The sequence below is a fragment of the Dromaius novaehollandiae genome, chromosome 16 (assembly GCF_036370855.1).
Source record: "Dromaius novaehollandiae isolate bDroNov1 chromosome 16, bDroNov1.hap1, whole genome shotgun sequence".
Taxonomy (NCBI): Eukaryota; Metazoa; Chordata; class Aves; order Casuariiformes; family Dromaiidae; genus Dromaius; species Dromaius novaehollandiae.
Genome location: NC_088113.1, coordinates 10721486 through 10863168, shown reverse-complemented (window position 1 = coordinate 10863168; position 141683 = coordinate 10721486). Strand labels below are relative to the sequence as shown.

General features: G+C 47.3%; 4 protein-coding genes across 5 annotated transcripts; 3 read left to right on the top strand and 1 right to left on the bottom strand.

Annotated features, from left to right (window-relative positions):
- Nucleotides 1-78966: 78966 nt before the first annotated feature.
- SLC2A10 (solute carrier family 2 member 10) lies at nucleotides 78967-87648 on the bottom strand. Of its 2 annotated transcripts, none has more exons than XM_026093058.2 (5): nucleotides 87480-87648; nucleotides 82002-83357; nucleotides 80890-81012; nucleotides 80128-80263; nucleotides 78967-79371 (listed from the first exon to the last, which is right to left on the bottom strand). In XM_026093058.2, the coding sequence occupies exons 1-5, from the start codon at nucleotides 87511-87513 to the stop codon at nucleotides 79275-79277; spliced, it is 1746 nt and encodes a 581-aa protein (XP_025948843.1). In that variant the 5' UTR covers nucleotides 87514-87648; the 3' UTR covers nucleotides 78967-79274. The 2 variants fall into 2 exon arrangements, with proteins under 2 accessions (XP_025948843.1, XP_064377519.1); XM_064521449.1 differs by lacking the exon at nucleotides 87480-87648 and adding an exon at nucleotides 87083-87467.
- A 3008-nt stretch (nucleotides 87649-90656) lies between these two features.
- Nucleotides 90657-92045, top strand: TP53RK (TP53 regulating kinase). Its single transcript, XM_064521448.1, has 2 exons — nucleotides 90657-90983; nucleotides 91424-92045. Exons 1-2 carry the CDS (start codon nucleotides 90704-90706, stop codon nucleotides 91900-91902), a joined length of 759 nt encoding a protein of 252 aa, XP_064377518.1. The 5' UTR covers nucleotides 90657-90703; the 3' UTR covers nucleotides 91903-92045.
- Nucleotides 92046-99884: 7839 nt separating this feature from the next.
- Nucleotides 99885-129970, top strand: SLC13A3 (solute carrier family 13 member 3). The gene is made up of 13 exons (XM_026092998.2): nucleotides 99885-100040; nucleotides 110309-110574; nucleotides 110962-111125; nucleotides 116480-116546; nucleotides 117283-117468; nucleotides 118400-118525; nucleotides 122286-122381; nucleotides 124200-124304; nucleotides 125361-125458; nucleotides 126650-126762; nucleotides 127118-127279; nucleotides 127633-127770; nucleotides 128345-129970. Exons 1-13 carry the CDS (start codon nucleotides 99930-99932, stop codon nucleotides 128528-128530), a joined length of 1818 nt encoding a protein of 605 aa, XP_025948783.2. The 5' UTR covers nucleotides 99885-99929; the 3' UTR covers nucleotides 128531-129970.
- A 4384-nt stretch (nucleotides 129971-134354) lies between these two features.
- Nucleotides 134355-141466, top strand: OCSTAMP (osteoclast stimulatory transmembrane protein). Its single transcript, XM_026093036.2, has 3 exons — nucleotides 134355-134684; nucleotides 135700-136744; nucleotides 137932-141466. Exons 1-3 carry the CDS (start codon nucleotides 134641-134643, stop codon nucleotides 138271-138273), a joined length of 1431 nt encoding a protein of 476 aa, XP_025948821.2. The 5' UTR covers nucleotides 134355-134640; the 3' UTR covers nucleotides 138274-141466.
- Nucleotides 141467-141683: the final 217 nt, after the last annotated feature.

The following is a 141683-nucleotide window of genomic DNA, read 5'->3' as shown; positions in this document are numbered from 1 at the left end:
ACAGACTTTGATCTTAGTTGTTTGGCTCTTATTAACTATATTTACTTGTGACACGCATATATTTGATATGGAAATAAAAATGAGAGGGAATGAATGCTCCATGATGGTTTTTTCTTTTACGAAGATGCTCTTCAGAGCCAAACTGTACTTTTGCTTCCACCAATACTCTCATTTGCACATCCCACAGTAAGTGAAAAGTAGGTTAAAAAAAAAAAAATCCCACCCCTCCCCGTAAAAGTGCTTCGGTCCTGGCGCCTCTCCACGACCAGGCCTGAATGCGCTGAGCAGTGTACACAGTAGTTACGTGGATACAGCTACAAAGTAAAGCATTTGAATTGTTTCATTTGGAAGTGGAATAAGAACAGTAAGAGAAAGTTGTTCTGGTTTTGCCAAAAGTTAAGCTATTACCAACACAAACAGCATCTCCGATTGCTGTTTGGATTTGGAAACATTAATGAATTGGACTGGACTGAACTCCTCAACTTTGAACTTGAGCCGCCTTCTCTGCCCCCTTCCCCACTCGACATCACCGGATCACCACCGTTCTCTGCTCTGTCTCTGTGGGGATGTTCTCGAGCTGTGTTGCTGCGTGTCAAGTGGAGACTCTGAGCTCCGTTGGTGTGATATTGCTGAAAAGCTGTTTTGTTAGGAAACATTCAAAAGTTGCCCTGGAGACAAATATAAAGCCAAGTTCTCAAGGCACATGGCAAGATTTGCAGAGAAAGTAAGCTAAGAAGCAACCCTGTTATGTTTCAGATGGGTTTTTTTGCATGTTATTTGTTCAGTTAAACGAGAAGAAAAATCCAGGAATGACATAGGAGCACTGTGCATCATTTAGTCATGTTTAATTACATTTAAGAGTTTGTTACTGGTCTACTAGAATCTCAAAATTTGGTTAAACAGAGGTCCTCCAAGGGAGGATTTGCTTTCTGTCCTGCCCACAGCCTACAACACCCCAGTTCAAACTTCAAATAACGGCCAGGTGAATGGCAAGCGGCAAGTCAGAAGTGACACTGCTAACTCTTGGCCATCCCAGCAGACCTGAGGTCCAAAGGTGTCAGCAAGAGAGCGGGAAGAAAAGTGAGAATGAAATTTCTGCAGTCTTCATGGCTTCATTTTCACATGACCACAGCAAAAAGTAGTGCCATATTGACAGATTATGGAGATCTGGTTGGAGGGTCACCTCCCAAAGCACGGTCTGACAGTTTTTGTGCAGATGCAGTTTTTGGCTGTTGGTGTATTGGGGAAGATTGAACTCCATGCTGGGGAAGATCTGACTCTGTTTAAAACTCTGATATTTCATTTCCAAGGAATTTGCAATAATATTTCCCAGTTTTTATGTGTACTTGTGTATCAGATTATCACTCAGCTGCAGGCTACAAAAAGGCCCAAATCCTAAAATTAAGCTTGGCTTAAATTATCATAACCAGCTCATCTCTGTGTCTAAACCATCTATTCCTGATTTTGCCCAGTTTTCAGCGCAACACTTGCATGGGTCAAAGGTACACAAATCTTCCAGTAGAGTGTTTTGGAGGCTCTAACAGAACGTGAAACCAGATTAGTTTCATGTAATAGCCTATTTTCCTGCAGGCATTTTCTATGAGTGCAGCTACCAGGGAAGCTGCAAGAAGTTGGAAAGCTGTTCAACATGAAAGCTGAAGCAGAGATGAAGTCCAAAGGTATTCCTTAATGCCATAGCTGATACAAGAAATACAAGCCTGTTTGAATCCATATTTCATGTATCTCTCTACTGTCTTTTATGCGCCAGATCCACTTCTAATGCAAGCAAGAGAAGAATGCAGGGGATAGCAGATACTATCCAGTAATACCTACGTGCATTCTGACTGAGATCATTAAAGTGTGCACAAAATTTGCTTATATTACATTTGACAAACCGTGTTAGACTTGTCAATGCAAGCACTCAAAAATTAGGATATTCAAGAGATAAGATTGGAACTTTAATGCAGACCTTTTTTTTCTAGGCTTGATTCACTTAAATCATGATCACATTATACTGCACTGCTTCATCCACTGCATGCACTGGCTCTTCAGGATTTTTATATCCCCTTTTAATATGTCGTCCCAGATGTTTTGTACTGCACTGGAATAGAAAAGTTAATTTACTTGTGTACATTTCCGCGGTGGTATCATGATCATATCTGAATACTTCTCAAAATCAATTACTACATCTTTGCATCAATGCTGCAATAGTAGATCATATCTTTAGCTCCCTTCTACATCTAAATAGAGAAGATAACCACTCACCTTTCAGAAGACTCCAGTAAGCATTTTCAGACTAGCATTGCTGGACTGCATGATTTAGTTAGGCAAAAAAATAGTCCCAATAGGGGCTGCAAAAGACCCAGACACCATGCTGATTCTCACATCATTAATTTCAAGCCCTGGCTCAAAAGAAGGGAGGGAGCAAGAATTTCCCAGTGAAATGTTTGTGAGATTGTTGTTTTTGCAGTATTCTTAAGCTTCAGAGACATCACCCAGGTGAGTCAGGACATCAGAATCAAAATAGCCACAATTTTAAATTTGCTTAATGTGATAAAAAACTCGCATACATCCCACACTTTTTCTCCTCCTGTTTTGTCTCCTCATATAGCAGTTGTGTGCCCAAAGAGCCTTAATTAGCTCTTGAACAAGTCCTTAAACAGCAGGTGGAATTCATTCCCATCATCCCTTTGTGTATTTCTTTGTCCCTAAACATTAAAGTCAACATAGCATTGCCTCTGAGGCACCTCCAGCTGGTGTTGCTTGTGGACGATGCCCCATCTATCCTTGTTGCTGATGAAAATGCTCAGGCCCATGCTGACGAACACAGCTAGCACTCTGCTTTTCTGCACTTCTGGGGAGGAGCTGGTCTGGCTCTCCAGGCACAGTCTATTTGCACCCTTCCGACTGGAACATATCACCAGCGTGGGCTGCAGCCCATTGCACTGCAGGTCTGTGGTGACCTGGGTGCTGCCTAGCTCAAAGCAGGGGTGCTGCTATATCATGTCTAACCTACTTGTGAATGGGAGGAGATGGTGGTACTTTCAACAAAGCAATTCCTCCTTTGCAGTTATGTGTAATATCTAGACTTGTAAATGTCTGCAGGGCATTTAAGATCTTCAGTACATATGTGACTTTATGCGTGTACACAAATGTCTCAATATCAGAGAGATCTCTGGCTTTTTGATGCTTTGTGAATCAAATGATGTTAACACTATACTATAGCATGCACGTTGCATATAAATTAGTTACAAAAAAAGATAAAAATTAAAATGTTAGTTGCCTGTTACATCATCTTCTCCTGCTGGTGTCTAATTGTTTCATACAATGCTTTCTCCTACATGATGCCTTATTATCATTCACAGGAGCATTGATATACTAGTCAAGCATTAGCATTAATCAAGAGATATTCAATCCTATGCTGAGCATGTCTAGCTGACAGCGGAGCTAAGATGCTAGTAGATATATGTGCCTTACTTGTACAAGCATCATTTCCAGCAGATCTTGCAACAATCACAGCAACGGGAGAGGAATTTTAGGAAAATAAGTTTTAAAAAATCAAAGTTTAATACGCCTAAGCAATCACATTGATATCTATCAAACCGAGCTAAATATCTTCCCTACATAATGGAGCCTCTACCTTCTGGTGACTCAGATCACTGGTTCATTTTAAGATCATTTTATATATATATATCTATTTTCCCTTCTTTCACCTTTGGAACCCTTCATGGATGATACAGATTTTGAGGGAGATAATTTTTTTTCTCTTATGTACTAGGAAGGCACACAAAAGCACTTTGGGGGGTTTTAGTGTGCTAAACATGAGTCAAACATGCAATCTGTAATTGAAAATTCTGCTAGCTTCTTTTTGGACTGTTTTGTCTCTTAGAGGTTATTGGATTTCTCTGTCTTGGACTGCACTGAACATAATCTGGCATAATAATAATTTCATAAAAACATACTTCTTGATGGACTGGATGGTTATTTTACTCAGTTTCCCCTTGCTGCTCGAGGTGCATTGCTCTTTGGGTATCCCAGGGAACTCCTCTCCTAGCAGATACAGTTGCTCAGCTGAGATAGAAATTTTCTTTTAAACCAGTGTGCCCGTATGTCCTGCTTTCCTACACAATGTCTGCCCTGTCTTACTGGCATTGCAATGCCTGGAAACGGAGGCAGCCAGTGCCAGATCCCCCGGGAAGCCCCTGCGTTGACTTCCCAGGGCTCTCTGCTCCGAGGGCAAGGCGTGCTTCTTCCCGATGCTTGCCAAAATGACCTTCCTGACTTTTTTCTCAAGCATCTAAGACTTGGCTGCTATAAAAGGGGAACGTGTTATTTTTAACTGAGCTGCCACGGCTATAATAATCTCTGCCATAAATTAAATGAGGAGGCAGGACAGCTGTTTTATGCCCGTGCTCCTCCAGGGCAGCGCTGAAGGTGAGCCCAGGCAGGGGAGAGCAAAGGCACGTTTGACCCCTGACATCAGCTAAAGCTCCTTCATGCCAAGGACTTCCTCACTTTATGTGGATATTGAAGCAAATAAGTCATGGAAATGATGACTGACCCCAGCCATGTGGGAATGGAGAGCTTAACTGCTAATATGGAGAGTTACCTGGCCAGCAGTCAGACCAGTCACAGGGGAAGTGAGGAGATCGCAGGGAGAAGGGCCGAGTGCGAGGCAATGTGGCCCCTGTTGAAGAGGAGCTGGAGCACTGGAGGTCTCAAAGCGAAGAGGCAAAAGTTTCTCTACTGAAGCCAAAAGGATGTGTAATGCGATGGCTGAATGACAGAGCTGCATTTTCTAGGATGTGCTTGATACTCTGGGAGTAACAAGGACAGAGACATTCCTGAATTCAGGGTGTGAAGCACACAGGAGGAAAAGCAATAAAGTCTAAGACCAACACAAGGCTAGGAAGCAGTGTTTGCCCAATCCTTAGCAAAATATAAACCAATCTTTCAAAGAGCAAGGAGTTGGGGAACAGGAAAAAGTGAGCAGGAGTGAGCTCCCAAGAGAGTTGGAGGAAAGATGAACTGCTGAGCAGCGTGCTGCAGGAGAGTATTCCCGTTGGTAAGTCTCAGATACATCCAGGAGAGACCAAATTAAAGAACAACATCAGTCTGATTAAAACTGGAAAGCACCTAAATACAGATCAAATATACTTCACAGAGATTTGTGGGGAGGACTGACTGCATGGGCTAATTAGCTGGTACTACTCTTTTTTCCTTCATCCCACTGAAATCCAGGAGGAAAACTGAACAGCGTTCTCTCCTGCACTCATCGAGACAATATTGTCTCACTAAAGATTATTTTGGTCTGAAATTTCCACTTTCCATGAGCATAATGCCCAGAAGAGAGATTCAAACCTTCACTAAACCCCCTTAAATCGGCTACATAGCTGAAGCATGAAGAACTGATTAAACCACAAAAAGAGGACAGATTTTAAACCAAATTCTGGATGTTTTTATTGTAAAGAGAGTCAACCAGATCCTATCTGAAATACGTAAACTCTACATTTAGCAACTGACCATTGATATGATTGCCCTGGAAAAGAATAAAATGTAGTTGCTAGGAGGATGAAAGTTTTAGAAGTCTATAGTACTGGAAAGGCAATACAGATTGAGAGAAAGGGAAAATAAGAAATAAGGCTGAAGTCAAATTTTTACCTTTCACACTTGGAATAATCATTATGTAATTCTACTGAACTCAACCTCACAAGAATATTCAAAATGGGAAGATGTTTCTGCTGAAAGGGAATGAATTGAACTTGTACGTACCAGTGAAGGCTTGTGGCACGCAGACTAAAGCCAAGGAAATGAGGAATTAGCATGGAGCCATTCACGTGGCCATTCACATTTTCTAAAAGTTCAGAAAACATATTGTATGGAATAATATACAGCAAGAGGTTATTCTTACACTTGTTACGAATTATTTTAAGACAAAAAAAGACCATGTCTACATTTCTGTCTGTCTGTCTACCCATAGTGGAACTTCTGGTGAAATTGGATATCATTTTTTTTACAGGAAGATTAAGTAGAAGTTGAATTTACTCTCCAAAATATTAATTGTAATTTTTGTTAGAATGAATCTTTGCCATATGACTGCTTTAAAGCCACTGTGAGGATCATTATGTGGCACATAGATCTTGTAAGCTGGAGCCATAGAGCAAAATGATAAAGAGCAGCCGGGGAACTAAGCCATTTAAAGCTTTGTCTCTCCTTATTTTCTTGTTTGTTTGCTTTTCAATCCAGATAAGTCATGCTTTCTTGGATTATTTTCTTCCTGAACACTGATTTACACAATTTGTACATACAGTGTGCATTATGTTAGCTTATGTTTTCGGTAATTACAGGAAACTGTCACCCTTAGAGCTGCCTTCTGCTTCCACTTTTGTCTCTGACCTTGGTGGCTGAAGTTTCTTTCAGTGTCATAAAATTTAGGGTTGTAAAATTCATATTGTAACTTTAACAGCCACATCTGGTTTAAACATTTTTGTTTTAAGAACTCAATGTGAATTTAATGACAAGGCAATAAAAGTAAAAGTTGAAGGAAATTATCACAGATTTGTAAAGCCATAAGATATGTTTCTGCACTTCTGTGAGCCATCAAATTACAAAGAAACAACCTAATTGCTTTTATTGTAGCAATTCTGCTCTTAAAGCATTTCATAGTTTAATCTATTAGCAAGAATTAACATTTCATTTACATTGGTATTAATAATGACAATTGTACCCAGATGTCGGATATTGTTATTAGCAGAGAGACACCCACACCACAGTCACAGAAAGCATTTTCTCTCGAGTGCTTCTGTTGTGTGTTTGAGAGTTAGTAATAACCGATAAATTATCCACATAGTTTGTGGGCCATCAAATCGATCTATAGACTCAAGAATTTAGCAGCAAACACTTTTGCCTTCGGACTTTGGTATCTTGCTACAGATCCACAATTTCAGACAGCGCAAGTCCGGGTAGGGGGACGGGAGCAGGCGAGGTGAGCTCTGTTTCTCCCCGCTGGGCCCCAGTCCGCATCCCAGCGTCACAGAGCAGCTGGGGCTGGCAGGCATCTCTGGAGACCCCCTGGGCCACCCCCCTGCCCAAAACAGGGTCACTTAGAGCAGGTTGCTCTGGGCTGTGTCCAGTCACGTTTTGAGTATCTCCGAGGACAGAGACGCCACAGCCTCTCCGGGCAACCTGTCCCAGTGCCTGATCACCCTCACAACAAAAAAAGACTTAAGTTTAAATGGCACTTTCTGTGTTTTGGTGCCTGCCCATTGCCTCTCGTCCTGTCCCTGGATACCACCAAGAGGCTGCAGTCTGCCTCCATCTTCTTTACCCCCCATCAGATATTCATACACATCGGTAAGATGCCCCCGCGTCTTCCTGTGTCCAGGCTGAGCAGTCCCAGCTCCCTCAGCCTCTCCTCGTACGAGGGATGCTCCAGTCCCTTCATCACCTTTGTGGCCCTTTGCCGGACTTGCTCCAGCGTGTCCATGTCTTGTACTGAGCAGCCCAGAAACCTTTGATAACCCCGTCAGAAGTGACAGATTTAACCCGGCGATCGATGCTTCCAGCTCCAGAGCTCCTGGGCCCTTCCCCGCTGTTCACCCTGAGCTGTCTCTGTCTGAGCTTTGTCTCTGCTGATGAATGGAGACCAAATGCGAAGCTGTAAAACCTTTCCTAAGAATCCTTAGCATTGCATGTAATGTATATCAAATCAGAGTCACATAAACATTTATGTAAATCAATTGGGAGAGAGCAGCCAGCATTCAGGTTTGCTTTCAGTATCCCTTCCAGGCAGACCAGTTAACCCTGTCAATATGGTGCAAGCTGTTTGTATGCTATCTTTTATATATGTTTGCAAAACTTACTATGGCAGAGGAAAGGAAGGGGCTTTAAAGAAGACAATCCAATGCCTAGAAGCATCTCAGCAAATTATACTGCCATATGCAGTTGCTCCAGTGCCCTGAATCCTGGCATCTGCTTGTGGCTCAGCTGTCAGGGCTCTCAGCTTGGAGGACTGTCAGTTTTCTGCGGTATTTAATAAAACCATTGCAAAGGCCCCTTTCTTAGATGAGATTTTGCACACAAGCAGAAACACTGTTTCAGTCAGCTACTTCAGGTAAAATGATTTGCTAAGTATTTAGAAGCATGTTGCTGCTCCTGATGTTCAGACCTCACCAGCTCAGTAGTTAAAAGGTTTATTAAAAATAGGCCCACTCAAAGCAGGTTTTATATTGCATTAGACAGGAGATCAAAGATAAGAAAGATAGTAGTAGCATGGCAGGTTTAAAATGTAATTGGATCCTTAGAGGGCCAGCATCGAGCTCAAGGAAGTCTCTGTTACACTGGCAAGTGATGCAGTAGGTTACCAGGATACAGGTTTATCATGTTTAGCGCTCGAATGTTTTCTTGCTCTATCATTTTGAGATTATCATCTTCAATTCATATGTATGCCACAGAGCAAATGCATAATGAATACATATTTCACCATTTGCTTTTAATTGCTCAACATAACTTACATATACAGCCTATACGGCTTTCCATTGGCAAATTGACATATGTTTGTGCAATTTGTCTCTTCTGTCTGCAAATTTCCATAGATTAAGCTAAAAGCATTTGGTGAAAATTCGATTCTAATAGCCCTACATAGGTACAGAAAGGTGCCAATAACTTGTCAAAACTTATGGAGAGCCTAATGCCAAACTCTCTGATAGACTTTCTGAAGTCTTGAGCTGATAAACAAACTTTCAAAACTGATTTTTAAATTATAGACTTGACTTCTGCGTGGTAGTTTGTTTCATCTGTGTAAGTCCACTGATTGCACACAAACAGGTAATTGCTTTTAATGCAAGAGTGCACCCAATTTCTCAGTTGTGTGCACAGATTCCTATTTCGCTTGTGCGATAATAATTAAGCACATCTCACACAGGAACTTGGTGTACTTATCATTTACTTTCTGTTATTTTTGGAAGATACGGACAGGTATGCACTATGAAAAACACCACTCGTTATAGGAAATACTTTCCTCATCCAAAAACGACCTCAGCTTTACTTTATGTCTTTGAAATCACAGGTAAAAACTTGCATAGTAGCAAGTCAGCTGGAATACAAGAGAAAAATTCAGAGCAATCAGGCAAATTTGCCCAAGACACTGGATTTACTCCATTTCTCAAGAAAAGTGTTCTGAAATCATAGTGGACAGGAATTTAGTTGTATGACTTATAGGTATATAATTTTGTCATTCATAATGCAGCAGAGTCATATTTAATAAAACTGATAGTACATCGAGTAGTTTTGCCTGACTAATACATTATCCTTCAGTAGTTACACGATAAAAAAAAGTATAGAAAACTTTCATTATTTTTTGAAATATTTTTTAAAGCTATGTCCCAGCCTTGGAAAGCCTGGAATGATACCTGCTGCATTTTATGGCTGAGAAAATGTGAATTGTTCTCTTTGATTTTAATGAAGTCCAGGGCATTCAAAATCATTATTTTTGATTTATTTGGCTCTAAAAGAAATACCTCGAAAGCCACTCTTTCCTTCAGTGACACTCATATTTACCTCCTGACTTCAGTAGATTTTATTACAGCTTGAAAAATTAAACATTTTTAATTAAAAAAATGACTCAGAAAGAAAAGAACAACTCTGACATTTGTTCCATTTTTACCATCAGCAGTAGGTTCATGCAATATTAATGAGAGAAGAATTTAGATCTAAAAATGTAATTTCGTTTCTCATTTCTCTTTTCTGTCACTTCTACTGAAGCAACAGACTTACAATATGTCTTTGCTTGCTTAATGCTATTGCTAATTGCTCAGATGGGACTCTGAGAGACCATTAAGTGTCTATTGATTGTAATCAGCTTGCCTATGACAGATGAAGTTGGCTCTAGTGGTTTTTTTTTTTCTTTTTAATGCTGTTTGGTGCTATAAACTGAGATCTTTATTCTCTTGCTGACCGTGACTTTCCTACATTTACTGTTGTATCCTTTCAAAATTTCCAGGTACTTTTTGTTAGTCAGAGCACTGAGTCTGCTGGATGGGACGTGATGTCCTGCATGAAGTCCATACCTAATCCTGTGCCTGTTTAACCCTTTTGCCATAGTGTATTGCTGCCTGAGTTCAAATGTGGAGAAATTTCAGGGGGTGAAAATGTTGTTTTGTAGAAGTGATGACTGCCTGTGACTCTGCACCTGTGCCTACCCGCACCACTGGAAAGGGATCTGGGATCTGCTCTGACAGTCCCATCATCTACCAGCTAAAGAAATTGTCATGTTAAGACAAAAAACAGAAACTGTCTACAAATAAAGGGGGAGAAGGAACTAGGGAAATGTATGATTTCAAGTGCATAGGAGATGATAAGAGTGAGGGGAGAAGAAAGAGGAGCAATATGTAGGAAGAAAAGATACAGAGGAAAAATGATGAGAAAATTATCCTCTGGAAATGAAAATAAAGGCAGCATCAAAGCCATCTGAAAGGGAGAAGGATGTCTAGAGTGAGAAAATGAGTGAAAACAGGTGTGATGATATAGAAAAAAAAAGGTACTGGTTGACAGTAGGTCTTGTACCTAGCTGGGAGAGGTTGTAGAGGGTTCCTACAACTGTCACTAGTGGGAGTAAGGACCCCCGGGCGGTACTTTATCCAAGTGCAGCCAAACACTGGAGCTCAGTAGCACACATGAAAACAGAGCTCCCTGGTCTGCAATAGGAACAGTTGTGGCATCTGCAGGAAACACTGCTTTATAATGACAGGTCAATGAAATCTTTGCAAGTGGCAAATGTGCCCTACTAATCATTCATGATCATTCATGCTGTGCATGCTGCTAGTCACCTGACTGGCATCACACTGTGCTGCTGGCCCCTCTTCACAACTGTTACTTTTCAGTCTTCTCCGAAAGGCCTGTTCAAATCCTAATTTACTGATGCTGAACATGCCTTGTGTAAACCTCATCTTTCTCTGGCGATTTCCTCAAGAGAGACAACTGCTTGCCCCGTATCCCCCTTGTTTTCAATGCAGTTGAAAAATTGTTGTAACACATTGAGCTGCGCGATCAGATTTCATTCCAATCCTGGGGCCTGCACAGGCTCTCGTGAGATGCCTTATTGATTCAAAGCACTTACAGTGACCTGCTGGACTCTGTGTAATGTAAGGTCTGTCCGTGTCAAGGAAATGTTCCATCTGTGTGAGCCTTCCTGCCAACGGCTCGTCCATGCCAAGGTCAATGGTAGGAGTGAAGCCTGCGGAGCTGGTGTTCCTGGGCCTCCAGAACCACACTTGGCATGGGCACAGCTAGACACGTGGGGGTCTACACAGAGCATGCGAGACATGTTAATCTGTAACAGTCCACAGGCAGGGAGAACTGGGGGCAAACCTGCGTTTTTACAGTCAAGTGATCCAAATTTTGCCCTCAACTTCATGTTGGAATCGAGTTTGGCCCAAAGGACCATCCTTCAGTAGAGGAGAGTCCAGGATCTTCCTTGATGTTTTAGGTGGGAAACATTACATAAAAATAACGGCTGATGCTAAGCAAGAATCCAGGGTTGCTGGGTGAAGACCTGCTGACTCCTGACGGAGGACACGCTTCACAGTGATGAGCAGAAATACGTTCCCTCAGTCCGTTCGGGGATGCGGTTCCAGGTGTGGACCTGCCTTCCGAGGCTCCTCGGCACCTCCTAAAGGGCAGCCGCCGAGACGGCAGAGCTTAGATGCAAGCGGGACCACCGCGAGCTCCGTCTCCTCCGCAGTCGCCCCTGGGGAAGGGGCGCGTTTGCCATCTGTGGAGCACAGGTGTGGGCCCCGCGCAGGCACGCCGCACAACCTGGCAGACGGACACACTGCGCCCATTGTTCGGACGCCTGCCCCAGCGCGCCGGGCAGCTGCTGGGAGACAGCCATCTGCACAGGCAAAGCTGCCGCCGGGAGGGGCCACTCCGGCGCGACGCGGGCAGACCTGAGGCTTAAGCAGCAGCCATTCAAGAGCTGACGTGAACTAATTTATGAGAAATTGCTTTTAGCAGGTGCTAACCTGTCTCGACCACAGATAATAGGATAGTTGCTATTGGGAATCAAACCAAAGAGCCATAAAACCTGAATAACATTACACAGTTTGCCAGGGAGCACAGCTGTTGCACTGTCATCATTTCTCTCCGTGAAGACGCACCGATTCTTGCTGAATTCCAGCCAACTAACTGCCAGGAGTTAGAGCCATGCAATTGTGGAGCAGCAATTGCCACTTCAGTATTATTCAATTATATTTCTGCGTGTGTGTTTTTGCTCGGCTACTGCATTGCCACACGCTCCTCACAACGCCTGCAAACCTCTGTTCTTTGTTTACCCACTGAATACTGTTTCCCTTCCAGCGTTAAAATAAGAAGTGAGTGTTTTTTCCCCTTCAATCCCACCATATACATCACTAATAGGACTTTTCAAAACTTTGTCAGTCACCTTCCGTAACAGCCTGAGGAATACTGTAGGGATATCTCTAGTAGCTGGATACAGGATATTGTATTTCTCAGTTTGTCCAGTTGAGTAATTGCCTAGTGTAGCTTTGTGGACTTCTGCAACAGTTACTTGGAAGGAAGAGGAAAGCCGGTTGGGGAATTTAAATATTTCTAGAGTGACTTGCAGAAGAATCAGGTTAAAATCAACAGGTTAGGGTTTGACTCAAGATCATAAACTAGGTGCCTGGGGAGAATATGCTGGGAGGAACAATGTTCAGCACATTGAATTCATTTGAAAAAACCACTGCTTATTGATGCACCATTTTTCACCATTGAAATAAGATGTTGCTCCTGCTTTTTGCATTTAATGCATTTTGGCTGCCAGATACTGTTGAAAGAAAGGGCGAGAATCAAAACTATTGAACTCTCCTCTTGTGTCTTTTCCTATGGCGAATGCTTTCCTTCCTTTCCCCTGGAGGGGGTCCTCTTCAACGCTACTTCAGCGAACTCAGTTCTCGCCTGGGAAATAATCTGTCCGCATCAGGCAGGGGCAGAGGGCTGAGGCGGGATAGCAGCCCGCACGGGCAGCAGCCTGCTCGGGGAGCAGCGAAGGCTGCTCGTCAGGCTGACGTCTTGCTAGCACCAAATGTGCTCTGAGGAGCAAAAAATGAAGCTAGAATACGGTTGGAAGCGAGCACATGCTGGAAGTTCAGCTTGGGTAATACAATAAGCTCTTCAAAAGTGGATTCTTTTTCTTCTCAGTGTAAACAAATACTCACGATAGCCCCAGACATACTCATTGTCGTGTGATTCTCCCCTTCCTTATCTGAGGTGGTGTCCTGTGCGTTATTGATGTGGGCTCATTTGCGAGACTCTGCTCTTGTCCGTATGTGCAAGTCACTTAATAAGATGAGAAGCAATGTGTAAAATAACAAGGGTGTTGATGTAAAGTTCTCAAATGGCCAGCACTGGGATTAATAGTTAATGGCCTATTGACACAGAATATTTATTGATGAGCAACACAGGGTTCCAGTAGCACCAATACAGCGTTGTTTGGGGAGACTGCATCCTTTTTCAAAAAAAAGTATCATCGTTTGATTAGCAAAAAGCATATCATTACTTGGTGTCTGTTAAACATTGTCTTCCTGGGGATGTGGGGAAATGCTCACTTTGAAGGAAACAGTTTGAAGGAAGGAAAGACCCCTGCCCCTCTAAAAATCACAGCAGCTTTTTTCAACGGACTGGTGAGATTATTATGACTAATAACTCTTTTAGAAATGCATGACGAGATAATTATGAGGAAAATCAGATTTTGTGCTTCAGGGTATAAGCTGATCAAAAAATCTTTCCCTTGCACAGCTGTCTAGTTAAGTATTCAAAATGCAAATGCATGTGCATGTGTGTGAGTACGTGCAGTTTCCCCCTCCTCAGAAACAGCGGGTGAGAGCCGTCAGGCGAGGCGGGGGGCACCAGCCCACGCACACCCGGCCTGGGGGTGCCCGTGCCCAGGGCCAGGAGCAGCTGGATCTGACGGCGGTGCCGTCAGGCTGCCGGGGCGCGGGTGAAGCCATGCTGGGCTCTGCTACGGCTGTGCTGTCACGGAGAGGAGGTGAAGGGATTACCTCTGCCCTTAACTTCCCCCAGCCAATCTGAATCTGGTCCCAGGAAGTGTGCAGTGAGCCGGTGCGTGTCCTGGGGACCTCCATTTCTCTCTCGGAATAGCCGGGAAGTGGCGCGAAGTCAGAGTTTGAACTTTGTGGAAAGAAGCCAGTGCCATGGGCTTAAGCTCTGTTCTCTTTTTCAAAGCGGCTACTGTAAAAAGAGTATTTCTGTTGAGAAAGAGGACCTTCTGTGGCTGGAGAACACCCGCCCCGGGCTGCAGGGGGCCTTAACAAGTGTGATAAAGCAGGCTTGCTTCTGCCCACCCGAAAGGCTGTGGGCTAAGAGTGGCTTTGCTCTGGAAAAGAAAACAAAGAGCTCTCTACAGCACAGCGTCCGTCCAACGTCTGCTCTGCTCTGCTACGGCTGGTGTAACGTACGGATTTGTGCTCCTGCCAGTCCTACGGATGCCACCCATCGCGGGCGTGTGTCCTGGTCCCCCGGCGCTCGCAGAGCTGCCGGGCAAGTTCCCGGGCATCCCCTTTCCCTCCCAGCATGGGCAGCCAGGGCTCAGCTGCTCCCTAACCCCAGCTCTCCCCAGCTTCAGCTGCCTCAGGATGACCACGGACACCGTGCGAGTTAGAAACGACCGAGCTTGACTCTCCCATCCCAGCCTGGGCTGGGAAGCCTCAGCAAAAAGTCAGCTCTCCCTTCTCCATTTCCCCTTCTTTTCATGCATGTGTGTGATGGTCAAGGCTGTAGCAATGTGTAACCTCTTGATCACTTAATGGATACAAATGATTATCCTTATAGCTCGTGAACACTGTTTCCCCTCTCTGATTCCCACAGGTTGTGTGCACTACTGTTTTAAGCAAATCGAATAAGAAAAAGTGTAGCAGAAGAAGGCAAATTCATTTACTGCAGTTGTGAGAGTGTGCTGGCACCCCAAATTGAGCAGGAATGCCAACACTGATACACACCTGCACAGATCTATAAGCACGTATAAACGTATAGGTGTATATGTGTATTTGTAAATATGTAAATACGTAAATGTGCTGATAGAAACACACATACATGTACACAGTTCTTTCAAAGCTACAGATACATACAGATACCTACATGCCCGCCTGTATGAAACAGATGTGATAAATGCACACTCCTGCCCTCCGAGAGAAAGCCAGGAACGCATGCTTTTGTACATGGGTGCATAAACGTGTACACAGATGCCATGTGCAATTCGAGACTGCCTAACACATGCATATGCACATCTGTTGGTGCACTTTGGGCAAAATAGATATCAATGAACTGACCTCTAAGTCTGGGCAAATGAACTGAAACCTAGAAGTAGCAAGGCTTGGGCTTTTAATGAAGTGAATGAGAAATGAAAAAAGAGAGATTGAAAGTGCCTGATGCTGTGATACATAATTGATGAGACTCCAAGCAGGGCTTCAGTGTCTGGTAAATTATTAAACACTGACTCATTAGGGAAAGATTTCATTATAGGATAATTTAATTAAATGACAGGCAAAAAGAGGAAAGAGCTTTAAGGGACTGAGGCCTTCTGTTTCTTCCACTGTGACACTGAAGATTTAAAGAGAGAGCAGGCAAGAAATGATCCTGGAGCTGGGGAAGTTATTTACTGTGATTCTGAGCACAGGCGGTCTGGGCCTCAGCTTCCTTACCTCTTGCATTTTCATTTACCTGTTGCAAAGTGGATGTGAGCTTTTATTGCTCTCATTTAAAGGCATTCTGCATGCACATTACCCCGGTGTAAAAGACTGCCTAAATTGCGTTCCTGCCTTCCATCTGCGGGCAGGAGCGTGTATTTATCACATCTGTTTTGTACAGACGGACATGTCAGTATCTGTAGATGTGTAAGATCTGCGTACGTGTAGCTTGGAGACGGACTGTGTCACCAGCCCAGAGAAAGGAAAAGCCAGGTCCAAACTCCTCGGCAGCTCAGGGTGTGTTTGGATCCAGGGGCTTTCTCCTCCCCATTTAAAGAGCTTGATGATGTCTTCTGGATCCCTGAGGGCTGATTTAAGGGACACCCAGGTCCTTAGCCGAATATGCTACAGAAGCGATGCGGCTCTGCAGGGCAGGGCAGGGCAGGCGTCCTCCAGCCTCCCAGTGCTACCGCGTGTGCATGGAGGGCAGAGCAGTGCAGCTGCATCCCCAAGCCCCGCAGGCACCGAGGAAAGCAGAGGCAAGACAAAGGGACTGAACATTTGATGCCTTCCCATGCTTTGGAGGGACATTTGCAACCCTAGGACAGAAATTGTAAGAGTAACTTTTTTTCTTCTTTTTTTTCCCCCAAGAGGTGTTTTTCACCCAGGTGCATTGATTTATCCATCTTGGTTAGGCAAGGACAAGGGAAGAGCAGCTGAGGAGAGACAGTAGTGAGGCCAGATCAAGGAGATCCATGGGACACAAGTGACAGCAAGTGAACAACTCAGAGGGATTTCTTTCTGCATCAGCATTTCATCTCAGTTTGTTCTGCTGAAGACTGGCAAAGCTAAGTAAGTTCTCTCTCTCTTTTTCAGTTAAATAATATCTTAAACAAACACTTCTGCAGACCTGCTGGGTGGTTTGCTTGCTTGGCTTGGGACCATGAGCAGGACGGGTTGCCCAGCTGTTCTCCCTGCACAAGGAGTTTTTCAGGGTGGGACAGACAAGGTCAGGTGTGTCCGAACTGATAAATAAAATGACAAGAACTTCCAAAATGACAGGCATAGCAGAACCAGAAAATCCTCATTTCCAAGCAGCTACATTCAGTATCTGTTTTACTTCTGAATGCAAAGATGTGTGCAGCTGTCTAGCATTTGCTCAAGCCGTGAATTTTGGGCCCCATTTAAATTCCTTCAGGCTTTCCTAGAACCCAAGTGTCTCTCTTGCGTCTGCAAAGCTGGCTAAATTAGACCCAAGTTTTACAAAAACTGCGAGGTGAGTGAAGAACCAATGCCACCTAATTTTATATACATATTTTTTGCAGAATGTAATGGTAACAAGCACATGAAACTTTGATTGGAGGAAGCTGATCATCTATTTGCGGGGAAAGCAAGAACAGACAGATGAATGCAGAGGTGACGATGGCGCACAGGGCTGCATTAGTGAAAGTGCAGCGAACAGGTTCAGGAAAGGGATTATTGCTGGAGTAACACATCCAGTTCTGGGTTCCCCAGGTCAAGATATTGATAAACCAGAGAGAGCCCAGCGAAGGGCTATGACGATGGTGAGGGAGCTGGAGCAAGCAGCTGAGAGCTGGGTTTGTTCAGCCTGGGGAAGGCTAACAGGGACCGAACTGCTCCTGACTGCCCGACTGCTTGCTGAGGTGCATGCTGGAAGGACAAGAGGCAACGGGCCAAGCCTCAGCAGGGCATTTTCCAACTGGATCCACGGAACAAATTCTTCTCAGTGAGGGTGGCCAGATGCACGTGGTTGTCCAGAGCTGCCGTGGGATCTGCATCTTTGACATAGGCAGAACTTGACTGGGGAAGGCTCTGAGTGACCTAGCCAGCTTTGAAGTTAGCGCTGCTTTAACCTGGGGCAGGAAGGATTGGCTCCATGGGTCCCTTGCAACCTCAGTTATTCTGTGATTCTAGGTCACAGTGCAGCTAACGTGCAAAGCCACAGGTCAAAAGCTGTTGGTATAGTGCCTTCTTAACCTTGGCTTCATCTGGTGATTCTAACAGGTAATTTTATCCTTCCAAGGATATTTCTGGCAACTGGATCATAATAAAATGCTTGGCTAGACGTAGTTCTTAGACGGTGCGGTGTAGGAAAGTAGGAAAAATACCTCTGTCTTTCATCATCAGAAGAGAGTCCCTCATAAATACAAGACTGTACTTAACTGCTGTCGCTTGAGTGCAGACTATCCACAGCTCTTCTCCAGAAATGCTGATCTTTCGAGGTGCTTGTTTGCGGGTTGTGACAGCAAAACAGGAAACGGCTGGGACTTTATGCTGGAATGCAACCCTGTGGTGAATGTGGTCAGAAATTTGGGAAGTCACCCAGAGATGCCAATTTTCTTCTTAATTATTATTCAGAACAGAGAGAGCCAAGAAAAAAAATGCCTGTCAGACAATGAAGCAATCTGACAACATCTGTCTTTTTAAAATCACCTATAATTGCCTGAGAGAAAGGAAACCAGTCCAAGAAGCATTTATGTGAACTACAAAAAGAGATTATTCTGTCTGAGACTGACTGTGTCAGTTTTGGTTCAGAGCGTCATTAGATCCTGGCACAAAGCTGAGAGTATGCATGGAAGAAAAAGACTTAGAAATGTTTTTTTCTGCACAGAAAGTCAAAACCAGACTAAAAAAAATGCAAGAGATGATAGAAAGTACTAGTTCTTGGCGCTCTGGCAGAACCTTTCCAGGTTAGCCTGGAAGCTACTGCTTTGGTAAGACAAGGAGGCTCTAGAAAACTGGCAGCAGCTGGAGAGTGTGTCAGATGTGATTGCTGGCTGGACAGGAATGTTACGAGGCAGAAAAAGCTCTGCAATCCTACCTGAACCTGTCTTAATCACTGCTGAAAATTGAAGAACCTACTCATAACCCCAGTAAGCCTTTTTAATAGGTGACCTTGGAAATTAAGCTGGGATGCTTAATTTCAAGAGTTAGGCAAGTAAAAAAATAATTAAGCAAAAATTACAAAAATTAAGCAGAATTGCAAAAATAACAATGGAACGGGTAAGGCAGATCACAGAAATAATAGCAATTAACACGTTCTGAATCCTAATTTGATTGTCTTGAAACATTTGCAACATGTGCTCATTACTAACATTACTTGTGGCATTACTTCCTAAGCTGGGTACTCGATGGTTGAACACACAAGAACATAGTCTCCTTAGTCTCTGAAAGCTCAATCTTTGGCACTATATTTTTGTTTCAAGCACTCCCTGAATTAATTCAAAATTCCCCTTCTGCAAATGTTCTTCCAGGGATTTTAGAGACAGTATGTGATGGAGAAGTCTCTACCCCTGCCCTCATAAAAACTTTCACTTTGAAAGTTTCTTGCTACTAAGTGCCAAATGTCCCTGATGAGAATGCAGGTAGATGCTGTGAGTTGCATCTTGCTTCTTCTAGCTGACAATCAACTGTTTTGTTTCAAAAGAGATGGCACATGCTAACACTCTTATTCATGTCAGAAGGATTACTTTTCTGATTACTCATACTTGTTTTCAACAACATTTTTGGAAACAAGACAGGCAGTGAAGCTGAAGAAAACTGTCCTAGTAATGCAAATTAATATTTTTGCATGACTGCCCAAATGCAGTGTTTGCTCAGTTCTAAGAATTCAGTAACAGAGCTGGGAAGAACTGAAACCTCCCAGTTTTATGCTGTGAATTTTGAACTGCCAGAGAGTTAGAAGTTTGGCTGGTTTGCATAGATGCTTAGAGGATGATGCTCTCTTTGGTCTGCAGAGGGAGCAGCTAATTTTCTTAGGAACAGTGTTTCTGAGAAGCGTTTCAGGAAAATTTGAGATCATATGAGGATTGCTGGTCAATTGCTGTATGATACTTTTTCTTTAGGATGAGGAAGAGGTACAAAACAGTGAAGGGGAGTAGAGAGGGATGGGCAGAAATATTACCTGTGTTACTCAGCCTTTGCTTCATAACCAGCTGTACATTCACAAGACCAAGTTTTTCTCTTGTTTATCCCAGAATAAATCTGGACTGAGTCTACCAGTGTTCACAACTACCCTCTTTCCTCTAAACCAGGCCCTCCTAGCTTTTTTGGACCCTTCTACTGAGCTGAGGCCGTTCTCATGAGGCTTTTCACCACTGCCCAGTTAAGGCCTTTAGCTTCTCCAGCAGTTACAGAAGAATTAACATTCATTCTGGCACTCCTTCCTAGGGTTCATCATTGCAGTGGTGTTGGCGTGACAGCATGCAAACTACATTTTTCCTGGCCGTCCTGATACCGTGGATTAGTGTAGCAAAGCTGGACTTGGCATAAGCCTGCAGGGACTGGCTGGCAGGAGCGTGCAGCAGTTGCAGGAAGGCCTGGCAAGGGAGGTATCCCAGCTTCCAGGTCCACCTTCCTGTCTCTCCAGGAGTTCCCAGGTCCTCTTATCCTGTCGTTGAACTGGGAGCTGCCTGGAGAAGGTTTTTTGGGAACCCTCTTCTCTGATGAAATAAATGCCCTCCTCTACCTTTCTTAGTTGGAATGTTAGGATATTTCTTGATCCTTAATGGAAAAATGAAGGAATAGAGAATTATCTAATGGAAGAGGTCATTTGAAGATCTTTATTCATCTAAGCTTTGCTCCTGGCACTCCCACTGTTTGCTTGGGTGATTTTTAAGAACCATGTAATCATTTTCTGCCTCAGTTTCTCAAAATATAGAATATAAGAGTCCCACTGACGTGTTGCGAAACTTACTGAACGTCTCAAAGTTGCTTGGGAATGAAAAACTAGCCTTTGCACTCACAGCGTCTTTTGAATCAAAGATCCCAGATCGATAGTGCTGGCCCATCACGCGTGCGGACAGTCCTGCGCCTCCCGCTCCGGCTTGAGCAGTCTCACCACCCGGGTAGACGTGACGGCGTGGTGGAGGTTGTTGAGGACCTTCTTGCCCAGAGGTGGCTCCTACTCACTGAGGTTCAGTAAATAGGTTCTGCAAAGTCTTTGGAAACTTTTTGGGTGGAAATTGTGGTGTAAGAGTAGTCTTTAACATTGCTATGCTTCATTGTTATCATAATAGTTCTTTTGAAAGACTTGCTGTTTTTCAAAGAGATTTTCTATCTGATATGCAGAAAACCACCCTGAGGGGAAGGAAGACTCCTATCTAGTGAAAGGCTCCCAGGTATAACCCAGAGCAGAGACAATCCCCTCTTTTATTTTGTGAGTCTACCTGCTTTACGAGGCTGATGACTCAAAAGGACTTTGAGTCTCTCTGTCTCTCCATTTCAGAGGAGAAACATTGGATTTTTTCCTCTCGCTGTGACCTCTGGGAAGTTTGGCACATTCCTTAAGGAAGATTGACCCCAAATTCCTTTTCCTGATGTTTTTGGATTAAGCCAGACTTGGCGTTCACATGGGCTGTGATACAGTCAGCAATCCCCAACTGTGACAGTTGGTCACGGGTCAGCACAACTGGAAGTGTGTTGCAGCAGGGCTTGCTGCAGGTTAGTAGTGAAATATGTTAAAGCAAGAGGAGAGGAGTGTATCTGAGTTGGCTGAAGCACTGTGAGTGCCACAGATCAACACTGATGTGCTGTGACACTGAAACACGCTCAGAAATACATTAAAAGCTGGTTTATGCAACCTACTGTTAACTTTGAGAAACATCAACACAAAGAGATTCAGAAACTGAAACATATCTGTGGAAATGTGCAGCTAAAGTGCCTTGCAACAAATAGCACCTTGGCCGTATATGCCCGTATGGTACGCGCTGCTGGTGACTGCAGCAATAGTACGGACGCGAAAAGGGCTCATCCCTATATATCCGTAAGTTGGTGGATGCAGGGCAGGAACAGAATATCTCATGGGTATTTCAGGCTACCTCACTGACAGCAGAAGTCTCTTATGGTCCCATGCTGCGTTGTGCAAAATGTATTTCTGTACCATAGGCTGATGTTTCCAGAGGCGTAGAGGCTAGCTGGACACATCTTCCACTAATCACGTAATTTCTTCTCAAAAAGCCAAGTATAACTTTATTTGTAAATGAAATCATACAGACAAAGCTGGGAGTCTAGGAGTAAATGCAGCCTAGAGTAGGAGAGCAGGAGGCACGACTGTCTCGTTGCGGGATGATCAGAGGGCATTTCTCATCTGTGTATCAATGAACTAGGTACATGCTCTGAGACCTTAAGGAAGGCATTTATGGCACTGTACCAGAGAGTCAGACTGTGAGCTTAGATCTGTGGATCTTAATCTATCTTGGATAGTGCTTTACTCTGCTTAGGTATATGCATAACTAACGTCATAGCATTGATAACTTAATAGCATCTTGCACTTCAGCTGACATTAATGATGATTTCTACAAGTTATTGTTGAACGTGATTGTATCTATATTTTTTTCTTTTTACAGTCGATTAAGAAGAGTTTTCAGGTTTAATTTCTTTTCTATCTGTTGATATTTCTAAGTTAAGAAACACAAAACAATGGCATAAATGATCCTTTGTGTCTTTATGAGCAGACCTGGAAAGAGATTTTTTTTGATCTGGCATACTTGGAGTCCTTATGTCTTATCTGAGCAGAGGGGAGTGCTGGATCTTTAATAAAGAAATTCTTCCTTCAGTCATCATTGGGATTACTTCTGTTTTAAAAGTGCAAAAGTCAGAGTCTTGACTTTCTGAGTAAAATCTTGTTTCTAATACAGTTCCACTTTCCCCATCAGTGGTGCCTCTTCTTCCTGACCTTTCCAACACCCCCCAAAAGCACCTCCAATAAATATTTATATATATATAATAGTGTTGATGACCACTGAGTTATGTAGATCTACTCTGGTCAGCACTGGATTGCAGAAGGTGAGGCAGTCCAAGAGCTCATTTTTATAGTGTTTCAAGTGTAGTTACCATTAGTGGAAAATACTGAGTCTCTGGCACAGGCACAGCAGCCTAATCTTGTCTGTGAGCAAAGTCAAAGGCTCTGAACAGAGACTAAGGAGATGAAAACGGAGCTTCCTTTATTATGGACTTGCTGAGGGTGAGAGCAGGTCTGACAATAACTGAGGGAGACTAAAATAACTTGGAGCAGGACTTCACTGGCAGAAGTGGAACCAGCGAAGGAGTCTAGGTGCAAGAGAGGACCAGGAGCTGGGGCAGGAGCAGGTTTGGAGGAGGGAAACTTAGGGCTGGATGTTCAGGCACAATTGGGAAAATACAGAAAGAGGCAAAAGGCAGCCTTAGGAGGAACCTTAAGCACCCACCTGCTGTGACCAAAGTGATAGTTAAATACTTCTGGGAGACCCTGCCATTTCTTGAGCCCTTCCTTTGCAGGCATCAGCAGTGATGTCATCAGGAGCTTTCCTGCTCTGGCTCACACTGGCTTAACCATGGCAAAGCATTTTCAGCTTCTTGCCTCTTGTGAGGATAGAGTTTCTTCAGGATTATGATTTTTCAAATAATTTTCCAGGATAGGCCATAATTCATACTGAAAATCAGAGCAAAAGAAGGAGGTGGAATCAGTGGAGTGGAGTGAGGAGAAAGCTCTAAAACTCCAGAGACCATGCAGTTACTTCTGGCTGTCCTAAGAGGCATGGTAAACAACTATCAAGAGCCCAATTTTTCACTCTTTACTAGGTATTTTTCAAGGATTCCAGTCCAGCTGTATTTATTGACAATGATTCCCCAATTGAATAAAACTTTGCCATTTGTAGTACTTGAGTTAGTTAGTGAAAGACTAAATGCAGAGCTGAGGTTGGTAGAGAGAATTCAGATTATAGCCAAGAAAGCTGCATTTCTGGCTCCAAATATTATTTTCCATCCCCCTTCATAGTCAGAGACTTGCCAGATCCCCATTTAGCTTCTTGAATTATTGTATGTAACACCTAAAATAAAATGTAGACCTGACTTTGTCTTTAAGCAGGGAGTCAGGTTTAAAATTATGGCACTTAAGAGCCAAGAGAAATTTTCTAGGTGCTAAATTTGGCTCCAGAGTTGCCATTTCCCAGCACAGCAGAATAGTTCACCCCAGTCTGAGAGGTCGTGGCAAAACATGAATGAAGGTGTTAATGTAAAACCCCAAACCCACAGACTTCTTGATTTATGGAGCTGACTTTGCTTTCTAGGAACTAAGAGCTACACTCATTAGAGATCAGGAGAGAAAAATAGGTTTAATTTTTTAAAAGGCACAGGTTTTAGAAGTGCCATTCGTTCCTGCCACTGACAGGTCAGGCTAGTGCAGACGAGCCGTGTTTTGTGCTGGTTCGTGGCATCTCTACAGGTTGTGGCCCTGGCAGGACTGAAGAGGCTCTACTGGGCAATGAGAAAGTGGAAACAGGGTCTGTGGAGACTGTGAATATGTATATGTGCTAACAGAGGCACGTGGGCCCCTATGGGGCAAAAATCAAGAGTGAAATCCTGTCTCTGTTGCGATCCAGGTCTAAACTGTTCCTGTTCTCAGTGTCCTCCTTTGCTCTAGCAATCAAGGATATGTTTGAAGCACTGGCAGGGCAGGTGTGCCTGCAATTATCAGCATCTCCAGCTTATGAAAAAGCCATTAATTTGCTGAAAGGGCAGGTCGCTGAAGGGGAAGGAAGGACAGGCAATATCACAGCTCCTCTCCTCCTTCCCCGTCCCTCGTGGTGGTGGTGTATGTTGTGTGGCGTGAACAAGTTGTGTTTCTTCGACTTCTCTCCCCATCTTTCCTATTCGCACCATTGCTGTCCGTGCCCCAAAGCTCTTTACCTGCTGGACGGGTCCACTGAGCCTGAAACATTACAGAAAAGTGGGAAAAACATGTAGATCAGAGCCTGCATTTGAATCATGGCAAAGCAAGTAAGCGGGGGATACTTCCGCATGCCGGCTCTTCCGTGGGGATGAGTCCCTCTGCATCTCCCTAGACGCCGTAAAGCCATAGGGCTGCTCTAACTGTGCAAATTTCTGAGGCTCTGGCTTCAGTGTCACTGCGAAAAAATGTGAGAAAGAATTTTCCTCCAATAGATCCTGCTCTGCCCTTGGTACCCATAAGCTACGGCGGGTGACCGCAGTGTGAAGGTAAACCTTGCATTGACATGGAGAGTGATGAATAGTTTCTATCCTGAAATCCAACCTCCGAAATTGATTGCACCGTCACACTAAATCCATTACTGGAGCAACCCATTTTACCAATACCACATTTCAATAATTTATTTTAGAATAAAAGGCTTTTTAAAGTATCAGATGAAATTAAGACCAGTTCTATGATATCTGTAAATACTGGAAGCCCTGCTTCAGATGGAAGTATCATAGATACTTCCTGAAAGCAAAATCATATTTTAATACAGATAACAGAAACTAGAGAAGGGGGAGAGGGCTAAGGGAAGGGGGAGGAATCTCATTAAATGTATGCACCTATCCGTTTAGGGGTGGCCAGTTCTGTCCTCTTTATGTAGGCAGAATTGCTCATTGACTTACGTATTTGGAAAATCTGCAGGACCACAGTTAATAAAACTAGAGAAAACCAGTTCGGCAGTGAGTCATGCCTCTGTGTCGATGCTCAGAAAGGCCAGGGTGCTTTTATTCAGAACAGATCAGATGGCAGATACCAACAGCCAGAACGGGTCAGACCATAAGTGCTCCCGGCCCGGCACCCTGTGCCTCCCCACGGGCGGTGGCGGACACCACGCACAAGGGCAGGACGGCGGGAGCAGCACCCAGGGCCCCGTCGCAGCCCCTGGCGAGCTCGGCTGCAGGGACGTCCCCCGAGGGGTTTAGTAGTCCTTGATGGACTTCTTTATTTCTTTTACTATCTAGTACCGCACGGAAACCAGAGAACTGAATCAGCACCGGTGTCACGAAGAAGATGCACCAGTCTTTCTAGCAAGGGTAAAGAGAAATTATCAGTAAGAATCATGGCAAGAGCAAACATGGCAAAGAGGAAGAATACATTAATGGAGACCGCGATGAGAGCACACATGGGAAGCAGTAAACTGAGAAAATGGCGCTGGAGCACAACTGACATGGAAATTCGTATGTCCTGGTAGATCCCTATTGAAAACAGTCCTGTCACTGGTCCTGTAGATAGAAAAAAAATACTCTTACAAGTGTAAAAGCCTCTGAATTATCACTCTGTCATTGCACTTAAAAGTCTGACCTCCTTACAAACATTATTATTGTTTTCCCTAATAGTAACTACTTTTGATCTAGGACTGAAAGTTTTATTGTTGGTGAAAAAATAAAATTACACTACTACATCCCTGCAAAATCTGTATTAACATCCTAATTCTTCTAGCTAAAGTTTTAAGTGAATTTGTGATTATCTATAAACCTGGTTATTTAGCTCTGCTGTTATCTGTGAATACCTCTTCAGCTTCTATACACGTCTCAAGAAAGTCATCTACATTTGCACAGTCCAAAGCTGCTTTCTGGTGCTACACGCAGGTGTACGTGTTGGCCTGGATGGAAGAATCCAGCACAAAACAGTGCTGAGCAGAATCAAGTGAGCCTAGGCAGTAGACACAAAAAGATGTGATAGTGTCTCTATATAGGCTGTCTATATAGGCTGCACTCTTTAAGTATATCCTGTATCTAGTGCTGTTTTGGGGATTTTATGCATTGGTGATATTCCACTGAGTTACTGTGAATTGATAAAGGTAAGAATGAATTGTACTCTTTATTTATGGGTCATTTTTATCTCCCTTTGACCATTTCCAAAAGCAATACTTTCTCCTAGTTGATAAAATGATGATTTGTATACAGCTTTATGTCTTTTCCTCTAGGACTTACTCTGCTTGAGATAACAGAGCAATTTGAACAGAAGAGCAGCACGCATCCCCTTGCCTGTGCACACCTTCCTTCCGTGACGGCAAACACCATCGCGAGCAGATGCAGAAACTGCAGAAGACAGGCCCTCGCTTCGGAGGAGAATGTCCTTTTCAAACCCTGGGTCTCTGGGTATGGCACATTAACCAAAGATTGCGTTTATAACCATGGCTTTTCCTCCGCGCTATGGCAGGACTCTGCATTGCATCCGTGCTGCGGGCAGAGCAGTGCTGACCTGCTGTAAAGGAGGTCACTGCGTGGTGCTCTGCGGCTCTTGGGAGCGGTAGGTAATTTCGAGCTGAGTTTAGGAAGTTGAAAGAAGAGGAAAATGCAAAAAAAAAAAGCATATAACCCCATATTTAATAAATATGTAACATTTTATCCTCCATCTTCTGCCTGTTTACAATACAACTAAAATGAGCTGCCCTTGGTGTGACATTCCTGGCATTTTTACATCAGCTTAACCCCGGAGAAGCTTAATCCTGGTTTAATGGTCTTTTAATAGAAGTGGTCAGTAGTTTGGTAAATGTTTAAGTGACAGGTTGACAGACGTGGAGTTAACACTTTAATCCTGGCTGCAGGCCAAATGGCTACCAAGCCGGTTTTCCTTTAAACCTGAGAGTGGGGCATTTCTTTCCAGCTCAGCCTCAGGTTAGAAGCAGAGGCTTAGGCAGCAAAGTTTGCTTTGAGTGTTTACAGGTGGAAAATGGCTGTTGCGCCGGGTTAGCGAGAGGTGCCTTTGGGTGGTGGGAAGCATTTCTATCACAAGCGTTTGACAGACAATTTCCTTTTCCTCTGCAGAAAATGGTAACAAAACATTGTTAGAGGCAGGTTTAAGCATTGTGTGGAAAGCTTGTCTTTCTCTTAAATCCTATAGACTTTCCCTGTGAGTGATTGCTGTAATAGCTAGAATTTCAAAAGCAATGTTTTGCATGGAAATTCCTCAGCGTAAGTTTATACTTTTAAATATTGCAAAGAGCAGGACTTCTGTCTGCACGGCCGCTTGGATGCTCTTCCCACAAAATGAAAGGTGGGTTTACAAGCGCGCTGTTGCGGCAAAGCCCGGCATGTCGAGATGCCCCCCGTCATGCTCCAGCTGTGCTCACCCCTGGAGACCGTGGCGCCTCCCCGGGCCAGCCGCTTCCCCGCGGGGATGCGGGAAGGGGGGACGCCCACGGGCCTGGCACCGCGGGGATGGGCGGCCGCGCTCTGCCTGGCTGCAGCTGGGGAGACGCCCGCGCGGCCCCGGGGCCCCTCTCCCGGGCAGGCACTCCTCGTCCCCCTGCAACGCGCCGGGGAGCTGCGAGCCTCCCATACGCCGTCATCTGATTTAACGCATTTCTGATGCCAGTAGTTCTCTGACAGGACTGACATTTTTTGTCGTATGTTCCAGACCGTGTTTTGCTCAGGTCAATCTCTTAAACAGTAAGTTTTATTTTTATGGGAACAGCCTCCCTGTCTTTCGAGCGGAGGGTTTAACAGGTTCATTACTTGCTACCAGCTTACAGGAGAAGCAGCGAGTTAGTGTGAACAAACAGCTTAAATGTATTTTAACCACTGTAAGAAACTTCATATTTTTCTAAATTTACACACCATATTTTTAGTGAGGCTTTATTTTCCCCTTTGTTTTGGGATCTACCTTGCTCAGAGTTTTGTTGTAGGTTCAGCGTGTGTGTGAATGCGTCTCTATATATAAAGTGCATTCAGCCGGGAATGACCTATTCGCAGAGGGAGAGACTGAAAAAAGTCTCTCCCGGTGACTGACAGTCGCACTCAAACCGTGGGGATTATGGGGGATCAATGAGGATTAGCTCATTTACTTTCATTAACCCTTGAGTTTACTGCGCTGATTTTCTTCCACATTCTGCTCAGCTGAACGTTAACAGTTTCTTCTAACAGCCAACTTTGCTGCCAAAGTCAAAGGCTACTTTATAAAGATTCATTTTAGTGCTCTAAAGTGGTTAGAGATAAAAATAGATACTTAATGTTAGAAGTCAGTGAGCACTGGTGCTCTGCACTGCTAAAAAAAGCCTGTTTCAGAATTTACCTGTTTTATCTGATTAACTTGGCTTTCCAGAAACAGAAATTGAACTCCTGTAGGTGTTTTCTTTCTAACAACTCACAGTTTCTTTTCAAGAACTTTCAGGATAAAATTGAATAGAAGACTTAATTCTCTTCCACTCTGGTGAGCAGTTCAATGTCTATCTACTGAAATCTGGTACTTCCACTCATTTTTAAAAAATTCCTGCTGGTGTTTAAACTACGCGTCTAATTCTGCTGTTCTCTCCTGTCTGGGCAGAGACACAGACCAAGAGCTTCAGGGAGCTGAAGGCAAAGCCCAGGCAGGGAGATGCTCCTTCGAGGACCTGTGCTTCATCCTTTGTGTGGGCCTTGCGAACAGGTGCCAGTTTGTACCAGCAAGACGGTAGTTTTGTTTATGTTGATATACATCCAGCATCCACAGAAGAGAAATCCTGCATTGTATCATCATTGGCAAAGCAGACAGATCCTGGCAGTTTTAGAAGTACGGAATGAAATGTTTGGTGAAGGAGCTGTTTTTGCATTTAGAGCCCTGTTGGCAGAAAGCACTCGTTCACTCGGGCTTGGAGGAGGATTTATAAAAATGTTTCTGATTCCAAACATGCGGCGTATGAATAACCTCCTTCTTCTTTTCCATCCCTGCTCCCCCAGCAACAAAAGAAAGATGATATATGAAATGTGAAACTTTCTGGTATCTTGGAAGAAATGAGTTTCTTTGCTGATGATTGTGCAGCACAGTTGCATATGTGACTACATATTACATTTATAATACTGGTAACAAAACATCCAGAGAAAGCTGCTTAAACCCGCTTTTGGTCCTGTGTGACCCTTCTAGGGAACATCCAGTTTTGGAAAATGTGGAACTAAATACAGAATGGTTATATGTGTATATCCATGGAGGCTGAGCTCAGCCCTGAATCTCCTGGATTAAAGGCTAGATATAATTTTCATTGCTCATGCTTTGCACAACTGCCTACTGTATTTCAAATCCTGTGTTATCCACTTGCAGATTATGACTGAAAGATATGGCTGGATGTGACCAGACAGATGCTAAATTGTACAGTGCTCCACTAATAAAATGGCTCTGCCACTCGAGGCTCAGTTTATGAGCTGCTTTTTTTTAAACAAGCACTTACTTAACAAGCACTTATATTTAAGTAAACAGAAATTCAGCATTACACTTTGGTGTGTAAATTTACCTAGATCTAAAATGCTCTTATAAAGCATGAACAACATGATAGATATTCAGGGAAATGTGTATTAGAAGTCATGTCAATAATTTATCTGATAAAATTAGAGATATTACTGACAATAATCTAAAAGGATAAGGAATACAAAGAGGCTCTTTTTTGATTCCTTTCTAGGATGCCTTTGACAAAACCTCATTTTAGGAGCCCAGCATATGGCTACCAAAGAATGAATTATGAATAGCAGCTCTTAGTCTCATGGAGTTTACCAGAGCCAATGCAACATCTTTGCTTAAAGTTAAACATGAATGTAAATGTGTGCAGAAACATGGCATTGGGAAGTCTTCCGGTAAAAGAGACGAGATTCTTTCTGACACAGTTGCTTTGTAGTATTACATAGGATTGTTTTAAAAAAGTGAATATATAATAGGCTCTTGTCAAATATATCTCTTAAAAAAAAAAAAAGGTCACTGGAAAATCCCGGTTAGTCCCTTTGCCCTCTGCCAGTGCAGAACGGTGCAGACAGATGTGGAATTTCCAGGCTGCAGGAACTGAGGTGCACCAGACTGATCTTATTTTTAAAATCAACTTTCTATTTCCAAACTCATCTCCAGCCTTTTGATTTTTTTTTAATTATATTTGAAAGCAATTTCTTTCTTTGGTGTTTTCTTTGGTGTTTCAAACACTTCCAGCTGGAATTCGCAACTGCCTTTATCTAAGAACTTAACTGCAATCTGCTGGGGCATGTCCTTTGGTTAACCAAATAAACCCAGAAATGTTTAGGAATGAAGGAACATCAGATGTCAAAGGCAGCGTCCTGCTCTTGAGCAACTTTTTGCGAGGTGCCTAAAACTGGGCTGTGTCCTGGCACTGGGAGGATGTTAGCAGAGCTCCTAATGAGTGCAGGTGCTGCAATTCCTCTGTAGTTAGGAAATTAAGAAACAAAACAAAACAAAACCGTTTTCTGCCTTAGCAACTCACCCCAAGTGCAAGGAGTAGAGATTTCCTTCAGGTTACACAGTTACTTACTCTCCCGTCAACCAATTAGTGCCAGACAAGTCAGTGACATCTGGATTTGGTTAGCAGAGCATTAGCTGTTCATTGGGATGTTTTGACTGGACTCTTCAATGGGATTTATTGTACTTTATAGTTGTTTATTTTCCAATCAGAGTCAGCCTTTAAGTCAAGATTGCTGCTTCAGCCCCTTCTGAGCAGAAAGAAGCACAAAGAAAGTCTCCTCTAGCTCTTAGGTAGAGAGGGTTTCTCAGCAATTATACATAGGCTTAAAACACGGCAAGGCAGACGAAGTCAACAGAAAGTGCTTAGTGCGCACGGATCAGCAAAGTGGAGGTGGCAAGCGCCTGAGGCACGCTAGCGATCGGGCAGGTGTGTCTGCAAACACATGCGGCAGTTCTTCTGGGTTTAAAAATAAGTTACTCATTTGAAGCTGGAAAAAAACTACAGGAATGGGATTTCCTGTGTTTTATGCTGGTCTATAGAATAGTTACAGCACCCGCAGGAGCCCTGCAGGCTTGCTGCCGCACGCACCCCCTGACCCGCGGAGCCTGCACCTCCTGGGGCCGAAGAGGAGCGCCCGCAAGGGCCCGTGCCTCCCCTGCCGAGGGCTCCTCCGGGGGAGCCTGTTTTGTCGGCGAGATGATGTTTTCGCCGTGGGATTATCTTTTCAGAAATGGAATGAATGCTGAAAACGCATTTGCTTGCTCAGGCCAGGGAGCATCCAGCACCCGCGAACCGCCTGTGGCGATGCCTGGCACAAGCCCGACTCCCCTGGGCTGAAAGCAGACGGCTCCCCGCAGCTTGTCGCTGCCCAGGCTCCAGAGCTGCCCTGCCGCTCTGGGGCACTGGAGATAACACAAAGTCATCCTGAAAAACACACCCAACATGGACTTTGGAAGTACGTCTCAAAAGTATGTATGTAGAGGGCAGCCTGATCGTTCCTCCTGTGTTCAGCCTTGAGCTTAGCTGGCAGTTCAATGTCCCTAATTTTAGAGCATTTCTGAAAAAAAGGTTTTACCCAGGCTGCAAGCCAGCTGAGTGGGAAGAGATGAAGCTCCTCCGTGGCTCCCAGCCCTGGGAGACACCTTCCGGGTGGAGCGCCGCCCTCCTCCTCCTCTCTCCCCATGCTGGCGTACACGGACGTACTTGGCATCATGCATTTGGCTTTGATCCCTCCCGGCGGGCACGCGTGCTCTGCGGGGGTTGCCGGTTGCAGCGTGCACGCAGGGCCCACCCAGCCAGCCTGGAGGCCGTCGGGGCCTGAGCGCAGGAGACTTCCTCGAGTGGAAATTGCTTTCTCCGACACGCACCTGGTATTCCTCAAAACCCCAACCATACCTCATCGCCTTGCCATAAATTAGCTAGCTGCAAATGAGGCAGGGGCACTTGCATCGCGTCCTCCAGGCGACTCAAACACCCGCAATTCTGGGGCTCCCCAAGAAGAGCTCGTTAGGACACGGTGAGGTCCCCTTTGTTGCTAATCGCTCAAGCAGCGCGTCCTCTGGGAAAGTGGCCCCACTCGTCACGGGCTGTCTGAAGACCTCCACTGGTGCTTCCTCTCTCCAAGCAAGCCCCAGGAGCTGCAGGAGTCTCGTTCAGCAAAGTCTGGCAGATCGTCAGCCTCATTCATTAAACCTCCAGCCAAAAAATGTGCAATTGCAGCCGCACCACGGCTACCTACCATCCACCAGCACGACGACGTTCTCAAATCTTTTATTACCCGGCTCTACATTTTCTGTGATTTTAATTATATTATCTAGACTGAAGTGCAGCAAAAGTACATGTTTCTATGCTGGCCACATTTCAGTTCCTAATCCTCATTGTACAGAAAGCTAGAATTTCTTTTTTTCCCTCTTTCTTTTCTCTGTCGGTGTTTCCTTTGGGTCTGCACTGAGCTGCTCTAGTGATATTCGGTCAAGATTAAATATTTTGCACTTAACATCATTTCTGCTACATTTTTTCCTATTATCCTAAGCAGAAGTGTAATTCACAGAGGAATGCATCCTCAAATTATAATTCAGCTGCAACCTCGCTGGCCTTTTTCTATGCCTATTCTGAAATGAAAATGACTTGGAGCTCACAAACGGAAAAAAACCCAGCAACTCCACTTGAGAGCAGGTATTAAGACTTGACGCATTACCAAATATGTCAAAAAAATAACTGAAGATTGGGAGTCCTAGTGGCAGCACATTGGCATTCAAAATTGGGTAATAGATAGGACGTTTGTTTTGCACTTACTGCTGTGCTGGTAATTGTCGGGTTTATACCACAAATTTGATCGTACGGCGCACACAGAATTTGACCTCTGCCTTCACTTACCTCCAACCACTTGCACATGGTCTTCCAGCGCGCTGGCGTTTAGGGCTGATGCTAAGAGAGACCGCACGGCGTGGTTCGGATTATGGGGAGCCGAGGTGATCTTAATTCGTTCTGATGTGCTCGTGATTGCCGCGTGTGTCTGCAACGTCGTCAGGAGCTGCTGAGGGGAGCTGCTAACCTTGCAGCCTGTCACTTTTAATGTCGGGGATAACAAGCAAAATCACCTAATTTGCTCTGAATGTGAAGTGGCAAATTAAAAATGCCTGTGTCATCACATTTGTCTGGAGGTATTTCCTGACCATACAAAGCCCCAACTAATAAAGCGTATTCCAGATTTTCACTAAATAATGTGGGTTGTTACATAATGAAGTCTCAGTGCTTCTGGCCCTGGTGGAATCCATTGGGGAGCCTCTACGGCTCGGCTGTTAGGAGAGGCAGAAAGTATTTGGGCTTATTAGGCCTTCATGCAGTGGAGGGGATGTATGTACAGCGCAAATTTTATAGATTTGTTTTGGCCAGATTTTTGCAGTTGCTGTATCTTGCTAATGGCTGCCAAGGCTTGGAAATTAGCGTAGTGCAAGCTACAAGGAAAACTTTTGTCCCTTGGATCTTTCCCCCCTGTATAAGCTGAAAATCTTTATATTTGAAGTAAATATTTAAATGTTCTGTTAGTCAGACAAAGGAGAAGATGATCTTGGGCCTGAGCTCTGGAGTTAGTGTCAATGCACAGAAATATTTTAACTGACCTAATGTGTGTTCGTTGGGATTATGCCGATTGTCAGGTATGCTCGCACACATGAGCAAGCTCTCTGCTTGCACCAGAGTGGCTTGGAAATCTGCTAAGAAGACCATGAAAGTCTTTAACTCTCAGCCTGTGGTAGACTGGGGAGCTGACTTGAGGAGACCCAGTCTGTTCTCAGCTGCACTTTGAAAAAGACGTGTGGGATTTCCTTTATCCTGTCTTCTATGCTAATAATAATCAGACTAAACCTCACAAAGCTATGCTTGTTGTATCACTCATTTTAACATTTTTTTTTTCATAAAGGGCTAATATTTTAAAATTTACGTGCAATCACCCCCCAGTTTCCTCACTGCCATATACCTGTGCTCCTGCACCACCTAGGCTTTGCCAAGGGGAGAACCAATTTACTGTAAAACAAAGTAGGTCTTTGCTTGCAGCACAACCCCGGTCACAAACGCTGCTCGTGAAGTGCTGCTGCAGGTCCAGCAGCGGCCTTTCCGGTTGCTGGGGCTGTAGGCAGCAGTGCAGCCCACGAGACCTGGATCCTCAGTGCAAGAAGTACTTTTGAAAATGGGAGGTGGGATCTGAAAGCAGAGATGCCCTGCGAAAATGCTGCTCCCAGTTGGTTCCTTCTTGATGGTTATTTTTGCGTCTTATTTTAATTTCTGGAAAACACCATCGAGAATCATTTTCTATGATATAGTTCAGAAAAAGTATCAGAAAATATGAGTAGGTATGCATTTATTTTGAATGAAATGATGTGAACGTCTGTGCAGGCTTCAGGCTTCCGAACCATGAGGTTACGCAAGGAGCGAGGAGAGGAGCTGAAGTGCCCGCGAGGCGGGACGGGGACGACCGGCAGCGCCTGGCCCTTCTGGGAGGTGAGAGAAGGCTCAGCACCGTTTGGTAACTCTGCAAAAATCCAAGGGAGAAACGGATACTAAGGGATTAGCACCTCAGTTCCTGGTGAGGGAAACATTTGGCAAACATCCCAGCCCACAGCGCGTCGTGGACCGTTGGTCCAGGAGGAGGCATGCGGTATGAAGGGTGGAAGCCCCGAGGCAGAAGGCTCTCCCTGCCTTGACCAGGTACCACCATTAAGCAGGGAAGCAGTGACTGCAGCAACAGCCATGTGAAAACGGTGGTTTTTAGAAGGACAATCCAGAGGCTGCAAAAAGTAAAATAAATGAGATGGCAAAATGCACAAATGTTCTCGCTAGAGGACAAGTCGCAGCATCTCTGTGTGTCACTGGGGACCGTGGGATGGATGGGGAAGTTCTCCCGAGGGTGCTCTGCACGGCGTGAGCGCTACGGCGAATGGCAGCCTCACAGTGGCTGGAGTTCGTCCACTACCATCTGTCTTTATTTTGCACATGCTACTCAGAGAGATGCCACAAATCAAAATGACTTGGTGCATCATTGCTGTTCCTGCAGCCGGGCCGTGCGGCGTACGCGGCTTGCAGCGCTCCAGCAAATAGCTGGGAGGCAGGAGGAGGGCAGGAGCAGGGGCCTTCCCGAGGAGGCTGCACGCGTGCTGTTTGCTTGATATCAGCTCTGCTGCGCTAAAGGTCACAGTGAATTGAGAAGAGGAGCCCTAGCGAGGCAGGAGAGTTAGACATAATATCTGGCTGTTCTACTTTTTTCTGTTTTTTTTCCTGTGGTCTCGAGCCGGGCTCCAAGTGCTGAACCCCAGCAGCTTGCTGCAGGTGCGCTGCCAACGTGTCAGACTCGGAGCTGATAATGAGACCCTTTCCCATCAGTGGTGCCTGGCTGCCAAGACTCTCTTTCAAGGGCTTAATCTCCAAAGGCCAAGGAAGGGTGGTGTAAATTCTTCCCTTTGAAGAATAACTTTCATGCATAACGTTGCCAGCAAAAATCCTCTTAGTCAGCAAATCTCCCTCCATGCATTAATTTTACTGTTCTACAGCATCTCTCTTCTTAAGACAACAAAATAAAAACCTTTAGTACGGGAAAGAAAGCCAGCGTAAGGAAGGAAGTACCCTGTGACTAGGAAAGCAGACATAGTAGTAAAGAAAACAAATGCCATCCTCTGAATAGTTCAATGATGCTTGATGGGTGTTTGCAGATTTAAGGCAAATGATTTTTTTGGACTTCCTTCTCATCTCTCTTTCCTGCAGCCGCTTTTCAGTAGTTATGTATTAGATTGATTTTATTACAGCTGTAATTTCAACGTAACTTTCTAATTTGTTGTAAAATTTCTCTGGACAAGTGTCATGAAGATTCAGCTTTTAATAGCCAGCAGGACTGGCTGATGGGGTTGAAGCTCTCGTTGATGAAGGCTGCAGAGGGCTGAGAAAGAAGAGGTCACTGGTGGTAAAATCCTGGCTTTGGACCCAGCTTAGGCATACATGCCTATGCAACCAGCAGCTCTGCATGCTCTTCAGGGGTCTCAGTTCACTAGAAAGGTTTTGTCTTTTCTTTAAAATATCAATTTCCTGAAACGCAATTTGGGTAGCTAACAATTCCTGGATGCCAACCCTTTTTTGCCCCCTTGCAAAATCACAAAAAGACTCCCCCAAAACTTAGCAGAATTGTTCTGCTTCCTGCTTTCCTCTTTTATGGGCAGCGGGGTGGGAAAAAAGTGCTCTTTCTTGTGTTGAAAACAATACGGAAAGCCGAGTCTGCAGCCAGGTCCCACCAGGGAAGAGGGAACATGATGTCGAGCTTCTGGCTGCAGCGAAATGGCAAATTCCATAGCCGAAGCCGGGGATGCCAGGCCGGAGCGGGGGAACCGCCGAGCTGCGAGCCGTCAGCGACCACAGAGTCAGCAGGACCCCGGGCCCCGATCCCGCGGGAGTTTTCCCCGTCTGCACAAGTGCCACAGTGGCCAGCGAGCCAGCAGCTGCCGGGGAGGTAACGGGACGTGGCACCACCCTTCATACCAGCAAACCGTAGCTTCACGTGAAATCTGTGCCGCGCCGCTGTGAAGCCGTCATCCCTGACGTGACGGGGTGCTCACCAGGAGTGTTTCCAGGTCTGTGTTTCAAAAACCAGGTCTTAATATATGGGAAATTAAGAGATAAAGCAATTGCTTTAGCAAACCTGGAAATGTAAGCAGCTTAATAAATACCTATCTCGCTTCACTCCCAGATGGCTACTAAGCCTTGTAAAATGGTTTCCTGAGTAGCCTGGATAATAATTATGGAATTTAGCATTATCACAAATCTGACAATTGCTAGCTTGAGTTTCATAATTTTTTTTCTTGAGCCTTCTTGCCTTCATCCTCCCCAGGAGAGCGAAGTCTAGACTGTGACCTGGGAACACTGGGGGAAGGAGAGGCAGCAGCAGCAACCTCCTAGCACATTTGCTGCACCCTGTAGTCCAAGTCTGGCATATGTGCTTTGTTCGTAATTATTTCTAATTACTTGTCATAATCTGAGGTCTCCTGGATTGTGAATCTTGGAGAGTTTATCACCTTTATGGGAACATAAAAATTGCTTTCATCATTGCAATCAGCACGACTTTATTTGAATGGTGCTGTTGGCTGCTGCTCATATCATGGGATATATGGGATATATGGGATATCATGGGGTGAAGTGTCCCACGCAGGGCTGATGTAACCTGCTGGCCCTCACCTCTGCTCTCACATGCTGTCTCCTTTTTTCCCCTCAAGGTTACTCTTAAATTTAACAAAAGTAGCAACGAGGCACTTCTAGACAAAAGACTCCCAAATATTTGATTTAGAAGAAGTGAAAGACTCTGTAAACTGCCACTGGACCACCTCAGGAGGACCAGAGCTGAGCTGTTCTCTGGGGCACTCTCCCTAGATCAGTCTGCATGGGTGCATGTGCTTGTTTACACAAAGCGGAGAGAAAAATAAAGAAGTATATGAAGAACAGGTTATGTTTTCTACTTTTAGTAGAAACTGTCTTCAGCTGGAGAAGAGCATCCAGCACTAATGTAAGTGCGAGAGTGTTACAGAGTGTAGTAATTCTTTCCAAAAGAGAGTTTGCAAAGCTGGATAAGTCAGTACATGTATCTAGACAGGGAATGATACATCAACACCAGCCAAACGACCTCCGGTTGGAAGTGATGCCATTCATTATGAAAGCAGAGCTAGTTCAAATAATATTTTCAGCCCCAGATTACATTGCCGTGATCTTGGAGACAGACTGCCCCCTCCTCGGAGGTGATACGGTGCAAAGCAAGATCATGCTGACCCATTTTCCCCTTATTCTTGTGTATTCCCTCACACAAGCTCTGTTCTCGCTTAGCCTTCACGGACCTCTGAAAACAATTTCCTGCATTTCTTTTGGTTTTGCTGCTTCTGGGACGCGGGGCTGCTGCAGCAGATACGCCCCGGGAGCACCAGCTCTCTAGTGACCTGCTGTGGCCAAAGCCTAACGCGGCTCTGCTGGAGGGCTCGTCTGGCTGTCCAGCCCGGTGAAGCGCTACAGCAATGGTATTTTTGTAACAAGGACAAGCACAATGTTGGAAATCAGATGAGACAGAAAAAATGAAGCCAAGCAATAGGCCAGAGGAATCCTTTCCTTCCTAACGCCCTTCTCTGCCTGAACTGCAAGGACCTTTTCCACTTGGATCAGTGAGATGAAGGGACCTTGCAGAGGAGTTTGTAAGGGTTTCTCTCTCTCCATCTCTAGTTTCAGCATCTTGGGGATACCCTTGGCCTCCAGCTCTGGCCTCTCGCGGCAGAAACAAGTGAACTCCGGAAGCTCTGCTCCGGGTCTCAGATAGGGAAGCTGAGTGCTCAAGTCAACACTTCAAATTTATTGATGTCTTGCACAAATATTTATGGGGCCATTTCCTCCCCCAGTGGCAGGCAGAGAGCCAGCAAGCCTGGTAATTTATGGCATGGTATTTATTGACAGAAATATGTAATCGTTTTACATTTAAGAAGAAACTGTGGGTGCTGAGGCATGGGGAAGGGATGCGTGAGTCAGGATGCTGAGAGCTCAGGGAGAGAAAGGGGAAGTGTGAGGTGCTTTGGAAGCACTGCTGTTTCCTTACACAGTAAATTGAGGACACTGCATGATGTGCCAGCGTTGGGGAAAACAGTGGGTATTCAGGTGACCCCGTACTGGGCTCTGCTGTCCTTCCTCCAGCAAACTGCAGTGACTTTGAGTGAAGTTTGAAGAAGTGCTGAGGACAGATCCTGGGACATGTCCTGGTGACATGGTCTGTCTGTGAAACTCCGACCTGCACAGCACGGACACGTACGCCTTCTCCTGGAGGTGCTGTCAAGGTTATTTGACAGAAACACTGATGTGTCCTGACAGTTGGCCCATACTGAATTTCTCAGTCTTTGTATTCAAGCCAAGATCTCTCGACACTGAAAACTGGCTGCTCTCAACTTTGGAAGTATATATTCAAAAAACAGAGGTATGGCATTCTTGGCGACTCCCGGCTCTGAAGCGGTGCCAGTGGCTTATCTCCGGTTACAGCCTGTGTAGCTGCTGACCAGGCTCCTTCCCATGGCCTCGATCCAGCAGGGCGTTAAGCATAGGCTTAACATTAAGTGTTCGCTTAGTCACCTTGTCAGGTCGGCGTCTCCACAGGTGAGCTCAGAAGGGTCCACGTTCGGAAAAGTGTCGGAAGAACCCAGGAGTCCTCGTCCCTTCTGCACCTGCCAGGTCACCGGGGTGGACGGGCCGACCCTGGTGGGGTGGGAACCAGCCCTCTCCCGGGGGGTCTCACACACCCAGCCCTGCGCCCCCGCGGAGGCCACGCGTGGGTGAGCGAAAAGGTATTGCTAGACAATTTCAATTTGCCTCGCAATATGGATGTAAACTGGAGGAAGCAAGTCAGCTTTGCCAGACAAGCGATGCAGGTGCAGTGAGGTTTCCTCTTCTCTGTCCCCAGCGTGAGAGGCTGGGCCGTTCATGCACAGCGCGTTGGTGGTTCCTCTTCAGCAAAGCCTCCACGCAAGCCTTTCCATAGGCCCAGGCCGGGAGCTGGAGTGGGACGGGAGGAGAGCGAGGAGCCTGGCTGCTCTGCTCGACACCGCAGTGCAAATGCCGGCAGCGCTGGCTGCTTTGGCGTGCGCCGGGCAGCGTGCGGCATCAGAGCCAGGCAAGGCTGGAAGGATGCAGGAGCGACCAAACGCCATCCGTGTCCGTCCTCCCCTCACCCCTTCGGTGCTGCATCTCCCTGAACCACGGCGTGGAGCCTGACCAGAGTGCTGCCTTCTAATGCATGCCTAAACACAAACAAAAGAAAAGTCACCAAAACTATATGTCCCATAATTCTATTATAAAAAATGCAATAAAGTAAAAGCATCCTTACAACACCATGGTTTAAGTGTCTTTAACTAGCTTTGTCCCTGGCATGTAAAAAGTAAAATAAAAAAACACAAGCATTAATTTAAAACAGAAACGATATTACAGTAACTCTGTGTATAGTGAGAGTTTCAATTTTAATTTTAGTTCATTATCTTTTTCCTTATTAAGAAAGGTAAATCTGTTTTGTGTTTTCATTATTTCATTAGCTCAAGAAACCTCATCAGTAACCATGAAAGCTGCCAACATAAATAGCACAATTTTCATATGTGAGATGGACTAATTTGCTTAACCACCTATTCAGCAGAGGCTGGAGCTAACAATTAGAGAAAGCAACGTGATTCAAAAATAAGTTACAATTGATTGTGTTTCAGTGGAAACGAAGTTTGGAATGTGTTAATTAGATTTCACGTACACATCTGAGCCACAGTAAGTTGACATGAGACTTGGGACACCTCGTGAAAGCAGACCCTTCTTAGGAAATGTACAAAAAATTGTTTAATGTAATATTTAAAACACAATTAAAGCAACATGCTAATGACACCATCACTTCTCAGAACTGAATGACTGGTGACATCTTCTTTTAGGATTTACTTCAAGATGGAAAATTAAAAAAAAAGTGCCCTGGAAGTGCTTATGAACATTTATAATTTCAGTACCTATTTGGCCAAAATGTCCCACTACTTCAACGATGACCCATGTGCTGTGGGCAAGGGGGATGCCATGGCCGCTCCTCGGGCGCGTGATGGGGCGCACGTGTGCGGCGCAGAGGGTTAAACCCTTGTCCCTCCCTCCTCACTCGCCCCAGCAGATGTGAGCCTTCCTAGGGAAGCAATTGCGCTTTCTCCAGAAGCTTGTCATCTGCTTAATTTTTCAGGTTTTGCAGAGTATCTTTCATTACATTCTCTTTAATGTGCAATCATGGTTCGAAAAGTGATACAGCACAGCCAGCTCCTGGCTCTGCAGACGAGCTGCTCTTCATGAGCGGGCCAGAGGTGATCTACTCAAGTCACCACGCTGTCACGGATGAACTATAAAACAGCAGTGCTTGCTCTGGGGACTCCCAGGCCACCGGCACCAAACCCTCTGCTGCCTGTTGTACTGTCTAGTCATTTTTCTTGGTGGAAATGTGTCTGGGCTGCAGCAATAGCGGTGCCTGCAGCGTAACGTAGGCAGTTTGCTGCTCAGGCACTGGTAGCGGTCTAGCTAGGACAACACGGAGCTCAGCACAGACTAATTTATCCTGGGTTTCAGCGTATTCATTAGACCATGCTGAGCTCAGTGCTGGTGATGGCCAGCCTCTTGCTGAAACCTGAGCTAGCTCATTCGAAACGAGCTGGGTATCCCTACGCCATCCGGCCATCTGTTGCGTAAACATCCCCTCGGCGTGCGTTAGAATGTATTAGCTAATCTCTCCTGCGGGTGCACCTTTAAATCTTTATTGCTCCCAACTCCTTTCCTATCCCGGGGGTGTCTGCCAGAGTGATCAATGGTGAAATAATTTATGGTAACATTTTACTGCGTTCATGATCACAGCACCAGTTGTACATCTGCGCTCTCTGACCGTGCTGTGTGTATCCCCTCAGCTTTATTGCTTAAGCGCCTATTTTTTTCCCCATCTTGAAGGTGCAGTCTTGCTTCTTCCCACACACACGGTAGGCTCTGGCTTCAGGACCTGGTATTTCAACTTTCTTCTATGACGACTTTTTGGTGCTGATGGGTCTTCCCCATCTTGGAGCCTGTGACCAACAGTTACAGCGGCTTCCTTAAAACCAACAGTCCTGTATGTGCAAGTCTTTTGCTATCCTGATCTTGTCATTTAACAACGCCAAAATGTTTGCTGAAAAGTGGCTTATCCTGAGTCACACTTCTGCTTGCTTTTTCGTTTCTCCAGAAGTCTGTATTGAAGTAAACCCACGCACACATCACTTCCCAGCCCAATAGCCAATTAGCATACGGTGTTCTTAAATTACTGGGCTGCTAGTGGTACTTGTAACACTTGCGAGAAGGCTTTGAGGTAACAGCTAGATTAACAAGATGGGGAAGTTCACATTTCAGATTCCCTGCAGATTTGGGAAGACAACAGTACTTTGGTTACCCTCAGGGCTTCATTCCACGAGACAACTTCTGCACAAGCAAATCTGGTGTAAAAGGTTTCCATCTTTCCTGACACCCCATCCTTGTCCCCCTCCCTTCCACTCCTCTCCACCTCAGTGAGCTTATGCAACTGTTTATTGGGCCAGACTCCAAATCAGAACAGGACGTGGTTCAGATTAAAACAAAAAAGGAAAAAAAATTAGCTGTACCCTCATTTTTCCACCAGTAAGCTCATCTTTGCAGCCGAGAAAGCGGCACTTTCTATGGCCTTTCCGAAAGAACCCTTAGCTTTAAGAGGCTCTGCACTGTGACTGCGGGCAAGGCGGGTACGCAGGCAGGGTCCAACTGGCTGTGTGGGTATTTGACACGTATCAAAGGAAAAGACCTTTTAACTACCTTTTCCACCTTACCCTGCCCTGATTTGGCTTTACCTGGAAGACCTAACACCATGTGTGGGCAGAAAGTGAGTCACTTTTGTAGCTTCACACTGATTAACTTCTACAGAGAGTTCTATTTTGAGTGAAAATGCCATCAGACCTGCACAGGTAGGATTACACTGTGCAGCAAAGATGTATACACTGCTAGTCTATAGGCAGTGAATCCTATGCACTAACTCTTCCTTGTATGCAGAGGCTACTGGGACAAACAGGGAGGTGTTTGTTACTAACAGCTATATGTGCGCTGCAGAAACCCATCTGCTAACCAGAGGACCACCCACAGATCATTGTTTTGGACACTTAAACTGTAATTTTCTTTTATAGATGTCCTGCAGTACCGACTCCACCAGGATTCTGGTCTCTGGCACATGCATATGTATTGAACACACTGACAGAAACCTAATGACTTACATGGCTCAGCCATTAAAAAAATATTTCAGGGGTTTTTAAAGGAGAAGTCCTGAATTGTTTATGGAAACCTCCTTGGATCTCCTTTCCCAGGAATGCATTATTTATTGTGCTGGTACCACAGAGGGGTAGGCAAGGCACATGCCCGCGGGAGAGGAGGCTGAGCTCCCCGTTGTGCTTACTGTCGTAACAAAGCGCCAGGGCCTGCTTCTGATCTTATTCATGTCGGTATAAATCATGAGTAATGTGGGCTGCGGACACGTGTCCTCTTCTGGCTCAAGCGGTGCCAGCACAGAAGTTTGCTGCTCCCGTCTGCTCCTTCCTGCCTCCCGGCTACAGGTTGCCCCTTGCTAGCTGAAGAGGACCGGCCGGCCGGCTCGGCGGCTCAGGGCTAACCTGGCCGGGGGGGCGGAGGGTGCTGGGCACTGCTCTTTCCTCCTGTGCCCCTCATTGTGCTCCTTCGGCATTTGCAGCTCTCTGCAAGATGGGCTGGGTGAGTTGTCCTCCTAGGAGAGGCAGCCTGGCCTCAGGAAGAGCAAGTAGGAAAGGTAAAACCCACTTGAAGGAGACAAGTCTTCTCTAGTCCATCCCCAACTTGCTATATGACCTGAAAAAAGTCTCTTTGCCTTTTTCTCCCTGTTTTTTTTCAGATTGGAGTGCAAGATCTTTTTGTTAGAGGTGGTCTCTGATTATGGTTATTGGTGTCCAGCATGAAGTGGGCCATTTGCAGTCCACGCATGAGACCAGAATGCAAAGAACAGCAAGAATTTTCAATAATAAAGACATGGGAAAAGGACAGATCTCAGCCCTTATTCATTTCTGCCTGAAACAGGTGGGACTATTTCCTATGAATATTAGGATTAGGTCCAATAAGAGTAGGTAGGCATTTAATCCTTACTGACAAAGGATTCTTTAGGAGACATGTGGCCATTTTAGTCTTAAATTCATCATGACTACTGGTTTATTAAAATGTAATATTGCAGACCACTTAAACTGCACCGAGACATGGATGGAGGGAGGGGGGAAATGGTGTCAAATCCTGTGACAGAGGTGTCCCTAGGCACGCTGAGTCCGGTGATGGGAGAGAGGGCCGTGCACGAAGCCACGGATGGGGACTAAATTTAGCAGCTTGGCTGTCGCCCCCGGCCCCGTGGAGGAGGTGGGCAGTGGCAGCACGTCACAAATCTGCACAGGGAATTTGCTCAGGTGGATGAGCAAGAGGCCAAGGCCAAGAAAAGGAGTTTCCTGCAGCGCGTGAGACCTGGCCGGCCTCAACGCTGGGGTGGGGAACGATGCGTGCCAGGAATGTGAGCCAGGGTATCGCTCCTGGACAACCACCCTCTGGGGCCAGAAATTAAACTGCAGTCTCACAAGCATGGCTGAGGCTATATACTGGCCGCTTGCTTCATTTCACTGCTCTCTGGCTGCCTGGGTTATAAATTGCAGTGATTTCTGCATTAGATTTATATTAAGGGACTGCAAGGACCTTCTGTCAAGGGGTCCAGCTCATTTCTTCCGCGTCTCTGATCCAGGGACATGATTTTAGCAGGACAGACAGAAACATTAGTGATGTCTTGCAGTTTATGGGGTGAATTTGAGCTTGTAGCAAACCCAGTCATTCTTCCCACTGGGTGCATTCGCTATAACTGGGGGCAGTTATGCAGCTGGTGCGACGGGAGAGGGGACCATGTAATGGCTATTACAGGGCATCCTTTTTTCAGTCGGGGTAGCTTTAACTCTGCAGAAGGCTTTGCAAAGGCGTTTAATTAGTCTATGACGCTACAGAGCCATGGAGATTAAAGGATATATAACTTTATTTTCTAGCATGGTATTTTGTTTTTAAAATGTCACTGCTAAGTGCTTTAGGGGCCTGTTTCGTCACTACATTATTTCTATTCTGTGCCAGTGTCACCTCATTGGTTTCTGGATGTCAGACTGGAGGGTTCAGTGCACCATGGAAATTCTGAGGTTGGCTTTGAAATGAAATCTGGGATTCAGCTCATTTGTCGTCTTGGTGAGCTTCCAGGCTGTGGTCACACTGTGTGTGTTCGCGTATGTGGAGAACGAAAATTCTGCCAATTCGAGGTTTATTCCTGGACTAATGACAAATATTGCTGCTGAGCCAATGGTCCCGTGGCTCGTCTAATGTCAGGTGCCTTCAGAATTAGCCAGGCCAGATGTGGGTTGTTAGGAAAAATGACTTTTTTCATCAATATCACTTTAAAAATTCTTTTTTCCCCCACTTTTTTTGCAAAAAAGAATTGGTTTCTGGCATCCTAAATAGAAAACATATAAAAATTAAAAAGTGGATTTTGAAATTACATTTTCCTTTCTGATCTTGGCTGGTTTTGTCTTCTTTCTTGCCTGCTACCTTGCTCCCCTATTTTCTCTTATTTTTGCACTGAAGAAGTGAGAGGAGAAAGAGAAAAGGGCAGAACACTCATCACATACTCAGTATTGTATAGTAACGTATATGCAATACATACAGTATTGTATATGTAGTATATTACTGTGTATGCTCTACAGCGCAATGTATAGTAAAAATTTTAATTTTGAAAACTGAAATTGTAATTTTTCTTAAGAAAGGATTTAAGGCTACTGGAAAATATTAGGAATGTAGCCATTTTCTCTGAAAGAAAAGTTTAGAAAAAAGTCCAGTGAGCTAAGCTGGAAATAAATGCTTGGAAAGCATCACTTGGGCATGTTGGATCTGTACTCCCAAATGATAGCAAGTGTAGTGTAGAGAATTATAGATCCCGGAAAGCAACATTTCACACTATGGAGAAGCTTGGAAAGGCATGGGGCACCGAGGCCTTGCCGCGATGGCTCCGGGGTGCTCCCTTTGCTTGGACACCTCAGGCCAAGGGACAGGGCATGCTCTGCCTTGCTGTGCTTTCCAGGCTGCACACTTTTATGCTGCTCCAGTGTGTTGTTTCCTTTCCTCCGGCTGTACGGCAAGGGATTTTATTATTTCTATCCTTATGTGCTGCAAAGACTTCCCACAACTGGAATGAGAGGGAAGAAAACAAAGGCAAACTTCATGGTTATTTGTGCCATGCCTGCATTGCAGGGCACACGGAGCTGACGGGGAGCATCTCACGCCGTGAGCAGTGGGTGCTGTGCCGTGGTCCGAACGTCTCAGAGCAAGGGACGCTGCGGCTGCCGCTGGGGCATTAGAAGTTCCCAAGCCAGGTCCGGTAAAGACAGAAGGAAAATAAACCTGTTGGTTTCAAATAAGTACTTTGTGATTATAAACCACGTGTGCACCATATGTCTGCGGGCTGTATCTCTGTGCATAACCCCCGTGCTTGCATTAGGGTGTGAGCGTACAGGTGTTGTACGCGTGCTGCTGGCACGGCGCTGTGCCGTTGTTTGTGAACGGTTGTGCACAGTGTACGTTGGTAGTAGGGTGTGAGCGTTTGGTTGTCTTCGTGGCTGTGGGGAATAGGTGGGACTGTCTAGCACATACAGTTGTGAGGAGGGTAAAAAATATTTGCAAAGAATGGTGATAATTCCTTGCTTCAGCCTTCATTCTGGCTTCAACTGCCAAATTTGGGTTGGGAGATTATTCTTCACAGCATGTAAAGCGGGAAAGGATGTAGTAGCTAATCCATAATAGCCCTGCAGATTTTAAGCAAAGACGAGGCAGTCCTACTCTTTATTTTTCCCTTTTCTTGATTGGGCTGAAATGTTCTGCCACTCGGTGCAACCAGGACTGGTGGCGGCAGTAACGATAGCTTGACTGCATTGTAAAGAAAGGTTTTGAGTTATGATGCCCTAGAATATATAGAAGATATACATTCTGTAAGCTAGAAAAGTCACATCCACTCAGGAAGCATACTACTGCCAAAGCAGCAAAGCAGGACAGGCAGCTCTGGCTTCCAGCTAGGCAAGCCTCCAGTTTTGGACATCAGATGGGGTAACAGTTAGGGAAAGAGAGACTTATTTAACAAATTTAAGCCCTGATAAACTGAATGGACTCATATGAAGACACACGAACTGTTGCTATAGTGCCATCAAAACCTTTTAATCCAGCAACTCTAAAACTGGATTAATTACATGGAGATTATTTTAAATATTAAGTATCCTCTTATTTTCATATTGCTTGGGCATCATTTAAAAAAAAAAGATCTGATGATTTTGCAAGCAATATGCTAACCTATCCCTGTGTTTTCTCTGGAGATCTAGTGACGGAGGAACAGCACTGCAGGGACACTAGTAATATAATGTCTGATTTCTAGCTTCCAGGCAGTTAGACTGCTCTTCAGATCTTTAAAAACAGCTTTACAAGTGTTCTGTAAAAATTTTGTCTTACTGAAAAAATGCAAGCTGATGAGTGGTGTTTTTTCCCACTAGATAGCATGAACCTCTGTCTGAAGTTAGCTAATAAGAAGATTAAAGATAAAGGCTCTGAATTCAATTCAAAGTGTCAATATGTAACTTTGTAACAAATGAAACATTTTTCAATTACTGGTAATATGAAACAAAATAGTGGGAAATAGAAATGGCAATCTTTTTAGGTAACCCGAAGGCCATTTCCAAGAGGCACTGTGCATTAACAAAGCAGTGAAAATTTTTACATCACCATTTTCCCCTGTGCCCATAATAGCATAAAATAAAAAGATTTTAGATAAGATTTCATTCAGTGAATCAATTGCAAAACCACACAGAGCCTTAGTGGGCATTCAGTCCTCAATCTAATGGAAATTTTTACGAGGATGTCAATGCTAAGTTGATTCCTATAGCGGAAAGCACATACAAAGGATCCAATTACAGCTGGAAACCTTTTGCTTTCTAAGAGATGCTATTAACCCCTAAAGCACTGAATATGCAAAGGGTTAGTGAAAATTCTCCTGATGAACTGGATGATGGTTTATAGTTGATTGCCTTTTTCCCCCCCATCAGCTCATTTTTCCTGTTTCCGTCTGCGAGTAGAAGATAATACTCTGTACTTGCGGTAATTAAAAGTCATCCTGAAACATGCAATGAATGTATTGGATTCTAGAAGAAAGTCACAGGCTGGTTTTATTAGCTGTAGGCAGTCTCTTGTCTACAGGCAGGTGTCTACTCACCAGATTTTAAACTTACAAAGATATCATGCCATGAAACTGGTCAGCAAAGAAGAAAGTGCTTGTTAGGCCTTCTGCCAGGGACTCCTCAATGTCTGGGGAATTTGTAACACAGGAATAGGTCCACTAGCAGCAAAAAGTTGGGGGGAGGAAGCAGGCTTATAGTCTCACCTCCTGGCTTCCCAAAACCCATGCCCAAACGCCTTTGGACTTCTGGGCTCCCTGTGGTGAGGGAGAGAGCGCACTGGTACTCCGAGCTCAGCACTTCGGAGGGGTTTAGTGGCAGATTGGGGAATGTCCTTCAGTTAAGATGCTCCTCTTCATCATGTCTGAGCAGCGGGAAAGCCTTGCGGTAGGTTTTAAAGCAATACGCAGGGAGCCTGGATGTGCAGGCTTGGGGTTCTACTACTGCCAGCCCACAGGCAGCTTTTCTGAATTTATATTAAAATGTTTATTATTTCAAAGACATCACAGAAGTGCTTTGTCTGCTGCATCTCAAACGTGTGACTACTTCCTCCTTCGAGAGGAAAACAAAGCTCAGGAGTTGAATTATCAGGGAAGAGATCACAAGCAAGAACATTATGGAGCAGATACATGCAGGGCTTAAAACAAGCACTGGGTGCTGCAGCGTGAGTTTGCTGCAAGCACTTGTCCTCTGATGCTGGTGACAATCACTTGGCAGAAGAGGCAGATGAATTTTTGCATCCACTTCCAAGGACTTTCTGTTTGTGTGCTTCTGTTGACTCTTCATCCTGCTTGATCTCTCCTTCCTCTAGCATTGCACTGCCAGCCTTTACCCTAGCACTCTCTGCACCATGCACATGGGTATGAACTAGTGTCTGTAAGTGTGTATTTTATCCAGAAACAAAAAAGTGAAAAGGTATGGCTGGTTATATGAGTAAACTCAGTTCTAATTCCACTTGTGGTCAGGCTTAACAATTTCATAGCAGTAGCTCCTGATTCATGGCAAGTAAAGCAGTGAAAGGCCGTGGCAGAAGTGTTTATGAACTCAACTCCAACTGAAACCCTAGATATGGAAGTCCAACCACAAGCTTCAGATCTGGATCCAGATTTCAAATGCCCCGAAGGTGAGGAGGGTTTGGATTCAGGCTTTTGCTGGGGGCCTGTAAGAGCCCACTGAAAAGTCAAGCATGGTGTTCAACACTTCCCCGACAGCACTTATTCACTGCTCCGCTGAGACTGCAGATAGGAAGACAAGCACAGCATGCTCTGAGCAGCCTGGCTGCCCTCCAGAGGGGACTTTCATCCCCATGGGCGAGAAGAAAAGGGCCTGGGCCAGGGTGCTGGGCGAGTGCATGTGCTTGTGAGGGTGTGTGTGTGGCTTCTTGCTCTTTTTTCGAAAGGAAAGGCAAGAAGAATATAGGGTCAAGGTTCTTTTAATCTCCACAGATTTTGTTTAAGCTGTGGACATTTGAGACATGTGGGAATGTCAAAAATGCCTTGTGCAAGCCAAAATTTCTCACTTATCCCTTGCATATTTTGAAAGACTTTTATCTCTGTTCCCCAAATCCAACCTTAGTCTCAGTCAGGATGGGCAGCAAAACTGGTTACTGTTTATTCTTACAGGGTGATCTCCGTAGACGACTTTGTGTGCTGAGGGACCCCCTTTTGTATTAGTCAAAGATGAGGGTCCTCTAAGGGCTGGTTCTTTATACATTTCTGTTAGTGTCCCAGGAGAGCCAGGCAGAGCGTGCCACCTGGGAGGACGGCGTCGCTCAGACGCTGACTGCCGCAGACCATGGGATGCTCCAGACAACACTGTTTTTTTCCCTCGGGGAAGATGGGTCGGTCTCCTACTCTTGTATTGTGACTTCCCAAACAAATAGACAGCCAAAAGTTTCTTGTGAACAACATATTTTGTGTAAAAATAGGATAAGCCAGAATGCAGCTCTGAGTTTGGCTCTGTCCCTTTCATCTGCTGCACTGCAGAGACGGGCAGGCTAACAGGGCAATATCTGATTTGCTTCCATGAAAAGTTGTCTAAATCTTATTTCTGAGCCCTGCATCTCTTTGCCTTGTCTCTCTGAGGCATGCATTCCTGTCTGTGTTCATATGATTGAAATAAATGTAGAACAATCATCTTCAGCATAGCATGGATCTATGAACCTTATTTTTCTGTTCAAAACTGCTTGCTGAGGTTTTATCTTAAAGCCACTCCTCCAGCTTCATTTGGGCCAACTCATATGGCCCAACTTCACTGTTTTAAGTTTAAATAGTTTAAACTGCGCTGCCTTTCCTTGGGTGTACCACCAGCACCAAAGCCTCTGTCAACACTCCATAAATAAGATAGCGGGCAGGCTGTAACTTTTAATGATAAATACTACCAAAATCCTGTGATATGCTTTTTTGGAGGAGTGATGAAGCATGCTGGCATTGTATACAGGGTGAGAATATCCTGCAACTAAGAGCAGCTATATTTAGCAGACAAACAACTGCAGCAGGCAACAAGGAGTGCTGAGGTAGCTGTAAGCGATACCCCAAAATGGGGGTCAGTAATTTGACCTTTCTGCTTGGCAGCCAAGCAGCTGAGCCTCGTTGTTGTCCTTTTAGACTAATTACAAGAGCAGAAGAGCTGATGCCTGTTTGGAACTGCTGTAATCAAATTGCTATAAATTGCTAGAAAAAGTGTTTACAAGAAATTTGGCTAGTTCATCACAAGGTAGGTGGACATGGGTGTTTCTGCTGAAGGGCTAGCTTTTGGTGGAGGGGCACGCAAAGTTGCCTGAGCTCAGAGATTTTTGCCCTTTTCCTTCGTAATTTTGAATGCTTTCACTGAAGCAAATTCAGAATTGTCAGTCATGGGGGTGCCCAATATGAAGTTCTTTGGAGAAAACTCTCTTTCAATTCAGAGAAAGCATCCAAGCAAGGCCTGAATGAAGACTTCAGTGTACGGTCCTGGATTCTGCGAAGCATCGTGGAATTATTTCAAGCCAAAAGTTGCCCTCAGTCTCCTGCTATGTGTTTAGCATGGTTGTACAAGTCTATGCAAATCTCCTGTAGAGTGCAGGGCTTGGGAGCTGGCAGAAGCCACCTTGTAAATTCGACAGGCCAGGATTTCTATTGAAGAGGAAATGCTGAAATTTAAAATGTCCAATTTGTATTTGAAGTAAACACTGCTGGTTTTTTCCCCACAAAAGGAAAATACACAAAAACATTCAAAAACCTTTACTGTGGGAGCATGTTAAAAAACATTTCCAAGCAAAGGTTCTTAAATAAATTCTTTGAATATTCTTTGTGACACCCTGAAACAATTTATTTTAATCAAAACGCATTTTCTGAAGGCAAACTCCTTTGATGGTTTTTCTGCCCAGCTTTAAATCCAAAGGTTGGACACATTTGTTAGAACTGGAGTTTTTCAAACACAAGAAGACATCTGAAGTAGTTTGAGTAATAATAAGAAGAGAAAAACATCTTTCTAACATGGCCCAGTCCCTGAAGTTTTCTAAGCTATTGGAAGGGGTTTTGGGACCACAACAGACACGAAGAGCAGTAAGGTATCTTTAGCAAGCTGCTCTCCGAGGATGGCCTGCAGCTGCACAACCCCAGGAACACCAGAGCGGCCCGTGGAAGGGTCCTGGGAGAGCAGTCACCCACCACGGCAGCCCAGCCCGCACCTCGCAGCAGCGAGGTGCCCTCCTCGTTCTTTCAGTCTGCTTGCAGTAGAAAGGCAGGGACGTGTCTCCAATAATATTATTCTGTCTCTGTGTGCATCTGGATAAGTCCACTGCTGGGGTTTTCATCACCTAGTTTCAGAGACTATTCCAGAAGAAGACCTGTTTTTGAGGAAATGCAGTTCTCAGTTTTGTTGTCTATCTCTTTATTACACTTAACTATTCCTCCCTGCACCATCCCCAGCCTTTAATTAACATGATTCTGATAAATGTAGATACTAATGAAATCGCCTCTTTGTCAAATGTTAAAAAATCAGGCTGGTTTGCTGTCCATCACTTTGCCATGCCATACATCATCATATCTAAGTTTTTCCATGGACTAGACAGAGTTTGGATGAATCTGTCCCCAGTGACAGGTTTACAAAGGATCACACAAGGGATCTTCAAAGAAATATTTGTATTGCTTTCACTGTGTCTAGTATTTGACCTTTTGCATGCATACTGCTGTTGGATTTTTTTACGGCGTGGCCTCTCCTGTGCTGTGAATAAACTTCAGCCCTAATTTCTTTCAGCACTCCCTGCACTGCAGCTCATGCCACTTCCTCGTCACTAATTGCTTCGTTCATGAGCCCTACGTGAGTGTCGCTTTGTTGGGCTGCCAAGGTGTGTAGGATATAACGCATCTAGCTTGTTTTCTTTTCCTACCCTCCTGGAGCCTGGCCAGGGAAATGCCATCACCTCATCACCTGCAGCTCTCCCTTCTAATATCTCTCATTTTAAATTAAATCTCGCTTTTCTATTTCTCAGGCATGGCAGGAATTGTACAACATTAGCACTTTAAATAGATGACTTTGACAATGCTAGGCAAGGACATGTCCCTCCAGATGTCAGTGGTTTTTGCTTCCTTTCCACTGCATATGCACAGGTGGAAAAGTAGATTCCTTCTGCATTTTACAGGGGCAAATAGTGGGCTGGGAGAAACTATATTGAGTAGCAGGCTGAACTGGTTACCCTCAGGGGTGTCTAGCCCCGTGGATGAGAAATGAGTTGCATTTTTGCTGTACAAAAAGAATTTTTTCATTAGGAAGGTGAAATGACAATTCCCTCCCTGCTGCAGGTCTCCATCTGTGTGTGATACTTGGTTTATTTAACTAGGGCCAAGGAGCTGTGGTGGGCCAGCTGAGCAAAGCTCACAAGGATTCGCATCTTCTGCTAGATACAAGTTGTGGATAGGTGATGCCAGAGCTACAGAGAGACCAAATGTGAGACAACCTACGACTCAGATCATAAATATAACTCAAGAGAAAAGCTCAAATCCCCATCAGCAACATGTGCAGAGGCAGCACATTATGGTTGTTGTTGTTGTTGTTGTGCTCTATTTATGCAGCGCATGCCATCTGCTAAGGTCTGCATTGCCGTGGGGGAACGTTTGCCTTGCTAACAGAGTCCATGGCCTACCTCATCCACAGGCTATTTTCTCGGATTTGAGGACTGGTGTGAACACGGGGTGGGCAGCGTTGGTGGGTTTTTGCAAATGCCACATTTCAGAATTTCTCATGTACATGCAGACTAGCTGCTATCTAGGCGTTTCATCTTCCTCCTTCATAATCCAAGCAAAAAAACTGCAGTGGACCTCAGAGTATACTACTGGTGGTTGAGTTGTGTTGTTAAATTTTTAATGCAGAGGTCCAGGACTGGGCTAGATTGAACTTGGGTTTGGAAAGTTTTTCTGTACCATGCTGGGCAAATATATGTTTGGATTCTCTTCTTGTTTATGTATTTTTCTTGGCCTCTGCCACTGCATCTGCATTGTGATTAAAAAGTATTTAATTAACATACAAAAATAAAATTAAAAAGTGTAATAGTTATTGTAAAAATAAAACTGTACCAAACCACTCAGGCAAACAGCACCCTGGGGAGTTGGTAAGCTTGGAAAAGCTGGAAAAATACAACTACAACTGTAACAACTTCTCCCGAGAGGGGTACAACAGGCTAGAAAAATAAAACCCAACGTCTACTGCAGCCAACAATCACCCTGAGGGCACTGAGGCAAGGAAAATAAAACATACACCCAATGCTAAAGCAAAAAAGTACTCGCTCCCGAGACTAGAAGCATGAGCAGTCAGCAAAGCCAGGGGTTTTTTTCCCGGGATTGCAGAGTTAGGCGATGTGGCCCTACTGCCTTGGAAGTGTGGAGTCAAGGCACCTCGAGCCTCCGAGCAGGTGCCGTTATAGAGCCAGTTGCTCCTGTCAGCGTTGCATGTCCCTGCTTAAATGTCTTGGCATTCGCCGTTGTTTTCTCGGCTCTTCTTTTCTCCAGATACCACGCAGCCCTCTCCCTCCCCGGAACAGCGAGGAGCTCTGGTGACGACGGGATAGCCCTGTCCCCCTGCGAGCCGCACAAGCAGAACATCCCACGCTCTTGCAGCCTGCCAGCGCGTGTTTGTCAGCAGAAAGCAGCGTGCGACGATGCCGTGACAGATGTGTGACACCGGGGAAGCCAGCTCGGACAGTCGCGGTGCGTGGTGCCACGCCGCGGAGAGGGGCAGCATCTCCCCCAGCGGGCGGAGGGCAGTGCGGGGAGCCCGGGCCGGGTGCCTGGGGACAGCACCTCTCGCAGACCGAAAAGGCAGCAACTCCCTCACTGTGTGTTTGTATTTTTACTAGCCTCATTTCCAAATAACAGAAGTTCTTACTTCTTTTTCCTGGTGGGAGCTGGGATTAAAATGCTTGAACAGAATTAGCAAGTGAGTATGAGAAACAGAGAAGGGCTTAGAGGGGGAAGCGTAGGTCAGGGAGATGGGTTTTGCAATTAGTCCTGCATGCCGGGAGGCCTGGGCTTGTCGTTCTCTCTCAGACACCGGTCTTATCCGGAGCCCTTCGCAAGTGCTTTCCCTCCCGGGCCTCCCGTACAGGCCACCTCCGCTGCCCGGAGGGGTCCCGCTTGCACCGTGTGCCCACCAGGGTTTGGTCCCACGGAGGGGCATGGGGGCATGGGAGAGCCGGGATGGTCGGGCATGGGAGAGCCGGGATGGTCCGGCTCAGGCGGATCGAAGCCCACCGCAGAGCTGGGTTGGGGATCCCTCCTGCGGGCAGAGTGATCTTCAAAGCACTTTCCTCAGCCCAGAAATGCTTCTGCCATGTGATTTCTTTTTGCTCTTCATGTTGCCTTGAGGCTCACTAATGAACCACTGCATCTTTCTTCTTAGTGATTTAAACCTCTCTGAGGCCCAAATGCATAAACTCTTCTAAATTGCTATAGTCACATTTTTGCTCCCCTTAAAAAACAAGTGTAAATTCCTCATGGCCAGCCACTTTTTATGGATCCCTTTGGTACCTTTGTGAATTGCAAGGTCCTTGGGCCCCAGCCATGAATATCAGGTTTGCAGCAACTGAATTATTTTTGTGATTAAAGATAGTAAAGGGTTTACAGGCCTTTTTCATAGCACTCCTTCTTGGTTGCAGTTGTCCTGAGCTCTGTTGTATTTCACTGAGAACGAGATGGGAATTCATGCCAAAGTAAAAGATTCATTTCAAAACCACAGTAGAATTGTGAATGTCAGGACATAGATCAGGCTTTATTTTTCTGCTAGTAGCTCTGGTAGCAGAGTCCCTATCTTCTGCACTCAGAAACTCATTTTAACAGGAGTAATGAGGAAAAAACCCTCCGTCTTCTGGTAGGGGAATTAAAATTAATACGTCTTTCCTCTACTAAAGAGGACATCACCTATCCAGGCCTACACTTCTTCTCCCACCACGTGCACTGGAAAATATGCAATATTTTACATATTCTTCCCCCTTACTTTGGGCAGGCTTCATGCCACTAGTTTATTTTACATATTTTTCTGCTGGCTGGGATGGTATTACTGAAAGAGTCGGGGAGCCATGTGCATGATAGCTGAGCGCAAAACAAGTTGAGACAGGTGAATCAGCCGTGATGAAATAAGAGCAATCCTGGACCATTGACCAAAATAAAAATCAGTGGTTTGATGTGACAAAACCAGTTGCAGGTTAATGTTGCCCAGCTGGCATTCATCCCAACGCCTTGGGCATTTCCTGGTATTGCTCCAGGCTGGAAGCTGCTGTATCCAGATGCTGGGAAACTCTTGAGGAACACGGAGCGAGCCAGCGGCATGCCGTGCCAGGAGCCTGTCTCCTCAGGGCTTTCCTCTTGACACCGCTCCTGGGGAGATTGAGCAAGTTCTGGGAAGCTCCAGACAAGCAGCTGTCAGACAGAGTCGCATCCCCTCCAGACAGGTGTTAAATTTGGCTTTCCTACTATATGCTACTAGAAAGCGGAGATTTATGTGCCACTTCAATGATATATAGCGTTTGATTTTAGTCCTGATGGTTTGCAAGATCTTGGATCTTAAATTGTTTCTGATCCCTTGGCCTAGCAATGCTACGCTGGCACTGATCCAGGAGAGAATTTAGCAAGACCTGCAACTCAGGCCAGTAAAACTTTTTAACTACTGACAAATGTGATCTTCCTTTGCTCCTTACACTTGGTTTGCCTCCATTTATTTTCCTGTCACTGAACTCCCTCATTACCCCTAGTTCAAGCTGTTCACCAACCTTGCTGAATTTCTGCAGCCATTTCTTTTCTTCAGGCTGAAACTTTGGTCTGGCCTTGTAATTATAGCATTATTAATGTATTTTTATCATTGTTAATTATTTTTACATGCTGAAATTGATTCAATATGCCTGGAGCTGCCATGCTAGAACATGCCTTGATTCTTGTCCAAGTTGGAGCCTGTGCTCACCAAACGTGAAGAGTTCCAATGGTTTTAAATCACTCTAAACCTCACTGAGTGATTTAAATTATTGGAGCACATTCAAGTTTTTATAAGGCCTCGAATGTGAACCCTGTTTGGATTTTGGGTATGTACAGTGCAGCAGGATCTAAAATGATTTGAGTGCCTGACATATTTTCTAAGCCTCTGTACAGCTGGGGAATAATCAGGCTTGTCGGGCAGTGCACTGTGCGGGGACTTTATATGATGGGAACGGTCACATTTTAAAGATGCTTCTAATTCCTTTAAATTGAAACATTCCTGCTTCATTTAAGGGACTCTGGGTAGAGCTTTCTGTGTGGTTGGGAGGACTGGCAGTGCGATGAACTGCGTTTCATCCCTGGGTTGATGGATTGACTCCTGCGCAAGGGCAATAGTAATGAAAGCCATTATCACCTGGTTGCTGGTCACAGCTCAGGAGAGATATGGTCTGTGTCAGGAGGCCAGGTGTTGGATGAGTGGAGGACTGAGCCCTCCTCTGATCTCTGGCTGAGGTCTGAAGCCAGAGTCAGGTGGTGTCAGTCCCGTTCCTGGCTTAGTGGTGTCCCTGTGCCAGAACAAGCAGCCCCTCGGATGTATTTTCTAATTAGGAGAGCAGAAGGGACATCAGAGGCCAACAGCTGAGCATGCTGAGACTTTTCAGCCCCTTTTTTTTGAAAGGTCCCAGGTCAGGAAGAAGCTGTAAGAAGCAGGCCAGAAGGATGGCCACGTTGTGGAGGGAGGAAACAGCATGGGTGCGAGTGAGAGCGTGGCAGGAGACACGTGCTGGTGCTCCCTCTCGCCCTGGCCCCCACCAGTCCTCAGCTGCTGTCTTCTGCCTGTCCCTCCACTCAGGTCACATCCAGGCTGTGGTGTTAGCATTGCTCAGCAATACTTGCACACTGCATTTAACTCGCCAGCTACCTCATCATCTAAGCCACCAAGTGTGGCGTCCTGAAACAGCCCAATGGACCTCAGATGCCTACCTAAGCTCTCTAAGTCAAAGCTGCAGGCCCAAACTGTGCCCGGGGTGGTTTCTAATGCCCCTGTCCCCTGCTGTAGCTCAGTCTAGGGAGAACATCAGGTTCAGGGACACGTTACAGTTCCAGCAGGCACAAAAGCAAATGAAAATGCAAAATCTTCCAGAGTCTCCTCACAGTTAGAAAGGCACTTGGAGTAGAGATATCACTGCAGAGCAGCATGAGTCATGGCTCTGGGACATGACTGCAAGGTCGGGTGGACTGGAGACAGCAGAGAATCCACAGTCCTGCAAAATATTTGCTCGTTTCAGATTTCAGTTTTTATGGACAACTGCAAAACAACTCTACTGTAATTCCTTGACCTCACAACTAAATAGGAAGCTCTCTTTATATTCACAAGGGCAACTGCTGAACACATTGCTATGTTTTTGGGTTTTACCTTGATGAATTGTGTCATTTAGTTTGATATCATTAGGTATGTGCCATGTATATGTGAATCTGTGCAGTAAAATAGTTAAGGTTTGTACCCATAAGACTAATTCCCGCTGCTCCTATTCATTAAATAATGACAGCCTTGAGAGCTGCGAGTGCTGAGGACCTTAGAAAATTCAGATGCCTTTAGTTAGATGCCTATGTATGGATTTAATACTCTCAGTTTATTAAAAAAGGTAGTTTTTAAATGCTAAGGAATGCCTTGAGTTACTAAAATGTATATCCAAAGTAACTTTGAATGAAATAGCAAAAACCTGGCTTCACCCACATGTAGATGAGGGCAGAATTAGGCCCATTATACTGCAAAAGTCACATTTTAATAGCACAAGACAGTGTTATTAGTCATCTTATTAATAGTGACAGTGCAAAAGCTGAACTGCTGTACATTCAAAGAACAGATTCTTACATTTTAAACAACATATAATTCTTCTTAAAACCTCTTTTATTAAAAAGTTTTAAGAATAATATTAAATACATAAACAGCCATGTTAATTAGATTATATAGTTAATGTACATTAGAACTATGACTTATTGCAGAGTTACTGACCATGAAAGCACATTTTGATCATTCCAGGCTGTAATCCCCACTTAATCCATCCCCAGTCTGTCAATCAGTGGAATACAATCAGGATATTTATGATCACATCAGACCAGAGATCTGGAAGAATTTAGCAACTTTGCAGAGCTGAATCCAGAAAAGAAGAAGGGGGAAAAATGTTTCCACTGGCAAAATGAACTGTTGCCAGGAAAAACATTATTGTTGACTTGGCCCGTGTAATTGAATTTTCTACTCAGAAGTGACTTACAAACCAGCAACTAGGAGAAATTATCAATACTGGGAACTCTCATAATAACAAAGCAGAGGAGTTTTACCTGGCACAGCACTTTTTTAAATCATGTTTTTCTTTTTTTAACACAGTACTGTGGTTTTTTCCTCTCCCGGTTTTTGCCATCATGAAATAATTCAAGTCACTAGAACAGCAGAAGAAAAGCATCCCTTTCGTGGGCCCCTACCTCTCGACATCCACCACAGTCCCTGTTCCAGTGACTGCAAGCGCCTCCCAGCAAGGGCTGAGTCTCTGGGGACAGCAGAGACCTGAACACAGTCGGGGCATTTGATCACCTCCCCAGGTAAGAGAGGCCTTTAGGATCCATGCTACTTTTAAGCATCTGAACCATGTCTCAGTATTTCTGCAAGAGGTGTGCAATACAATACCAAAGCTGTATGACTGGAATGAAGGTGGCGTGTAGCTACGCAACACTTCATGTGATAGAAGAGCCACATGTTTTGTGCAGGCAAAAGGAAAGGGGTGGTCATCTTTTAGGGATCACAATGGTTGTCCCAGCACCCTCTATCTTTGAAAACATTTTTCATGGAAAGAAATGGAGAAACAAAAACCTCTAGGAAGAAAGATATATCAGAAAGGAGGGAAGCCTGGCAAATTCAGGCACCAGAAGTGTGTAGCAGGGAGCACGGAAAACTCAACAGAGCCTGTGCAGCAGCACATATGCACCCTCTTTCCATCATGCCCCACAATAATCCTCCTGTATCTGGGTATGATAGGACCTCTAACTGACAGGATATAGTAAATAACTTACATTAGGGACAATTTATCCTCTTGCTTTTAAACTGTGAGAGAAACTGAGGTAGGAGGCTGTGCCTGCAGCTTCCTTGCAGCTCATATATGGGACATGATTTTCAAAACTGTGTTCTTCTGTTTAGATATCAAAATCAGGTACGTGGTTGTTCAAAACAGCATATGACAGCCTGACCTGGCCATTTCTGACCTAAGTAATGTGAAGTAATATTATAAATGCTTTTGTCTGCTACCTGGTGAGCAGCCCCTGTGATCACGCGCAATGAATAAGTACCCTTTTCCTCCAAAGCCTGAATGAATGTAAGCACATTTCACACATTGTCATTTGATTGTGATTTGGTCTTCTGCCTGGATGGCAAACAACTTGGTTCCGAATTTTTTTTCCTCCGAATTTTTTTTCCTCCGTGAGCTTCAGTGATTGGAGCTGTGCTGAGTTTGGATAGGCAATCCTCTGATGAACTTTAAAAGCTCCTGTTGGATTTTTAACAAGCTCCCCATCTTCAAGTTCAGAGGACCATTTGAGATTGTGTTCCAAGAATGAGCTCCCTGGGCTCTTGATGCTGACTCCTCCAAGGCATATTTTTCTCAGCTGCTAGTTTATTGCCTATGACTTAAAACAATCCCAGTGACATTCTTGATGTGAGGAATGGACAAATATTTCTTAGGGTTTTTTTATTATTATGAAATAGAAGAATGCAAAATAGAAAACCGCAGGATAATCAATAGTCCCTATGGTTTACCAGCATCCGTCTGATAGAGAGACTCAATCAACACCCTTTGCATGATCTGATAGCAATAAAGTCCCTGGAATGGAGCATTGTTGTGGGATTAGTCTTCTGCTTGTAAAAGAAATGCCTTAGCAGTTATTTAGCAGCATGATGCCATTATCTTGTTGACAGTGCTCTGTGTCATTGATACCATCTCTGATGCAGCTTCTGTTCAGCCATGATTTGTCTTCATTAGGCTTTATCCAAGCTCTCCCTTTTCTGAGATGTTTTCTTTCATTTCCTTACAAGTGGTTAGAGCATCTTTTGATAACTGTGTAAACTGCAGCTGCACTGCAGGCATTTAATTTTAACTGGGCATTAAAAAGAAAAGTTTTCACAAAGTAGCCAACTGCTCTGGGGCCTTTGCTGCCCTGTAGTGCAAGATGGCTGCTTTCCTGAGAACTTGAAATATGTCATTTGTAGTTTGTTTCTATCGGAGTAATGTGGTAGTTGCATATATGCCACTTTCCCAGGAATGTAAATGCTTCGTTAGTTCTGTCCCTGTCCTGAAAAATCTAATATGGCACAAATGAAGTGCGGTAAATGGCTTCATGGAAAGCAGATGTGAGTGGAAGCCTAGACTCCTACCAAGGCTTTAGAGGACTTCAAAGACTGAAAGAAAGAGCTGAACAAAATATTCGACTGTGCCAAATTTTCACTGATCTTGATGAAAGAGCAAAAGTGAGGAAAAAAAAAGAAAATCTGGCTCCTTGTTTTAATTTTCTGCTAGCCTAGGGCAAGACTTTTAGAAGGAATAAATTACAAGCAAGCAGGGAGAACGGCCGACTGGAGCAACCAACGGCTAGCACTGAGCAAAGGGCATTCCTGGAAGGGGCTGCGCTTTAGAGAGTCTAGAAATTGCCAGCTCAGTTATCCGAAGGCCTTCTCCCTCCCCGCCGGCGAGCACGCCGCTTTTGAGCAATGCCCCAGCTCCACACGAGTGGGCTCCTGTCCCAGCGCGGCCCTGGGGAATGCTCGGAAAGTGGCCTCTACAGGCGTGTTTTGTAGGATGGCCAAATAGAGCATGCGTTGAAAGTTTGGCACCAGATGTGACTGCAACATAAAGGACTGAAACCTCTAAAGTTGTTTTCCAGAACAAAACATTTGGGCTGGACTTGGAAGTGATGTAGAATATAGACGATGGCATTCAAGAGGCTAAAATATGCCAACTCCCAAAGTTAGGATAATTCATTCCTGTTGTTTTGGGTATCATGTACTCTACATAAGGATAAAGAAAACACACACAGAACAATCAGAGATTTTGTTTTCTTTCTTCTGCAGATACTTTGTGGGAGAAAAAGCTGTGACTTAACAAGATTTGGCTGGAAAATGGAGGGGAAATATAAGAAAGAAGCTGAGACACGTTGCTTGTTGCAATTCTTTTGTGTAGCAATTTTACAAAATGATGCTTCATCTGCTTAAGATCTCTTCCATCTCCAGTCCCTTCTAAACTGCCTTTTAGGCTCCATCCCTGGTAAAGATTTGGCTGGCACAACTTTACTTGTTGGAGCTGTGAAGAGGTGAGGTGTTTGACTAACTTCTTCATCAGCAAACATCTCCGTTGTAGCTGCAATTTATGCTCGTCAGCTGAGCTTTTTCCTTGCTCCCCGTGGGAGCAAGTTCCTGGAGGGTCTTTATCCACTATAAGGTTTTCTATACTGATAAAGTGAGACAGCCATAACCATTCCTCCATCCTCCTGTCTCACCTGACACTTGATCCATGTGCACTACGGTCTTACAGCAGTTGCTACACAAAATCAAACCATATTATACCATCCTAGCACCTAAGGCACTTACTGAGCAGTCCCCTGTACACATAGCCAAGGCGCTGTGATTTGAGCTGTTGCCTCCCTGCTCTGCTCTTGCAAGGGGCAGAGTGAGCCTTTTCCATGTCATCGGGTCTCTGGTGCACACTGAGAACTGGACATCCAAAAGTGCAGCCTCCCACTCTGCCCGTGGGGTATCTGCTTGTCACACCAGTGCGGTGGGGAAAATGCGCATGGCTGTTGATGTTCAAGCTGAGACTGAAGGACGAGGGACTGTCTAAAACGTGGCCAATTTCCAGCCATTTCTCTGGCTGATGGGCACTCAGAGCCAACACCCGAGGAGCCCAGGGGCAGGTCCCGCAGCCCCCCCTCTCCTGCGCTGTGACGGGGCACCGCAGTGCTCGGGCCACTACCACGCCAGTGCAAATCCCTGCATTTCGTACACCTCCCCCCTGTGCTGGTGAGACAGATACCGCTCTCCCCTCTTTCCCTGCTGCCTCATGCTTCCTTCTCCAGCTCCTGAAAGGCAGGTCTTTGTCGTTGCACAACTCAAAGCTTAATGCATATAGATGCTTATTGTGACTGCACATGACACCGAACTAATGGTTTGCAGAAATCATTGTGTAGACGGACACATAGCTGCCGATTAGCTGTGGGACCTCAAGGCACATTTACGAAATACAATTGTGTTGCTATGTCTGAAAATAATTACATTTGCTTGAGCTTGGGCCAGGCTTCCTGAAGATCTCTGCATTGCTACAAGCTGTTGGTGAGTCGGCCTGTGGTTTAGGTGCAACTATTTTTTTTATGACATTTTTATAGTGGTCATGTAGCACACAGAAAAAAAAAAACAAACAACAGACAGCAGAAGTGGATGAGCAGTGATAAAGAAGATGAAAAATCTGGTACTTGCCAACTGATTTAATTCTCATTTTTTTGCAGTAGCCCAAATACCAGGCTGTATTTGTTTGCCGCTGCCTGCCGAAGCCTTCGACCTCAGCCTGCCCTTCTCTCCCTCAGTGCTGACAGTAAGTGAAGAAATGCTAAATTCATTCATCTGCCCAAGATGCCTTTGAAGTCCGCCACTAAAAGCTCTATTGTTTTATTAGCTGTTAATGCGACACTGGGGAATTCTGCTGTGCGCGGCGGAGCCGGGGGCGTGGGGGGGCCCTTCCTGGCAATTTGTCACTCTTCAGCAGTAGGACACGCTCTGCGCAGCGAGCGGACGGCAGAGCCCCGGCGCTCCGGGCCGGGCTGCCGCTGCTCCGCACCGTTTCTGTTGCAGCCGGCAGGAGCCCTGGGGACGGAGCGGGGGAGGAATTAGGCCCTGCGAAGTCTGCACACCTTGATACTGGCTGATGGACATCCTGTAGGCCAAGGTCACTAAATTAAACCCCGGGGCTTTGCGGAGAGCTGGCCGTGCTGGCTGGAGGACGCATGGTGCCTGTAGGCAGCGTGCCCATCTCAGAGGGGAGACATGGCAGCCGGGCTCTCAGTGGTGGCTGCTGGCGCTGGGATCAGGGCTACGTTGCCTCTCGCCTTCCCTGCGTTAGAGTGGTTTGCTAACGAATGCTTTAGCGCAGCTAATCTAAAGCCCTTCTGCGCGCACGCTGCCTGTGTGCGGAGCTGCAGAGCGGGAGCCTGCTTTCCAGAGACTCTTCCAGCGGTGAGGGCTGGTGGTGTTTGGTGCTGGCGTCACAGCCGGAGAAACTGGCTGGTGGCTTTTGTAGGTGGTTCAATGCCTGAGCATCATCACAGCTTCCTGACTACATGGAAGCATGTGCTGGAAATACTTTCAAGTAAGAAAAAGATCTGCCTTTCTCCAGATACACATGGCACAGGCCAAACTGTCAGTGATCCGCAGACAGCCAGTAAAGCAGCCCTTGCCTTCTCCTCCCGGGTTCTGGCTTTGGATCTCACCTCTCCTGAGACGGAGGCAGCTGTGAAACCCTGCTGCTGTGCAACCAGCTGGACACACACAGACTTTGCAAACGTAACCTGGCTCCGGTGCACGAGCGAAAGCAGGGCACAGCACACCTCTGTTAAGGAAATGGACGGGATGGTGCCTCGGGCTGTTTATGGCTTAGCCCCACTGGCGGTACAAGGGGTCTCCCAGCAGCCACCCATCACGGAGCCGCGGCTCCCTGCGAGCGCAGCGCAGCGACGGCAGGAGCCGGGTCCCGCAAGCACGAACAGGGAGGCGCGCAGAGCTCCCAGCCCTTTTCGTTTGCTTTGCTGCTCTTCGATTCCTGCTCGCTACTGCGGCTTGATCAGTCTATTGCCACGGCCTTTCTTGCCATCCCTTCTGCCCAGTGCCTGCTAGGGTGTGTGAGTTAAAAGCGAGGTCAATAGGAATGCAAAACTTCTGTCTTATTTTCTTCGTGGTGTGATGAGTCCTCTTGAGAACTGCGTGCCAGCGTAGCTCGCTGGTCTGCGTAACTGCGAAACCGCACTGCAGAAAGGTGTGCTTTCCGTGATGGAGTAACCGCCCATCAGGCTGGGCTTAAATAGAGCTTTCCTGTGGTGTGAAACTGCTGCTGTTTGTTCCTGAAAACAGGGGACACGACTCTCCCCGCATTTTCCCATGGCGGAAAGCTTAAGGGTCAGGAGGAGCTTGCTCGCTAACACGCATGGCCTGGGCAGGTGCAATCGATTCGCTCTGCCGGGCCCTCTCCTGCGGGCTGGGAGCCGCGGCAGGAGCCGCGCTGGAGCAGGGGCGACAGGAGCAAATCAGATGGAGAGATCAGAAATCGTTTTTTCTAACGTCATTTACAATTCAATGTCTGGCAAAACAGCCGCTTACTGATGGAACAAGATAGCTCCCGCTTTAAGGTCTTGATTCAGCAAATCACACGCTAGACTTCAGCGTGGGCTCTGCACAAAACATGAGCCTTGCTGAACTGGAGCCGTCAGTTTGGAAATGTATATCGCTACCGAAGCCTTCTTAAGGTTTACTGTTACTCATCTCAGATTTGCTGAGAGGTAACTTGGCAAGATAGTTATTACAGAACTAAATGCAACACGCAGCATGCATTAAGCTGTTCTCAAACAGTTTAAAAACCAGTGGCCTTTTAGGGCTTTCCCCATAGATTCACAGTGGTTTCAGCATGCCCATCCAAGCCTTTGCAACCAGTCTGAGCCAATGTAAATATTTGTAAATAGCAAAAAAAAAAAAAAAAAAAAAGAAAAGAAAAAAGAATAAAAAATAATAATTAAATAATAATTGAATGCCTTGGAAGATATGCAACTATTTATGATGTTAGAGAGTTTCTCTCTTTCTCTTTTCTCTCTTTTGTAAAAAACGGTGCTACTGATTAATCAATAAGGTACCTGTGTAATTCCATTACCACCTTTCACACGCGGTCGCAGCTACTGCCTATGCAAACCGGATAACTGGCAGAGCAAGTGCAACCACGCAGCGTGCACTTGCCACCGCTGTAACCGCGTATGCAGATCTGAGGCCCCTTTGGGGCACGTAACTACAGCCTGGTGGGAAGGGAGATTCAGCGCTGTCGCCTGTTTAGTAATTAACAGCTTCTCAGCCTCCGCGGGGCAGCAGCCTGGCAGAGCTCCAGTGCATTTCTGTGCAGAACAAGGCCGGCATGCATTACTTCCCACTAGCAGGAAAGTGCATCCCCTCTATCGATGGCTTTTACTGTAGTTCCAAAACCCACTTCTCAGCATGACATTTGCATGAGACTAGAGGGTGCAGCAAGCTCCCCAGCTGCCTGATTTGGGGAGCTTCAGGAGGATAGCACGAACCCCTGCAGGCAATGCAGAAACACCTCTTTCAGGTGGCCATGGAGGGCACGCCAACCTTTTCCCAGAGCAAACGGGCACGCTCTGCCTCCCGGTCACGGAGCAGCTCCCCGTGGCCCCAGCGCAGCCACCGGGGAGCCGCAGACCAGAAACTGGAGCTCCCTTACAGCAGTGCAATAGATTGTTTCCTCACCATTTTGCTTTCCAGAAGTTTGAGGGAGATTTGAACCCTATCCTACATATTTTCTGCTATAATACTTGGAAAATGCATTTAAAGAAGGCATTTACTCAACCTACTGCTCTACAGAAATGGTTCTTTCATCACATTCCCATTAACCTTAGAATGCTTTTAAGTGCTTTCTCTTCCATGGGAATGAAAATGAGGAATATTTTCAGCTACTCAAAATTTTTTATTTCAACTTGTGGGAATTGGTCAAACTCAAAATATCAGCTAGTATCAAAAACTGCCTTTTTGTCTTCTGAAAGCACCCTCAACTTGATTGTTATGTCTTTTTGAATTTGGAGCTGTATTTCTGAAGCTCAAGGAAGCATTTTGTGAAACTCACCAGCACTTCTAGTGATAGCAAAACGCATGGTGTCTCACCGCTGCATTAGAAAGTTACATTCGTGCTCACCATGTCACTTCAAAAAATGGTAAGAAAGAAGTTTTTAGCAAGCGATTTGGTGGTTCACGCATCTGGCTTCCAGCAGAAAAACAGCCTGGGGTTGTCCCGTGTGATTTGTGCCTACCAGAGCCAAGCAAATGCCGCAGAACAGTCCCTGCTTTTCCTCTTAGAAAATCACCAAAATGTGTGCAGGGCTTTTCTCTCTCTCTTTTTCCTCTTTCTTTAATCTTACAGCTACTGTTTAGGGTTTGTGAAGTAAATTGAAGGTGAGGCCAAGTATTTCAAAGGGGAAGGTTAGGTATTTCCTGTGTGTAGCTTAAACTCTAATTACATCAAAAGGATCCATGTAAGATTTCTCCGTGGAGACCTTGGCATTGGCCTGCATGTTTAAGCAGAAGGCAAAGACTGGAACCAATTCCAGACTTTCATTTCTTTCAGAGAATTTGCAGCAAATCAAAGTTATAATGTTAAAAATGGCCTGTGGTTCTGAGCGATGTGAGGAAGCAGAGATTTTAGAGGGTTGTAAATCCATCATGTCCAGAGCCAGTGTTTACAAATGCTTCTCCTGAGTTAATTTTAGACCTGTTCATCATAACTATTCACCATGAACTCCTCTCTTACAGAGGTAAGAGCTTTCCCCAGAGCAAATCCTAATCCCCGTTACTGTTTGCCGGCACGTTTAGGCCCTAAATGGCTGACATGAGCTAGTGCAACGCGTGCAAGCCCATTCCTGGGCTGCACTTGCATTGTGAATATGGCATTTGTTCCTTAGCAGAATCAGACCCTAAAGAAATGGAGGTAAGAAGTGAGGGAATTCACATTCCCAAATAACCGGCGTGCAGTTAAGGTGCCTAGTGAAGAGCCCATGCTCCCTCTGTCGTCGCGCAGAGAGATCGGCTCCTTGCAAGGGCACGTTGCAGCTCTGCGCCAGGCTGCTCGCTCCGGAGGGGACCTGCAGGCAGGAGCTGCGAGCAGCCGTTCAGTGCCAAATCCCAGTGGCTTTTCTATGGTTTATACCAGAAAAAGTCTTTTTGGCTTCGGTGGGAGGTTTGAGAAGTTAGAGGCAAGTGGAGACTTTTCCATCCCTAAGTCCTTGCGAAGCCCTTAAGTTGTCGCAGTTGCAGCCAGCCGTATTTCCAGACGGCTAAAATTCCCCAGGAGCTATGATGAATTTGATGCATCTCAAATGATGACAGCGGAGCTGCTGACTCCCCCTTTAATTCCTTCCCTTAAGAGACAAGGTCCCTGAACTTGACCTGCTTCACCAGCACATGCAGCCCTTGTTTCTCTTTCGCTGTGTGTCTGGTTGGCTCTGCCTTCCTCCCCCATGCACAACTCCCGGCTTCTTTCCTGCGGGAAAGATTAGGAAGGATAGGAAGTCGTCTGTGCAGAAGGCATCCCCGGCCAAAGTAAATACAGGTCACAAGATTAGGCTTCATCAGAACTTTAAGCCTGACCCAAGCTAAACAAATGAGCTGTCATGCTTTGGTAAAAGATCCAGTATGAGTGAACTGGCATGACTGCAAAAACGGTAAAGCAGCGAATAGGTTTTGCAATACGAAAGCTCTAGGTTTTGTTTTTAACGCTGCATTCCTTACAGTCAAGACACACTGAACTTCAAATGTCATTAATTCTGTGTGTTGGCCTCACTTGCTACTATGCTAACACTCTTCCCAAAGCCCAGTGATAGCAGCAAGGCAGTGTCAGGCGGTTATCCCGCCCTGGAGACTCCTCGCAACACAGAGGAACAAAGCGGGATGGTAAGAAACACCCTGTCTCAGCTTGAACTCTGGATTTCTTGGCTGTTGCCACTTTGAAACTGAATCTTTGAATGAATTACAGGTCTGCTTTGAAAAAAACCCTTTAGCTGTTCAAATATCCAACTGTTTGATATTCAAATGTCTGCATAAAGTCCACCACGGGAGCCATAGCAATAGACACCATGGCGTGTGCCAGTTAGGTGGGTGTTTGCAAAAAAGGTTAATTGAAGTGGTAAACGGTGCAATCTCTCAGGTTTCCCTGCAAGGAGTAAGAGGGCAATTTTCATTAACAGCGGACTAAGAATATTGTCTCTTGCGATGCACAGAACACAGCAGCATGGGACTCCTGCATTCGCCTTCTGGCTCTGGCATGGCCTTGCCAGGTGACGCAGGACAAATTGCTTCCTCTCCGAACGCTCTGGCTTCCCAACTGCACAATGGGGATAGCCTGACATCCAGGCATGCTCTGAGATTTATTGATGCTGTAAGATGCACTGAGCTATAGAAATGTCCAGTATTGTCATATGTTCAATACTTACTGGTCATAAGCATTATAAAAAAAAGAAAAAAGAAGGCGACAGTCATTAAAAGTCTTTATGGAACAAAAGTCAGGCTTTTAATATTGTTTTAATGTACTTGACAAAGCTTTAGTTTAGAGCCAAAAGCAACCTCTTGTAAGTGTGCAAGAATTGAGACAATTTAAAGAACAAAATATTTATCCCAATAGAGACCTTGCAGCTTATCATGTAACTGCAGGCTGTATTTAGGCCATTCTTAAATGGGCATTAAAAGTCTTTTTGACACATGCGTTATTCCCCTACAATAGACCCTAACAGCCCCTTCGAGGCCTTCTGCAGCCTGATGCGTAGAAGGTAATGGGGACTGTTTGAAAGAGTGGAATTTGACTCAAGAGAGAAGTGAGTATTTGGGGACTATTTAGCCCTCAGTAGCACTTGGGGGCTCTTTGGTTTGTGGGGCGCTTTATTACTCATTAGTGCTTGGGGACTGTGCTGTACTCATTAGCATGCGATGCTGCTTGTCCCGTGGCCTTCTCCGTTCCAGCATTGCCACGCGGCGGGAGAAGCCGCAGGCCCTGCCTCCTCCGGCGCCGAGCTTGGGGAAGGAGCCACCAGGGCCAGCGCTACGTCTCGGGTCGCCTCTGCGGGTGCCGTCAGACGCTCTGTGGGCCCGTGCATGGCACCCATGGGTGCGGGAGAGCCTGTCTATAACCATAGCTACCTCTAGTGCATAACTACAAATACACCGACAAGTGACTGAAGCTCGCGCGGAGGGAAGCTGCTCACGCTGGTGGCACTTCTGCATCACTGTTCCCAGTTCACTGCTACCTCTTGGTAGGGGCGCGCGCGAGTTGCATGTTTTAGCCTTGTCCTTCTGCTCCTCCCAGTACTTATGGGAAAACAGGACCAAAGTGCAATGAGGCAGCTGGAGCAAATACCCCTGCGCTGCCTGCCTCCGGCTACCTCCCTGGAAGAGCGCAGCCCTGCAGCGGTGGCCTCTGGGAGCCCAGCACCGGCACTGCGCAGCCGTGGAGCGCGCCAGCCCGCTGACAGGCTGCCCGCTGTTTTCTGTTTCTGTGGAACAAGCCTGGAGGAAACTGCCAAAAATCTTGCCCTGCTTCATGCCAACTAGGAGCAGCTTTCCGGCTGCTCTGCTTTGGGCTTTCTGAAGCACCTTGCTGCTCTCTTGCTTTACAGTAGTGACCAGCAGTGGAGGTGTCACTCCTCACTGCCTGTTGCATGGTCATTACTGTCCGCCCAGGCAGGGCTGCGTGGTGCTGGTGAAGGGATCAAGAGAGGCTCAGGATAGTGATAGTCTTTCTCACTTTTATTTTTCCCATTAGCTTAAATTATTCCCAGACTCATGAACTCGGCAAACAGGGATCAAGTTTTCTCCACAAGGCAAGGTTTACTCCAGCTCTGGAATAGTGCCTGAGCTTCCCAGTGGTCAGGAGAAAGCTTGCGATTCCTTTTGCATTTTCCGTCCATCAGGAAAAGCTGCATCTGAAAAAATAATAGCTGAACTGGAAAATAGAATTAGACAAGTCTGAACAAATATGGAAACCATCCCTGACCTGATACTGGAAAAGTCTCTTAAATGCTAGGAAGGATAGAAGCAGAGAGAAGGAATGGAAGAGTTTTGGCCTCTGTTGGGAATATGGAAGGAATTATTTCATTCTTTTTCCCCGTCTATTTGTTCTCTATATGGTACTGTGTGTGGTTAACTCTCTGTCTGTGTCATAAATATGTGTGGCAGAGAAAAATTTTTCAGAGGTCTCAACCAAACCATCTGTTTTGCATCTGTGGTTTTGCATATGTAAATATTATTATTAATAGTAGCAGAAACAATCATAATGGCAGCAGGAATAGAAACACTATTAATAGTAATAGTACTGACATTTTTATTTGCATTGCTGCTGGAGGTCACAACACGCACCAGGGCTCGGCTATGAGCAGGACTGCATGAATGAGAACACCAGGATGGCTGTTACCCCTACACGCTTTCAGCGAGCACAGACACAACCATGGTGTGAAGCGCCCAGGCAGCTGAGCCTGAAAAGCTGAGGATGGGGTTCCTGCTTATGCAGAGACTGAATTTCTCCCGCTACATCCAGGGCATAGTGGTGGTTTCTGGCTTGCCTGGAACTGCAGCCCTTCACTAGGTCCAATTCCCACCCCAGTCCAAAGCATTTTGTCTGCATAAGGACAACAGGATTTTCTAAGTGTGCTCTCCACCGGAGCAGCTCACTCTGCAAACATTCAGCTTCCTGGTGCCTGGGGGAGACCTTACTTCTCCTCTCCCAGTCCCATCTACCACCCCATTCTCCTCGCTTCTTAGACTCTCAGTCTAGCATGGGCAGCGAGACCAGTGCAGAAACATAAACTACTGCCCTGCGTTCTCATTTAGTGGGCACTAAAATGTTTAGAGAAAGAACTGCCCAGGAACTGCTTTACTCCTATGATTAAAAGTGATGGCAATTCTCCTTCTGCTAATTTAATAAGCTTCAGCACATGCGGGGGGCTCAGAGGCACTTGGCAGCCTGAAAGGAGCCGCAGAGGCACCTTAGAGAGGACCAGGAGAGACAGGCAGTGCAAGGAGAAAGTCCAGGCCTCATGCTCAGTTGGGGTCTGATCCACGCAGTGCCTAGAGACATACAGAGCTAATAAAACACATCTCAACACACACGTCTCCTCCCAGGTTCTCCCTGGGTCGAGACGGTATCTTTGTTCTAATACAAGGAATGTTTTTTGTTCGGCTCTGGTTGTTTTGCTGGATCTGTAGTGCATTAAACAGCCCATCTTCTGGTTTATATTTTTTCCAGTTATCATATTTCATGTATCCTGGCTCCTTTCATCCATCCCTGTATCCCCCCCAAGCAGAGACTAGGCAGGATCCAGTCCTTGAGCTAGTGGCTTTCACATGCACAAGAAGGACGTGGACCCCATCCTCGCACTTCTCTCCTGAGCTGTGGAAGTATTCGCACCAAGGAGTGTGACACTTCCCTGTATTTTCTGCAAAGTCAGTCACCTAGATCATGTTACCGTGGCTGGGCTTGACGATTCGGTAATGGTCTCAAACACTGCACATTTCATGTACAAGCTGGTTTCTGCAGTCAGTTTGGACCAGGATCAACAAGTTAAAGGTTGTACCTAGTTCTTACATCACCTGGATTTTGGCTATGGCACATTACAAGAGCACTTATAAACAGAGGGATGGCTTGTCATTGCGCTTTAAAAGTCCGCTCTTTGACAGCGCACATTAATTTTGCATTGGTCAAACTCCCTGCGCTTCAGTGTCCCCACGAACTGCAGGCCTGCCCACGTCCCAGCCCGTCCCCGTGGCGGCCTGCAGACACAAGCACAGGCAAAATGCCTCTCCATCTCTTTCGGAAATCTGTCTTCACAGGCAAGCATTTAAAACACAAGACACAATTTCTAATCAAATGGAAAAGGAATAATAATCTAGTTCATTTCCCTCTGTGGGTCTGACACAATATTGGACTTCATGGGGTTCTTCCCAGCTGTCACCGCAGTGACTCTGTGCCAGGCAGTAGCACCCCACCAACCCACAGGACAAACTGCTGGGTGTGCTGGTGCTTACGGATTCGCGCCCAGGCTGTCCGGGGCAAGCTGCGCGGCCGAGGCTGAAGGCAGAGCCTCCGCTGGAAGCGCCCACCCGGAGCGGCAGCCTGGGCAGCTCTTTCCGTCCCAGCGCATGGAGGGAGAGGAGGCCCCGGGGGGGGCGGGGGTGCAAGGCTGGGGGGCTGCCGGGCACCGAGGGCCAGGGCTCCTCATAGTGAGGAGCATGCAGCCAGCAGCGAAGGGATGGCAGAGGGACCGGGGTGGTCCTCAGAGGTCCCCCACATCTCACTTTGGGGGCGTTGGGTCCCAGCCCCCTCTGAGGAGCTCTCTGTGGGGTCCTGGTGATCAGAGCTGCCCCCCTCCCTGTCCTCAGACCAAAAGAAGCACTGGAAAGCAGAGATATGGGACACTCGAATCATCCACAAACTTGAGAGGTGCGTTCTCCTGCTTGTTGTACCTCAGTCTTCCTCACCACGAGGGATGTAACACACCTGCCGGTGACAAAGCCCACCTAGATACCCCGGGAGCAGGGGCACCTTTGGGGAAGTTTGGGCTTTGAGCCCCCACAGGACTTGCTGCTGGTTGTGTCCCTGATGCCTTCAGAGCTGGTAGGAAACTCAGAGGTGGGAGTTGTCCCTCCCTTGTGGACAAGGCCTGAGGTCAAGTTTCTGTCCTAGCAGGTTGATTTACACGATCCCCTGCTCCAAAATCCTGTTTCACAATTGCATGTGGGTCAGTGAACACATCAGTCTTCACGGCCACCCCTACGAGCCTTGGCCTGACGAAGCGGCCCCCCCCCATACCAGTGCTGTCCCACGCGGGTGCAATCCATCCGGTGACAGCTGTCCTCCCACACGCAGCCACGCTCACCGGGGACACTGTGCTTTCCAAAGGCAGCGTCGTGGTCCCCAACCCAAATCCTTCTGAAGACTTTCCCATTCCAAGTTTCAATAGATGCTCAGTTAATCTTTTCCTGCCCACTTAAATGAGCAAGTGCTATCTGTGGGTGGGCTGGCTGAACTCTCCCAGCCGGCAGCTATTATCCAGCAGCTACCCCGGGGCGCAGGGAAGCCACTACCTAATCCCTCCCCCGGCTGGAGGGGTGCCTGGACCGTTTCAGCTCCTTCAAGGTGTGCACACGCTGCACAGCTAATGCCTGCACAACCCACCTTGTAGGAGAGCTCATGACACAAGCATCTGTTACTGAAACCTGCCTGCATGAAAGCCTGTCTGCATAACCGGGGAAAAAAGAAAGGCATGACAGCACAATTAGTGAGAGCAAATGAAAGACTGTTTGAAGGGGAGGAGGGAGGAAAGGGGAGAGCTGCATAAATCCCTGGTGGGCTTTTGGGCTTGACATCAAAACCCCTTAACAGTGTATTACTTCAGCCCCCAATGTGGACAGATGTTGAGCTGTGGCTCAAAGGAAGTCAGAAATCTTTCCTTAGAAAAAATTTGGCTGGGAAACTAAAGAAAATATTGTGAAAGAAAAGGAAATAAAAGCCCACTAAAGAAGATTTATCACCGCCTCAAGCATTTCTGCATCCTCTAGTCTTACGGGGTCTCAGCCTCAGGGGAGAGAAAAAGAGAAACAGCCTGTTTCTGCACTAATGGGTCACAAATTTAGAGAGGGGACGTGTTTGTCCAGTTAGACGACTATGGAGGAAACTAGCTCACATATTTCGGGGACTCCTCCGATCCACTCTGCTAATCTCAGAAGCCTTTCAGAGTCCTCAGTGGCCTCTGCTGTGGCTCAGGCATGTGGTGCAGCCTCTAATGCGAGCCTGCAACTTTCCTTGGCGTTCCCATCACAAATGCTCCTGTCCCTCTGCCTTGTGGGCTTAACCCTCGTCCTAATTCAAAGCACTGACCCACCTTCAATTCCCAGCCCCGTGCCTGAAAGGAGTTAGAAGATACCTGATGGCACCAGCCCACAGCTTGGCCTGGCAGCCCCTTTCCAACCTTCCCATCATGCAAGAAATTCCCCACTGGGTCAGACCAGTGGTCTGTCTGGTACAAACTTCCATCTCCAACAGTGGCACTAGAAGATGACATTTAGGGAGAGCACATAAGCCTCAACGCTTTCTTTCAATCCCATGGCTATGTAAGTTTTTTTAAAATAATCATTTCAAAAGCTTTTTGAAAATCTGAATCTATTCTGTTTGGTGTATCCACCTCATCCATATGCTTGTTATTTTCATAGAGCCCCATCATGCTGGCAAGGAAGAGTTTCCATTTTTGGAAGCCACATCTGCTGGCTCTTTCCCACCTGACTATTTGCCCCTGTGTCAGTGGTCTTGCAAAGCCCACCCCTTCAGGAGGCTGGAGATCAGGCTCACCTGTCTGCATTTCCCAGGATCCTTTGTAGAGCTTGTTTTGTAGGTGGGAGCTACACTAGCAATCTACCAGTCCCCTGGTACAGCAGTCATTTGTAATGATGTTATAGTTACCTCAAATTGATCTAGTTCCTCTAACCTACTGGCTACAAAGAATGAATGATGTGTGAGGATCTCCCAAATTTCTGCAGCAGTGAGGACCAAAAGAAAGAATTTCCTGAGCTACCTCGTCATGCCTTTTCCTCCCTGGTACCTACTTACACCTTTGTCATGGAGCTATCACACTGGCTCTGTAGCCAGCTTCTTCTGATATATGTGAAGAAACTTTTTCTATCAGTTTAAGCAATCTTTGCAAAGAAATCTTCATACTCTTCCTTAATCTTTTCAATTTTCTGTCTACACTCAACTCACTATGTTTTATGGGTTTTCCTGTTCTCCTCATGTGGGAAACCTTTCCACTTTTAAAATGCTGACCTTCTCCCTATGATACCTCCTTAACCTTCCTATTGAGCCAGACAGGGTGTTTTTTAGGACCTCTTTGTTTTCTTTGAGCTGTGGCACAGGTTTTACTTGGACTTTAATAGAGTATTTTTTAATCACCTCCAGACTGCTTGCAGGCTTCTTGCTTTTCATCTGTTCCTTTTAGTTTTGCTGTTGTTATTGACTAATCACCTCATTTTTTCATAGTTCCCTTTCTTGAAATTACATAGCCACATGCTGTATTTATTTGGTGTGCTCCCTCCCACTACAGCATTAAACTGGTTGTATTGTGGTCACTGGTACAGACCCACAAACACCTTGTGAAGTAGGTCCTGTGCACCACTGCGGGCCAAAACTAGCACAGCAGCTCTTCTTGCAGGCTTTCAGAGTGGTTCTTCCGGGACACTATTGTCTATTGTATCCAAAACCGTTGTTTCATCCTGATGAGTCACTGAGCCAATCTATATGTAGATAGCTGAAATCTCCCACTATTACCACCTGACCTAAACTTCAGCTTCTCTAATCTCATTTTATATTTTCTGATCACTATCTTCATCCTGATCAGCAGTCCTGGCTCTACATTTTTCCTGTTGGAGTCTGGGATTTCCCATTTCAAGCATTCTCTAGTGATGCTCTTTTTCTGCTGCTCTGCTCGGTGCAATCCTTCACCCGCAGTGCCACCCGTCTGCCCCGTAGGTCCCGCTCCGCCATCCCTCTGCAGCCGGTAGCCTAGCAACATTTATCCCACCGACTGTTTGCAGCTTGCTGAGATGCCTGTACACTGGCGTTGTCATTTAGGGCAATGAGAATGCCTGACATGAGCTTATATGTTTTAAGCCTCTGGTATAAATAAAGAAGCACGTGTAGGTTTTGGCCTTGTTTTGTTATTTAATGCTGTTCCTGTGGGTCTGCCAGTGTTACATGTGGTCAAATTTACCTTCCTTACCTATAGCAAAGGCACTATTTATTGCCCTCCTGGTCTTTAACTGTAGCTATAACCCCTCTTTGGGAGTGCAAGTCTGGATTACTGTACCCACTGACTTTCCTCTGGCTTCTCATTTACCCACTGACTTTCCTCTGGCTTCTCATTCAAACACTAGTCTGTGACCTTTCCTTTTTTCAGTGCCACCAGCGCAGCTCTGTTATGATTAGGGTGCAGGACCCCATGATATTTGCTGGCAGGTTGGGCTCATTGAAGAGATCGGATGCATCTCCCCAGCAGGAAGCTCTTCCTCCCTGGAGTGTGCATCCCCCTCAGCACCCCAAGCGCTCTGGGAGCGAGGGGGATCTGCTCTGCCGTGTGCCCAAGGCTCTCCCGGGACCTGCTCCCCATGTCTTGTGCTTTGTGCGCTCACCGATGTGCGAGCGCAAAGCCTGCCCCCGGTACCAGTGCCCCACACATGGCGTGCTCTGGGCTGTGAACTGGCCTCTACCTGCTCAGGAGCTTCAGTTGCCGAGTTTGGAAAGTTCAGACTAGCTGAATATTTCTGTGAAAAAGCAGAAAATATCATCCTCTTACCCTACTCTTATTAAGCCTCCCCTACAACAAGCTAACTTAGAGTTTCCTGTACCACCACCCACAGAGCCCGGCAGTATCTGCAGCCCTGCTCAATGCCCCTGGTCCACACTGCTCCCCTTTCATCCTGAGCAGCCCTGCTTGCTGCTCCCGTCAGCCAGCCCAGCCCGGGGGCTGCCAGCTGCAGCCTTTAATGCTCCGGGGTCGGCTGCTCCGGCCCTCATCAGCCTCCGCAGCACAGAAAAAACCTGCAGGCTCCTCTGCGATCTGCCCGTGAGGAGGACATGGGCCACGTGTCCTGGAAGGGAGCTGGCAGGAAGAGCAGACTGGAGCCAAGCCAACGCACCCACCCTGACCGCGAGCACCCTTGTGCTGGTATCCCCTCCTGCGAAGGCAGCACCCCGGCACACACTGCACTGAACACATGTCGCTGGCTTCTCTGAATCCGCATTCAAATTTTCCTGCCTTCCCCATGGACTCCCCCAAGCCCAAGGACACGGGATGGGGAAACACTAGCATGCCGGCTTTCCGGGGCAGTGGCGTTCCTCTGGTTGAGAAGATGCATCCAAGGGATGAGGTGGGCTGAGATTTTGGTTGTGGATGCCCTGCCAGACGGGGTGTGTGTGTGGGGGGGTGTGTGTGCGTGTGTGTCCAGGCTGGCGCTCTTAGAGCCAGGGTGAACTTGTACCATCAGGTACTGAACAAACCAGAGCAAAGCCTTTACATCCCGGGGAAGGAGGGTTGATTTCTGCCGGTCTCTGGGTGTCACCTCGTGGTAGACACAAGACAGTGCAGTTTGTTACCCTCGCTGACATGCCTGACGTGAGTACTAGAGAGCGAGCGGTCCTCACCCAGATCTAGAGGTGAACCCCAAAGTGGGGCTGTGGCTGCCCTTGGCAAGGCTGCAACAAGTGCAACGCCAGGGAAGAGCACTTTTTAACACCCCTTTTGCTGCTGGTGGCAGGGAGGAAATGGTTACAGCCTGTACAGAAAAATAGTCCTTTAGGTCTGCTGCCTTTTCTCAGTATTGCTCCCGTAGCACAAATACACATATGTGTGCATGCAGGCACATACACACGGATCCCCTTGTGCCCAGGGATCGCAGGACGAATATGTGACCCCATTACCAAGGGCCATAGGCTGCAGTCAGAATCAGGAGGATGCAAGTTTAGCTTCTAGGACAGCACCAATTCTTCTTTCCCCAGCAAATCAGAGTGCTACCCATGATACAGCTCAGTATTCATGGGCTTTCGAGAAAGGCTCACAGATTTAGGAAGACAGTATCCATTTTACGTTTTACAGGTGTCACTACATCCCTTGAGGCAATAGCACCTGCAATCCATGAGGGTCTTCAAAAACGTGAGGGTGTTTCCAGCTGCTTCCCAAGAGCTTGCTGAAGCGGATAGGGCAAGGCCTGGTGGTGTTCCCAGCTGGAGCAGAGGTGAGCAAGGAAGGCTGGGAGCATTTCCTCAGGAATGGGAAGGGACAAGCACTTCCAAAAAGTGCTTCGAGCAATTACTGAACAGTTGTGGAATGAATTACAGCCAAAGACAGGAGACCATTTTCCAGTGCTTTTGTGACCTGACCTCTCTTTGAGACAGGGGGTTTGGTTGACATGGCCACATGCCATTAGCCGGCCTGAGCCACGTCCTCCACGTGTGACTGTGGTGCCAAGTGGCCTGCTGTAATGAGTGTTGGTCCCCAAAGAGCTGTCCAGTGGTTGCATTTTCAGCCAAATGCACTGACCTTTGGGACTTGGTTCTCTTGGGGTCCAGAAGAGGCAAGGCTGAATGATCAATAAGACAGGAGCCAGCTTCTCTCCTCTCACAAGCTTTTGGAAATGAGTGTGGTGTTAGTAGAGTGGGTTTTATAGTGTGTGTGTCAGGAGGAGGGGTGACAGCACCTAAAAAAAATCATCAAAGAATGTACAATTGTAAGAGGTGGAAAACCTGTAGAAGGCACCAGAATATTGCATGCATTTTTATGTATGCAAGCCCTCGTTATGAATACAGAACTGCCTCTGTGTATAAGAAAAAAAGCAGCCAAATATGCATGTGAGATGTACATCTACATCTGCGTAGACATAGGCCTTGTGCAATCACATGTGCAAGCTGCTAGGCCTTTACACTTCGGAAAACAGCGGTCTGTGAGCTAGCACTGTGTATCTCCACTGAAACAGGGTGTTTAGCTAAATTAGCTCCAAATTCAAACTCCAGGTTCCTACACAGAAGTTATAAAGGGTGATGACATTAATGTACAATGCTAAGTGTCTGACACATTCTTCCCCTCTCTAAAGCAACAAGTACTTTTGAGAACTGGAAAATAACACACTTTGTTTACAAATGAATTGCATGGATGGAAAGTGTTGTCAGCCAAAGTTGTGATTTATTTCCTGCATACAAAACCATTAATCTATTAAATGATGGAAGACAGAGACTGTGGTGCCCCTTGAACAATAAAGGATATCAGAGGAAGGACATGTACCCTGCCTGCAACGAGGCATTCTCCAAGGACCCCAAGGATACAGACTGCTACTCTCCCAAGGTATTAGGCACTGCAGTGAGACCTCTCTCTGAGCAGGGATCAGCATTTGAAGGCCATTGAAGAGGTATCTGCTGCTGGCCCAGAGGCTGCTCCTTTCCCCAGGGTGATGCTGGCAGCGTGTCCGTTGTTTCACGTGCTGTTGGTGTGCTCCACGCGTTGGTACTGAGCTTGTGTGCAGCTTGCCCTTCTTCCACGTCTTGATCGAAACATGCTTCCTTTCCACAACCTGCTGGGCAGTGACTAAGGTTAGTTGAAGCACCTGCTGCTCACAGCAAGGAATTAGACAGGCCTGGATGTACAGCAGGAGTTACCTCTTCCCCCCCATCAACCCCATCCCCATGCAATGTGTGCTCCTGCCTCTTGCCATCACAGCCGTCTGGCAGCTGGCATTTCTCGCCCTGTCGCACACCAGCAACCACCTCCTGGGAGCTCCCTTCACAGCCACAATTACACAAATCCCCCATGATCTTCTCTAGCCCAGCCAGGAATTGCAGACTTTGTACAGAAATCACTGGGTGAGAACCTGTGGCCTGTGTTACGTGGGGAGATGCACCTGCCTCAGAGCTGAGTGATCAACCTAAGATTACTCTAAGTAAGGGAAATGACAAGCATATCTTCCCCTTTTGTTCCCCTCTGCTCCTGCTGTCCTTTCCTGACCCACAAACCTGGGTTTCTTGCCCCTTTTCCTCCCCTGACTGTCAATAGTGCCCTTCAGCAGCACAGCAATAGGGCCCAGGGCAATGAGCGTGTCTGATGTGACATGTCACCGAGCACACACTCCGTTTCACAGCCCAGTTGTGAACCTGAGATATCTGCAGTGGCATTGACCAGACTTATGCAACAGGCTAGGAACTGTAGGCCTGGACTGTCCGATGTTATAGACCTCAGGTACGAATGGGATCCTGGGGTAGGTATTCTCGAAGCTGCAGAGACTCAATGGCAGGAAACACCCACTGTCACTTGGGCACAGCAGCACACATACCGTTTCCGTGAGAACTGCTGGTCTATCTCCTCTAAGGACTGTCCTTTCGTTTCCGGAACAAAAAGATAAATGAATATAACAGCCATCACTCCCATCAGTCCATAGAGAAGAAACATCCAAGAGAAACCAATGGCATCTGCAGAGAGATTCAAGTGTGTGAAGGGTTCGGGAGAGGTAAGTCACACCATGGGTATGAGGGAAGCTGGTCTCTTACTGCAAGGTAGTCACTGGTGTCTGGTAGGGGTATCTTGAAGCCCTCAAAAGGGCTTATCTGCAAGGGCTGGACCAGGAATCAGCTAGGGAGAAGGACAGCTCACAGACGTCTGACACCCCAAGCTTGGCCCAGCAGGGCCACAGAAGGAGCAAGAAGGCAGTTCAGCTCCAGGGCCCGGCAGTGCCTGGTGAATCCTCAATCAAGGCAGCTCTGCCAGCCAGAAAGGCTGCGAAGCTACAGACATTAAAGCTGCAAACTCCATGGTTTCCTGATACTGCAGTATCATAGTACAGCCCACCGGGCGATGGCTGTTTCTTATGAAATGCATGACAGAGGGGCTCAGAATAGCGTCTGCCAGTTCACCAGGTGGATGTTGCCTGTTTTGTCTAGTAAGTCTGCTCTCAGAGGCATCAGTTCTCCATAAATGGGTCACACCTATTCCAATGCCAAGTCCCCAGGGCTCAAAATGCACTTAATGTCCAGACAGCTTGTGCCAGCCACCTTCAGAGACCTACCTGTGGGAAGTGGAGGGATGGGGGGACACTTACCAATAAGGTCCAAGAACGAGAGACTGATCAGTAAATTAGCGGCCCAGTTAAAGCTGTTACAGAAGGCAAAGGCCCTTCCTCTTATTCCAGCAGGGTAGATCTCACTAAGGACCAGCCAGGTCACTGCAGAGATTAGAAAGACAGTCATGTGGTTTAAGCAACTTATCTGGGAAATGGGCAAAGAAGACTTTGAGGGGGGCAGTTACAGAGCACCAAACTTTGGCTTCACTCAGCACCCACTGCTGTTGGTAGTAAAACATTCATGGATCTTAGTGTCAGGTTACAGCTGAACACTTTAAAACTTCTCCCTGCAGCACTCTGGGGAGGAATGATATAAAAATGCGGAGATACAGGTTCAGTGAGCAAACAATAAAGCAGGGGAGCTGGTCACTCGGCAGGTGGAAATGATCTGGCAAATCAAGCCTGCTGGCGGGACATGTTCTTTGCAAGGAAGTGAGAAAGGGGCAGGATGAGGGAGACAATGCTGCATTTGGGCTAAAATCAGAGCTGAAAGCAATGTATATATTAAAGTAGTCTCTCTTATCCTAGGGTTATTTTGCTCGAAATAATGTGCAGGGTTACTGTCAAGCTTACAAGACTTGCTGTGCACTTATGTTTTTCCTCAAGATCTTTCTACTCACTTCCTTAGTTGTTGTTTTCTCCCACCAAAGCATTTAAAACAATAAATGCCAGAAAATGCTAGAAGTCACAAAGAAGTAAGAACTAATCTGTATTTTCATCCAATGAAAGAATAATAATTTCAGAAGAAGACCAACTAATAGTGAGAAACCTTCAAGAAGGAACAACAGGAAGATTAGGAAGTGCTTGTGGGATGCTCTGATTTTTGCAATGAGCATGACAGAAAAAAGCCATTACTAGGGTAGAGATAGCGTGGAAGGGATGGCTGCCCTGATGCCACACCAGCCTGATAGCTGACAGAGCTGACTCCTAGGAAATCATTCAGCAAGCCGAAGGGCTATATTTTCTAGTTTCCAGACACCCAGCTGCATGGTAAAGCAGATGTGCAATGACTGTTTTTCAAGAGGACTATGAAGATCAACCCTAGTTTTATTCTCTGGGTTAACGCAAGCATATATAAATGCCATACTTACTTGGTCCAAATCCAATTGAGAATGCACTCACAAAAGCCATCATGCTCAGCAGTGTAATCCAATTTAAAACCATATGTTCTGTAAAGGGAACTCCACTGACAGGAGATCCCGTGCTTTCCACTGTCTCTTTTTCAGACTGACCTGCCAAGCCCACTTTCTGAATGTGGGAAGAATCAGTAACAACGCCTCTGCTTTGTGCAACCCTTGTGGCAGCAAATCCAGGACCTGCCTGGCTTCTGCCAGCCCCTAATGCAGGTGGGAAGTGTGACACAGGGGGCCGGGAGGATGCTGGCATCAGGGGATGCTGCGTGTAACCGTGGGAGGCATTGGAGTCTGCAGCTGCCTTACAGTCCCTGGCCATGGCCAGCGGAGCGGTGCAGCTCGTGAGGCCAATGGTGGTGACAGAGATCGCCATCACAACGCAGCCAGCAATGAGCAGTGCTCTCCTGCCAGCCTTGTCTGCAAATGCCATTGCAATGAGTGTGGCAACCACCTTGATCGCCCCTAGCCCAACAGAGGCCAGGATTGCGGAAGAATTGCTCTGGAATCCCACCGAGTGAAAGATCTTGGAAGCATAGCCCAGGACATTGGGCTGCCCAGTGAATTGCTGGAAGAGCACCAGTCCCAAGCCCACCAGAGTCCGGCTTCTCATGTTGTCTCTGGTCCTGAAAAGGTCTAGAAAAGAGTAATGCTTCTCCTTATACGGCTCCCGCTTTGTTACCTCTCTGTCTTCCATGGTCTGCAGTTGAATGAGACCCTTCTGGGAGTCCCAGTCCCAAGAGTTTAATTTAACAGGGTTCACTGGGAGAAAAAGGATGCTAAGGAACTGCATGGCAGTTGGGGCGATGGCCAGTCCAAACATGTACCTCCATCCCTCAGCCACATCTGCAAAGATGTAATTCAGCGCATAAGACAGTAAGATGCCTACGGTGATGCCTGCTTCGTAGAGAGATACCAGCAGTCCTCGCTGATGAGCAGCCACCATTTCTGAGACGTAGATGCAACAGGCCATGGATGAGACAGAGATTGCAAAGCCCACGGTCATGCGCCCAATGACCAGCCCAATAAATGACCTTGCCAATGTCAGAATAAGGCTGCCAAACAACAGGACCAAGTTGCTGACCAGGATTGCTCTCCTCCTTCCATGGCGGTCAATGAGGATCCCCCCAACCAGTGAAGCAAGGAGAGCTCCGATGAGTAGGGAGCTCACAAGAACTTCCTGCTTGAAGCAGCTGAGGTGAAAGTCTATCTGCAGCTGCAGCAGTGCACCAGAGATAATCCCCAACTCGTATCCAAATATCAATCCGCCCAGGAGAGAGACTGTTGCAGACAACAGGAGGACCAGCAGTGCACGACCTGGAAAACAAGTAAGCAATGCTAAGTTCAGTGTTCTGGCTCTTGCAGGAAAGCTGTCAGCATACACAAGCTGGAAAAAGCTGTTCTGGCCTAACACGGGGTCAAAGTGCCCCAACATCATTATGTTGTGTGCAGAGGCACTGCAGACATTCACACAATCCATCAGGCTTGCATGCACTCCCACTAACTGCTGTGGCACACATCTGGGGGGCAGAACTCTGAAAACAGCATGTCGTTAACAAAGGTAAGACTTAGATATAAATGGAAGATGGTGATTTGCACTGTCTGGAATTGTATTGGAGAATCCTCTATCTTTCCTCTTCCTTGGCTCTAAATATGAAACTGTTCAGGGAAGGGAATTTATCTTCTGCTTTCTGTACTTGAATGCATTTTACATTATCATTGTAATGATCTAGTCCACAGTTTGCAGCTTAGAAGCTTTTAGTATGAGAAGAAGCATTCCTTGTCAGCTATGAATTTCACAAGTGACTCACTGCAGGAGATCTGCTGGTGCCTGTTCGGTCTCACCACAGGGAGCTGGAAAGGACAGCCTGGCCCAGTCCCCTTTTTCACTGCTCATTCTCACTCTCCCTCTACCATCTCACCAAATCCATCCTCCAAGCCCTGCACTGTTCATATTTCTGGAGAAAATGTGTGCCCCTGCCCCATGCTCTGTATGCTGCACCTTCTTCCCCTAACCTCTTTTCAATAAGGCTCTGCTCTTTTCCAAGCAATCCTCTCACCATCTCAGTGGACATCCTACGCTCACCAGCCTCCTTGGGAGAACAGACACTTCTGAACTTAATTTTTAGTGTTGTGAAGCATTTACCACAGAAATACTGAACAACCTTATGTTCCACTGATGGGTGGCACTATACTTACAGCTTACTAAAGTAGCAGTTACTTTTTTTCCATTTCCTGATCTGAATGTCGGCAAGGAGAGAAATGGCCGGCCAAGTTAATGGAAATAAGAGTTGCTATGTCTTATGTACCCTTTCTTTCCTCTGACTTAGTTTTTCAGACTATTTACAAATGGTAATAACTGAGGCAGTGATTTTCCCTTTTAACATCTTCTCATCAGGTAAGTGGTATCGTATAGGCAGGGCTCTATTTATGATGTGATTGTGCGGCCAGATAAATGACTGCAATGTGTGGATGCCTTCTCAACTGCAGCTCAAATACAACTCCAGGCCCTAAGTTCTCACTCAAAATAAACTCCTCAAACCTCAGGATAGTGGTTTAAGGAGCATGAATGCAAAAGCCTGCAGTGAGAGGTGACGGATGCCATGTGCATTTCAACCTAACTTGGAAATGTAAGGAGACTTGAAATAGCAGCATTAACTATTTCACTGCTGAATATTTTACTGGGAGGTTGATGGCTCTTCTTCACAGCTGAAAGCAGGAACAAACCTGGGGGGAGATAGCAGGGGACTGTTACTCATTTAAATTTGCTAGGGTGGGGATGGGTATTTAAACTAGATTTCTCTCTGAGCAACAGGGAGAGCACAAAGAGAAAGTATGCTGCCATCAGGACAACAACGCTGCAAGGCCGCTAGCCGCTGGGTCTACCTTGGGTCCCCCCAGGCCTCCTCGCCCCGTCAGAGCTCTCCCACACCGCAGGGCATCTCTCCAGGCGAGTGCTTACGTTAGTGAACTGAGCGCAGCCCAAAATTCCAGGTCTCAGTTTTCCGTTTCTGTTCATAGGGTAATACCACCTTGCAGCCTACCCGTGAGGAGAGTTTGAGAGAGTGAATTCATATTTGCAGAGTGATTTTGGGCAGCTTTGATGGAGACACTATGGAAAAGAAAAATAGTATGGGAAAAATCTGACTTGCAGAAAATAAGGATGAATAAATAATGTAGTTAAAAATGCTGCTACTCTTACACTCTTGGTATTTGTGGGAATGGTCCTGATTTCTTCATCTCTCTCTCTATAGCACTCAGCACCTAGGACCCCCAAGCCAGGCACAACTTTCTTGGGGCTGATCCACGACTATGGGATGAACTTCACCATGAGCTAAAAATCTCACTGTTGCCTGCCCCAAGTACAAGAAGCAATTCTTTGATTTTGTCCTTCCCGTGCAGCCAAGCATGCAACTTCAGTAAGTATGTAAGTTTAGATAAAACAAGAAACAACGGCAAAAGCAAAGCAAACCAACCAACCCACCCCAAGTAACCGTGCAAAAACAAGGTGCTTGCTGCACGTGCTCCTTGCCCTGGGGAGAGGATGAAAGGGCGACCATGGGTGAGCCATCAGTCATGCTGCCCAGCACGCTGCTGGGAGATGCTCACTGCAGGCGGGAGCAAAGACGTGAGACCCCCCACGGACGGGGGGTACTGGACACCCTGGAGGCACCACTGGGGAGTAGCAGTAACAGTGACCTCCTGCCCCAGTTGAAATTTTGGAGGCACAGGTAAAATGCACTAGCTTAGATGTTTGCACTGTAAAATGCCGGTTTACAGCACATGATGGTATCAGTATTCTCACATGGGTTTTGTTTAATTAGAAATACTCACAGTTTCAGTAGACTGTATGTGGAAAGAATGTGGACACAACTACCAGAGGATGGAAAATATTCCTCAGCTGAGGCTGCCTAAGGGTTTTTTTCCTTGCAAGCTGTGTTTAAAAGGAAGTGTCTCTATTCAGCGTTTAATTACAGCTAACAGTAAAGGTTATTTCTCAGTGATGGCTACATTTATATTTGTATTTATTCTGTAACTACATGTCTCATTTGTGTCACTTACGCCATCCAGGCTACATGCCAATCCCCCCCGCCATGCTCTGTGTGACTACCTGCACTGCTTTTATCGCTTTTTGTACACAAGTTAGGCAGATAATTAGAAATAATATTTGCTCAGTGAAAATAAAAGGTTTTGCATAAAGTGGGCAGGCCATTAGTTTCAAGACACAAACTCAGTTAGACACATACAGCCCAGCTGAAAACACCAGAGCTGATTCAATCAGATTTTGATATATTTCTTGTTAACTTAATGGGCAGTAATGGTTTACGGACATTGATTAAAATCCAGCTTTGTATACAGTTAATTCTGATGCTGTCAGGAAATTCAGGGATTTTTCAGACCTTTGCATTAGGACAGAAAGTTTGGGGAGTCTCAAGGAGTCATGACAGGTGATTCCTTGCCCATGGCAAACTCTGGCCACAGGGCCAAGGTCCAAGGAAGCGCAGCAACTGGTGCTGCTGACTGGGCTTGAGACTGAACCAGCTTCTGAACTGCTGAAGACTTTATTTACATACACCAGCGTCAACAGGCTCAACGCAGCCTCCTTTAGCAAAACGTTCAGCTCTTGGTCCTCAGTCTCTGCTTTCCACTCCTGCATGCAGCCCTCTCTCTCCCCCGTAATGCTCCTGGAATCGCCTTAAGGGCTGTGTCACAGGAAATTGTCTCCTAATTTTTGCTGCTGGAAGTGGTAAAAAAAAAAGAAAGGGAGAAAGAGAGAAAGAGAGGGAGAAAGAAAAAGAGCGAGCGCGCGCCATTCCGAGCCTTTAGGAAAAGTCGAGAGTTTCAACTTTTCTCGGGGCAAAACCCGCCCGGTCGCAGCCTTGCTGCCGCTTCCCGGGGCCCCCCCGGCTCGCTGCCTCCCTGCCGCTGCTCGGCATCCCCCGGCGGGGCCGCCACCGGCGGAGGGGCAGCCCCGGGACCGGGCTCCGGCTCCCCGCTCGGGGCCCCCCGCCCGCCCCCGCCCCGCCGCGGCCGGCACTCACCCATGGCGCGGCGCGGCGGGCCGGCCCGGGGCCGCGGGGCTGCGCGGCGGCGGCGGGCGCGCAGCGGGGCGGAGCGGGGCGCGGCGGCGGGGTCCGGCGGCGGCGGCGGCGCGGCGCCACGTCGCTGCCGGGCGGCCGGGGCCGGGCGGGGGCCCTGCCCGCCCCGCTCCGCTCCGCCCCGGCGGGCGCTGGGGGCTCCGACCCTCCGCGGTGCCCCGCGGAGCCGCCGCGCCTCTGCGGGACGGCAGCGGCTCCCCGGCTGCCTCTGCCCCGGAGGGGCTGTGCGGGCACCGGCGCGACGCGGAGCAGCCCGGGGGACCGGGGCGCTTGGCGGTACGCGCCTCCCGCTGCCCCCGCATCTGCGTCCGGAGCTGGGCGTGCGAATACTCGGGCTGACCTGGATTTGCCTGCACAAAGTGACGCTGTTTCATCCAAGCGTTGGGGCACGGTGATGTTTCCAAGTGTCCGGAAACGCGGGTCCAGCCGGGTATGGCCTGTGTTGCTGCGATGGCAGCTCTGCCCCCAGGCTCTGCCCTAATGTTACGTTAGCCAGGGGTAGGAGTTGCGTCTCCCCGCTGACTCCAGACACTGTCTTGACACAGAGTTTTACTCCTCTAGACCACAAAGCCTCCGGAAAGCCCACAAGAGACTGTCAGCTGATGACAGGTTTTTGGTGGCTTGGTTGGAAAACCAAAGAGCACCTACTAGGAAAGGATCGATCATTCCTAGCCTTAAAAAAGAGCAGCACGACTGAGTCTGAGCTGTTCTCTTTGCTGGTGGACCCCGGCTGGTGCCACTCCTGTGGCAGCCGTGCAGGCACACCCACTGATGCCAAAAAAGTAAACGCGTTGGGTGAAGAACGAAGAGTACGTGTGATGTTTTTGAAAGAGCTGTTCAGTTTTCATTCTGCATCTTAACTGAACAGGCAATTTAAGGGACATATTTGAAGACTCGTTATTCTTGCACATAGGGAGGGGGTATGTGCCATGTCTCTGCTCTGGAGCCCGTGGCACTAATGCTTTTTCTGCTGCAGCTCATAGTTTTGGGGTGCTTGAGGTTGGCAATACTGGATCATCTGTGTCCTTTCAGCCTTGGCCTGTAGGATACCTGCCCTGCAATACGGATCAAAGGGTTTGGTTTTGTTTCTTCTCAAAGTCATAATGTATATTAAGTTTCAAATCATCTATGTATTTCACAGATTAAATAAAGGCTTCCTATTCATATTCTCCTATTTCAATGGAAATACAGTATGTAAAAATACTGCTTCTAAAACCATGTATCTCATACCAACTCACAGCTGCGCAGGGATCATACGCTAGGCGGAGAATGGCTTCAAACGCTAAGACTTCCAACAGAAACCAGCGGTGTTTCGGGAAGGAGCTTTTCAATAGGGTTTGTCGTTAATATTAAAGTAGTTTAAATAGATCTGAAATCATTGTTAGCGCTCATGACACACGGAGGGAGGAATGGCTTGCTGTGTTCTCCCTTCCCCCAGACCCTGCTTATGAGGCTGGTTTGTGGTGGCCAATAGACGCCGCAGCGCTGTGTCTTGGCCTCGTATTCCAAGTTTTGGGAACACCCCAGTTTGGGGCGCAGTGTGAGCTTGCCCACAATCTCTGGCCCCCGGAGTTCAGGTGAGGGCTCTCTTCAGTGGGTAACTCCTCCCCGGAGCACAGGCCTGGACATTTTGGGTGCACCATGGTGTGAGCTGGAAGAGGTGTCACCCACGCTTGGCTCCTCCGTCACGTGAGGCAAAGAGCCAGAGCCCACCGGGAGCCGGCGGAGGGGACCCGCAGTCCCCAGCACCACTGGGTAAGTACGTGCGCTGGCTGCACGGCCTACGTTTCACCTGAGTTTGTCTGAGCTCCTCCATGTTTTACTAGAATCCTTCTCCCAGTCCAAGAAGGAAAAAATACACCTTCTCCACGCTCACTCGGCAAGCAGAAAGCCACCCTTCACATATTCTCTGGCTAATAAACGTTATCAGCAAAGACGGTGAGGGGGGGAGGTCTGGGGAATGTGGACCAGGCTTTATGGCGTGTTTACAAAAGGCGGCCAAGAAGATTACACCAGGACGTCCCGAGACACAGCTGCCCTCGGCACTGCGCCGGGTGCCGGGCTATGGCCGCTGACGCTGGCCCATGAGGAACTCTGTGACGTACAACGGGGATAATCCTGAGGAAACTCTCCTTTGCGGTTGCAGAGGTGACGTCCCCTTTGCCAGCCGCACGGCCTGCAGCTGGTCAGCCGGGTGCGGGGAGCAGCCGCGGGCTTCGGGCTCCGACCTCGGCCTGCAGAGGGGCTGCGGCGCCCGTGGGGCTGTGCCGGCAGCGCCCCAGCGAGCCGGGCCACGGCACCGAGCCATGGCCACCGCCAGCCGCGGGCGGCGAGTGCTTCGTGTCCACCGCGCCTCCGGCCTTGCTCTCCCGACGCTTCCCGCCTGCTCTCGGCACCGCGTCTTGGCTCCTGCGTTTCTGGGACGTGGGCCCTGGGGGGCTCAGCGCTGGTGCCGCCGGGGGCTGGATCAGGCTCGCTTCCCCTTAGGCGGCTTTGCCGCACTGCGATTTTTCACTCAGTCGTGCTGTTTATAAAAGCAGAGTTTATAAACGCTCGTCACCGGGAGAGCGGAGTTACATAACGAGGCGCTTTCCCGGGGGGTCTGTGGCTTCGGGGAAATTCTCCGGGGTGACTCAACGGCCCAAAAAAAATACCGAGCGATATCATAAATATTGTGAATGGCTCTAGATGGTTTCCAAGGGCTCTGCCAGCTGCTTACGGCACTCGAAGGGAAAAAGAATAAATGGAATCGCGGGGAAGATAATATTTAAATAAATAAAATAATGGGAAAAATAAAACAAAAATATTTTCTTTTGTGTTTCGAAAAACCTCGGGAGGGTGATTTTGGCCAGCGTGAGAGAAGACTGTCACGTTTACCAAAATAACGCACCGAAGGCATCGGGGTGCACTTGCGTTACGTGTGTGGGCCTGAGGGGGCTGTGCATGGATGCTCCCATAAAACCTGCCCACAACACGGGGAAAACTTGGTTTCTGTTTGTTTGTTTGTTTGTGGTATCTGCAAATTCCAGGCACGGAGCCCCAAAATGCGCCTGCTTCCCTGGCCACGTTTCGGGGCCTCCTGCGCTGCCGCCTCGCTGGGGCCGGCGGGGCGAGGACGTCGCCGGCGGGCAGAGCTGCGGGATGATTGAGCTCGGGAACGTCGTTTAAAAGTTCTTCCCGAAACAAGATAAATATTTGCTAAGCGTGATCGCACCGCGCGAGCGACCAGCAAGCTGCATGGAATGCGTTAATAAAATACAAATAACGTGAACGAGAAACAAACGTTGCGGACGGGAAAACAAAGACAAAACGGGCTTTTGGCACCTCCAAGGGAAACAACCTAAGAATTATTTACGCGCCCTGGGCCGATGCCTCCTTTCCCCGCCGGCGGCTGGGGCGCAGAGCTGCTCTGGCTCCGCGGGGCGCGGTATGGGGGGGAGGGGGGGCGGTATAGCGGGGCGCCGGCGGCGGGGGGCGCTCGGCTGTTTCCGCCGGCTGCCGCCGAAGGTTTCCGAGGCGGCGGCGCGGCGCCTGCGCAGTGCGGCGGGCGCGCGGGGCACTGTCATGGCGGCGGCGGGCGGCGCGGCGGCGGCGGCGGCGGCGGAGGAGGAGGAGGTCGCGGCGGTGGCCGCTGCGGAGGCCGCGCCGCCGCTACCGCTGCCGGGGCTGCGGCTGGTGCAGCAGGGCGCCGAGGCGTGCGTGTACCGCGGCCGCTTCCTGGGGCGGGACGCGGTGGCCAAGCTGCGCTTGCCCAAGCGGTACCGCCACCCGGCGCTGGAGGAGCGGCTGAGCCGGCGGCGGACGGCGCAGGAGGCCCGGTCGCTGCTGCGCTGCCGGCGGGCAGGTGGGGCCGGCGGCGCCGGGCCGCCCCGGCCCTGGGGAGAGGCCCGCGGGGCGCCTCGGCCCCCGGAGCAAGTGACGCGGTCGGCGGGCGCGGCCTGTGCCGGGGGCGCGGGGCTGGGCCCCTCCGTCGTCCCGGCCCCCTCCTAAACGCGGCCCTGGCCGGGCCCAGCCCCGCTCTGCGGCTGCCGGGGGCAGCGGTGGCCGGTCCGTTATCGCGCTGGAGCTCCCCGCAGATTTAAGGAGGAGGGCGGAGGCAGCGTGGGGTGGGAGGTGGGGTTTGGCAGAAGAGGCCCCTAGATGCAGGGTATCGATGGCCGGGGGTGATCCGAACCTGGCCTTGTTTTTGGTTGAGGGATGTTTTGGCCACGTTTTGTTGTTGTAATAAAGTTCGGAGTTCCTGTAAGTTAACACCTAGCGTTTCACTTGTTCTTTTTTAAATAGGGATTTCTGCGCCAGTGGTCTACTTCGTGGATTATGTCACCAACTCCATATATCTCGAAGATATTGTAGACTCAGTTACAGTTCGAGATCACATTTCTTCTGTACAGCAATCTGGAAATGATGCCAGTAGCCTCCTTCCCCTAGCAGAGAAGTTAGGTGAGCTGTTGGCAAGGATGCACGATGAAGACCTTATACATGGGGATCTTACAACTTGTAATATACTCCTGCGACCACCCGTGGAGAAGTTGGACTTGGTGTTGATAGACTTTGGACTCAGTTTTGTTTCAGGCCTTCCTGAGGATAAAGGAGTTGATTTGTATGTTCTGGAAAAGGCCTTTCTTAGTACTCATCCCGATACAGAAACTGTGTTTGAAACTCTATTGAAGACCTATGCAGCTTCATCTAAAAAATCTGGTCCTGTTATCAAAAAGCTGGATGAAGTACGGCTAAGGGGAAGAAAGAGGTCCATGGTTGGCTAGAAAAAAACAGGCTTAGTGATGGAGAAATATTACTACTTAGGTTCTGCAAACATGTTTATTTGTACTTCCAATTGGTTTTATTTCAAAGATCACTATTTTGATAATGCTGTGTCTTAAATAAATTTACTACAGTGTGGCAGTAATCTTTGTGTAGTTTCTTAGCAGAGTCATACAGTGGCCAAAGTAATTATGCAAGATGAGAGCACAGGCAAGAAAGAAACAGCTAACGGTTACTTCTTTCCTAAATGTTAAATATTTCTTTAAAAAAGTATCTTTCCGTGTCATTCTGCTGGCCCTGTTTTGTGTAGAGAGAATCACGCTGAGTAATCTTTTTTAGCCTGTGGACTGTGCATTCGTGGGAGGTAGAAGGGATCTGGAGATACCAGGACATCTACAGAAGGTAACTAGAAAAAAACAAGCCTGTTGCTTTTCTCAGAAGACTTCTGTGAAGCTTAGGTTTAAGTTCATTATAAATGGCTGTATGCTGTACCTCCTCTTGAAACTTCTTAGGAGGACTGTGAATTCCAAGACATGGACAATAGCTGAAATAGAGCATAAAAGTAAGACAGGTTCATTTTTTTTTCTGTAGTAATTTTGGCTTTTGTAAGTTTTGGTTGATATCCTTTCTTTAAGCAAATATAGAAATAATAAAAACAGTTCTCTGCTGAGAAACTTACAGTTTAAGCAAGAAGTCTGCTGTAAATTTCCTTTTTAGGTCTTTATAGGAAGGACTATTTGTATTATGATTGCCTACATAGATAAGTACTTTTCTCAGTTTCGGTAATTTTTTTTCTATACTTCTTGCCTTTCTGGATTACTGTGTCAAGGTAAGATGGCTCAGAGAAAAAGTTTAAGAACCCAGCAGCAGACGACTAGAGGATAATCAGACCTCACAGACAGAATGGGGTCCAAAATAGTTGTGTAGGTTCGTGAGCTTCAGTGCTTTAATGTTTACTGCAGATGATTAAAAAAAACTCTTAGGGAACTCCTCTTCCCTCAGCGATTTGGTGTGCTGGGCAGATGTTTCTTCATGAGCCTCCTCGTTGTTGATGATGGAAGGCCCTCGGCAGAAGTTGTTCCTTCCATGCTATTCCCTTATGCTGCCACTGCTGCTCTGCCTGAAGATGCTTGTGCATGGCATGGCTCTAAGAGCCAAGCAGATGAAAAGAGGGCGCAGACCCTGCAGAAGCCCCCTTCCACGCAGTGACGTTGCTTGCCTCTGTCCATAGCCTCTGACAGGTTTGCCTTTTCCATCCAAAGGGGAAAACACAGCTGTGAAAAGCAGGGCTGGGGTGTGGTGGGTGTCTTGTGCCTGTAGCCTCACAGCGGGGTTGGAGATAGGGGAGCTTCTTCCTCTCCATCTCAAAGCAACCTGTGCAAATCAAGTGAGCAAACCCTGGGAGAAAACAGCTTGGAGAAGGTGGGGTGGGTGGGAAGGCACCGGGGCCTCAGGCATCAGGCATCACCAGCGGTTACCGCGGGGGCAGCTGGGACGGGGCGGTGGCGCCAGCGCAACGCTGCCGCTCGGCGGCGCAGGGACCGCGAGTTCGCGCCTGCTGTCGGCCGCCCCGTGCAAGCGTCCTGGCGCGCCGGGCTGGCGGTGCCCGCCGCGCATTCACCTCCTTGCCAGAGGAGCCGCCCTGGGCGAGTGCCCGGCCCCAGCGTGGGGCCCGGGTTCCACCGGCCCAGCGACACCTTTGCCGGGGGGCTGCAGGGGGGCGGGGACCGCGGTCTCGGGCGTCTGCTTTAGGCGTTTTCACTGCAAAGGAAGCGAATCTGCGAGGAGGGTGCGAAGGCTTTGCAGAGCCAGGTCACCAGGTGTCACAGGGGACAAATCTGCCACCCTCGCCCACGCTTTTCCCGTGGCTGAGGATGGAGAGCAGTCCCTCTGCTGTGTGTTTCATTTGCTGGCCGCACTGCCTTCGAGGCGAGCCCTCGCCCGCGTTCTGCGTGGTGCGTGAGCGTGCTGCTGGGCAGCGGCGACTTCGCGGGGTGGGGAAGGTACTGCAGCGGCGTGGGCAGCGCTGAGCCCCTGTGCGGGGCCGCGGCGTGCCTGGCGAGGGAGCGTGCGGCAGTTTGTGCAGGAGGGGCGAGGAAGCAGCCGCTTTCCCAGGCTGGGGGAGGCTGGGAGCCTCCTCGGGGAGCTCGCAGGTGGCACGCTGCCCGCCCCGCGCTGTCCTACCTGCCTGGAGAGCTGACGCGGTGGCCTGAGCAGAGCCGGACGTCTAACACAGGGCTCCCGAGGGGGGCAGGGCGGCTGCGGGGTGCTGGAGCAGGGCGCGCGGCGTGCTGCGAGCAGCTGGACGTGAGCTAAGGATGCCCCCAGCGAGGCTGAGCTCAGCCCCACCAGCAGACCCGCTGCGGGCAGGCAGCACGCCTGACCGCTCTGCCCGCCGTCCCCCATCTGTGCAAACACTCCTTTAACCGTCTCCCGGTGATGCCAGGATTAGGTTTTGTTTGTAAAGCCGTTTGAAGATGTTTGTTCCCAACTATCGTGTTTATTGAAATGCAGCCTTTGGCTGCTCTCTGTAGGCGCCTGCGGAGCAGCAACAAAGATGATCAACCGTGCGGTTTCACGACTGGTGCGGTGTTGTGAGATGGAGCCCCGCGGGGGGGTCGGAGCCCGGCCCTCGCATGGGGCACGCTCGTGGGACAAGGCTTCTAGCCGGGCCTCCTGAACTGGCCCTGCTGAAACCTGCTCTTCGGTGGTGCATCCAAACAGAGCAGCACGTTGCTGGCGATGAAAAGCAGGACGCTTTGCTTTTGCTCATTGCATGACAAAATTCCTCCTCATTACAGAACTTATTTTTTGCACAGCCATATAGCAGCCGGTTGATATTTCCCCTTGGTCAGCGTGGTGTTATGTATAGATTGCTGTAGTGGATGCTGAACAAATCTGCCTATCTGAGGGCAGAAAAATCACAGAAGGTGAATATCCAGCAAAGCGGAAGCTCTCTGCAAAAAACGGCTCTGGACCCATGGACCTGCGCCTCTCTGCAGCCTGGGCGTTTTCACAAAGGGTTTGAGTGTTGCCTGCTGCAAATACAGTTTCAAGCCACCAATATTCTTTGAGAGGTTGATCTGACTTTGTAAAAAAAGTCATAACTATATATTTTGAGACCAAGTTTAGCTCAACTGAGTTTAAAACCTCTTCAGGGCTCAGGCGCAAGCATTGTGGGTTGCTGTAGCTCCGTGAGACACAGGGATGCCCTGCCCTGGCTTGCTTGGAAGGGGTATTTCTCCGGGGGTAACGGTGTGCTGGTCTTTGTGCACGCTGAAACGCTCCTGCCCATCTCCTCGACGGTCATGAGAGTCGGAGGGAATGTGGACCGCGATCACTTATGTTGCACATAGCCGCTGGGTGTCCCTCTACCATCGCCAGCAGCGCTAGAGAAATCTCAACATCTGGGAAAACGTTCCTGCGGTAGCAAACCCTTGCAGCTGCTTGCTGGACAGACAGCAAGGCTCGGCTTCTTTTTACTGCTTAAATGCTCCTGCTTTTAAGAATGAGTTACTGCCTCAGGGGACCAAATTCAGGCCTGCCGTGAACAGGTTCATTTCAGGGACTTTGCGGCACTGCCTGTTCTTGCAGCGCGCCTGAATTTCACCCAAAATGCAGTGAAGAGCAGGTGCGTGCTGGTAAGCGATATAAAGAGGAATAAAAGGAAAGAGGGAATGACAAATGAATGGAAATAGTGGAGTTTCATTAGAAGAATCTGCGGCGTTAGGATTTCAAAGGAATTGCTGGTTATTGGTTAAGTTGCCTTTTTTGTTGATTTTGGTGTCTGATCATCATCAGTGATTTCTCTTCTGGAGGGGGGAGTCGGTCCCTCAGCTCGGGAGAACTAGTTTGGTGTTAGCTTGTGGTTATAACGATAAGTTCTGTTTTGCCCGCCGATGCCATAGGTGCAGAACTGAAATACGGGGATTTTTGGAGGTGGATGTTGGCTGATTGTAGACTGATAGGAGTGCTAAGAGGAAAACCACCTGTGGAAGAAAACCTACACTAGTATGGAAAGAAGTTGGAATGAAAATGTAGTTGCATAATCTGGGTGTGATGTTAGCATGACTTTTGGACAGTGTCTTCTGTGCGTGCAGTTACTGTGTATATATGTGAAAATTGTGCATACAGGTTAAATGGGTGTAGGTTTTTTGAGTGTGATTTTTTTTCCAGTCTAGGCCTTGATGTTTGCAGGAAATGGATATTTTCCAGTTTTGCGAAATGCAAAACATTGATAACCTTCTGCAGCCCTCCTCTCCCATCAGTGCTGATAGGAAAGCAAATTAGTGCAATAAAAGCATAAAAGCTCATTTGTAGCCCAGAGTTCAGCATGTGAGCGTCACGGCAAACAGACAGAGCCTCTCCCCGGCCGGACACAAGCCCCGTGTCCCCCAGCCGTCCCCCTGGGCGCCATGTGGCACCTCTTTCTTTTGCATGAACAGACCTTGTGCACCTAGTTACTCTATATGGAGGTGCTGCAAACTGCTGCCAGCCCGAGCGCAATAGGAGACGGGGTGCTGCAAACACCGCCAGCCCCGCAGAGGGCTCCTGGAGCGCGCTTGCCACGGTCGCGTGTTTTGCAGGGACGGCATCTGCCCTGCGAGTGTGCCCCCCCCTCCCCCCCGTGGCCCTTAACCTGCCTGGTACTATGTATTGCATTAGTTGTCTTGACTTTCATACCCAGAACGGAGAGGGGAAATCTGACCACAGTAATGAATACAGAGGCCAGAAAGGTCGGGGAGGGGCACGGAGGGGGCAGCTGCGGCTGCTGTGGGCAGAAATGGGGGGGCAGAGCCTGAGTTTACAAGGGAAAAGGAAATGGGTGGGGTTAGATGGTAGTGCCCGGCTGAAGCCCTGAAGGGCCCGGTGAACCCGCGTGCGGCCCCGGCACGGTGCTCCCGGCTGAGAAGTGCTGGGTCTGTGCACAGTGCTGGCGCTGGGGAGCCGAGCGGGTGGACGGGAGCACTGAACAGGGCGGCAGGCATGAACCGTGGCTCGGGGGGAGGGAAAGCGCTCCCGCTCCTGCTCCCCGCTCCCTCCACACTGGCAGAAACCTGCACCGCCGTAAGGGAGAGGACGGACCATGGCACGGGTGTCCCATGACACTTTGGAAGCTCTTCGCTGTCTGTGTCACTGTTTGAGGAGGGCCGTAATGATGCCATCAGCATTCAGTCCCCCACCCGGGGGCAGACGTGGGGATTAACCGAATCGTTATTTTTTGTGCAGATTTATGAATACACTGTTACGGAGAGGGAGGAGGCCGGAGCAGAGGCAGTTCCCATCAGGAGCGGAGCCGGGTCCGGCAGGGGCACAGTCCAGTCTCTAATACTGATCCTATTACCCCGCTCTCGCGCTCTGATTCCTTGTTCTCTCTGTGCCAGTGACTCACAGTTTTTATAAGCTTCAGCCAGGTTTCCGAGTGGACTCTCTTCTTTTTTTCTTTTTCTTTTTTTCCCCCAGTTCGTTTGACTCTAACTTCATCGACACGCCAGGAGTGAGCTGCCCGGAGGCAGTAGTGCTCCGGGGAGCTGGTTAGCCGCGAAGCGGGCAGGGTTATCTGTATACGCTGGGCCCCTGGTGCTGCAGGGCTCCGCTCACCCAGGTTTTGAACATGCTTTCGGGCAGTCAGAAGATGCTGGTGAAGTACCAAGTTAGGCCAGGTGAGAAGTCCAGCCCACTTGGCTGCCTCCTCCCTCCCTTTCCCCTTGGATCTCCTGCTCCGTCCAGTGATACAGTGGATCTGCCTCCCGCCAGGCTCCCTGCAGGCACATGGAGACCGGCGATCGCTGAGATCCTTGCTGGGATCTACCGCAGGGTGATGGAGGTGATCCCGCGGAGCTGGAGTCGGGCAGCACTTGTGCTGTCTTTTGGACTCAGGGTTGAAGCATCCTTAACCGCAGGGGTCTGGTCCACGCCAGATTACCGTAAGGCCAGCCAGGGTAGAGTCATATGCTGCTCGCTTTCTTTCTTCGGCTCACACTTGCGGGAGCCAAGGCTTTGCCTCCTGCTTTGCTGGTATTTCCCATGGCCTTATCCCGATCTGCACCACCGGCCTTTTGTTTGCTGGTTTTTTTCTGCTGTTTAACGCAGAAAAGTGTTTCATGTGACACTGCAAACAGCTCATCAGACATCGGAGCTGGTGGTTAAACTCACTTGACAGAAACAACCCCAATTCTCGGTTTTTCTCATGCTTTTGACTTTTTTATAATGTGCATTTGTATGTTATTTCTGTCCACTGGGGGAAATGTATGAGAACTAAAACACATATTTAAACTTCTGGATTTGGGTTGGTTTTTTTCTAGCAGTCCCTTGTACGCACTGTTTCCTTGCATTAGGTGGAGAGAGCCTCAGTCACTAGCATAACTCGGTGATATTTTATGGCCCGCAGTATCCTGACGCTCAGACTGGATGAGCTGTTGCGATGTTAGAGTCCTTGGATCTGTTTGGAAACGCCTCTGCCACTAAACCCCTCCGGCTGCAAAGACTCGCGGCTAAAGCGGCTGCGACCGGGGGATGTAGGAGGGATGAGAAAAGTCGCCTTTGACCCTTTCCTGAGGCGGGAGCTGCAGGAAGCGTAGAGCTAGTTTTGCTGGAAATGGGGCCGCTGGAGCTGGATACATTAACAGAAAGGCAGGTTTTACCTTGCTTGTGTTTTGAGTGTCCTCCCCCCGTGATGGCTCGAGCGCCAGCGTCCTGCCAGGCTGCGGCACCTCCCCGGCTGCCCGCTCGCTCCTGCGGCTGCGGCTGCCGGGAAAGGGCACGAGCTCCGGTGAAGATACCACAGGGAGCATTTTGAGGTCCGAATATTAAAAGGTAGACTGGGTTTGGGGGCTGAATATCTTTACGTGGTGCACAGGGCGCTGGGTGTTAGTGCAGTGCAATGTTACACCGTGCTTAAGGGCGCCCGTTTCATGTTTCTGATGAACTCTCTGATGCTCCCGGCCTCCTGGGGCAGTAACAAAGTCGTTTTGAAGCCAGTTGCTATTTTGCATTGACTTTTAACTTCTTCGGGCAGACAAAACTGGAAATAAAGGCCTTATTTTCCCGAGACTTGTGTCCGTGCAATGAAGGGGAGTCTCAGAGGAAGGTCCCCGGTGAGTCGCGCCGTGGGCCGAAGGTGACGGGCAGCCGCGCGGAGGTGAAGCTGCACGCGGAGCCTCGGGGCAGCCGCTCGCCATCTGCACCGCCGACTTGCCGCGGCCTGTTGCCCACCCTGGCACGTGCTCCGCGGGGCGCTCGGGGTGACCGGGCTGCCCCCAGGCAGCTCTGCCGCGGTGGCACAGCGTGCCGCTCCTGCCGACCGACACCGCCCGCCCGCGCGGCGCCTGCGGGACCCTGGGCGGCCCCTCGCCCCGGCTGGCAGTGACGGTCCCCGCGGCACTGGCGTCCCCGAGGGCTGTGGGTCTGGTGCCCTGTGGGTCGGTGCAGGGTGGCAGCTCTCACACTGGGGGCATTTTGGACTGCGGCGGTGTCACACAGGATACTGAGGCTGGGGGTGGTATAGTGGGACAGGGGCAGTATAGCGGGCGGGGGGGTGGTACGGTGGTGGGGTGGGATAGCAATAGCGGACAGGGAGCGGTATAGTGGGGTGGGGGACAGTGCGGTGGGGCAGTATAGCAGGTGGGGGGCAGGGTAGCAGGGGGATGGTATAGAGGGGCGGGGGGCGGTACAGCAGATGGGTGTCAGTCAGGTGGGGCAGCATAGCGGGCGCAGCGCAGCGGGCAGAGAGCGGTGTAGCGGGGTAGGGGTGGTGCTAGGGGAGGGCGGTATAGCGGGGGGGCAGTGCGGCAGGTAGAGGGAGGCGGGGGACGGGGCGATGTAGCGGGTGGTGGGGCGGTGTGGTGAGGGGGTGGCATGGAGGGGTGGGAGAGCGCTGTAGTGGGGCGGGCGGGGGGCGGTATAGCGGGGCGGGGCGGCGCTCGGTGCCCGGCCCCAGCCCTCCCCCGGCGCGCCCGGCCCCGCGGCATAAAGCGGCGGGCGGCGGCGGCCCCGGCGGGCCGAGCCGAGCCGGGCCGGGCCGGGCGGGATGGCGGCGCTGGGGGCGCTGGTGAAGAAGGTGTGGAGCGTGCGGCGGGTGCTGGTGCTGCTGGGCGCGCCGCTGGCGCTGCTGCCCGTGCTGCTCAGCCTGCCCCCCAAGGTACCGCGGCCGGGGGTGCCCCCCGAGGGTGCCGGCTGGAGGGCAGGGATGGGGGGCACGGGCCGGGGTCACCCATGGGGGCACCGGCTGGAGGACGGGAGCATGGGCCGGGGAACACCAACCGGGGCATGGACTTGGGGCATGGACTGGGGGCACGGGCTGAGGGTACAGAGCCGGGTTACAGACTGGGGGCCTCGCGGCCCCGTCCCACCTGCCTGCGGCTCGGCTGCAGCTGAGCTGGGCCCTCGCCAGGGTCGCCTTGCTGCCCTCGAGGGTTCCCCGTGCGCTGCCGAGCGGTTGCTGCCGAGCAGGCTGCAGTCCGGAGGGACCCGCGTGGTGGCCGGGGAGCCTCCTGAGCGCGGACCCCTTGGCCTGGCGGGGAGGGCACCGCTGGAGCCCGCGGTCTGGCAGAGCACCGCATCTGGGAAGTGCGCTTCTGCAGCCCCCTCGGAGAGAGGTCGGAGGGGGTTATTTTAGCTTTTTAGGGGAAAGGAGGGGTAGATAACATAAACTTTATCTTGCTCATGTAGACACTTGTGGAGGTTTAAAGAACTCGGGGCTCAGAGCTGGCTCGAGCGAAGTGGTGCTGCGCAGTACTTTTCTGTCTGTGCGCATGGGAAGCTTCGCTGCCGTATGGTAGTTTTTATCGAAGGAGGTTGCGTATCAGTTGCTCCACTTCCCAGCCGGGGAAACTGAGGTGCAGAACAGGGGCATGGCCAGGGTCACCCAGCAAGCTCCTGGCAGAGCTGCGGCAGAAAGCAAGTCCCGAGGCTGTGGTCCCGCGGTCCGGCAAAGCTGCCGCCTCGGCGCTGCCCCTTGCCCAGCGAGCAGGAGGTTGCGATAGACAGCAGCGCTGAGCAGCGGGAGAGCAAAGCCGGTGCGGTGGTGGGATTCGTGCTAAAGCCGGCTGTGAAAGGCGGTGTAGCTGCTCTGCTCCGGGCCATCACTCCCTTTGCGACAGAAGTGGGGGTCGGCACCTTGCGGGTGTGGGTGCTGGGCAGCGTGGGACCTCTGTTACTGTAGCTGGGGAGGCTTTGCAAGGGAAATGTTTGAGCTGTTCTGTAGACATGAAGTTAACTGGTCTCCTGGTAAGGTTTGGGGTTTTGGATGTGTGTTAGGCAGCACATTCAGCAATTTGTCTGTGGCAAAACTTTGGGAAATGAAGGATTTTTGCACCTCTCCCGTACACGCAGCTTTCGTGCACTGAGACCATACGAGTGCTGGGTGGAAGTCCATGTGGCAATAAAGTCACTGGGAAGCGTTTTTGCCGATGACTTCAGGGTGGCCAGGATTTCACTCTCATATTCTGACTCAAATCCATTTGAGAATGACTTTGTTTATAGCAAGAAGTGAGCGATGTTCAGTAGTTAGTGATTATGGAATGGTTCAGAGGCTGTAAGGACACGAAGGTGGCATTTGCTTCCACCTGTATACTTCTTGTCAGGTAAAACCTTTACTTTCAAGATAACAACATAAATCTCCCAAATAAAAAAACCCCAAACAAACAAAAAGCATTGCTTTATTTCAGGACACAACATTTTAAAAGAGAATTTTTCTTTGTATTTAAAATCCCTTGTTTCCTATTTTGCATTATTTGGCTGAGTACTTAACAGGAATATATTAAATATTTGCTTGCCTCAAAGAGCAGAAAGCGAATTACTTAGCAGGTGCTTAATACCTTTGTAGATTCATAAACAGCTCATTGTGTTAGCTTGTACATTCATTTAGTGTAGCTGAACAAGTGACTTCAATGACTTTTAATGGTATTCTGTTTGACTTTGGCACTTGTAAAATCTTGAGACACGGTCAGAGGGTGAGGCGAGGCTGTGAGCTCAGCGCAAGCTTGTGCCTGAGCCGAGCTCGGAGCTAGCCCAAAATGTCCTCACGCAGTGATGAATCATGAGAATACATCACGCATCAGGCTGGCGCTGTGCTGCTGGAAAGCCCTCGCTGTGATACCCATTTTTACTCATTGAAGCATACACTGATACATGCGGTGTAAAGATCTGGGTATTCAGGGAGATTTCACCTCACATGCAGAAGAAATGTCTGCTGGTGTAACTAGTGTTAGAAAACACAAGCTGTGGTTTTGTGATACGGTGTTAGCATGCTCCTTGTGTGCAAGCTCAGAGGACTTCAGAGGCAGTCTAGTCTGCCCAACAGGTTTTTCTTAAGGAAAAATGTGTGAGGCAGAAGTGGGACTTCCCAGCTTTCCACAAAGTGGGACATTTGCAACTGAGAGGGACAAGGACCAGCAAGGCAGCCGTGGGCCGGGAGCGAGAGGCACCAGCAGCGCTACTGAAGGGAGTTGCTGGCTGACCTGCCTGCCTGCATTAGTGAGTTGTTCTTCATTTTCCATAAGCTGTAAATGCATTACGGCTAATAGCAGTGAGACTGACTGTTACCTGTACTGGTCGCTGTCAAAACACTGATGCTTTGATAGCATGACTGTTAGCCAGGGCAGTGTTCGTGGGCTTAAAGCAAATGTGGGCTGCAGTTTCACCAAATTCTCCCAAAGTTTAGCATATGGATGAACCTGCAGCTGTTAGTTACTATCAGAAAATTGTATCTATTCATGTTTAGGGGTCAATGAATCATCTACAGTTTCAGCATTAAATTGTCTCTTACTTGTGCAGCAAGAAAGGGAACTTGCTGTTGCATCAGCATGGGGTTAACTTCTGAAGTCCAGCGCTGTGCTTTACCCTGCTCTCTGCAGCTTGAGCTGCAGGGGGCTGTGAGGAAAGGAAGGGAACAGATTACGCGCTTAACAGCGATGTGAAAACACAAAGAGAGGGGAATAGGCGAAGCCTCAGCAGGTGGGGGAGTCTTGCGTGGTTGGTGTTTGGAAATTATCCCAGCGTGTGATGGAAAATGTGTGCCCTCAGCTGCACTGCTTGAGTCAAATGATTTAGCCAAATGCAGGCCAAGGGTCCAGCCTCGTGCTGTCCTGGGTAGCCACGTTGCAAGAGCTAGTTCAGAGAGCCAACAAGCTCCATCTCAAACTGAATTCAACCTACTGGCCCATGACTGTTGTTACTCAGAGGCTGGTCCAGAAAGGACACCTGTAGAGAGCAAGCTGGTGGCAAGACCAGTGCCTTGGTGAGGTGGAGTCATCTTAGCAAGCTCTCTGCTACTAATTTCTCACACACCTGGGAACATCTGGGAAAATCTGTATTACCCCACAGGGCGTTAAACTGGTAGAATAAGAGAAGCAGCAAGGCCCAGCACTCGCTAGTCTCAGATGAGGTTTCCCTCATGAAAGAATGTTTTAGAGGCATCTCTGCTGTACTTTCCTGCTCTTGGGGTGCTGAAATCTGTTCCCACATCATGTCAGCATTTACCTTCTCAGGAAAATTTCTCTTCTCCAGGAAGAGTCTTCATGTTTCAGTTGTCTGCTCTGATATCAACCCCTTAAGGCTTTTTGGTCATCCTTGTCCCCACTGAGATGCTCAGCAGTTTTAATCTTGCAGGGGAACAGAGCCATAAAGAGCCATCTGAGCTTTGGCTTTGAGAGCAACATTTCACTTCGATTTGGAGACCAAGAAACCATGATCTAAAGTTGAGTATGAGAGAGAACAAGTGGGATGTGACTTCTTGGAAAGGTGTGTGCTTCTCAGTGAAACCCTGTGAGCAATGGGTTTTCCAGTGAATCTGCACTTAGGTGACCTTTCCCTGGAGACAAAATCCTTTGAGAAAAATCATGCATCAAGTCTGGCCTTGCTTATTGCTGCTGAACTTCAGCATCCATACCTGCAAGGTACTACTAAAATCCTCCGTGGCTGTCACCCTGCAGCAGTTGTTCTCCAGGCACCCATGCAGAACTCCATCCATGTCCCTGCACAGGTGGACAGAGTCATGGCAGGCACTAGTGCTGATGTTTTAATGATGCCTCTCACTTTTATTTGAAGCCCTTTTCAGGTTGCAGTCTAGGAGAAGGAGATTTGCATAAGTGGTTTTGTCTGCAAACTCATTTTTCTTAAATAGAGAAACAAAATTTCTGCTTTGTCGGTAGGTTTGCTTAGACCTCGGGGAGCGCTCCCTGAGTTGTGGCTGGAACACAGAGTTGTCTGTCCTGTAAAAGAGTACAGTGAGACATTCGGTGTGGTGCTGCTTCCCTGCAATCAGCTGGTTGTTGCTGAAATGGTTGGACATTTGACCCATGAGAGGAAGTGCCTACTTGGGAGAGCTGTGAATGATTGCAAAGAGCTCTGGCAGGGCAGGAGGGGGCTGGAAGAACTGTTCTGCTGGAAGGGGCATGGGGGGCACTTTCAATGAGCTGTGCAAAGAGCTTGTTCCAACAGCTCCTAATGAACTCAATGTCTACAGACTCTTGGCTTGGTAACAGCTGAGGCAGCCAAATCTGCTAAAAGGAGCTCTGAGCAGGCAAATAGGGCCCAATGCCTTCAAAAAACAGACTTGTCTTCCTGAGCGGACATCGACCAATTTAAAATTAACTTGGAAGTGATGAGTCCTCCTCACTAGAACAAGGAGACTTAAGAATGAAGAAAAATGACATTACTTGCATTTGAAAGCAAAGACCGTGGACCGCTTCCAAGCTATGCCATTACGGGGGCAATGAGTGATGCAAATAGGGGCCAGTAACGTGGCCGGTGAGGAGCACTGCATCCCCAGCAAGGTACAGGGGCACCGACTGCCAGGCGGGAGTGACGAATGCTGGCTGCCGTGTGGCGTGCAGGAGCACAGGCGGGCAAAGGGGCCGTTAGGAGAGCAGCCTGGCAGGTGGAATGAGCAATTGCAGCCTGGTTACACGTCATGCACGAAGTCCATGTCTGCGTTAGGTATGTTCTTGGTGATTTAGAAGCCACTCTCGCAAAACCAAAAGCAGTTACCAGCCAAAGCAGTTGAGAGGGAGAACTTCAGCAAGGAGAGTGGTAGCTGGAAGCTGGGTGACTGTGTTTTGCCACGTGCACTGAGAGCTTCTGTTTGGAGAGACGGCTAACCTGGCAAAGCAGCAATTTGGTACAGAGGGGAAGTGAAAGCAGAAATACTTTGGAGAAAAGGGAAGTTGACAAGAATGAATATTAGTTGGGAGCTGTGAACCATAGAAAACTGAAAAAGGGAGAGGAAAGGATTGAGGGGGAAATCCCTGGGCAGGGTGTTGAGGGTGATAAGCGGTTTTTCAAGTGTTAGGCACAAAAGGAATCTGACCCGTGATATTCTGTTCCTAGATGGATAATGCAGAAAAAGCCATTTGCAGCAAGCATTTCTGTTCTGTGCTCTGCAGAGTGCTGGTAGTACAATCCTGTAATATGAATATGAAGTTGAATGATAAAGACATTTTTATCGTGACAGAAACTAAAGGAAAATTAAAATACTTGCATCTAACCCTGGATACTTTAAAATCTGCAGGTCTAGACAACTTACGTACAAGAATTTTTAAAGAGCTGCCTGAGGAGCTCTGCAGATCAATGAACTGGGTGCATTTCCACCCACCTCAGGGTAGATGCACATAGCTGGGAGTGGTGACTGTAGGCCCTGCCTGTCTGGAGTCCCTCTTGGGGAGCAGGTTCCTAAAAAGGCCTTGAGATGGCAATATGTCATAGGTTGAACATGGCTATTGAGACTGGCTACCTCCAGCCAAAAGGGCTAATGTGAATTTTTATGTATAAACACATGAAAAGTTGAGTAAGAGCAGTGAGGAACTCCTAGGTCACTATTTGCTGTAGTCGTAATTATCACCAAAACACCCTGCATTCTCATTTTCACAATTCAAAAGAGACTTTGATAAATTGGAGGAGTCTCAGAGAGCAGAGTGAGTAAAGGACTGCAAAACAGGCTGCACAGTGAGAGACTGCAGGAGCTCGGCCTATTTCTCAAAGAACAAAAAGGCAAAGAGTGACTTGTTCACCATCTTGAAGGCACATCCATCATGAGCAGAGTTTGGATAGGGGCTGCCCAGGATAGAGGATAAAGGGAGAGCATTTAACGAGATGCAGAGGGTGGAAGCTAACAGATTACCACAACATATTTCTAACAGTGAGGTTAATTAACCATAGGAGCAGCTTACTCAACTCGTTGTGGATTCACCATGACTGAAAAAGTTTCTTTTTTTCAAACCAAATGTGGATCTATCTAAAAAAACCCTGATGCTAAAATAGAAATTTCTTCAAGTAAGGAGCCCTTTTAACCTCATATAGGATGTTGGATCATCACATTGTGCTGCTTTCACTTTATAGTCAATGAATGGTTGAATTCCTGGGATCTGCTGGTGTCTCTAGGAGGAGATATGAGCCCTGGGGTTGAGACCTCTGAGGCAGGGAGGATTTTCCCTACGATGCCCACTTTTTATCATGTTTCCTATGTGATCCTGATCATTAGCTCAGTTTCTGAGCTTCTGCTGCCACGTTCATAAAGTGGAGAGAATGATTCTGTTTTTCTGCCAGTTGCAAAACACGTCTAGAACTTCACATAAAAGTGCTTCCTAAGCTTTTGTCTCTTTTATCGTAATTCCAGAGCAAAATATCTTTTTGAGCATTCACTGCAGCTCTTAATGCTTGTGTCCCTGTGGTAATGGCCCCTTTTTAGCCACTCTGCAAATACCCAGTGGGAGCAAAACAAGTCTGCTGGCATGAGTGCTGGTAAACAGGGCTTGTTTTATGTCCAGATTACATAATGTTTGCAGGAGCTGAGTTGGTAGAAATTGGATTCAGATGTCCATCTAACTGGAGAATAGGCTGTGCGGCTAAGGTGACGGGGGAGACCGTCTGAGCTGCGAATTGTGAGCAGTTTGTGAGCAAGATGCTGAAGGCAGTGCTGGGTTTTTTTGTATCAAGAATTTGAATATCACGGATAAGATGTTCCTTCATGACAGTAGTGAGACAAAAGGGCTTGAAAAGCTGTGGTTTCAGGCAAAGCAAAAATCTCCTGGTGTTGAGCTGGAGGTCCTGGAGCATCCCCTGATGCTTGCACGGCCCCTCCTTTGCTCATTTTCCTGCGGGCACATGAGGAGAGCCCATGTTTGGGACACAAGGCTGCGATGGCCACGTGGCATGGAAAGCTCATTGGAGCAAAACTGAAGCTGGGCAGGGTGCCTTCGGCGGGGCCCGAGGCCGGCGTGACACAAGGACGAGCGAAAGCCCTGCTGTCCCCTTCCAGCCCGGCTGCCCACGGGATGCTTCCCTGCCGAGGCGTGCTGCCTGCCTTCCTCTGCTGCCGCTTGGCTGAGCCCTGAGCATGGAAAATCCCAGGTCTTTTGGGGCGGCGAAGACAGGTCCCGGGTCTGGCGGGGCAGAGGTCATCCTGGAGGCTCTTGTGCAACAGGAAGGTGAGATGTTGTAGTCCAGAGCTGCAAAGCCCTTCCCGGCAAATCATTAAATGGTTATAAAATTAACCCAATCACAAGACCTATTTTAAAGTTCGTATTTGCTGCCATTTTTTTCCCCCCCCTGAACTTTGGTAGGGACTTATTTTGGAAAAACAAGGCCGTGTGGAGGTGAGGGGAGTCAAAAGGCATCTGACACTGGGCGACATAGCAGAGGAATCGCAGGATAGAGTATGCGGGGGGTGACAGCACCGCTTGCAGCAGCGTCCGCAGCCCAGAGCACGGGTGTGCGCAGCTGCGACCCGCCTGCCAAAATCTGCTGCTTCCCCACGTTTGCCAGGCTGGCCTGAGGCTGTTAGAGTGTGGTGCCTGTATACTAACCAAGCTCACAGGCAGCCGGGAGCATTAGTTAATTGATGTTTGCAAGATACCTTTCTATTTTATTAATGGTTTGCAGTCTTAAAAACTGTGCTGGGGAGTAGTTGCTCCAAATCTGAGTTATTTTTAAATGGTCTTGGTCTTTATTTGTAGAATGATTGTCTTGTCTTAAGTGAGAACTTGTTTAGTACAGGTGCAATTTGTCCTCTTTTGGGGTAAAATAAGTTAAGTAAGCAATACTACATCTTTCTTTTTGAAGTGGTTTGCTGTTGATCTATGTAGGTTTCACCATTTCAGAAAACCCCTCCATACCGTAATTTTCTGCCCTGTTTTAGTTGTGCACCTTGCAATGAAGATCAATTACTGGATCCATGCTGTGTTTCATTGCAACATTTTCCATATACTAGAAAATAAATATCCCTTACCTTACGACTAGCTTTCTGAATTGCTTCACCTGTTTCATCAGGTCGGTTGAAGTCTTCCCTGATCTGCTCTTATATCAAGGTGGTATTAAAAAATTTTTGGTTGTTCTACCCCTGTCAGAGGCAAAGCATGTTTATTTTGAAGTCACTCTGGTGAAAATTTCCTTGCAGAAAACTGGAGAAGATTGTGCTATTGGGAGGAAAATATGTTTTATGTGACCCTTAGTGAGTAAATGGAAAATAACTTAATGAGAGCAAAGCTATTTTTTTGGTATATAAGAGGAGCCAGAGTAAAGAGAAATTATCAGTTGCCATGGGAAATAGATCACTAATCTAGTGTGCAAACATGTCACAACATGAATTCTTTATGTTTGCAAAATTTAGCACTGCTGGGTTTGTTGTTCTGGTTCTGCTGGTTTAGAGGAAGTAAAGCTATAGGGAATTCACGGGAGCTGACAAATGCCAGATGAGCCCTAGGAATATAAAGGTTTTACTTCACAGTATCTCATATGCAACTTTACCATGGTCTAAAATTAGGACTGCAAATGATCTTTAAATGCAGATCTTGGGAACCTCACATGAAGTGGTAGCTCCCCTGTGAATAATGTATTCAAAAATCCAAGTAAGTTACTCTAAATTCTTTGGTATTCTCATTTCCACATGCACTGGAGTACTTGAGTTTTACTAGCAAAATTGCTTGTGAAATGCAAAGCTAGAATACTGAAAGCAAGTATCAAGTTCTCTTGCTCTTTCCAATTTGCAAACACTCACTACAGATATATTAGATGGTAAAGCACATTAGCTTAAATTCACTTAGCTCTATCCATCCAGGGTGTCAGAGTAGATTCTGCTCTTTAGCTCTCAATAATTGTGATTATTTTTCATCGTGTGTGTGTATGTGTGTGTGTGTGTGTGTGTGTGTGTGTGTTACTGAGCTGGTGTCTGCAGTGGGAGCTGGAGGCTACCACGTTCAGCTAAGGCTTGAAGTGATTTTTTGCCGGTGGCCAGGCAGGTTTTGCCTCAGCCTTACCAGCTCTCATGGCTTGCTGCACACTCAAACACTTCATCTGAGACCACTTTATCTCCAAAACGCAGTTTCATACAATTCCCACTTCATGCTGTTCCCCGAATCAGCTGAGCCAAGGCCAATGGGGGCTACCGTCGCCCTCAGAGAAGTAAGTCCTGGGCGAAGGTCCAAGCGGAGGTACAGAGATGGCTTTGAATAACAATTCAACCTGTTCAACAAGCTGGAAAATAGTGGCAAAATAAATAGCTCTGGTGCTTCCAAATGACTCCGAGCTGTTATTTATAGCCCTGTGGGCGCGCTGCCTCGCAGGCACGGACAATAACCCTCTTCAGCCCTGTGGTGACGGACGGGTCCATCGCTCTCCAGGGTGCTCCGGGCAGTCCCCTGCCTCCCCGTGCTGCTCTGGGGCTCTCCCCTCCCTGAGCTTTGGGCAGTTGTCCTGACTTCTTTCCCCAGCTCATTATTTCAGCTAGGGCTGTCATGACAAATGACTTTGGTCATCCTGGGCGGATGAATGAAGCCTCGCCGCAGCTGCAGCGATGGAGCCTGGCTCGCTGCCAGCCTTGGACGAGGGCTCGGTGGCACTGAATATGGGCAAGCTCACGGCAAATAGGAAGTGGCACGGCACCATAACTCTTGATTTACTGATTTCCGTAGGGACTGGGATGGGTTGCCTTGGAATTGTTTCACACAGATCTCTCCGGAGACTCTGATCCAATAAAAGAAACCTTTCTGTATGCCTCCTTTTGCAAATATGGAGACCCAACATGTCCCTTGGACCTCTCTCAAAGGTGTTTTCTCATAGCCATGCAAAGCATGGTCTGTGGAAGCTGGAGAGACTGCACAAGCAGTGCGTGCTGAGGATTAGCACCCTAATTCAATGCAGAGGAGCAGTTCCTACTCTCCACAGCTTCCCTGGCTGATGCCTCAGTGCATTGCCAGCCTGCAACGCATCGGAGGTTCAGGCAACCAAGGAAGCCCTGAACACCATGCCCAACCTGTGGAGGACAATGCCCTTGATGGGAATGCCTTGGGGGAAATACTGTATCCCTGAAGGAGTAATTGGTGGATATTGCTTGTCTGTGATAGGCGTTTCCAAGTGAAAAGACTTCTCTCTAACCCAACATGCATTACTTTATCCTCTTTGTTTCTTCTGCAGGAAGGAAGATGTCTCTACGTGATCCTACTGATGGCCCTGTACTGGTGCACGGAGGCGCTGCCGCTGGCTGTGACAGCCCTGCTGCCCATCGTCCTCTTTCCCTTCCTGGGGGTTCTTCCATCTAACAAAGTTTGCCCACAGTATTTCTTAGACACCAACTTCCTCTTTCTCAGTGGCCTCATCATGGCATCTGCCATCGAGGAGTGGAATTTGCACCGCAGGATTGCTCTCCGTGTCCTCATGTTGGTGGGAGTCCAGCCTGCCAGGTGAACAACGGAGCAACCGGGCTGTTTACGGGGGGAAGTGAGCTGCCGGCGGTCGGGAAGCCGCGCTGCACACACGCGTGCCGTGGGCAGCAACGCGAGCATCTCCCGTGCGCCAGGGAGCTTCACGTGCTTATTGAGTTTGTTCAGGCGGGCTGTTGCCTTTGCTTAGAGGCTAGCGGAGCCCAGGGACAACTGTTTTGTTCAGCACCATACTGATGCTTATTCTGGTTATTTATGCTCCTCCCTGTTACAGGGTAATCGCAGAAGTGCTTTTTCCTATTAATTTTGCATGATCCCTGCACAGGAGCTATTCTTTCTGTAGCTAAATTATGTTAGGGTACCTCTCAAACTCAAGAAATTCAGCTTTTTCTTCTTTCTGTCTTCCAGACTAATTTTAGGAATGATGTTGACAACGTCTTTCCTGTCCATGTGGTTAAGTAATACTGCCTCCACTGCTATGATGCTTCCAATTGCAAATGCAATTTTGAAAAGCCTCTTTGGGGAGAAAGACACATCTAAAGATCTGAACAGGGAAAATGAAGAAAACCAAGGTAACTGAGACAGGGCAATAGTAGAAGCAAGCTGAAGTCTCTGCTGCTGCCAGCAAATTTGCCCCATTTCATTGCCACCACTGGCACAAGTACCAGATTTCTTAGCTGCAACTTGATCTGTGTGCTAGTACCATTTTAACAATATGTACTTCATTACAGCAGTGGAAGGTTATTGGCATATAACTCCCTTTTATCCTGCCCCTTCCTCATGTCATGCAGGAGTCAATGCTTGAGTTGCAAATGTGCCTGGAAAAAACGAGAAAGAACTGGTGATACCCAGCTAACCTGCTCGGTAAACCTGCCGCCGGCACACACTCAAGTCCAGGTCTGCGCACCCCTTGGGGCACGGGGACGAGTAGATTCACGCAGGTGCCGCAGCCGTAGCCGCGGCCGGCGGCCCCCGTAGATCGAAACCCCTCCGGTGGCGGCGGCGTGGCTCCGCGCTGCTGCAGGGGTGGCTGGGGCTTGCGTGGGCTGGGGGCAGCGAGGGATGGGGGCGTCCGGGGTTGTGGCACGGTTGTGGCCGGACCGTCTCTCCTCTGCCCCTCTCCCTTTCCTCATCTCTGAGATTGGAGCCTGAGCTGGGGCGGAGGAGGAGGAGGAGGAGGAGGAGGAGGAGGAGGAAAAGGAAGGCTGGCAGGCTAAATACCCCTTTGCAAAATGCTTTGGGGTCTCCTCTTGTCCAATTTTAAGTTAGCGCTCGGTGCCGTTGCTGAGTGGGTTGTGGACAGGCTCAGGCAGGGAGACTGCAGGTGGAGAAAGTCTTCCTCGTCCCTGTTTTCACAAGTATCTAAGAGCAGTTTGTGTTTCTGGCAGGCAGTAATGAAAAACAGCAAAGCAGAGATGAAGTTGCCTTCGCAGCTATTACTGATAGTTGGAGCAATAGTCGCAGCTTCTCTTGCTTGCACTAATTAGCACTGCTTCTCTTTCTGCAATTTAAAGGCAATGGCTTTTTAGTTACTGCTGATTTCTAAGGCAGAAAAATGAGTCCCCAGAAGAAGACTCAAACATTTGCATATTCTAATAAAGATATACTTAATCATTCATCATTAATGTGTAGCAATCATGAAACATTTGTATTCCAGGTTGCTTTATCACATTTGCTGTATGAATTGCTGACCATGCACGTCTATTAAAATCAATCCCACTGACCTCCTTGCTATGATTTCCTATTCTGGAAAAGCACTGCATTTTGTGAATCTGCTCTTTAACCTTCTTGATCCCTGTCCTCTGAAATGATTTGATGTGTAGCTGTTACTATAAATACAGCAGATTTTGGGAGCATGTAAATCAAGACCCCCATTGTCCTAGACATTGGCAAGCGTGAAGTTAATGTCCTTGGTTCATAATGCTCACAGTGGCATGAGAAGGCAGAAGAGGCAAAGGGAGAAGAATGCAAGCAGAAGAATGATGAAAGTGTTACTTGGAAAATTTCCTGTGATTACATGATGAAGTATTTTTCTTTTGAGGCAGAGACTTGTAAATGTAATAAGTACAAGTGAAGGAGGAAGTAATCTGTAAAATACAGAACATCAAAATGCAGGTTTTCCTGTAGCCTTTTTACTTGAAGTTTAGTGTTTCAGGATAGACTCATCCTTTTCTGTAATCTTTCTGAATAGATGAGAAAAACTGATTTCCTTGAAGGAAGCCCTAAACCTGAAGTCAGTCAAGAACTAAGAATCTGATTTTATACCTAGAGGAGAAAAAGTGAAAATGAGCTTTCTGTAGAGGTTTCCTATCTGGCAGGTGTCATCTGCAGTCAGGACCGGTGGCACTTCTTGGATGGCCTGTTGCAGCTGAACTTTTTCCCAGACCTGAGGAAACCGGGCTCCTGACAGTGGGCCGTGTATAGAAGCAAACTTTGACATATGATAACATCAATTTGCTGATCTGCTTGGGTATGCTTTAATAGCACTGTATTAGTGGCCCAAAGGCTAAAAAGTAAATTTGTCTAGACAAAAGAAATAGATTAAAAATGCATTAAAGAATACGTAGCATTCAAAGACATTTGATTTTCAGAAGAAATCTCAACAAGTATATGAAATCAGCTCCGTGAGTATGTGACAGCTTCGCTTGCACATACCATACAAGAATTTAAATTATTTCTCTGACAAATGGATCACATTTTTATGCTGATGAGATAACTGCGAGGTTGGAATCACTTATGTCCATGCTTCCCCATGTGAGTAGTGTTTTGCAGGTCAGTAAACGTTTGTTTGCTTGAGCTGTTGATAGCTAAGGGTTTGGAATGGTTTTGAGTTCATCTTGACACTGTTGGCTACTGCTACAAAAGTCCAGTGAGATGAGCTGTGACAGCCAAAACTCCAGCTGGTTCCACTTGTTCTGATTTTGCTCCTGAATGGAGAATATCTTCTGCAAAATCAGACAGTAGGGATGACTCAACCTTGGCCATAGCGAACATCCTACGTCTTGTAACCAGTCAGATGCGGGAAGATAAACTGCGTTCAGGGCTTGGGGGGCGGGGTGGGGGGGTCTTGGTAGGTCGCGGACCTGTGAATGATGTCTCTAAGGGGGGGTGGCTGAGAAATGCATATTTTTGCCTATGTCTGCCCGTGCTGATGGGGTATGGCCCCAGCACCGCCACCAGCACCCCTCGGCGCGTGGCGACATTGCCCTTCAGGCCTCTTAGACCTTGTAGAAGCAATAGAAATGTCATTAAAGCCAAAGCTTTGTAGGACGAGCCCTTCTGCCTCTAAGGTACGGAAGGTATTTGGGTGAAATGAGAGGTGGGATGTTATGTAACTTTAAAGGTTAATTTGCAGTGAAATGGATATTTTTTTGCTCAGAGGTAGCAGATAATGTGGCCGTCATTCAGCCTCTGCCAAGATACAGAGCTAGAGAGAGAGATCGGTGGAGCTGGGCTCGTGGGTACAGCCAGCTGGTGCTCTCAAAGTCATAAAAAAGATGAAGTGGCTCTTTGGAGGAACCAAAACCATTCACTAATTGATGTGGTGTTTGAGGAATGTTTCCTGTTGAATCAAAAAGTAGGGGGAAATAATTTTTAAAACATTGGAAGGCTCTATTGCAAAATTTTCATGGTGAGCTGTTTGATTTGGAGATGAAAAAATGCTTCTTTTTGAACTTTTCCAAAGAAATCTTTTGGTAGTTTTGTTGGAAATTAATCTTTTAAATTTTGCTTTAAGACAGATAAAAATTAGAGAAAATAGTTAAAAAAAAAAAAAGGATTAGGTAACTCTACAATGAAACAAATTTTGTTTTGGGTCAATTCAAAGTTGTTTATTTTCCAGGATTTTAAAAAAATTCTACTTAAATTTATCTTTAGCTATTTTCTTTCCCCCACATTCAGGTTTTTTTGCTTCTAGCACTTAACTGGAAAATCTGTTATTCATCCCGCTCCAAGCAGGACTTCCAGAACTGCAGGATGGCCACTGAATCCTTCTCATACTGCTCAATGAGAGGTCCTTATGGCCCAGTCCTCACTCAGCGGTTTTCACCTTCTTTTGACTTTTGAACCCCTAACAATTTTCAGCCCCCCTTTTAGAAGTTTAATAGGAAAAGATTGCTCTACAGCATCTCTGACATTCCCTTCCATCGTTGCCTTTTGCAGACCTTCTTGGAGAGACAACTCACAGACGCCAGGGTCCTAGCAAGAAGAGATGGGAGTTCGGGCTTAGCAGGGGAAAAGATTGAAAATTTCTAAGAGGTGGAATGAAACATATATCTTTGCAGAGCCAGCACTAGGCTGGAGTGGGACTTAAATGATAACAAGCCTTGGGCGAAATCTGCTGGGGGATTGACAGTCAGCCATGGGTTAATGTACTTCCTAATTACATCCCGGCATCATAGCAGCATTGGGGTGAAAGCTCAGCATGTGTGTCCCAGCCCATTAACTTCAATTCAGTAAATTAGCAATGTGTAAAACATGACATTGCAAAACTCCTTGGTTCACTGAGCAGGAATGAGCCAGTTGTCTTCAGTGCACAAGTGAGGGAGTTCAGAGACTTTGACCACCGGCTCCTTTCCACGCAGCCTGCTTGCTGCCTCAGCGGGTAAACAGGCAGGAGAGGAATGTGTTTCTGCCTGGGGAAGAGTGCAAGGAAATTTGGGGCTTGCTGGGGTGGTGATGGCAAGAAGTGGGTTCTGCATGCAATGATCTGCAGAGCTGGGCAAGTGGAGGGACCCAGGCATCTGGGCTGGGATTAAGTGCAAAGACCTGCAGCAGAGGTAGGAGAGCCAGCAGTGACAGTGAAGGGGCACCTGGGCTGAAGGGGATGAAATTCAGAAATGCTCTGAGCCTGAGGAAGAATATGGAAAGTAGGGTTTAACAGCATACCTGTGTTTGTGACCTCAGGAGGTTAAGGCCTGAGTCAGAACTATGAAAAGTCACAAGCCTTAATTGCGAGATCTAGCGAAAAGGAGAGATTGTGTTGCACTTCTGATCTGTCTTTCGATTTCTGAGTCCTGTGTGTGGGACAGAGTGGGGTGCACCTCACCATTTGCTGCAAAAGAGAAGGTCAGTCGTCCTGTTCTGTTCAAAAGATGCCTTTTTCCAAGTGCTCCCGAGTCCTGCTCTCCCTCCCCGAGGTCGGCAGCAAGGGAGACGGAGAGGCAGAGATGGTGTAACCTACCCAGGAGGATCCCTGAGAGCTGGGTACGCTGCGAAGTCTCCGAGGTGGCCTCAGACTTGGGTCCTGGCGCTGGGCTTGGGGGGAAGCTCTCAGCCTGCAGGATACGTTGTTTGAAGGAAAGTGATGCTTTAAGATAGTCCTTGCTCTCTGGGTGGATTTCAGAGGATTGGGTATGAAGCCTAATCCCCAAATGTGTCCCACGGTTGCCTTTAAAGAAGGAATTATAGCTTTGTGGTGACTTTGCACAAGGTGTCTGCAGGGGATTAAAATGCTCATCCCCTGGGAGTGGGTAGCTTTGGGCCAGACAGCGCTCTTGCTATACCCTGAGGAACAGGCGTTACAAAGTTGTCAGGCTCGGCAATGTTTGTTCCTAAAAATTAGCCGTGGTTAACCAACAGAACAAATATACAATTGGGTAAATGACAACCTGGAACTGCTGTTCAAATTAGAGTATCCCAGACTGACCAGTATCAGAACTAACAAAAGTACCAAGCCCATCGGGATCTTGGAGAAGCGGTGTGCACAGAGTATGTGAGCCATCAGACTGGGGGCCTGGAGCAGCAGCTGGAGGAGATGGGCTTGTCCATCCCAGCTGGGCACTGCTGACCCCCATGCCCACAGTGTTAGTTCAGTCTTCGTTTGCGTAGTCCCTGCTCTGTAAACACACTTTCCTCCTCTGTTTGGTTCAAGGAGAGTTTTCTAGATGCTTTGAACTGTTTTAAAGTCCTAATCTTTCTTTTTCAGCATCTTTACAGCAGAATAAACTTTACACTGTACCAACTGAGATGCAGTTTCTGGCAAGTACTGAGGAGTAAGTTAACTATAAAGTTTGTATTAGAGAGTTGAGGGAATTATCCCCTGAGCTAGACACGGCTTTAGGAATGTGACATTCAGTCACTGAAATGTTTGGATTATGCTGAACTTCCCAGCCACTAACAGGCGGACCACAGAATCCCGCCTGTGTGTGTCCAGCAACCTTCTGCGTGTCCAAACCGTTGCAGAGGTTTTGGAGTTGCTTTGAAATGGTAGCCAGAGGTGTCTCCTGCTGGAAAACTGTGCCTTGATTTTTCTCAGGAACATCAAACATGTGAATCAGGTGATGTAAAAACCACCGGGTTTCACACACTGTTGATGGTCCAGCTTTGCTAACAAATGATAGGAAAGAAGCATCTGCTTGGGAGCAGATGTTTCTTGCCACTTGGTGCTATCAAAAAAAATTTTTTTTCCTTCTAGCAGAAACACTGTTGCCTTTTTGCTGTTTTACGAGCTGCTGGGAGTCTGGGGCGAGGCGTGTGCACCCTCGGCTCCCACGGGCAGGCGCTGCGGGTGGCCTCTGCAAGCCTGCCCGGTGCCAAGTGGCCACTCACTGAGCAGTGCGGAAGCCTGACAGACCCCTCCTGCCAAAATGAGCCACTTAGGTGTCCTTGAGGACATTATTAGCTTGGATTGCTAAGCACTGGGAATTTTCCCTCTGTCAAGGCTCTAAATTGGTTGCACTGTATTTAAACCAGGGCTTTCACCGGATTCTCTTTTGGAATGTTTTAAAGCAAAGATCTGAGGGAGGAGAAGGAGGTTGCCAGCGATGTGATCTCAGACTTCAAGAAGGAGGAAGAATACAAAACAAATATCTGGAAGGGTTTCCTCATCTCAATCCCATATGCAGCCAGCATCGGCGGTACAGCGACACTGACGGGAACAGCTCCAAATCTTATCCTCCTAGGACAGCTGAAGAGGTATGGGAGGCCGTCCCTGGAAAGCCCTGCTCATCTGCATGTCTGTTAGAGTAAATTCTGCAAGCCTGAAGCATATTCTCCATCTGGTTTGGAAAATCCATGCCCCTTCACAGTGTTTTGGGATGCTTTGTGAGCAGATAAAAGCAGAGAGTGATTCCAGCTACCTTAGCTGGAATAAACAGGTTTCCCATGTAGCCAGTCAAGCTTTCAGACAAATTAGTACATATATGCTTCACTTTACTGATGCTCTTAATCGCATTGAATTTAATGGGTCTTAACTGCCAGCTTAAAATTAATCTCGTAACTGTTTTGATGAAACAGGCCACGTAGTGTTTTGAGAGCAGTTGTATCTGCCACAGTTTGGTAGAAAAGAAAGGGGGAACCCATTGCTTCTGACCTCTTCTTTTAGTTGTAAAAGATGCTTCCTGTGTGCGTAGGCACATAGATTCTTGCCATCATAAGTGCATGCAGCTACTTCTTAACTTTGAGGGCCTCTACAAATAGCATGTTAAGGATCTTCTAGGCATGGGGAACATCCCTATGAAGTTCATGCTCAGACTCCTCAGCTGGTATTGTACCAGGACTTAGATCGATAAACCACGGTAAGATCCTGAGTGTTCAGGAATATCGCTGTATGAGAATATCAGACTATGGAGAGCCAGATTTTCAAAACTTCCCTTCCTGGCTGCTTGTCCGGGTGGGTGATGTCAGTTCTGTGCAACAGAGTTGCCTGGTGAGGTCGTCCCGACACAACATTGCCCAAATCCCGTAGTGCCTGGAGAACTGCTGTTCCACACAGAGGAATATTTATTAAATGCACAACTGGCAAGTTTGTGGGATGTTTTGCTGCTAGTTTCAGATGTTTGTTTACCCTTAAATTGAAGGGTTGTTTTCCCTTCTTGCATTAACTTTATTTTTCTCATTTGCTTAGTTATTTTCCAGAATGTGATGTGGTGAACTTTGGTTCTTGGTTTATGTTTGCATTTCCTCTAATGCTGATTTTTCTTCTCATGGGATGGCTATGGATCTCCATCTTGTATGGAGGAATTAACCTCAGGTACGTTTATATTCAGCTATTCATATATGTTAGTCCAGTTATGCTAGCATTGTAAATTACATGTTCATCTGGACTCTTGTACTAAATCTACTGAAATCACCTGGAATTGTCCTGCGAGCTCGGGGGGGAGGAGGGCTTCATAACCGCCTGTGGGATACTCATGTTATAACAATCTATTTTAAGAAGCAGTATATGTGTAGTCTTTGTTCAACGAAATGTTCTAAGGTCTGTAAAGGTTTTGGAGCAAAGCTGTCAGAAGGAAGAGAGTCATTTATTCTCCAGCCACAAGTGTCTGGTGACTTCTATGTCGATCCTGTTCACCAGCGAGAGCTGAAGGACAGGAAAAAGTGATGAAGGCACACCTGACAGTAACTGCTTTCCCTACCCTGCTTGAAAGAGGCCGGGGATGATTCTACATGGGAAGCGGTTAAAGGATGAAACAACCATGAAACATAGCCTCTTCAGTGTTTTCTGAGCAGTTTTTTTAAACAACCCCCCAAACCCTGACATTTTCACTTCTCTTTTCCAAGCAGCTCTAATCAAAAGCCCTCTTGTAAATGCGAGTGTTTCCAAGGTGTTGTGCTGTGATGTGTGGGTATGGATTAGAATATCCCAGGGAAACCAGATCACGATGCTTCCCTGTGGATGGTCATTGCCACGTAACCCCCAAATCAGCTGTGCAGTTCCAGGTCACCCTAACTCAGCGCCTGCCCCCAAAGATCTGGCATGCCGACTTGGCTGTAAAAATAGACTCCCATGGAAACACAAAGGTTACGGCTGAATATTTCCTTTAAAAAAAAAAAAAATTCTTTCATCTCAAGTTACAGACAGCTTTGAACATTCAGATACATGCAGTAAACAATTGCTGATGTGCAAAAGGAGAGTTTTGAAGATAGTTGACAGTTACAGATATTTTATCAATCAGAAATACATGCACAGATTTATTTTTTACATATTCATTCAATTAAACACAATTTTTTAGGTTCAGTTTTACTGCCTGACCTGGGCCTATGGAAGTCGGTGGCAGAATTTCGCTGACAGAAGAGAAAGCAGGATCAAACTTTGGAGATGAGAGTGAAATCTTGGTTCCACTGAGTTAGTAGCAAAAATCTCCTAGAACATGGGAGAGCCAGGACTTGTTCCTAGGACTGAAACTTGGGTTTGGAACAGACTACTTCATGACAGTGCTTAGTTTTACAACATGTTAATCTATAACTGAGAGTAACGTGTTTTACTGGTAAATCTTTGCAGGGCACTTGCAAGGTCTCCTCCAATGTCTAGTGTACACTATTTAAAACAGTTACCATGTTGCCATGCTGATTCATTTTGGAGCCTGTTTTTTTCCCCTATGTGCTCTCATATGTGATGGTAGCAAACTCAGTCCTGCTTCCTCCAGGGACCATACACATTTTATAATATTTAGAAAGATTTTTAATTGTTATTTGGATTTTAAAATGTAAGTAGAGGGGGTAAAAGAGAGGTGTCTAAATATTTACATTGTGTCAGACAGGAAAAAAATCAATGGGAAAGCTGCAGTCTAGAAAATAACCAAACCATGTCTTTAAATTTCTAGACAGCTAAGCTTGCATGTAATTGCTCAGTGGGGCTGTTTTCAGCAAGACAGTTAAGTAAGTGCTTAAGCTAAAGCTTGTGGTAAGGTCCCAAAAATTTCAGTGAGTTATGAGTCTCCTTAATTGCATTGCTGGTCCGGAGCTCCAAGTAACTTCAGCGAGGACCATCCTTCAGCCGGGCCTGTAAGAGAGGTGCAGACATGCTGAACGGAGGACTTTTCTAAGCAAGACAGTTGTACCTGTATAAGCCCTAAGGCGGTGGTAATTATCCCGCTCTGAATTAATGCTGTGTGGAGCTTTACAGGCGGGCGTGAGGTTGCCCCACTGGGGTTTGGGCTGCTCTGCAGCAGGGTGGCCGTGGCGTTCACGATGCAGAGCCTGAGGCCCATCAGGTGAGGGAAGAGGTAGCTGTGCTGGCTGCAAGCCCAGGCAAAAGGCAAAATTGCTCTTCTACTAGGAAAACGTGATTCCTCTTGTTTTGTTTGGCTCTTCTCTATCATCACTAAGCACAGCTTTATTGAGATAGCTGTGTCCAGGAGAGATACCAGTATTCCCAAGTGGTGAAATGCTTCTGAACAGATGCGCAAAGCTGCGCAAGTATAACTGCATGCATGCAGGCGTGTGTTTGGCTGCTCTGGTTCCAGCAACTGAGCGATGGTGGCCAGGCTTCATATAAGGGCAAAGCCTTGGTGTCTGCAGGGTTGTACCTAACAATCAAGATAAAGAAAACCAGGTTTCCTGAAAAGAGAAGTTATTCCCTGAGAACCAAATTTAGCCGTCCTTTCTCTGGCCCTGTTGGAGCCAGCTCTCAAAAGCAGGCATGTTTTGCTTAAACACAAGAGATGTAAAAAGGCTTAGTTATAGGCTGACTGAGCTAAGATGTAGCTGCAGTTAATAACCAACCCCCCCCCCCCCGCCCCCGCCAACTCAAAGGACCAGGTATAACCATTTGAGGTTCAGGAGTTTTTGAATGATCAGCCATTCATTCCCAGCCACACTATCCCTTTAAAACAGTGAATGAATTAAGCAAGCTCAGGCAGCACGGGGCGCTACCTCCCATGGAGAAAGTCTCATTTTGTAGGTTTAATCAAGGTCACAGGCAGCGTTAGAATCTGATCCAGTGGCATGGGACAGGATGGGATATGAGGTGCGAGATATGAATATATCATTTGTATGCGCGTACTACAAAGGATCAAATGGTGAGTGTGGTCAGCGCTACCAGCCTAAGAGGCTTAGCCAGGAACACATTAACATTCCCGGGCAGTTAGAAATTCCTCACATTTTTGTTGACCCTCAGCAGCATTCGGAGGTCACTCGGGAAATTGCAAGTGACTTGAGAAGTGGAGGGACAGATTCGTTTTCCATGTCACCTGCTTCCTCATCATTCTGCCACAGCAGTTATCGGGAATTGATGATGACATCTGGCAATGTCAGGATGTGCTTTTGGCAATCGGCGCTCATGCTGAAGGAAACTGTTCAGCACGTAAATGAGAGGAAACTTCCTACCTTCTGTGGGAGAGCATGGGTCTCCTTTGCATGAAGATGGGGAGAAAGGATATATAAAATAGGACCTTACTACCTCTGTGTACACCAAAGACTCATCATTGGTCCTGCTATTCCCTCAGGAAGTCAGTGCACATAAGGTGCTCTGCAATTTTATTGCTGTGTCCCCATCAGGAATCTGCTCTGCTCTCTACAGATGTGCGCTGCTGGGTACACTCAGGTTTGCATACCTAGCGTCCAGGCAGGATTCAGCCCCAGGGCTTTTCTTCTGGTATGCAGAGTGGTACTCCTACCACACATCAGAAAACATGCCCTCAAAATGCAAGCCCCGCTCGTCGTCAGTGGCATTGGGGCAGCGGGGTGCCCCCAGGTGCCTTTCTGTGCAAGTGGGCGTGCCTGTGGATTTCACAAGCCCCTCTGAGTCTTGGCATGAGGGGGACAAAATACCCTCAACCGCATCCTGTTAGATGTAGGGCCAGGCTTTGCTAGGCTGTTCCCGCTCTCTGTGGTGGGGGTATTTTGAAGATAATCCAAACTGCTGTGAGAGACGTGTTGTCAGGCTCAGAGACTTCCTCTGGGAGAAACTTCCCCTCTTTGAAGCTTCCAGAGCAGACACTGAGCGCGGCATTTACTCTCAAGTGAATTATACTAGAGACATGTAAAAATGTAACTGTATTTATTGGCAGGGGCTGGAGAATAAAGAAGTCAAATATAAGGGTGGATGCAGAAGCCCGAGCCAGAGAAGTGATAAAGGAGGACTATCAGAAACTGGGTCCAACCAAGTGAGTCATGAAGTTGGGACTGAAACAGAACAGAAATCAAGTGGGTTGGAAATGTCCTGTCTGAAGAGTGGTGGGCTGAGTGGCATGAAGTTTTTTTGGAGAAAAAAGTATGCATTTCCGTATTCGTGACCTGCTGAAGTTTGAGTTTTGAACAATCCAGCCTCTTCGTCTTCACTAACACAAATAATTGCAAATAGCACATTTATGCTCAAATGCTTATCAGGAGCAAAATTCATATTAAATTCATGCTGTGTTGTTTAATAACTGTTTGCAATTTCCAGGAATAAAACAGTACCGTGTGCTTTACATAACTAACCGACAGGCTGAATTATGAAGATTTGTGCATACCTGTTTATAACTGTTCTGTGAAGCAGAAAGTAGTTGCTGAGGAGACTGATGACTCATATAATAGATGTAAATCCTATGGATTATGGATATACTTTAATAAATCTTAAAAGCTGCGCAAAGAAAGTGTATGGAAAGAAGTTAGATCCATTTCATGGAATGCAGTATTTTTTGTGAGATGCTCCTTCAGCTTTATTAGTCAGGTGAAGAAAGAACAAGACACTTTTATTGTAGTTTCTCAAAAGTCTTGTCTTCTGGAAAAAGCGTGGTGCAAATTGCAATGATGAGGATCACATATGGGAGAAAGGAACCAGCAGAAGGAAACCTGAGAACATTAGGCTTATGAGAAACCGAAAAAGGGACAGAAAAAGTTGAGTAGCTCCAAGAATCCAATCCTAGGTATGTTCAACCAGCCACTGATATTCTGGGCAATCAGTGATAGTGAAGATTTTTTGAAACTGTAGGCCTTAATCTCAAGAGGTATATGTTCCTCCATCTGTAAAATAATATTCTCATACTCACAGAAATGCTGTGAAGATTCAGCGATGGTTGTGTGGCTCTACTGACACTGTAATTACTGCTGTTGTGTGTGAGATGGAGTGTTTCTTCAAAGACGATTGTCTGGGCCTGTGTTGTACATGAAAGAAATTGGTTTATTTGTTCCATTCAGTACATTATCAAGGAGCCTGCAAAACGTCTCTGTAAGAATCAAAGTCCCACTTTGAGGTCTAGGAGCAAGAAAGTCCATTAAGCCTTGCTCTACCAATCTGATTAGCAACCCTGTAACTTAAAATGAATGCAAGTGGCTTCCTCCCAACAGTTTAAATGTCCATCCTTGTGCTTCTGAGGGATCTTAAACAGTATTTTGAGGCATCATCTTAGTTAAATCCTGACTCCACTAGAGTCATCAGTGGAGTTGGTACTAATACTTAGCATATGATATTGCTATTCGCAGGCCCCCCTGTTACTTGTCATGTGTCTAAGGAATACTATTTAGGTTTTGATCTTGGAGAACATTATTTCTGGTGTGTCATATATGATTTGAATCTCATCCGTCCTTTTATGCTGGCTTGAACTGAAGCGAGACCATGTCTAGCTGGTCAGTATCAGCCCAAAATGTGCCTTAGAAACACCCCAGAGGGCAGTGATAACAGGAATGACCGTGAGAAGCTGCTTGGCCTTTCCCCTCTACCACCTGAGGGTTGATTTTGTGTGTGCGAGTGGTGACATCTGATCAGAGCATGCCTGCTGCCCATCTTGCCTGTCCTTAGTGTCATCCCATAAGAGAGATTTGCTGGCAAATACCAATATTTGCAAATAGATTTACAGTCTATTCCAGTGTTTCTCTGTCATTGTTAGTAAAGCTGCCTAACTTCTCACCCAAACTGCTTCAGTTTAAGCTCATTACTTGTCTTATCTTGGGTCCGCCCCCTTAGCACAACTGCATTTTAACTGCATTTCTTTTCATTTTAGGTTTGCAGAACAGGCAATTTTCTTCTTCTTTTGCATGTTTGCGATCATGCTTTTCTCCAGGGACCCCAAATTCATTCCAGGTTGGGCAAGTTTGTTTGCACCAGGGTAAGATTTTATTTTCATTCCACTGTCACATTTTTCAATGGCATTTCCAAGTCTTTGAGATTCCTGGGTTTCTGATTGCGCTGCTTAACACTATTACTCAGGTTTCATGGAATAAATTAAACTGAACCTTGAGAGCCAGAGGCAATTTTATTGTTTATATCTCCCGGAGGAGGTACATGAAGCCCAGCTGGAAGCTGGCACTGCAGATGCTTGCATATGTCTATATGAGGCCATCCCTAGGGTTTGAATGTTAGGAATGCCTTTTAAAAATGCAGTTACAATGAAATCCTGAACTCTTTATGCAATCCACTGATATCACTGGAGGTCTGGACTGAAGAGAGACTGCAGGAGCTGAGCCTTAGTGCTACCCTATCTGTTTTGCAAGTTTATCTCTGCTGTGACATCCATCCCTCGGGAAGGCAAAAGGATACAGCAGTTGGGGAATGCTAAAGCTCAGAGTGGGTGCTGCTATTTCTAAACAGAAAAGACCTTCATAGTTTCTTTTTATAAAGCCATAGCTCGATGAATGATTCCTTAGTGGAATGAAATAGTTACAAATTTTTGCCTCATCAGTTAATAGCTCCGTAAAATCAAATGCATGCGTAAGCTCTGTCCTGGATGGGGCCTAGCTTTTACCTTAGAAACTGAGCATTTATGAAGTGCTCATGACTGAGATGCCTGGGCTCCTGCCCAGGTCTCCCGCTGCCCCGCGGGGAGTTGGGGAAATCTTTCCAACCCCCATTACCAGCGCTCTGCTCGCAAACCTGCACGCACAGAGCATGGCCCAGTGAGCAGAACAGCAGGAGCCTCAGTGTGCCAGGGATTAGATCTTGCTTTTTGCATTTGTGGGGCTTCTGGGCAGTTTTTGTAGGGGTTTCACAGCCCATCTTAGAAGTGTAGCTCAACAGGGAATTAAAAAGAAAAGAGTTGTGAACAACGAATGTTGTTCAAGCCCGATGGAAACTCATAATCTTCTTTGGTAAATCCCTGTTCTCATAAACTTTGTAATGCTGCAGGCTTGTGCTTCTTACAAGTCTTTCTGCTGCTTTTGGACAGGTTCATCACAGATGCCGTTACTGGAATCACCATAGTGATTATATTGTTCTTCTTCCCTTCACAAAAGCCTTCCTTCAGGTGGTGGTTTGACTTAAAAGGTGAGTAGGTGGTTTCGCTTACTTAAAAGGTGAGCAGGAGGCGCATCTGGGCAGGGACCCTGACCATGTCCATGCTCCCACAGTGCAAATGCCAAGAACATGCAGCCTTGGTCCTGCACCAGCACGTAACAGCGCAGGGCCAGGCCACAGCACGTGGCTTGCGGGGTGGCCTGTGCAATCCAACATGTAGAGTCATTTTTTCCTGAAGCGCTAGAAGAGGCTTAAGAGTCACTGCCCTGCTGCCTGTTGCAGGAATGACTCAGTTACTCTTGTAGCTGTCAGAGATGATGCCGTGGTGTGTTAAAGAAAACTGACATCACTGTTGACGTTAATGACTGAAGCTCCGACTCTCCAGCAGGGTTCTGGCACTAGAAAACTTTGGAGGTCTTGGGCCTGTCCTCTTGAGTAGCAATGAGATACAGAAATATTAATCTGTGAGCAACTTGTCATAATTTTATCTGAAGACTCTGGTCTCTGACATTCTTAATGTGGAGATGCTGCTGCCGGAGGTGATGGGGGCTGTGGGAACAAAATAAGGGCTGTTGTGGCTGTTCTGAGTCCTGCACATTTGCTGTGTTGTCCATACTCCAGGAAGATGTCTGATCAGGCCTGCTTTGGCTAAAATATGGGTGCCCTTGTTTAACAGAAAATTACAGTCTCATTAATGCATCCATCCATGTGACAGAGCTCACTTCATCGTGTATTAAGAAATGGCCCGTGGGGGCGATGCGAGTTCTTTGCTATAAAGCTCCTGGCTTGTTGAATGGCAAGTGGAAAATTAATAACATCTTTATAATTCAAATGGTTTAAAATTTCTTCCTTCTATGAAGTCCCTTCTGTTGAGGACAATATTTATGTCTTTTACAGAGAGAAAATTAATGTGATGTTAAATGTTCCCCTAAGAAAGCCTCAAAGAAAATCTAAACTGCTAGAATTTCTTTGCTTTTTGGCTTTTTCCTAAGGTGTTTTTTTTTTCTTTTTTCTTTTTTTTTTTTTTTGGCTGATCTTATGTGAAACCATCTTTTAATCATCTAGCTTAAGAGACTCCATGTGCATATTTTAATCATCAGCAACTCGTGGTTAGTGAGCTTCAGCACTGATGTCAGGCTAATGATGTCATTCTATCAGATGATGACTTATGTGCTCATCTTTATGTGCTTGTTTGATGTGGGGGTTTTCCTCTTGGTCTAGCCCCGAACACTGAGACACAGCCCTTGCTGACTTGGAGGAAGGCTCAAGAGACCGTTCCCTGGAACATCATCTTGCTGCTCGGAGGGGGATTTGCCATGGCAAAAGGTTGCGAGGTGAGGCCTGCTGCAGACGTCGTGTGATGGTCGTTCTGCCCAGCGGCTCTTGGCTTTAACGCGGTGCCATTTGGGAGTTTGTCTGGCTCTGGGAAATTTGCATCTGCAGGTCGATACACCTGAAAGACCTGCTTTTTAACTCCCACTGATGACAGCGAGTGGTGTATAACTAAGGAGGCTAGTAAATCCTGAAATGCCTCCCAGACTTCTCGCTGCTGAATACTCACACTCTGCATATAGGTGGTTGCGTTGCAGTGGTGGGTGAGTGAAGTTATCTCTGGTTGTTTGCAATTCTACGAAAGGATCACTTTGTGTGCAGAGACGAGTCTGGCTTGTTTTCCCTCCCCATCCGCAGGAGTCGGGTTTGTCTGTGTGGATAGGAGGCCGCCTGCACCCCTTGGAGGGCGTACCCCCGCCGGTGGCTGTCATCCTCATCACTGTGGTCATCGCCATGTTCACAGAGTTTGCCAGCAACACAGCCACCATTATAATCTTTCTGCCTGTCTTAGCGGAACTGGTAAGATTAAAACAACGAGCCCTGCCGCTCCTCTGCTCCCCTCCTTGCCGCGCCCCGCGGATGGGCAGGTCTGTGTCGCGTCTGTGCTGGCAGAGGCACCCTGCGGGTCTCCTGCCCTTAGAGCGGGGCTTTGGGCTCTTTGAAATCCTTGGAAAGAAGCAAAGCAAGTGCCTGTGGCACAGTGTGGACACTGCCAGATAATGGTCTCTCAAATATTATTGGTGAGATATATGATTATGTATCACAGAGAGTGAGATACAGCTCTGCACAAAGCAGTATTGGCATTCTTTAACATATCTGCTCTTGACTCCTAATCCCTGATGTACAATTTCCATTCCATTCTCTTTTTCAAGGCCATTCGTCTGAAGGTAAATCCCCTCTATTTAATGATACCAGGAACTGTAGGATGCTCCTACGCATTCATGCTGCCAGTCTCAACTCCTCCTAACTCAATTGCGTTTTCTTCTGGACACTTGATGGTCAAGGATATGGTAAGTTGTATTAGGAACAGAAAATGCTGAAGACAATCATTTTGACTGGAGTCCTTAAGAAAGTAATTTTCAGAAGTGTTACCAGTTCAGTATCTAGTAAAGTGAAAAGGCAAGTCTAATGCTGTTTTGAGCAGTGTTTAAAGGAACAGGGATATGAAAAGAGCCTTTTTAAATTCTGACCCTGTGAAATCAGGACCTGCTGTGGTTCCAAGTGCTGTGCTCAGCATTTCTCAGACCCTCTTCCTGTTCCCCTAATATCAGGAGCTCAACTTTCATAGGTCTCCTGGTGCAGAAAAAGGCCCCCATCTCAGTGAAGTAAGCTTAGGAGTAAATTTAGGCTCAGTCTCATTTCCTGTTCACATTCCTGAGGCTAAATAGATGGTAACATTTTTGATGGATCAAAGCTGGGTAAATGTCTGGAGAACAGCCTGTGTGGTATAAGAAAATAAAATGTTGCTAATATTATTGACAAAACTTCCATTTTTATAACACTTATATTGAAATAGACTTCATGCTTCACATGCTGAGGGTGTCCAGTCTAAGTTCAAGTGTTGTATTTGTGTTTCTTTTGTAGGCAAGAACTGGGTTGCTCATGAATCTTATGGGAGTTCTGCTTCTTAGCTTGGCTATGAACACATGGGCCAAAAGTATCTTCCAGCTGGGGACCTTCCCTGCATGGGCCAACATCCATGCAGAAAATGCCACATCGCTTATGACAGCTGTAGAAAATGTCACTTTAAGTGCACTAAATAAAATATGAACAAAGCCACCCCAGGGGAGGACTCACTCACTTAGGACTTGGGCACTGGAATCATCAGAGTATGCAGAAGAAGAAGGCCACATGGCTGCTCACACCTACCGGACCCTCTGATTTAATTTTATTTTTATAAATATTGGTGTATGTCACAATATCTATTTGTTATTTTCTCTGAAGATCTTTCCCCTCTCCCTGACGGGTACAAATCAGATAATCCTAGAGAACTTCCACCATACTTCATAGGTGGTTGTTTACTGGACAACCTGCAAGCATATGCCGAAAGCTAGAGAGTTTTGCTGTTCTAGCTACTGATACCCTACTGTGTTTTGGAGAGTAACCCTGTCCCCAGGGTGGAGGCAACTGGATTATTTACGTGCTACCCAGTGTGAGTGTGTGAGAACGTGGCCTTGGCCATGTGGCTCTAGCAGGACCGTGGAGATCGGGATTTCATTACGATCTCGTGAGTAATTCTGTCATGTAGGAGGAAGACTGTTTCTTCAGGTTTGCGCATGAAAGGATGATTCAGGAGATGTGTAGGTAGGGCTTGGTGTATTACTCCATGCTTTGGAAATGAGGAGGCAACAGTTTGTTTCTAAACATGTTCAACGGTTTGAAAACCTAAGACAGTAATTTCTGCCTGGTTCTTTGCACTGAATGCACAGATGGAGATTGGGGGCCAAATTTATTCCTGACACAAGTCTGTGGACATCGGTGATGTCACCATTGGTAAATGTAGCCAGTCTTAGGTTTGTGGGATTGATGCACTCATGGGCGAGCTGCTGAGTCACAGGTCAGTGGACAGTTTGCATTGGAATATTATTGACATTTTTGAGGAGTAGACTTTGATTCTTAACTTTTTTAAAAAATCTGATTCCTTGGGTACTTTCAATGAAAGGATTGCAAATTGACTGTGATTTAATCACTTAACATTTTATCCAACTTTTTTTTATTTTTCTCTAAGAATCTAAAATATTTAATTTAAAAGATCAATCACTGAAATAGATGGACTGTAAGAGAAAGGATCTAACTTCTTGGTTTAGGAGGGTTAGTGACTGAGTCCCGGTGCTAGGTATTGGGCTCCACTGTGTCTCCTTCTCTGATGGAGTAAACTGGTGGAGCTCCAGTCCAGGCTGGCCGGCAAGGCTGGTCAGCACAAGCTAGGGAGCTGACTCGGTTCTTTTTTTGTACTATGCCTGTGTTGCTGACAGTGCCCAGCGCCAGCTCTGAGAGCAGACAGGGTAATTCGGCCCTCAGACCCAACGCTCTTTTCAGTCACAGTGGGGCTGTGGGATTGCATTAGGGTCGCATCATAGATAGGAACGTTTGGAGGTTGAACCAAAACCACCAAAGCAAATTGACTGAATGTGGAACTTGATTGATCCAGAAACACAAACCTTAACGATCCTGGAGAACATACAATAAAGCACATTTATTAGCATGGTGCACATTGTCCTGTTTGCTCTGTAGATCGAGGGGAGAAAAGCAAGGCCTAAGGCTCCCTTTCCACCAGCTTCGCTCCCCCGATTTTGGCTGTTGTTCCCCAGGAGAAGTGCGAGGGCGAGTGAGGGCACTGCCCCAGGCTGAGCCAGAACGGACCCTGCTGAACAGTTGGGGCAAGAAGACTGGGAAACATCCTAGACCAGGGTCTCGCGGCTGCCCCTGCCACCTTTGCCAGCCAGGAGGGACGGGACCCCTTCTCGCCCGGCCAGCCTCCGGTGGGCAGCTCGGAGCCGGCCGCACTCTGGCTTTGGAGGCTTGTTCTGCGCAGGTAGGCATCGCCGTGCCTTGGGGCACAGGGGCTGAACAGCGAAGGGGACCGGCTCCTGCGGGCCGCTGCCCAGCCGACTCGGCCGTGCCCTGCGGCGGGTGTCCGGGCCCTGCCAGGGAACTGGCTGTACTCGGCACGGCTCAGAGCCGCCAGAAGAGCCCCCGCTGTCCCGGCGCCGCGGCCGCGGCTGTCGCTGCTCTTGCGGGAAATCAGAGGCGCTCGGCGGAAGGAAGCGGGTCTCGCTCCCTGTAGCCTGCAGCCTGGAGGATCGTCAGTGAGACCCTTCTGGGGGGTCAAATCGTCCGATTCAGAGGCTTAAATGAGAACACCAGGTCCGGCTCCATTACAAATGCACAGGTTACAGAATTGCTTATGGTTGCCGATCTGGTTTGGTGCATCCCAGGTGTACCTGGGGACAAGCTTTCCTTTGGGCATGGCTCCAGAACCGAGACCACAGAGTGTGTAGACATCTCCCCAAAAGATCACTCCCAGAATCCTGGCACTTCTACAGCACTTTCTGCCCAAGAATCAGAAGGTATTTCACAACACCCTGTCTGTAAAGGACACCCTGTCTCAGTGCCAGATGTGGGAAACAGAGGCACAGAGAGAGTTGGTGACTTACGCAAGGTCACCTGGGTCACCAGGGCTTCTGCCAGCTTCCTCCACAGCCTCATAAGCAGGATGCTCTCTGTGTTTCCCAGGGGGTCCCCAAAGGATCTGATTTAAGGTATGTGTATCATAGCGTTACCCAATTCTGCTTTTTGTATCCAGGCATTTGTGAGAGCAGGACTATTCTGGCATCCTTGATTTTTTTCAAACAGAAGTCTTTAAGTTTTAGTATTTCTGGAGCTCAAGAGTGAACTGATGTGCATAAATTCAGTCTAACTACATTTGCTGCTGCAAGCACTAACCACCAAAAGAAGGGTTTTTTATGGTGAGTTAACACCCCCCACCATTATTCTTGAAGCTCCTGTGATGCGACTGGAAATATGAAAATCCCCGGGAAAGGGCATTTCAAATGCAGTATTAACCTTCTGTAACTTAGACAACAGTATTTCAAAGGAACTTTGCCTGCCTATGCACCATTTCTCTAGGAATGTAAAAATCCAACAATCACCACAAAAGCCATTCACATTAGCAGCCTGCTTTGAATTTTAATTAACAGGAAATGCCACTTGCACATTAAAATTCAACTTCCAGAATATCTCAGCTTTACCCCTTTGAAGTTTCCCATCCAATCTGGGAAGAAAAATCCGTATGTTCTTCCAAGATGCTTGGAGTAATACTATTCTGGTTTTATTTACAGTAAAGCATTTCATAGTATTTCTTATCCCTGAAAATAATATTAAAGTTGCTTTACAAACTGTTCAGAGACCCACTAGAGGCCTTGCTATCTGGGTTTTTACAGTGCTGAGTAATTCACCACAATGACAAATGCCTCCGCCGCGGAGATGCAGCCACTTCTGGGCCGCGCACAGCCTGTTTGCACCCAGCAGCAATGCCAGAAGTTCAGGATGGAAAGGGAAAGAACCCTGGAACAAATCAGCGTGCAGCATGATAGGTGAAATTAAGCTATTATAGGTTAGATAGCCCTGGGTTCCTTACTGCATTTTTTTTCCCCTGAACAGTCACAGGCGGGTTATTGCTGGGGGTTTTCTGTATTTCTACAGTAGAAAACAAAGATGACACAACCTGACCCTGTATCGCCATAAATTGTTCATTTGCATGTGATCGTTAACAAGCAAACCATCACCGCTAGTGGGCTGAGCTTTCCCACACCCTCAAATTTCTTGACTTGGCAGAATAACGTGATCAACAGGTGCTGATGATATTGCTATGGGGAAATACCTTCAGCCTTAAGGCATAATATTTTATACATTTATCTAACTTACCCTGGTCCTTTCCTGAAGCTGTATTGTTCATGTACCCCACCCTGCCTGTGAGACAGCTCCTCCTTTGCATGGCACCCCCTTGCACCCTCATCACCTCCCCGCCACGGTTACGGTGTTCTGCAGGTTGAACTTGCAGGTGTTTTGGCAAGATACTCTGCTGTGACTGCCTTGGGACCTGTCCTGTGCAAACTGCAGCCTAAAGAGCAGAAACGCATTTAAAATCTGTGTCCTGGTTGATGCAAGGTCAGTCACTACGCCCTGCTCAGTGCACAGGCAGGTTTTGCTTCCTGGCTACGACACAGATTAATCCTTTGATCTTTTTCACACAGTTATATCAAGTCACAAAACTCCCCGTTAGCTAGTTCCCAGGCACGTGGGTCTCTGTGTGTGCTACCAGGGACGTGGACCCCGTCACTGACTCGCCAGCAGTCCCGTTTCTCCTCCGTGTCCTCAGTTGTCCTTAAAGGTTTCCCATCCACAGACCTGAATAATTTATGAGCTCAGATGAGCACAGACCTTGAAGTAGTTTAACGGAGTCTGACCACAAGATGTCACAGCTGCTTCACAGAGATACATAATCCTCTGTGTGTATCCCACACTCCAGGCTACACACACACATTTACACATACTTAAACTCATACATACTTACATATATATATATATTTATTTTTGCAAAGCAGTCTTCTTCATTATGTCCCAGGGAAAGTTAGGCATTGACGTCTCTAGCTCATTTGCAGATTATCAGTTGGGGTTATGAAAAGGAGGATATTCCAGATTTAACCCCTCCTCATGTCCCTCCTACAGAGAGCAACTTTTAAGTCAAAACAGAAGGAAAATCTAGGTCTAACTACACTGATAACACTTCTTGTTGCTGCCCAAGCTATTGGTTAGGAAGAGCTGCCTCACTCACTTCATCTTCCCATTGCCAGAGGATGCTGCAAACTCGGAAAGCACTCATCATGGTGATGTGGATTTTAAGGTTTTTTTTGTTCTTCATGGTCTATTGCTAAATTTGTTTTGCTGCCCCAGAAAGCTGCCCACTTATTATGGGTGGGGGCCCAGGGGCTATTGCTGATACTGGTTAGCTCTGAAATCAGCCTCTCTCTTCTCTGACGGCAGATAAATCCCAGACTAGCTTCCAAGGAGAGCCCAGCCAGCTCTGCAGGCCAGCGCCACGGGCCCTTTGGTGTGGTCCCTTACAGTCCGCGCATTTAATTCAACAACCAGCGAACGCTCCAAACAAGTAACGGCCTCTGATGTGCCTGCCTGGTCGCTCGCAGCCGGAGCAGTCCGGCGTGCCTGGTTCGGGGCCCGCGCCCCGCACGCGAGGGCTGAGGCCCCCGGCCGAAACCTCCGTGCAGGAGGATTTCTCTCCCTGCAGGGCAGGAGCAGCAGGGGCCGGACCCGCCGCAGCGGCCGGATCCGCTCCCCCCGGCTGGTCTTCCGGCACCTGCCCTTGGCGCGGGGTCCGGCCGTCCCTGAGGGGAAGGTGGCCGCCGCGTGAGAGCCGAGCCCCGCTCGTGCTGTCCCCAGGGCCGGGGCCGACCTCGGGCCCTCCGCCCTCTCCCGCCCGGGGAGCCTGGGAACGTGCCGGCGGCCCGCGAGTTCCCACCCTGCGGGAAGGCTCGGCGCGAGGGGCGAGCGGTAACCGGCCGGGACGCCTTCCCACGGCCACAGCGCGCTGGGGAGGGAAGCGTCCGGCAGAGCCACGGGTTTGCTGGGCCCCGGCGAGGGCTCCTGTAAACCACGCGAGCTCGTGGCGAGGTGAGAAAAGCCGGGGCGTTTCGCAGGGTTTGCACAACGGCCTCCCTCTTGTTTGCTAGCTGGAGCTACTGTTTTGTGCACAGCCGCGGAAGGACCGTCGCTCTGCCAGAACGGGGGGACAACTACCAGCACAGGCTTGGCTCTGCCGGGTCCTACCCGGTGATGCCGTCATGCTCTGACTGATGTACGAAAGAGTAAAAACTCCCCTTCTCTCTGCAGGCCAGGCAGAGATCCCAACCGCGCTGCTCGCTGGTGGGCAGCGCGAGGAGGAGTCAGCTGGGATGAGACGCCTGATTTCCCAATAAGTGACAATAACACCCCGTCCCCCATGTGATGCTTGTTCCGTGTTAGTCAGGCCATAAGTCATTGACTCATTTGTTTCAGCTGCCTGTCGTGAAAATCAGCCTCGTCTGTAACAGCAGCAAGACAGGAAGAGGTGTCAAATCTACCCGGTGTGGTGCCTCCCTGCCCTGCCCTGGCAGTGGGTTATTTCCTTGGGCTCTGTGCTCAGCTCTGGGCCTTTCACTTCTGGAATCGCCAGCCTTTGCTGATCTGAATTGCTCTAAAATGCTGCCTTTTTGAGTGCTGGCTCTCTAGTGATAACTGCCTCCGTTTTCTCTCCTGGGTGTTACAGCAGCTGTAGCCAAGATCCTCTCTGAGCGCAATAAGGCAAGGTGCTTCTCTGGAGCATGGAGGGGCTACGAGCGAGACTGGGGCACCTTTCTGCAGCTTGGTATGTAGTGGCTACTTCAGTCTCTACCCCCTCCTCTGTCTTGATAGCTGTTGAGCTGCTTTTTTCCACTGAAAAAAACCTGCAGTAAATGAACTGGCCAGGTTTACTAGGCAGAATTCTCCCTCCAGGAGTAACTGAGGTCGCTCCTGGCTGGGGGAGACGGGGATTGCCTGGCTGGGTTTCACCCTGTGCCTTCTCCCTGGCAGTAGTCAGCCCCCCAAGATTATGGGAGAGGTTTTGGACTGGGTGGGTGAGGGGGGAACAAGGAGAGGGGAGAATCTCTCCCTCCCCCCCAGGTTTTCTGGTCTCTAGAGAGTCCCTTCAGATCCAAGGCCTGAGAAATGATATTCCTTCCCCAGTGTTTATTTTCATTAGACACTTAAATAGCTCTATGGGACATATCCTGTCTGCCCTGGCCAAATTCTTACCCTTGGGGATTTTCTCTGGCACTGGAACATCAGTGTGAAACAGTATTTTCTCTGATCAGTTTGGTATTTGTCACCTTTGTACTCCCTGATTTTAGCCTGGTTTCACATGAACAGGCAGGGAGAGCAGAAACTCCTGCTCTGCCTCTTCTCATCCATTGAACACCCTATAATTATAGAGCTGGGGCTAGTGAAAACTGTAGCAGCCAGGAGCCTACTGCTCCCTCCTCTCCTCACAGCATCCTCTAAACAACCTGGGCCACTGCTAAAGATTTCACTGCTCTGAATGACCTTATTAGGATTTTTATAGAATGATATAATACTGTTCTGTGCTTATGTTTGAGGAGGAGCAGTTGCGCTGTAATTGGTATTTAACCTTTCAAGAAATGCCTTGAACTTTCCTGTCCTGCATCGTTCCAGGGAAGGTCTCGGCCCTAGCTGCTCAGTTTAGCAGGGAGGTAAAGAGGGAGACCAGAGGCATTTGGAGAAGGAAGTCATAAAAAGCTGTGAGAGACTGTCTTGAGAAGGTCCTCTATGAGTGTGTTCTTGTGTTTCCTCTGCTAATACCCAGATACTGCTTCTTTGTGCAGGTTGAGCATTCGTGTCTACAGTGAAGACTTTCTGCTGCCAAAGGTTCACAGGACCATGTTAGATCTATGGTCAGTTTACTCCAAGCCTGTCCCAGCAAACGCCAGAGAGCTGTGGGCCTTATTTCTACAGTGTTTCTGCATTACAGTGGTGATAGGAGGCCTCTTTTACAACTGGATGTTTGCTTCTCTGGAGTATTCACAGCATCTCTCTGCTGCAATTGCTGTTTCCTTCAGTCTGCTCCTTCTACTGACCCTTTTCTTGGTGCATCCTGCCCGTTGTGTCTTCAGTATCATCATGCCTACTTTAGGCACAAAACAAGGTCGGAAGCTTCTCTTGTCTACCTGCATCATGATTGTGGCAGTTAACATAACACCGAACATCATAAGTAACATTAAAACCATACTGCAGGTTATTGAATGCATCTGCAAAAATTCCTCGGAGAGCCTTTTGAACTCAACTGCTCTCTTAGGGGAAGCCTCCTGGGAGTTTGGAGATGTAATCCAAACAGTTGTTGATGACACTAATGCTTGGAGGCCTATGAATGGACATTTTAAATTTGCACTACTTAATAACAGCACCTTAGTTAATCATCAAATGTATCTTGCTGGTGAGAAAATTAGGAACAACTTTTTGGTGGTTGAAACACTGGTAAAAGATTCAGTACGAGCAGGCAACAGACTAGTCGCTGGCTTCTCCGTGCTGTATCTCTGTTTTGAGTCCACCTTGTATTTGAAAAATTATCTCACCAACCTCCGCTTTGACAATTTTTACATCACCAAGAAACTGGAGCGTTTATCTGTGGACAGAAAAGCGGCTCATCTGCTGACAGGCTCATCCAAAAATCTCCTTCGGCCAACAGGTCTGAAGTTGTCCCGGGAAGAAGTGATGCTCTGCCTTGCACAAATGATGTTCCTTACTGTGGTCTTGATGCTGATGCTGGTCATCATAGCAACGGACCGCTTTGCGTTCAGCATGGCAGACACTGCAGTGAGAAAGGTGGCTCAGTTCTCAGTGGTGCCCGTGACTCTCAGCATCAAGTACAGTGTAAGTGCCAGGTTCCCTTGTCCAGCTCATCAAATACAGGTATATCAGTTCTCTCACCAGCTAATGCAAATACTGTCTGCATTGGCTCTTTCGCTCAATGTGCAGAAGGGATGGAGGTAGGATGTGACTCATAGAAGGGATTGCTGTCACTCAAAAGGTCTTGTCATTCAAAAGCATCAGTTACTGAGGGTAAAAGCATCTCTTGCACCATGTCTATACATGGGGGGACATCCCTAGGTGGGCTACCTGCTACATACCACATCATATGAGGTGGCAGTGGGAAGAGCACCTTTGTAGCATTATTTATCTGGTTGTGTGTGTGTGTGTTTTTTCTTGTTTTTTGTTTTTTTTTTCCCTACTCTTCCACCCCCAGCAACCAGGGAAAAGGAGCAGCAGGGCCACTGAAGGATCCAATCTCAGGGAGCGGCTCCAAGCGAGTGGCATGTGGGGCTGGGGCTGGTCTGCACGGAGATGGGACCCTGCTCTTGGAGAGGTGCCTGGGTGAGCCGCTCCACGCTGCTCACTATTGGGCCTCAGGGAGTGTAGAAAAACACTGAGAATGGTAAAAGGAGGTGGGAAGCAGACTAACATGCTTCTCGGCTGTAAGGATGTCTTCTCGTTTTATTCCATTGGCTGTTCCTAGAAAAGAAAGCCCTGCTCATTGAACCTGGGGAGGCTTACAAAATAGGATTGAACAGGGCAATGACACAAAGCCAATCTATTTTAATGTCATTTATTTAGACTAGTTGTGTGTTTTTAAAGCTTTCTTCTTCTACCATGCAGCCTTTCCCCTCCCCAGCTCGGGGGCTTCTTAGCTCAGATACCTGCTTCTGATGAGTTTACAGTAAAAAAAAAAAAAACCTAGGGCTTAGAAACAAACTCTGAATTTGAAGAGTGTAGCTACTAATGCTCACCTTTAAATTATGCATTTCATTGTTAATACCATGCTGTGAATACCTTTTATGATCACCGTAATAGCAGATGAAGATCACAGATAGGACTGGGTCTCACCATGCCAAGTACTCAGCACATACACAACGTGCTGTTACTCTCAGGCAGCCTGACGCATATATGCACTTCAACGTCCCGGTCTTCCTGCACCCAAACAAGCTGTAACAGTGATTTTTTTGTAGTAACCTGTTTATTTTGTTCATACTCCATTTAACCTTTTACTCTTTTCACTTCAGGCAAAAATAAGGACCCTACCCTTCCTCTGGAAACTTTTCCAGATTTCTTACAGAGAACCATCAATTCAGGACTTTGAAAAAAGTTACCATCATTATCTGAGCTTCAGCTCTGCCCATTGCAGGATCAACCCACCAAGGCATCCCAATAACTCTGTGGTGCTTGTTGTTGGGCTGCTCTACTGCATCATCTACGCCACGGTGTTTCTGGAAACCTATGCCCACCGCTCATGCAGAAAAATCGCAGCCTCCTTCTTCGAGAGCCAAGAGGAGAAGCGAGCACACTACCTCTACAACAAGCTGTGCAGGAAGTATGAGGAGGAGAAAAACTCCATGAGAAACTAAGAGTGGTTTTAGAAATCCAAGGATTGCCTGGGGCCTCTGGGCACTAGCTGGGCACAGGCTTCTGGAGTGGGATCAGACAGCTGCCTTCTCTTGGACAGTTTGTTTTCCAGAGTCGGAGAAATGCTCGGGATCTGGCAAAAATATTTGCCAAAAAAGCTGAAATATTACATTTGATATTCATTTGTTAAAAACAGGCTATAGATACTTTTTTAAATCTTCAGGGTCTGGAGTCAGCTGTGCCAGGAATGGTGGGGAAGGGAGTAGAGAAAACTCCTATGATTTGGAGGACAGTCACAGCATTAGGCAATGCTAGAAGGGAAATATGTGGGATTTGGGGTGGGGAAACAGTCCATTTGCCTTCCCGATCACATCCATGCCTGAGGAAGTACACACTTCCCTTTCGCTCTCAAGTTATCCCTTCGGGCAGCAGGAGGGAAAACTCACTGGAGTTTTTTAATTTTCAGGGAGTTTTCCTTTCAGGTTTCATGCACAGAAATCTGAATAGACTAGATGATTCTTAGTCCTTAGTAGATAGTTGATCCACCGAAGAGTGCAGCTTCAGCCCACTGAAAGAAATTCAAGACCAGTATGAACACTAGGTGCAGATCCTGGGCATGGCTTTCCTCGTGCTGGAAACCAGTACATAAGGACTTTCTGAAATTACTTCTCAGGGACCCTCCAAAATGAAATATAAATAAAATTGTTGAAGGACATAAGCAGAAAATAAGACCAGCAAACAAAGGTTAATTTAGGCCAAAATCCCGAAGCACTTTAAAACTGGCAGACTGAAACCTGGCATGTGAGTCAGTGCTCTGCGGGGAGCAGAGAAGTAGCAGGACTTGGATGCCTGGACTCTTCCAAACAAATAGCTGTTTTTACATGTTGTGTTGTCTCAAACCATGGTAATGTATCTAATACACAGAAATCCATCACTGGAGCTACATTTGAAGCCTCTCTTTTGAAAGAGGGGCAGATCAGGCCCTTCTGTAAAGGCAAGAGACAGGAAGAAAGGGAGCTAAATCAGTGCCAAGTTAAAAACAAAGCATTTTCACAGCTTCATTTATTCAAAGTGTGTCTATTCTTTTCCTCTCTTCTCCCATTAGAGTCTTCATTAAGGTAATTATTTGACATAATGCACCTCAATGAAATTAAGTTGCAGAAGTGAAGTGGCAGCTTCAGCCAGATGCATCATATTCTCTCAGCTTTGGAGATGCTTGAAAAAAGTAGGTCTGGATTTTCTTTTTTCTTTTTTTATTTAGTATCTATCTAACAAAACCCTGGTGTATTCTTCTCCCCAGGTTTCCTATTTCCCTACTGTTATGATGGTTAATCCAAGCACCTTTCTGCCTCTGCAGCAACTAGGGTCTTTTGTCATTAGGTGTGTTTTGTGTTCCTCTGTTTTGGGAAAGCAAAAAGATTTTCATGTGCCTTTTGAATAGCGAAAATTATCTGGAGCCAGGGACTGAAACAGCTGTGAGTAGAACACAGGAGTCCTTTCAGCCTGGAAACCATCCCAGCAGTGCATTGCCTTCCCATAAGCACATTTCTTTAAAAGATTTTTGCTCAAAAAAAAAAAAATCTTCTCAGGAAGAGATGCACATTAATCTTTCATCATCCTCTAAGAAGAAAAAAATCATTATTTGCTTGGTCAGAAGCATCTGGGGACCCCTCCGCCCAGCTTCCAATTCTTCTCCCTACCTATCAGCCCATGGAAAAGAAAACTCAGATGAGACAGGTCAAAGACTGGAGTGGGAATAGTCAGGAAGGCTGTTTGGAAAGAGAGAGCAGGGTGTCTGGCAGAGCAAAGATAGTTTCTCTGCAGACTGCAGGTGTTTGTGCTGCGAGAGGCAATGAGAAGCATCAGGGAAGTTGCCTTGATCAAAGTCAAGTGCCTTTGCTGAAACTGCAACAAGCTACATCTTCCCATCAAACAGGAAACCAGAAAAATAAATAACAGCCCATTTGAAAAGATTCTTCTGAACCCAGCCTCGGCTGAGCATTGATGATCCAGGGATGGCTTATCTGAGCAAGGATAATTACATGAGCAAGAACATCCTGGAAGTTTTACTTGACAGAGATGGCAGGACCCAGCCAGAAGGAGGGATGCACTGAAACATTTGATTTTGGGTTAGCTTCTGCCTCCTTGAACCATTAGCAAATGCCCTTTCCCTTTCTCTGATTGAGATACTTAGACCCAGCACGAGGATGGAGAGGACTTGGGTTTGCATGGAGGAGTGGATACAGCCGAGGAGAAGGACTAACTGGACTAAGCACCACGCTGAGCCTCCCACTGCATCCTCCTGATGGGTGCTGGCCATCTCCCACTCAGGACAGCTGTACGATATGTGAGGCAGCTCCTGAAACACATTCTTCCAGCCTAAAACTGACCCCAGTTTGGAGCTGTTCTCCCTCTCTCCTCTAGAGTTTACGTCAGCTGCCACAGAATTTTACCCAATAATCCTAAGAACTTTGAGCTTCTAGACTGGAGTATTCACCATCAGCTAAGCCTCGATTAGGGCAATTATATCTGCTTGAAAGGATAATAATCAGTGTGAGGTACTGTCGCTCTGCCTGTGCCCCCAGTGACAGCCTTCACAAATCCGTCAGGAAGAAGACATGTGCTCTCATTTCCATTTTACAGGGGAATTTGAGATCCGGAAAGACTAAGAACAAGGTTTGATGAAGTGCTTTGCATATCACACCAATTCCAGTGATTTCAGCAACAGCTACCTGTGTGCAGCAGAGCTCCTTTTGCCTGGCTGCATCTAGAGGTCAGCTCACCTGCTCCGTTTTGGACATCTGCCCTTGGGGAGTGATGCCATGGCTCTCCTCTGCCTGGTTACCTTCATGCAAAGCTTTTTAGCTCTAACAGCCATGTGGAAACCAGCAAGGGAAGAATCTGGGTTTAAAAGGTGAAAGTCTAGTGAGCCAGGAGCTCTGGTGAGGAGGTGAGGGTAGGGCGGTAGATGAACGACTGGCTTTTGTCCAAGAGATGCTGGGTTTTGTTAATCAGAGAGGACAGCAAGAAGTTTGTGAAGTGCTACATGTGCAGCGCTGTGAAGTTTCATGTCATTAGTGTCAGAAGGGGTTTTCATATAGGAAGGAAAATATCGCTTTGATGCTAATCACTGATTTTTTGGGAGTGAATTTGTATTGATGTTAAAGTATTCAGTATGTGTATATTCAAGGCTAAATAAAGAGAAGATTATGCTTGAATAGCACTGAGATACCAAAGCACATGAACAGATGTTAAGAGTACTGCAGCTTGAGGTTGTTGCATTGTGCATAGCTTACATAGATAACCGATGAATCCTTTTTGAGGAAAAAAGGGATGTTAAAGACTGTCTCTTTGGCATTATGCCACTTAACCCACAGCTCTGCTTTTCTGATGAAAAGCCAAACCCAGGAAA

Coding starts and splice junctions, on each gene's coding strand:
- OCSTAMP (XM_026093036.2), top strand. CDS start 134,641: ATGGAGGGGCTACGAGCGAGACTGGGGCACCTTTCTGCAGCTTG. Junction 134,685..135,699: donor GGGCACCTTTCTGCAGCTTG/GTATGTAGTGGC, acceptor TTCTTTGTGCAG/GTTGAGCATTCGTGTCTACA. Junction 136,745..137,931: donor CTCTCAGCATCAAGTACAGT/GTAAGTGCCAGG, acceptor TTTTCACTTCAG/GCAAAAATAAGGACCCTACC.
- SLC13A3 (XM_026092998.2), top strand. CDS start 99,930: ATGGCGGCGCTGGGGGCGCTGGTGAAGAAGGTGTGGAGCGTGCGGCGG. Junction 116,547..117,282: donor TTTCTGGCAAGTACTGAGGA/GTAAGTTAACTA, acceptor AATGTTTTAAAG/CAAAGATCTGAGGGAGGAGA. Junction 125,459..126,649: donor GTGGTGGTTTGACTTAAAAG/GTGAGTAGGTGG, acceptor CTCTTGGTCTAG/CCCCGAACACTGAGACACAG.
- SLC2A10 (XM_026093058.2), bottom strand. CDS start 87,513: ATGAAACAGCGTCACTTTGTGCAGGCAAATCCAG. Junction 83,358..87,479: donor CTTTGTGCAGGCAAATCCAG/GTCAGCCCGAGT, acceptor CTTGTTTTCCAG/GTCGTGCACTGCTGGTCCTC. Junction 81,013..82,001: donor CTCAATTGGATTTGGACCAA/GTAAGTATGGCA, acceptor TAATCTCTGCAG/TGACCTGGCTGGTCCTTAGT.
- TP53RK (XM_064521448.1), top strand. CDS start 90,704: ATGGCGGCGGCGGGCGGCGCGGCGGCGGCGGCGGCGGCGGAGGAGGAG. Junction 90,984..91,423: donor GCTGCGCTGCCGGCGGGCAG/GTGGGGCCGGCG, acceptor TTTTTTAAATAG/GGATTTCTGCGCCAGTGGTC.